Source organism: Acinonyx jubatus, chromosome D4, assembly GCF_027475565.1.
Source record: "Acinonyx jubatus isolate Ajub_Pintada_27869175 chromosome D4, VMU_Ajub_asm_v1.0, whole genome shotgun sequence".
NCBI lineage: Eukaryota > Metazoa > Chordata > Mammalia > Carnivora > Felidae > Acinonyx > Acinonyx jubatus.
The window spans coordinates 62587654-62731832 of NC_069391.1; the positions used below are offsets into that span (position 1 = coordinate 62587654).

The 144179-nt window shown below is 39.1% G+C and overlaps 2 protein-coding genes and 1 non-coding gene across 3 annotated transcripts; 1 reads left to right on the forward strand and 2 right to left on the reverse strand.

Annotated features, from left to right (window-relative positions):
- Nucleotides 1–26159: 26159 nt before the first annotated feature.
- Nucleotides 26160–27711, reverse strand: LOC128312013 (zinc finger protein 658B-like; the record flags this gene model as incomplete). The annotated part of the gene is given in 2 exon segments (XM_053204263.1): nucleotides 26160–26424; nucleotides 26426–27711. Coding segments are annotated over 2 exon segments (1551 nt in total), but the record flags the coding sequence as incomplete, so codon positions are not given.
- Nucleotides 27700–92046, reverse strand: LOC106971488 (zinc finger protein 782-like). Its single transcript, XM_053205150.1, is given in 8 exon segments — nucleotides 27700–28966; nucleotides 28969–29357; nucleotides 48026–48121; nucleotides 65985–66111; nucleotides 68684–68749; nucleotides 69164–69270; nucleotides 74363–74482; nucleotides 91727–92046. Coding segments are annotated over 6 exon segments (2013 nt in total). The 5' UTR covers nucleotides 69245–69270; nucleotides 74363–74482; nucleotides 91727–92046; the 3' UTR covers nucleotides 27700–27712.
- Nucleotides 90719–90823, forward strand: LOC113596155 (U6 spliceosomal RNA). The gene has a single exon (XR_003416897.1). It is a non-coding gene; the product is annotated as a U6 spliceosomal RNA (small nuclear RNA).
- Nucleotides 92047–144179: the final 52133 nt, after the last annotated feature.

The following is a 144179-nucleotide window of genomic DNA, read 5'->3' on the forward strand; positions in this document are numbered from 1 at the left end:
TTATTACTCTAGAGCTGCCAATGGCCTTGCAAAGATGCATCTGCAAAAAGAGAAGATAGTATCTAGTTAGTGCTATATTCCCTAAAAATAATCAAGAGATTGTTCACTCTGCTTTTATAATAGTTGGTAATACAAAGAGTCCTTCTTTCTTAGTTTCTTAGGTTTCAGTTTCTTAAGATATTTAGAATCATCTCCTTTATACCCTTTTTTATATATAATCTTTTAGAATTGTGATTGGATTTGCTATTAAGTTCAAGATCATCTACCCATTAGGATGAAATAAGTCCACCCAGGTAGTCTGAGTCACTCATTGGGAGTACAGGTGACAAAGTCCCATGATTGGACACTTAGGCTTTACCTGCTGTCCCCTTGCTGGGGTAGGCCCACAGGACAACTCCCTGTATAATACATTATTAACTGGAGACCATGGTCTGTGCTATAGCCATGAATGCTTCTTTCTCCCTACTTGGCTAATGACCTTTCCAGGTCATGGGCTTTTATTCCAACATGGATGCCACATCTAGAGACCCTGGAAGAGTCAATTTTCTGTCTGCCTGCCTATTAAGGACCTTTATGCTAATTTTAAAAAGCCTCCATTGAGGGCAGGAATTTTTATGTTTTGTTCATAATGTGTATCTCAAGCAACTGAAACAGACCCTCTACATATTGCTCACTCAGAAATACTTCCTGAAGGTGAAATTATCAAAGTGAAATCTGAATATATTTTCTTTTGATGCTGCAAATGATCTTCTGTGATTATTCATAATTTATTATAAATAGTTAAGGAAAACTATTGCTATAAGCTCCACTCAAAGACTGTTCTGTTCTGGATATTTTCTAAAGTTGATAAAAGAAACGTGTTATTAATGTTCAGAAGTGTACAGTTCTTCAAATATTTGTCACCCAAAATAAGATTTATTTTCAGTAAACTAGAATTCCCAATTCAAAATTATGCCTACATATCAGTTTTTATTAGCATTGTAGAGTGCAGGCATTTTTTTTTACCTCTTTTGTTTTTAGCTTTGCTTCTACTAATTCAAGCAATTTGGCAAAACAATAGTGATAGTAAATCAGATTTTCAAGATCCAACCAGAAGAAAAAGGAACTGGTTCTTGGGTCATCCCTTTACTCCATTGTGCCAGTAGTTCCACTCGTTTTTAATTTCCAAATAATTCTCTTGGCAGCTCCAAAAAGAAGTATTTTCTCAGGTTCAAGGATCTACTGAGAGAGGTGTCTGATGCCAAAAGAAGGGGCATAACACTTGTTCTGAGCTGCCTCCATATTTGTCTTTCCTTGCCAGGTGTGTAATACTTTTTCTTCCTCACATTAAAGGTTCCTTGGAACTCCAGAAGAAATAATACATCATGCCTTTTTATGAGGGCAGCTTCACACTATAATGAGGGAGAAACAAATTTATTTTCTTCTTAGAGACAGCACAATCTCCAAGTACCATTAGCTTGCCTGGCCAACTGGCTATTTTAATGATCTTTCAGTATTCTAAAAAACTGACTTCCAGGGGCCCCTGACTGGCTCACTTCATAGAACATGGGACTCTTCATCTCGGTCATGAGTGCAAGCCCTGCATTGGGCATGGAGCCTACTTAACAAAAAAAAAAAAACACTGCCAAATCCCAGAACAGTATAATTAGCTTAACTACCAGATGATTGACTCTTATACATAATTAAAATAAGCTAAGAAACTAATTTGCCTTGCCTGACCTGTGCCAATTCCACTTCTCAATATATGCTGCAAACAATGTTCAAACAAAACTTGTGTACAAATGTCATAACAGCACTATTCACAATAGCCAGAATATGGAAATAATCTAAATTTCCATCAACAGATGACTGGATAAATAAAATATGGCATATTTGTAAACTACAATATAATTCAGCCATGAAAAGGAATGAAGTATTGATATATACTATAATAGAGATAAACCTTGAAATATGCTCAACTGAAAAAGCAAAACACTAAATAAAGATAACACTTCACAGCAAAGAATATTTCCAGGGTAAAATGTGCATTACAGTAGACTCTATCCACTAAGAATACAACAACCCTGTGTGCAAGAAACAGCAGAACATCCACATACATGAAGCAAAAACTTAGAGAACTGAAAGGAGAAATAGACAAATCTAGTATAGTTGACAAATTCAACATCCCTCTCTTAGCAGTAGATAGCACCACTAAATAGGAAATCAGCAAGGATATAAAAAACATAAGACCTTGGCAAACACCCAATGCTGTGCTTCTACAGATCCATCCCTCCGACGGGTCTGCCTCCCTCCCAGTGCCACAGGGCCCCTCCCGAAGCAGACCACCAAAGGCAAAAGGAGCTGAGCCTGACCCTCCTGCCCCTGTGCACCTTGCGGATCCACCCTGGCTAATATGCCAGATCCCAAAGAAGCAGTACCACAAGACTGGCAGTGTGCAAGTAGCCCAGAGGTCACACCACTCCACAGTGAGTCCTGCCCCTGGGAGAAGGGAAGATAAGGTACACACCAGTCTGACCGTGGCCCCAGCGGTGGGCTGGGGGCAGACATCAGGTCTGGCTGCGGCCCTGCCCACCAATGCAAGTTACTCCAGACAGCGGAGAGGAAGAGCCCTTCAGTTCCCCGCCACTCCAGGGACTATCCAAAATGACAAAACGGAGGAATTCTCCTCAAAAGAAACTCCAGGAAGTAGTGACAGCTAATAAACTGATCAAAAACGATTTAAGCAATATAATAGAAAATGAATTTAAAATAATAGTCATAAAATTAATCGCTGGGCTTGAAAAAAGTATAGAGGACAGCAGAGAATCTATTATTACAGATATCAAGGGACTAAGAAACAGTCAGGAGGAGTTAAAAATGCTATAAATGAGCCGCAAAATAAAATGGAGGCAACCACAGCTCAGATTGAAGAGGCAGGGGAGAGAAGAGGTGAATTAGAAGATCAAATTATGGAAAAAGAAGAAGCTGAGAAAAAGAGATTAAAAAGTCCAGGAGTATGAGGGGAGATTCAGAGAATTAAGTGACATAATTAAGCAAAATAATGTACGTATAATTGGGATTCCAGAGGAGGAAGAGAGAGGGAAAGGTGCTGAAGGTGTACTTGAAGAAATCATAGCTGAGAACTTCCCTGATCTGGGAAAGGAAAAAGGCATTGAAATCCAAGAGGCACAGAGAACTCCCTTCAGATGTAACTTGATCTTCTGCACGACATATCATAGTGAAACTGGCAAAATACAAGGATAAAGAGAGAATTCTGAAAGCAGCTAGGGATAAACGTGCTCTAACATATAAAGGGAGACCGATAAGACTCCTGATGGATCTGTCTACTGAAACTTGGCAGGCCAGAAAGGAATGGTAGGAAATCTTCAATGTGATGAACAGAAAAAATATGCAGCCGAGAATCCTCTATCCAGCAAGTCTGTCATTTAGAATAGAAGGACAAACCAAAACTGAAGGAATTCATCACCACTAAACCAGCCCTACAAGAGATCCTAAGGGGGATCCTGTGAGACAAAGTACCAGAGACATTGCTATGAGCATGAAACCTACAGACATCACAATGACTCTAAACCCATATCTTTCAATAATAACACTGAATGTAAATGGACTAAATGCGCCAACCAAAAGACATACGGTATCAGAATGGATAAAAAAACAAGACGCATCTATTTGCTGACTACAAGAGACTCATTTTAGACCTGAAGACACCTTCAGATTGAAAGTGAGGGGATGGAGAATGATCTATCATGCTACTGGAAGTCAAAAGGAACCAGGAGTAGCCATTCTTACATCAGACAAACTAGACTTTAAACAAGAGATGAAGAAGGGCATTATATAATCATTACAGGGTCTATCCATAAGGAAGAGCTAACAATTATAAATGTCTATGTGCCGAATACGGGAGCCCCCAAATATATAAAACAATCACAAACACAAGCAACCTTATTGATAAGAATGTGGTAATTGCAGGGGACTTTAATACTCCACCTACAACATTGGATAGATCACCTAGACACAGGATCAATAAAAAAACAAGGGCCCTGAATGATACACTGGATCAGATGGACTTGACAGATATATTTAGAACTCTGCATCCCAAAGCAACAGAATATAATTTCTTCTCGAGTGCACATGGAACCTTCTCCAACACAGATCACATACTGGGTCACAAAAGAGCCCTTCATAAGTTTACAAGAATTGAGATCATACCATGCATACTTTCAGACCACAATACTATGAAGCTTGAAATCAACCACAAGAAAAGTCTGGAAAACCTCCAAAAGCATGGAGGTTAAAGAACACCCTACTAAAGAATGAATGGGTCAACCAGGCAATTAGAGAAGAAATTAAAAAATATATGGAAACAAATGAAAATGAAAATACAACAATCCAAACGCTTTGGGATGCAGCGAAGGCAGTCCTGAGAGGAAAATACATTGCAATCCAGGCCTATCTCAAGAAACAAGAAAAATCCCAAATACAAAATCTAACACCACACCTAAAGGAAATAGAAGCAGAGCAGCAAAGACACCCCAAACCCAGCAGAAGAAGAGAAATAATAAAGATCAGAGCAGAAATAAACAATATAGAATCTAAAAAAACTGTAGAGCAGATCAATGAAACCAAGAGTTGGTTTTTTGAAAAAATAAACAAAATTGACAAACCTCTAGCCAGGCTTCTCAAAAAGAAAAGGGGGATGACCCAAATAGATAAAATCATGAATGAAAATGGAATTATTACAACCAACACTTCAGAAATACAAGCAATTATCAGGGAATACTATGAAAAATTATATGCCAACAAACTGGACAACATGGAAGCAATGGACAAATTCCTAAACACCCACACACTTCCAAAACTCTAACAGGAGGAAATAGAAAGCTTGAACAAACCCATAACCAGCGAAGAAATTTTATCAGTTATCAAAAATCTCCCAACAAATAAGAGTCCAGGACCACATGGCTTCCCAGGGGAATTCTACCAGACATTTAAAGCAGAGATAATACCTATCCTTCTCAAGCTATTCCAAAAAATAGAAAGGGAAGGAAAACTTCCAGACTCATTCTATGAAGCCAGCATTACTTTGATTCCCAAACCAGAGACCCAGTAAAAAAAGAGAACTATAGGCCAATATCCCTGATGAATATGGATGCAAAAATTCTCATTAAGATACTAGCAAATCGAATTCAAAAGCATATAAAAAGAATTATTCACCATGATCAAGTGGGATTCACTCCTGGGATGCAGGGCTGGTTCAACATTCACAAATCAATCAGTGTGATACATCACATTAATAAAAGAAAAGAAACACATGATCCTGTCAATCCATGCAGAAAAAGCATTTGACAAAATTCAGCATCCTTTCTTAATAAAAACCCTCGAGAAAGTCAGGATAGAAGGAACATACTTAAACATCATAAAAGCCATTTATGAAAAGCCCACAGCTAATATCATCCTCAATAGGGAAACACTGAGAGCTTTCTCCCTGAGATCAGGAACACGACAGGGATGTCTACTCTCACCGCTGTTGTTTAACATAGTGTTGGAGGTTCTAGCATCAGCAATCAGACAACAAAAGAAAAATCAAAGGCATCAAAATTGGCAAAGATGAAGTCAAGCTTTCACTTTTTGCAGATGACATGATATTATACATGGAAAATCCGATAGACTCCACCAAAAGTCTGCTAGAATTGATACATGAATTCAGCAAAGTCACAAGATACAAAATCAATGTACAGAAAGCAGTTGCATTCTTATACACTAACAATGAAGCAACAGGAAGACAAATAAAGAAACTGATCCCATTCACAATTGCACCAAGAAGCATAAAATACCTAGGAATAAACCTGACCAAAGATGTAAAAGATCTGTATGCTGAAAACTATAGAAAGCTTATGAAGGAAACTGAAGAAGATATAAAGAAATGGAAAGACATTCCCTGCTCATGGATTGGAAGAACAAATATTGTCAAAATGTCAATACTACCCAAAGCTATCTATGCATTCAATGCAATCCCAATCAAAATTGCACCAGCATTCTTCTCAAAGCTAGAACAAGCAATCCTAAAATTTGTATAGAACTACAAAAGACCCTGGATAGCCAAAGTAATATTGAAGAAGACCAAAGCAGGAGGCATCACAATCCCAGGCTTTAGCCTCTACTACAAAGCTGTCATCATCAAGACAGCATGGTATTGGCACAAAAACAGACACATAGACCAATGGAAGAGAAAAGAAACCCCAGAACTAGACCCACAAAAGTATGGCCAACTCATCTTTGACAAAACAGGAAAGAATATCCAATGGAAAAAAGACAGTCTCTTTAACAAATGGGGCTGGGAGAACTGGACAGCAACATGCAGAAGGATGAAACTAGACCACTTACTTACACCATTCACAAAAATAAACTCAAAATGGGTAAAGGACCTAAATGTGAGACAGGAAACCATCAAAACCCTAGAGGAGACAGCAGGGAAAAACCTCTCCGACCTCAGCCGCAGCAATTTCTTACTTGACACATCCCCAAAGGCAAGGGAATTACAAGCAAAAATGAACCATTGGGACATCATGAAGATAAAAAGCTTCTGCACTTCCAAGGAAACAATCAACAAAACTAACAAGCAACCAATGGAATGGGAAAAGATATTTGCAAACGACATATCAGACAAAGGGCTAGTATCCAAAATCTATAAAGAGCTCACCGAACTCCACACCCGAAAAACAAATAATCCAGTGAAGAAATGGGCAGAAAACATGAATAGACACTTCTCTAAAGAAGACATCCAGATGGCCAACAGGCACATGAAAAGATGCTCAATGTCGCTCCTCATCAGGGAAATACAAATCAAAACCACACTCAGATATCACCTCACGCCAGTCAGAGTGGCTAAAACAAACAAAACAGGAGACTATAGATGCTGGAAAGGATGTGGAGAAACGGGAACCCTCTTGTACTGTTGGTGGGAATGCAAACTGGTGCAGCCGCTCTGGAAAACAGTGTGGAGGTTCCTCAAAAAATTAAAAATAGACCTACCCTATGACCCAGTAGTAGCACTGCTAGGAATTTACCCACGGGATACAGGAGTACTGAGGCATAGGGGCACTTGTCCCCCAATGTTTATAGCAGCACTCTGAACAATAGCCAAATTATGGAAAGAGCCTAAATGTCCATCAACTGATAAGGAAGGAAATTGTGGTTTATATACACAATGGAATACTTTGTGGCAATGAGAAAGAATGAAATATGGCCTTTTGTAGCAACATGGATGGAACTGGAGAGTGTGATGCTAAGTGAAATAAGTCATACAGAGAAGGACTGACTCCATATGTTTTCACTCTATGTGGATCCTGAGAAACTTAACAGAAGACCATGGGGGAGGGGAAGAAAAAAAATGGTTAGAGAGGGAGGGAGCCAAAACATAAGGGACTCCTAAAAAGTGAGAACAAACTGAGGGTTGATGGGGGGTGAGAGGGAGGGGTGGGTGAGTGATGGGTATTGAGGGCACCTGTTGGGATGAGCACTGGGTGTTGTATGGAAACCAATTTGACATAAATTTCATAATAAAAAAAAATAAGACCTCAATCAACTGGACACAATTTGCATTTATAGAACATTACACCCAGCAACAGAATACACATTTTAAGAACCAATTAAACATTGTATAGATCATATACTATGACATAAAATAAGTTGTAAAATTTTAAATTTTTTTAATGTTTTTTATTTATTTTTGAGACAGAGAAAGAGCATGAGCAGGGGAGGGGCAGAGAGAGAGGGAGACACAAAATCTGAAGCAGGCTCCAGGCTCTAAGCTGTCAGCACAGAGCCTGATGCGGGGCCCGAACTCACGAACCCGTGAGATCATGACCTGAGCTGAAGTCAGACGCTTAACCGACTGAGCCACCCAGACGCCCCTAAATTGTAAAATTTTAAAAACTGACATCATGCAAACTATATCCTCTGAGTGTAATCAAACTAGAAATGAGTAATGGATAAGAAAAATGTGGAAATTAAACCCTTCTAAATATTCCTTAGGACAAAGAGGAACTTACAAAGGGAAAGAAAAAGTTATTTAAGCTTAATGAAAGGAAAAAAAAAAACACTTGTCAAGATTTTTACCTTGGAAGAAAACATAGGCAGTAATCTCTTTGACATTAGCCTTTGAAACATTTTTCTAGATATATCTCCTCAGGCAAAGGAAAGACCAGCAAAAATAACTATTTAGACTACACCAAAATGAAAAAGCTTTTGCACAGCGAAGGAAAACCTCAACAAGGCAAGAGGGCAACCTACTGAATGGGAGAGAATATTTGCTAATGATACATTCAATAATGGGTTAATATATACAATATGTAAAGAACTTATATAACTCAACATAAGCATCATCATCATCTGATTAAACAATGGGCAAAGGACCTGAATATACATTTTTTCAAAGAAGATATACAGAGAGCCAAGAAACATGAAAGATGTTCAACATCACCATCATGAGGGAAATACGAATCAAAACCATGAGATACCATCTTACACCTGTCAGAATGGAATAGCTAGAATCAAAATGACAATAACAAAGGTTGGCAAGAATGTGAATAAAAAGGAACCCTCATGCCTTGTTGCTGGGAACATATATTGGTGCAGCCATTGTAGAAAAGAGTATGGAGATTCCTCAAAAATCTGAGCCTGAGTGGCTCAGTCAGTTGAGTGTCCAACTCTTGATTTCAGCTCAGGTAAGGATCTCTGCACTGAAAGCATAGGGCCTACTTGGTATTCTGTCTCCCTCTCTCTCTATTCCCCCACTCCCTAAATAAATAAATAAATAAATAAATAAATAAATAAAAGTTAAAAACAAATTAAAGATAGAATTACTGTACAATCTAGTAATTCCACCACTAGGTATTTATTTTCCCAAAGAAACTAAAACTACTAATTCAAAAAGATACATACACCCCTATGTTTATTGTAGCTCTATTTATAATAGCCAAGGTAGAACAGAAGCAACATCCATAGATGAATGGACAAAGAACACGTCACACACACACATACACACACACACACACACACACACACGCACGCACGCGAATATTAGTCATAAAAAAAAAGGTGAGATCTTGCCATTTACAACAATATGAATGGACCTAGAGGGTATTATGCTAAGTGTAATATGTCAGACAGAGAAAAACACATGTCATTTGATTTCACTTACATGTGGAATCTGAAAAACAAATGAACAAACCAACAAAAACAGAAACAGATCTGTAAACACAAAGAATGAACTGATGATTGCCAGAGGAGGAATGCGGGGAATGACAAAATGGGTGAAATGTGCCTTGGAGCTAAAACAGTGTTGAGTGGAAAATTTATACCACTGAATGTTTACATTAGAAAAGAAGAGGGTGGGGGATGGATGATATAGGTGAAGAGGATTAAGAATACATTTATCGTGATGAGCACTGAGTAATGTATGAAATTGTTGAATCATTATTGTACATATAAAACTAATATAACACTGTAGGTTAATTATACTTGAATTAAAAAAAAAGGTTTAAATCAATAGTGTAAACTTTTATCCCAGAAAATAAACAGAAAAACAGAATAAAAAATCCAAAGCCAAGTAGAAGCAAAGACATAAGAGCAAGATTAAATGATACTGAAAATAGAAAAATAATAGGAAAAAAAAAACCATGAAAACTAAAGTTGATCCTTTGAAAAGATCAATAAAATTGAGGGGTGCCTGGGTGACTCAGTCACTTGAGTGTCTGACCCTTGATTTTGGCTCAGGCCATGATCTCATGCTTCATGGGATCAACCCCCACAAAGGGCTCTGCACTGACCACCAGAGGCTACTTGGGATTCTCTCTCTCCCTGTCTCTGCTCTTCCCCTGCTCACACTCACTTTCTTTCTCTCTCTCTCTCCCTCTCTCTGTCTCTCTCAAAATAAATAAACTTTAAAAAAGAAAAGATCAGAGGTGCCTGGGTGGCTCAGTCAGTTGAGTGTCCAACTTCGGCTCAGGTCATGATTTCACGGCTCAGTTGGTGAGTTGGAGCCCCATGATGAGCTCTGTGCTGACAACTCAGAGCCTGGAGCCTGCTTCCGATTCTGTGTCTCCCTCTCTCTGACCCTCTCCTGCTCACACTCTGTCTCTCTCTCTCAAAAAATAAACATTAAACAATTTTTCAAAAAAAAACTAAAATTGAAAAAAACTTTACTATGACTGAAAAAAATACAAAATACCAAATTCAGGAATGAAAAAGATATCACTACACACAGATACTCAAGGATAGTCAGGATTAGTAAAGGATAGTCAGGAAACACCAGAAACAATTCTCTGCATGTTAATTTGACAACTTAGGTGAAACTGAAGTTAGGTCATTCCATCAAAGCCAAAAATTACCAAATGTCATTCAAGATAAAACAGATAACCTAAACTTTTCTATAACTATTAAATAAGTAGAATTCATAGTAAAAAGCATTTCAGAAAAGAATTGCTCAAGCCCAGTTGATTGCAGTGGAGAATTTTATATTCAATGAATTAACACCAATTCTACACAAACTCTTCCAAAAAATAGAATAGAAACACAACACATTTTATGAGCCCAGTATTACTTACATGAAAACACAACAAAGATACTAATTCAAAAAGTAAAGATTTATGGGGTGCCTGGGTAGCTCAGTTGGTTATACATCCATCTTCAGCTCAGGTTATGATCTCATGGTTCATGGGTTCGAGCCCCGCATTGGGCTCTGTGCTGACAGCTCAGAGCCTGGAGCCTGCTTTGGATTCTGTGTCTCCCTCTCTCTCTGCCCCTCCCCTGCTCATGCTTTGTCTCTCTCTTTCTCTCAAAAATAAACATTAAAAAAAAATTAAAGATTTATGTCTCTCATAAATTTATATTCAAAAGCTCTCAAAAACATAGTAGCAAATCAAATCTAGTAATATATATAAACAAATATACATCACATCAAAGTGAAGTTTATGACAGTAATGACAGGCTCATTCAAAATTTGAAAATAAATTAATGTAATCCACTATACTTAGCTTAAAAGAAAAACGACATGACATGACATCACATCAATGCAAAAAAATCATTTGACAAAATTCAATGCCATTTTATAATTAAAAAGAAAAACCTCAGCAAGCTAGGAATAGAGAATGTCGCCAACCTGATAAAGATATCTATTGAAAAAATATAATTAACATTATACTTAATCATGAAAGACTGAATGCTTCCTCATAAAATTAGGACAAAGGCCAAGATGTCCACTTTCATCACTCTTATTCAACATAGTACTGGAAGGCTAGCCAGCACAACAAGGTAAGAAAAAAATAAATAAATGGCATATAAATAAGAAAAGGAAAATATTAGTGAATACATAATTACATATGACATAATTGTCTATAAATGTACAAAATCTCAAGGGACACACACACACACACGCATATGCACACACACACACACACACACACACACTTCCTAGAATAAATCAATTGAAGTTGCGGGTTAGGAGATCAACACAAAAAATTATATAATATATGTGGTACACACACAATTTCAATATGAAATGTGAAAATACAAAATTGTAGGAGGAAATATGGGAAATATTCTAACTAGAGTTATGCAAAAAGTTCTTAGTCATGACAACAAAATCATGATCAATAAGACAAAACTGAGAAGTTGAACATCAAAATAAAACATTTACTCTGTGAAAGGCAATGGCAAGAGAATGAAAATATAAGCCACAGACTGAGAGAAAATATTTGCAAACCATTTATACAATTTTCATTTTACGTGAAAATACATGAATTTATAAAATTTTCATTTTACATGAAAATACATGCAAAAATCCTCAACAAAACATTAGCAAAGTGAATTCAACAATACATTAAAAAGATTATACACCATGATTAAGTAGGATTTACTCCAGGGAGGCAAGGATGGTTCAACATCCACAAATCAATGTGATAAACCACATTAACAAAATTAAGGATAAATGTCATATGATAATCTCAACAGATGTAGATAACTCATGTGACAAAACACAACATCCATTTATGATAGAAACTCTCAACCAAGTGGGTATAGAGCAAATATACCACAAGATAAAAATGGCCATATATGTCAGTCTCACAGCTAACATAATACTCAATAGTGAAAAGCTGAAAATTTTCCCTCTAAAATAAGAACAAGAAAAGGATGCCATCTCTCACCACTTGTATTCAACTAACTGTTGAAGTCCTAGCCACAGCAATTAGACAAGACAGAGAAACAAAGCATTCAAACTAGAAGTAAAAATGTCACTATTTGCAAATGACATACTATATGTAGAAAAATCTAAAAGTGCCAACAACAAAAACCCTTAAAACTATTTCAAAAAATTCAAGTGAGTTAATTTTAAAGATCTTATTGGCTTTATTCACTGACTCATGAATCAGACAGCATCCCACATACCAGACAAAAAGAGCTCTGAGGAACTGTACAAAATGAGACTTTTATAGGCAGAAAGGATCAGGACAAGTAAGTTATACTAACAAAAGCAGATTGGTTTCGATGACTTTCCTTTAGGGGACAGGGAGGGTCTATGACTTTCCTTTCGAGGACTGCAAGGGTCTCTCAGACAAATTACCTCACTAGTGCTGACCTGGGAATTCTAAATTAACTGGTTTAAGATTCCTTTCCTGGGAGATGCTGAAACTGTAAGTAAGTTAGGTATTAAGTGTTGGTTTGGTGACATGGGGCTTAGCACAAATATCTCCATTTTGGGTCTGTTGTCTCTTCTTTAACAGAACTAATATTAAAATTCAGTAAAGTTACAGTACATAAAATCAATACATAAAACTAATAACAAAGTACCAGAAAAATTAAGAAAATAATTCCATATACAATTGCATCAAAAAGAATTTAAAAACCTAGGAATCAATTTAATGAAGAAGGTGAAAGTCATGTACATTGAAAACTATAAGACATTAATGAAAGAAATTAAAGACACAAATAAATAGAAAGATATTCTGTGCTCATGAATTGGAAGAATCAGTATTGTTAAAATGTCAATACCAAAACAATCTATAGATTTATTATAAACCCTATAAAAACTCCAATGCCACATTTTACAAAATTAGAATGATCCTAAATTTGTATGAAAACAAAAGAGGTCCCAAAAGCCAAAGCAATTTTGAGAAAGAGGAACAAAGCTGGAGGTATTACACTTCCAGATTTCAAACTATATTACAAAGCTAAGGTAATTAAAGCAGTATAGTGTTGGCATAAAAACTGATGTATAGATCTATGGGAAAGAATAGAGAACACAGAAATAAACCCATGTATATGTGGTCAATTAATTTACAACAACAGAGACAAGAATATACAATGAGAGTGTACAGCAGAGTCTTTCATCTAAATGGTGTTAAAAAAACTGGACAGTCACATACAAAAGAATGAAATTGAACCCCTATCTTAGGCCATACACAAAAATTAATTCAAAATGGATTAAAGACTTGAAACCATATAACCCCTAAAACAAACAAACAAAACAACAACAAAAACTCCATAAACAATAAGCTCCCTGGGAATGATTTTTTAAATCTGACACCAAAAGCAAAAGCAACAAAAGTAAAAATAAATAAATGGAACTACATTAAACTAAAAAAGCTTTGCACAGCAAAGAAAATCATCAACAAAATGAAAAGACACCTGCTGAATGGGAGAAAATATTTGCAAATCATATATCTAGTATGGGACTAATATCTAAAATATGTAAAGATCACACACAATTCATTAAAAAAAAACCCAAATAATCCAATTTAAAAATGGGTAGAAGATCTAAATAGACATTTTTTCCAAGGTAGACTTACAGAGAGCCAATAGATACATGAAAAGATGTTCAACACCATTAATCATCAGAGAAATGCAAATCAAAACCACGAGACACTTCTTCACACCTGTTAGAATGGCATTATCAAAAAGATAAAAAATAACAAGTGGTGGCAAGGAAGTGGTAAAAGGGAACCTTTGATGCACTGCTGGCAGGAATGTAAATTGATGCAGCCATTTTGGAAGTTCCTCAAAAAAATTAAAAATAGAACTACTGTATGATCCAGCAATTCCATTCTTGTGTATTTATCCAAAGAAAACAAAGCAATAACTCAAAAAGGTATATGAACCCCATGTTCACTGCAGCATTATTTAAAATAGCCAAAATACAGAAACAACCTTAGTGTCCATCCATGGATGAATAAAGAAACTATGAAAACAAACAAACAAAAAAAACTATGGTATGTATATAGATACACAGATGCAGACAGACACACAATGGAATTTTATTCATACATAAAACAAGCTTGCTATTTACAAAACTATGGATGGACCCAGAGGCATTATGCTAAGCGAAAAACCTCAGAGGAAAACAAGTATAGTCTCTTATATATGGAATCTGAAACAAAGTTTTTTTAAACCCAAGCTTATAGATACAGAGAATAGATTGGTGGTTGCCTGAGGCTGGGGTTGGGGGATAGGAAAAATGAGTGAAGGGGGTCATAAGGTAAAAATAAATTATAAATTAATTGCATAGTGTTGTGTAGTGTCTAACAATACTGTACTGTATATTTGAAAGTTGCTGTGAGTAGACCTTGAAAGTTCACATCATGAAAATAATTGTAACTATGTGGTGATGTTAACTAGACTTAATGTGATTTCAAAATATATACATTTAATTATATCGTACACATGAAACTAATTACATGTTATATGTCAATTATATCTCAATAAAGTGATAAAAATTTTTAAATGGAAAAAAAAAACCCACATAGTGTAATAACTTGAAATCTAAAGCATGTAGCCTGTTAGAATTGTGCCAATGTCATTTTCCTGGTTTTCGTACTGTGCCATAATTATGTACAATGTTGCCATTTAAGGAATCTGGATGAAGTGTACAAGGTCCTTTCTGTACTAACTTTGCCTGTGAATCTACAATTATTTGAAAATAAAGGTTTTAAGTTAAAAAAAAAAAAGCTAATGGGCCCTATTAATGGATTTCACAGTCAATTCAAAGAATTGCCCCAATAATCCATCAGTAAAAACCCTAAGGCTCTGCATGTGTATGTTTTTATTTGAAGAGGCATGAGGGAGGGCGGAAATGTTGGAGAGGAATCAACCGGACAATTTTCTCACCGTTCCTCTCTTTAGTTTATATAACATATAGACACGTGTGGGTCAAAGTAACAAGATTTAGAATTTTTAGGTCAAGGAGCAGTATGAAATCTCCTACCTCTTTAGCTCATAACTGAACTCATTTTAACGGATTATACATGCTCAGTCTCCCGGGGGCTTTCACAGACTCGCAGCCCCTCCAGTTGGCACAGCCCTTAGTTCCGGCCTATCCTCGGGGGCCTTAGATTGAAGTGCTCCTCGCGCTGTGCTCGCGGTTCGTGCTGACGAGTGTCACGCCCGCGGCCGTCCCCAACTCGCGCCAACCGCTGTGCTGGGACGGAGACCCGGAGGGCCAAACGAAGGCCAGGGCGCCGCTGGCCCACGGAGACGCCTGCTGGGCTCCTGGCCTGAGCGGCGCTCCTTCACTCCATAAATCGTACCCCTAAGGAGAGAAAGGTCACGTGTGGACAGTCGTGGCGCAGGGCCCGCCGCCGGGGTATTCACCGGGCATAGTTCTCAGAGGCCCGCCGTGCTGTCCCCTTGACACCTTGGCCGCTGCGCACCGCGTTCGTGTGGGAGGCGGGGCCCACAGCGGAGTCTCTCCCTAGTATCCCTGAGTTTCTGACTGCGACCCTTCTTCACGGGCTGGGCCCAGCGGACTTCCGGAGTTGGAAGTCGAACGCCAGTACCCCTGGCGCAGAGAACCAGGGGGCGCGGCTTGTTTGCGGTCCGGCCTGGTCTGACCACACCAGCAGGCGGCTCCACACGCACCCCGTTAAACGCAGGCCCGCGGCCACTGCGGCTGCGCTTACAAGAGCCCCCCCCGCACCCCGCAGCTCCTGCTGTCCGCGACCCCTACTTGATAAGCACCCCTACCCCACTCCCCCGGGCCTGAGCCCTTCGGTGGGGGTCATAGCCTGACCCAAAGGCAGAGAGAACTTGAGTCCCTCCTGTGCCAACGCGCTCACTGCACACGAGCCAGTGTCCTTCAGGGCCACCTCCTTCCTGGGGTCTGTAGAGAGTAACAAGGCCGTCCATTGAGGGTGTGCAAGGGAGGCCTGCCCACATCTCCCGACTTTGGGAGCCACGGAGGAGAGGACTAGTACCTGGAGTCGAACCACAGTGGCTGCCATCCTGACTCCTACTTGGCAGAGCTCTGGGGGTGGAGGGGTGTATCTTGGGAAAAGAGAAATTTCTTGAGTGCAACTGATCTGAAAAATCCAACCACATTTTCTGAGCCAATGCCAAGATCCTGACTCCCTGTTTCCGATTCAGCTGGTGCCTAAACCTAAATCCCAACTGTTTGCATTTCCTAGGATTATTCATTGTCCTTTTTTCCGTTTGAGCATTTAAAATTCCTGTAATTCATGGAGCACTTAAGACCCTCATAGAAGTAACTGAATGTTTACTTAACACTGGGGTCTAAGCCCCTTCTAATTTTGTGCAGCTTAACTCCTGGCAGGGGGCTGCCTGCACTATTTCAACATAAATCTAGAAGCAGGCAGTGGAAAGCTCCATGTTTTACCGTCATTGCATGTTCTGGGACAATTCCTCTAGACCAGCCCTGAACCCCGGAACTACCCCGGAACTACTGCTATATTGGTGTAGTGGCAGACTGTCCTGTACAGTGTAAGAGGTTTAGAAGCACCCTAGGCCTTCCTGCACTAGAGTCCAGGCACTTTGAGTTATGACAACCAAACTCCTTACCACTGATCTTGGGAGGCAAATAGCTGTTTCTAGAACAAGGTCTTCAAGTAGTGAACTCTCAACTTTCAGCCTCTTTTGAATTATATGGCATAGAATTTTGAATCGAGCCCCCATGACTTCAAAAGGTCATTTTATGTTCTGGCCTCCACCATTTCTGCTGTCTGTGGTCACTTATGTGGTTGTCCACACCTGTTTACTACCTTTTTTGGAATCTCTTATGATTTTATCTTTATCAGGGTACTGGTATAGTTTGCTTATTAGACTTATTTGGGTTTGCTGAAATTCTCTTTAATGTGTAAGGTATTTTTCACCAAAATTTTGCACATATTCAACCACTATTTCTTCAAATAATTTGCCTGTCACATGAAATATTTTGTAACTCTCCTTTTCACTCAGTTACGTGTTGGATCAGTTGATATTTTCCAAAGATAACTAAGGCCTTGTTTAAATGTTTTAAAACAATTTTCTTTCAAATTTTCAATTCATAACTGCTGATATACATCTATAATCTGCACTATATTATTAAACTCACCCCTGGCTTAACATTACACATACTTTTTCAGTTCTAGAATTTCCTTTTATTTTTATACTTGCCTTCTCTGCCGAGGCGCCCACCTGCTCCCTCATTTTTCTCCTTTGAACCTTCAAACATATTAGACAAGCAGCTTCAAAATCCATGTCTTGTAATTACAACATCTGGGTCAATTCAGACCATTTTTAGTAGCACTTATTTCTCTTCTTTTTGGGTCACATCATGCATGTCAGGAAATTACTGACTTAGGCTAAACACTTTACATAAAATGTCATGGAGACTGTAGATGTGGTTACTTCCTAGGGCTGCTTTAACAAATTACCACAAACTTTGTGGCCTAAAACAGAAATTTAAAAATCAAGGTGTCAGCATGGCCACACTCAAGATTATAGGATCCTTCCTTTCTTCTTCTAGCTTCTGGTGGATGCCAGTACTCCTCCACTTGCAGACACATCACTGCCTCTCTCTTCCTGTCTTCTGTGTCCTGGCATGTCCTGGTCTGTTTCTCATGAGGATTTAGGATTCAACCTAATCCAATATAATCTCATCTCAAACCTTACCTTAATTACACCCACAGACTCTATTTCCACTAAGATTCTGAATGGACATCAAATTTGGGGAGACACTATTCAACTCACTCCACTGGATTATGCTGACTTCCAATATATAACATTTGGGTTTTGTTCAGGCCAGCAATTTGACTACCAGTGAACCCAACTGGATCTGTCAGACCTGTTACTTCTGTATCATTATGTCTAGTGTGGTCTAGAAGACATTAATTCTATTATGGTCTACAACACTCAATTCTGACTTCAGTTCCTTTCACTAGGGTAGTATCTGAGCATTTTTCTTTTCTGCAAGGAGTCAAATAGTACATATTTTAGATGTTGTGAAGAGCCAAAGTGAAGGCTATTACACAGATCCTTAGTGAGAAAAAATTTAGCCAAAATTGATAGTCATGAAATTCTAAGTTTAAAAATAAGTACAACTTTATGCAATACAGGTCTACGAATGAGAATTAAATTCTAAGATTAGAGTTCAAAGTTACTGTTCTATCAAAATTGCAAATGTTCCCTTAATGCCGATCTGTAATGAGATTTTATATATTTCATCTTTAAAACAGTCTGTCCACACAGATACATACAAACAAATACTGAGTACTGCTCTTGACTGAGCATATTTATTACTAGGAAGAGTATTACAGAATTGTTTGAGATTTCTCTAGATATTTGCCTCTCAAGATATTATTATATTGCAGAATAATCACTTCCAATATTAGATAGCAGTTCCTCAAATATACAGAACTGAATAAATTTTTTTTTAATGTTTATTAATTTTTGAGAGAGAGAGACAGAGCATAAGCAGGAGAGGGGCAGAGAGAGAGGGAGACACAGAATCCAAAGCAGGCTCCAGGCTCTCAGCTGTCAGCACAGAGTCTGATGCAGGGCTTGAGCCCACGGACAGTGACACCATGACCAGAGTGAAAGTTGGACACTTCACCCACTGAGCCACCCAGGAGCCCCAAGAACTGAATACATTTTTAAGTAAGGAAATTTTCTTCATACTTGCATTAAAGTAAAAAAAATCCTATTAGAATAGTTTGATTCTGGAAAATGTGGGAATGGAGATCTTATTTGTTGATTACACAGTATATAGTATTTGGATATTATTTATGACTCGTTGTTGAAATGACTACCACAGTACTTCACACAGAAGTATTGTTTTATCTTCTAACTTAAATCCAGAGAAATCAAGTCTGTGGCAAAAGCTAATTTGCAAAAATATGCACAGTCTATTAACAGTGCTAAGGGCCACTTTTCTTGTTCAGAAAAATTTTAATCATGGATATGAGCTCAAAAAAAATTCACAGTATTTACTGCTACTAAATCATTGGCAATCTGTGGTGGTAGTTCAAATCAAAATATTCAGCTTCTAGTTCTGAAAAAAATTCATGGATCTCATTAAGTCCATGAGAGTAAGTGAAGTTTTACTGTTCACACAATTCATTCACTTGACATATTAAAGTACTTTTGGCAATGTACCTTTTGATGAATAGAAATGAATAAGGTTTCTGGGGCACCCAGGTGACTCAGTTAAGCATCTGACTGGATTTCAGCTCAGGTCATGATCTCATGGTACATGGGATAGAGCACCACATCAGGCTCTGCACTGGTAATACAGAACCTGCTTGGGATTCTCTCTCCCTCTGCCCTTCCCCCTCTCTCTCAAAAATAAATAAACTTTAAAAAAAAAAAAAAAGAGGTGAGGCACCTGAGTGGCTCAGTCTGACTTCAGTTCAGGTTATGATCTCATGGTTTGTTGAATTCAAGCCCCACGACGGGCTCTGTGCTGACAGCTCGGAGACTGGAGCCTGCTTCAGATTCTGTCTCCCTCTCTGTCTGCCCCTCCCGGGCTTGCACTCTGTCTCTCAAAACCAAATAAACATAATTTTTTTTTAAAGGAAATGAATACAGTTTCTAAACTTCCCCAACTACACCTTTTCCTGCTCTTCACATATTTTTACCACCATCAGTTGTTACTCATCCTGGCAGATTCCAGTTCAGGTTGAGTGTTTTCACAACTTGTTTTAAAATATTTTCAACTGTTTTTGTTCTACACAGACTGTTCATAGAGGTTAATTCTTCAGAGTTAAATCGATACCTTGAATAAACAGCAACAGAGCAGTACTGGTAATCAACTGTTGGTTCACCAACAGCCAAGGAAAGGCACCTAAAATATCTGATGTTTCTTTACTGTTAATGTTGCTCCCACTGTCCTCAACTCTTAAGGCATGTATCATCACCAAAAGAGAATCTTAAGAATCTTAAGTTTTTCCCTGGATTTGCAAATTCAACTGCTGCAATCACATACAATCTAATTAATTCATCATTACTGAAGTTTCCCTTTCCTGGCTAATAACCAAGCTATTAAAAACTTGGTTTAACAGCAACCACTTTTTCTTCTTTACCTTGAGAATTAGACAATGAAATGCTCTGTTTAAAATCTTCTAACTTTCATGACAATTGCTTACCTGTGAGATGGGAGTATTCTGATGAGGGCTTTGTATAATGCCTATGCCTATGTACTACGTATGCACATAGTACACTTTGAACACATCTAGAATGTCACCACTTTCATTTCTAAAAGCACTGACAACCAGTTCAACAAAACCTACATCCCACTGTACTTTAAAAGTCAATTTTTCATCTTTTATTTTGACATATTCACCAGTAACTTTTTAAAATTTTGCAATATGGCACTTAAAGTGAAACACAAAATGCTGCCAGGTTATAACCGCAATGCTGGGATTTCTAATACTTGGAGCAGCAATGTGAAGCAACCCAAGTGCCACAATGAAAGTCTCTATGTTGCAACTATTAAACTGCTGTTGTAGTGTGAAAGAAAGTAGCCAGACAAGCAAATTAAGATGCTTTTCAATAAAACTTTAAAATAAAAAAAACAATTTTTAACATCATTTCACCTGTAAAAAAATCCATTTAATTTTTTTTGCATTATGTAATAATATAAAACCATTCTTAGCCTGTAAGTTGTACAAAACAGGCAATCGAACCAGATTTGACCCATAGACCTGTTTGTTGAGGCTGTTCTAGGATATAGTCCAACTCCTCAGACATGATTTTCACTGAATGCTCAAGGTGATCCTCAACAATGTATGGCCCCAAATGCCTACATCTCTCAGTACTACACATCTGATACCATTGTTTAGCTCTCAACCAAAAGATAGTATCTGCTAAACCTCATGGAACTTTAGCCTGCATATATTCACATCAACCCTAGGCCAAGGATCCACGTTTATTTGCAAACAGATCCTTGGCATCATTGCCTGCATCCTTAACACACACTGACACACAGAGAACAGGTCTTCAATGGTTGTTTTGAGCTTTCTAAAGCATGTTGGTGCTAACCACATATAAGTAGTTTCACATATATATTTGCAATTCACCTACTTACCTTATACTGAAGATGTACTCACCGTGGCCTCCCATTCAAGATTCTAGCAGAGGAGCCTAAGCCTGAAAAAGAAGCAGCTGCCATCTACCTTGGCAACACACCCCAGATTCCTTCCTTCTAGGTGGGTTATATAGCTGGGTTGCCTGGTGTCCTGGTTACCTACAGTCAATTTAACAGGCAGGAAATTCGTAGTAATTCAACCAGGCACACATGGAAATGGTGACCTGGGTGAGCACTGAAAAGCTGAGAATGCTCTTCAAGCATATCATTGCATTCAACAGTGCAAAAACCTGTAAATAGGTTTATGTGCCTATAGTACTAAGAAAATGATATAAAAGCAGATAAACAAAATTTAATCTCACCAGGATCCCCAGGTGAATGTACCATTTGTTGGAACAATTTATAGAGACAGGGAAAAAAAAAAAAAAGAGATCCATATGGGGGCGCATGGGTGGCTCAGTCAGTTAAGTGTCTGACTTTGGCTCAGGTCATGATCTCATGATCTGTAGGTTGGAGTCCTGCATCAGGCTCTCCGCTGACAGTTCAGACTGGAGCCTGCTTCCAATTCTGTATCTCCCTCTCTCTCTCTCTGCACCTCCCCTGCTCATGCTCTAAAAAATAAACACTTAAAAAAAAAAAACTTAAAAAAAGATCTATATGGTATGAAGAATCATTAATGCTTAGGGCTGATAACATTCTCTAGTGCATGAAGTGGTGTTGGGGAGCATCCTCTGGACATGTGCTCACAAAAAGGAAAAGCAGGAAAGACCTGACCTCATATCATTAGGACTGTGTTTCTGGGTTTGTCAGGAACAAAACTAAGCCAACTGGTTGACCTGGTTATGTCTAGTGGGTACCTGACATGAAATTAAATGCTATTCCAATCAGAATTCTAAAATCTGTTTAAAGGTGGCTTAAAATTCTAAGTATTTTAGAAAACCTTAAGATTTGGGTGGATAAAATGAATAAAGGACTTGGCCTATATATAATGTAAACTATTACAAAGACAGCTTAAACATTATCATGATCAGAAGGAGTAAAAGAGTGGTTTGAAAAAGCAAAATGACATTAGAAACATATCAAAGGACACAAGAGCTAATTTGAATGAAATTCTGCTGGCCTTATCTCAGATAATTTGAGCATAAAATAAATAAATATGTCAGTAACAAGAGTTAAAGATTATAATTTACCAAATGAAGAATCTGAGTATACAGACATAAATAAAAAATTGTAAAAAAACAAAAAATTCCATACCATGATATGCAGAGGAATAATGGGGAAAAAATTTCATGTTTTTGCAACTATAGTAATAATTGATTTGGGCAACATCAGAAATAAATGCTTAAATTAATGAGTGAAACTAAGAGGATATTTGTATAGCCTGAATGTATCATCTCACAAGATATTAAAGGATAAAATGAGTTTTGTGGAAACAAGGAAGATACTACATTAACCATATTATCCAATCAGTATGAATGGGACTAATCAGCAGCATGTGATTCCTGGTACAAAGTACTGAGATATCCTGAACACTTCTAGTACTACAAAAGTTATATAATATAATCAAAAAGAAACAGGAAACAAATCCTATTATTTACTTGGCAATAATCAAAAGAGTTGTGGTTAATAGCTAATGGTCATTCAGGATATTGCCAGTTCCTCCCATATGGCTTTTCTGATACATACCAACTTGCACTTTTCAAACGGTCATATTCATAGCCCGTGTTAGCTGAGATGTCTAGCATATGTGAGTTACAAACAGCACAGAGGTTTTTTTCTTCCTTACAAAAGTCAGACTGCTAGCAAAGGCAATTTTTCTTAAATTTTTTTTAACATTTATTCCTTTTTGAAGACAAAGAGCAAGAGCATGGGGTGGGGGAGGGGGGGGGCGGGGATGGGAAACACAGAATCTGAAGCATGCTCCAGGCCCTGAGTTGTCAGCACAGAGTCCTATGGGGGGCTCAAACTCACCAACCATGAGATCATGACCTGAGCCAAAGCTGGACGCTTAACTGACTGAGCCACCCAGGTGCCCCTCTGCACAGCAATTCTTGAGCCCACTTCCTTCCACATGGTAGCACTCTTCCATCTTCAGTGTAGAGACAGGAGACCACACAGAATATAAAGGATGAAGATGTCTTTCATGGGATTTTGTGGGGAATAAGCTTAGGAATTCCCTGAGCTTGCACCAATGGGTTAACAAGGCATAAAGAAATAGCCACAAGATGAACACATCCAAGATTAGGTCAACAGGGCAAAGGCCCCCAAGATAGGACATAGAAAGGTATGGAAACAGTAAATCTCAGAATGAAAACATCCACAATGTTTAGGTAATCTTAGGTAAACAAGCTTAAGTATTCAGGGCAGAAGCACCCCCAACTTAGTACAATAGCAGAAAGCGGTTTTCACAGGAAGAAAGGACCAAAATAGGTAAACAGGGCTATAGACCATAGCAGGGCGAAGGTGCCCAGAGAGGAGCTAATTAGCAAAAAAAAAAAAAAAGGTGCCTTATTGACCCTGAGGTGGCATACTTTATCTGTCTTATCCCCTAAGCTAGCTAAGATAAACAGATGTGGCGCCTCATGGCTGCTGTGAACAACCATCTGTCCGGCACCAGGACTTTGTTTTGTGTTGACCCAAACCCCTAACACTGCATATCTTCAATACCCTCTTTTCCCTCGTGTCCTTGAGTTAATCCACGGTTTCACTGTTTCTCTGTGCACACTTATAAGCCTTCTGACCCTCATAAAAATAGAGCAAAAGGCCCTTACTTGGGGTTGTCTCCTCCCGGACATTAGCCTCTCTCACATTTTAATCCTGTGTCCACTCTCTTGCTGGACAAGAGAGAACTCCAGACCCAGAGTCTACGACAGGATTTAACACCAGCATCCACATTCTACTACATAGAATTTATTGTAGATTGATTTCCCAAATCCATTACCTTCATAAGATTTTTCATCTGGATAATATACTATTAGGTCTCTACCACTCAATGCATTTTGTTGTCCAGAGAAAGGTGGCTTTTGGCTGAAGTTATCACACATTTATTACCTTCTAGATTTTTTCATTCTCTTAGTGAGATTCAATCTTTTGACAAAAAAAAACCTTTCACATTATTACTTCCTGCATTTCTCCACAATGGAAGTTTACTGAGAGTTGAATTAACAGTGTTTTCCTACATTCATTACCTCCAGTGGCTCTTTCCCCCAGAGAATTTCCTAATGTCCAACAAGGTCTATATACTTGGTGGCTGAAAAACTATATGTACATTTCAAGTCTCCTTCCAGTGTAAGCTGTTGCTCTAGACTGAATGTATGTGTTTTTCCAAATTCCCTATGTTCAAACCTAATCCCCAATGTGCTGGTATTTTGAAGTGGAGGCCCTTGAAAGATGGTAGTACTGAGAGCAAAGTCCTCGTGAACGGCATTTGTGTCCTTTATAAGAGGTCCCAAAGTGCTCCCTTCCTCCTCATGAGGACAAAAGATGGCCATCTGTGAACCAAGAAGTGGATCCTCACCAGACAACAAAATCTACAAGCACCTTGACCTTTGCCTTTCCAGTTTCTAGAACTAACAGAAATAAATGCTTGCTATTTATGCCACCCAGTCTAGGATATTTTTCTGACAGCTGCCTCAACAGATTAAGACAGTTCTCTTATGAATAGTGAGGAACTTCCTGAGGAGCATCCATGTTCATTAGCTTAATAAGTTTTAGCCCCTTTCAGTTCTGCTATCTTTTCTTAGCCCTGACTTGCGGCTGAAAAATCTCCCTGCATACATCATCTTTACACTTTCAACCTCTGAGTTCTCCCTGATGTTCTCAAAAGTATGATTTCTGGCTGAAAGCATTCCAAGACATTTACAGGGCTGTTTATATTGTTTAAATTATCTGATGTAAAATAATATTTTGTCTGGATGAAAGTATTTCTAAATTCATTACATTCATATGATCAATTCCATGAGTTTTCTGACCCTGATGGTCAACTGCTGGTGGAAATCTTCCCTACATCCATCACAATTATATGGTTTCTCCCATGTGATGAAGGGGATCAGAATATACCCCCCCAAAACATGCCACTTTGGCATATGTATTATTTTGAACCAAAAGCAACTTAAAAACTGTAAACGCAAAAAATTCTCGCCCTCCCCCTATCCACCTAAAGGCAGGGCATAAATTTCCTTTTATGAAGGTGTTCCTATCCTGTCTCCCAAAAGAAAAGAGATAGCACCAATATCTGCATAAACACACCTTACTGAAATAACCTTTGTCTTCCATTCATTTCCCATATATTTACTTTCCCACAATTTACCATCACTAAAAGCTCAAAATCCGTTTCCTTTGTCTGGACACTTCTTTGCAAATGTATTGCTCTTTTGTTAAAGTGGTATATAAGCTTCCAGGTCTGACCACCTCTTTTAGGTTTTCATTTGATTTCTGTGAGATCCCTCCATGTGTATATGAAATAAACTTTCTTTTCCTGTTAATGTCTTTAAATTTACATGGGCCCAGCCACTGACCCTGAAAGTAAAGCTATTTTTCTTCATCTTAGCTTTTTACATCTGACAACCCACTGAAAATCTTCCCACATTACCACATTTATCAGACTTCTCGCCTTTTGGAGTTTTCTAATGCTTTCATTAAGTTGAGACTCATTTCTGAGAATGAGGTTTCTCATAAGGTTAGAAAGTTAAATTGGAAATGAAAGCTTTCTCACGTTAATTACACTCAGCATTTCTTCCTTGCATGCATTCTCTGATGTGCTATGAGAACCGATTTCCGAACAAAACTCTTCTCACACTCAACACATTCATAGGGTTTCTCCCGTGTGAGTTCTCTGGTGTATTCTCAAGTAGTGTTTGTAGATGAAAGCTCTCCCACATTCATTACATTCATATGGCTTCTCCTGTGTATGCCTCCTTAAGTGCATTCTGAGGACGGACTTCCAGACGAAAATTTTACCACATTCAATACATTCATTGAGTTTCTCCCCTGTGTGAATTCTCTGATGTCCTCTGAGGCGTGACACGCAGGTGTAAGCTTTTCCACATTCGTTACATTCATAGGATTTTTCCCCTGTGACTTCTTTGATGTATTATAAGGCTTCACTTCTGGGTGAAAGTCTTCCCACAGTCATTACATTCATGAGGTTTTTCACCTGTGTCAGTTCTCTGATGTAGTTCAAGGCTTGACTTCCAGGTATAACCTTTCCCACACTCATTACATTCATAGGGCTTCTCCTGTGTATGCCTCCTCTGATGTGTTCTCAGCAATGACTTCCAGAGGAATGTTTTCCCACATTCTATACATTTATAGGGTTTCTTCGTTGTGTGGATTTTCTGATGTCCTCGGAGGCGTGACATGCAGGTGAAAGTTTTCCCACATTCATTACATTCATGGGGTTTTTCCCCGGTGTGATTTCTCTGATGTATTATAAGGCTTGACTTCTGGGTGTAAGCTTTCCCACACTCATTACATTTATAGGGTTTCTCCCCAGTGTGAATTCTCTGATGTATTCTAAAGTGGTATTTGTACGTGAAAGCTCTCCCACATTCATTACATTCGTATGGCTTCTCCTGTGTATGCCTCCTCCAGTGCATTCTCAGGATTGACTTCCAGATGAAAGTTTTACCACATTCAATACACTCATAAAGTTTCTCCCCTGTATGAATTCTCTGATGTCCTCTGAGGCGTGACATGCAGGTGTAAGCTTTTCCACATTCATTACATTCATAGGGTTTCTCCCCTGTGTGAGTTCTCTGATGTATTATAAGGCTTGACTTCTGGGTGAAAGTCTTCCCACAGTGATTACATTCATGGGGCTTCTCCCCTGTGTGAGTTCTCTGATGTAGTTCAAGGTTTGACTTCCAGGTATAAGCTTTCCGACATACATTACATTCATAGGGTTTCTCTCCTGTGTGAATTCTCTGATGTATTCTCAGGAATGACTTCCAGAGGAAGGTTTTCCCACATTCTATACATTCATAGGGTTTCTCTCCTGTGTGGATTTTCTGATGTCCTCGGAGGCGTGACATGCAGGTGAAAGCTTTCCCACATTCATTACATTTGTGAAATCTGTCTGCTGTGTGAGTTCTCTGATGTAGTTCAAGACTTGACTTCCAGGTGTAAGCTTTCCCACACTCATTACATTTATAGGGTTCTTCCCCTGTGTGACTTTTCCGATGTATTACAAGGCTTGACTTCTGGGTGAAAGCTTTCTGACATTCATGACATTCATAGGGCTTCTCCCCTGTGTGAGTTCCCTGATGTAGTTCAAGGCTAGACTTCCAGCTGTAAGCTTTCCCACATTCATTACATTCATAGGGTTTCTCCCATGTGAGTTCTCTGATGTATTGCAAGGCTTCACCTCCGGGTGAAAGCCTTCCCACACTCATTACATTCATGGGGTTTCTGCCCTGTGTGCTTTTTCTGATGTGCTCTGAGTTGTGACATGTAGGTAAAAGCTCTCCCACATTCATTACATGCATAAGGTTTCTCCCCTGTGTGAATTCTCCAATGTATCTTCAGGATTTTCTCCCAGAGGAAAGTTTTCCCACATTCTATACACCGATAGGGCTTCCTCCCTGTATGAGTTCTCTCATGTCTTCTAAGGTGCGACATGCAGGTGAAAGTTTTCCCACATTCATTATATTCATATAGATTTTCCCCTGTGTGAGTTCTCTGATGCATTCCTAGGCTTGCCTTATGGCTGAAAGTTTTACCCGATTTAATACATCCACAGGATTTCTCCACTGCATGAATTCTCTGATGTCCTCTGAAGTGTTGTTGGTAGGCCAAAGACTTCCCACATTCATTACATTCATAGAGTTTCTCTCCTGTGTGAGTTCTCTGATGTATTCCAAGGCTTGACTTCTGGGTGAAAGTTTTCCCACATTCATTACATTCATAGGGTTTCTCCCCTGTGTGAATCGTCTGATGCACTCTGAGGCATGCCATATAGGTAAAAGCTTTCCTGCATCCTTTACATTCATAGGGTTTCCCCGCTCTGTGTTTTCTCTGATGCCCTACTAGGGATGATTTCCTGGAAAAAGCTGTCCCACATTCATTACATTCATAGGGCTTCTCACTTGTGTGAGTTCTTTGATGTACAATGAGGGATGAACTTCTAGAGAAAGATTCTTGACATTCATTGCTCTCATACTGTTTTTGTCTCCTGGGAATTCTCTGATGTAGACTGAAAGCCGACTGAGAACTGAAAGTTTCCCTATAAGGGTCATTATCACAAGATGTCTCTATTGTGGGAGTCCTCTCTTGCACTGTGATTGCTAAATTGTGGTTTAAGTTTTTTCCACATTCAAAGGATTTCACTCCTGTGTGAGTTCTCTGATATTCTCTGAAATGTGCTTTTTGACCTAAAGTTTTCTCTCCTGTTTCAGTTCTCTGAAGTGGAGCAACCTTACTGAAATTGTTCCCGGTTTTAATACATGCATCTTCATCAAATTCAGAATGACTCTTCTCTATGTGAATATTTGGAGAGACAATGTTTGATTTATCACATAAGTTTTTTCCAAATTTATAAGATCCCTCTTGTATGTAGGCACTCTTAACATTTAATAGAAGTTGCCTTATCATGGAAAGCATTATCATGTTCATTATGTTCAAAAGACTGCCCCAAAATCTGAAAAGTTCTGAATAAGTTCCTGCACATGACTAAACACTTGCAAATCTTTATTGTAATCAAAATATTTCTCTCCACTATTCGTTCTCTCATTGCTAGTATTGAAAGAAGATGCATTAAACTGATAAGCCTCTTTGGTTGAGTAACTATATGGGGTCAAAAGATAGAGATCCAAGCATGTAGGAACATCAGTGTCACATTTAGAGAGCATTTTTCTTGAAGGAAAAATGTCTATGCCCTGATGAACTGGTTTTCCTGAAATTTTATCTTGCTCTGTAGTTAATGTTTTCTTGTTGTTGAATAAGACTTGACAGAAATATTTGTGTTGGCTTTCCTGGCTCTTCTCTAAAAGACCAAGTTGGCAGTCTTCTAAAAATGAGAAAGTTAAAAATTCCTTATGAAACTTAAAATTTTTATATAAAAAGGACTTATATACAAATGCCCTATTAAGTTTTTGACATTTTTATTTCCGGCTAAGTCTCCCAACAACACAGTATACAATACAGTATATATTAACTATATTCACTTTCCTTCAGGGAGAGATTTCAGGGAGAGATTCCACTGTAGTGGAAAAGGAGTGGGGAGAGAATATGGAAGTGAATATCATAAGGATTTGGCATTTAGATTATATAACTTTCAAACTTGGGAAGAGAAGTGGTATAAACAAAAGGAATGATGAATTGGGAATGTAAGGGTTTTAAGAGAGTTGGTTACTAGCAACAGGAAAATCAAGAGAATGAATTCAAACTGAGAATTTAAAAAATCATGCCCAAGGGTTTCATAAGGGTTCCAGCAGAGAGAGGGTATGAATTAAGGACACCATCAGAATCTATTTCTTATACTATCAAATATATAGATTAAAATGGAGGGATACTCATTATGCAACATGCTTCCATTTGGAGGAACCCTATTTCCATTCCACATATAAACACCAAGAATTCATGGCACAAATTTCTCCTCTCCTTATTCTCAAAACCATAAATGCCCAATATAAAGTGTAAAAGAGACTGGAGGAAGACAAGTTTTCACCTGGATTAGACTCAACGTTCTGGTATTTTGGTTTGTATTAGTTTGTTCAAAAGTAAACCTTTATTGACACCAAATCCAAAGTTTCACCTTTTCACGTGCACACTCATGTTCTTGAAACTAGTTTTAACCTTGTCCCACATTTAACTCAGCTTTCTATGTACTTTTCAACATATCTGGTCTACCAACTGTGAGAACCTTAAGAATCACATTTCAACCTGCTCCCTTAAATTATGGAAATATCTCTTATATTTACCTATCATTAAAAAATACTGTATATATTTGACTATAACCATCCTGCTACCCATACTCTATGTAATGTCAGGCCTCTGCTAAACCTAAGATGGTCCAGAGCCCACTACCTGGGGATGGTGAGGGGGGTGGGAGGGTGAGGAGAATGAAAGAGTTAAGAGGTATCTTTCTAGAAAACAAAATTTTACACTACCTGCATATATTTAAAAAGTTGAAACTATCACTCTACAATTCTATAAGACCACAATATTTTCAGCAATGTCTGGTCAGGCTATCTTCCCCCATTTAGGGAGGGAAACTCAAAAAACAATCTTACACTTACCTTCTTTCCTAATTTACACCACATTTCTGACTTTGCATGAGTCTTAATCTAGATATCCTTCAGGGAAAAATATAAAATATATTTGTATACTCAAATCTAAAAATTACCTAGGTTGGGAATGCAAGCTGGTGCAGCCACTCTGGAAAACAGTATGGAGGTTCCTCAAAAAATTAAAAACAGAACTACCCCACGACCCAGCAATTGCACTACTAGGCATTTATCCACAGGATACAGGTGTGCCATTTCAAAGGGACACATGCACCTCCATGTTTATAACAGCACTATTAACAATAGCCAAAGTATGGAAAGAGCCCAAATGTCCCTCAATGGATGAATGGATAAAGAAGAGGTGGTATAGATATACAATGGAGTATTACTCGGCAATCAAAAAGAATGAAATCTTGCCATTTGCAACTACATCGATGGAACTGGAGGGTATTATGCTAAGTGAAATTAGTCCGAGAAAGACAAAAATCATATGACTTCACGCATATGAGGACTTTAAGATACAAAACATATGACCATAAGGGAAGGGGAACAAAAATAATATAAAAACAGGGAGGGGGACAAAACAGAAGAGACTCATAAATATGGAGAACAAACTGAGGGTTACTGGAGGGGATGTGGGCGGGGTGGGCGAAAAGGGTAAGGGGCACTAAGGAATCTACTCCTGAAATCATTGTTGCACTATATGCTAATTTGGATGTAAATTTTAAAAAATAAAAAAGAAAATTTAAAAAAAGGAGAAAAAAAATTACCTAGGTACAAACCTAAATAAAATACCACATGCAGGATCTGTGTACTGAAAGTCACAAAACACTAATGAAAGAAATCTACATAAAGATCTAACCTTAGATCTAGAAAGATCTAAATAAATGGAGAAACAAGCTTTGTTGTGGACTATAAGAGTCAATCTACTGAAGAAAATTTCCCCCAAATTGTTCTATACATTTAATGCACATCCTACCAAAATTCCAGCAAGATTCGTTTTATATATATATAGATAATCTTGTTCTAAACTATATATAAAAAGGCAAAGAAACCACAATAGCTGAAAAAATTTTGTCAAAGAAGAATAAAGTCTATGATATGTTAGGCCTTATTAAGTAGCTACAGTAATCAAGAGTGTGGTACTGATAAGGAAATATAAACATAGATCAATGAAAACAGAAAAGAAAACCAAAAATCTGACCAACACAGTCCATGGATTTTTGACTAAGGTATAAAAGCAATTCAATGAAAGGACAGTTTTTTTTCAACAAATGGTAAACAACCAGACATCCATAGGCAAAAATATTAATATGGATTTAAATGTAAAGCATAAAACTATAAAACTTTTGAGAGGAAAAAAAAAGAAAAAGTTTGAGACCCAGGGCTAGGCAAGGAGTTCTTAGAAGAAATAATAATCCATTCTAAAAGAAATGCATTAAATAGGATTTCATCAAAATGAAAAATGTTTGTACTATGAAAGACCTACAGAAAATATTTGCAAGCCACATATCCAACAAGTCCATTTTATAACGGACAAAAGACAGAACAGGTATTTCACTAAAGAAGGATATACATATAGCACATAAGCACATAAATAGTCATCCAACATTATTAGCCATTAGGGAAGCAGAAACTAAATTTCACTACACAAGATATCACAATAAGATATCACTATAAACCTACTGAAACAGATAAAAAATAGAAATAATAGCAAATGCTGGTGATGATTCAGAAAAAAAAATGTATCTCACACAGTGATGTTAAGAATGTAAATGGTACAGGGGCACCTGGGTGGCTCAGTCGGTTAAGTGTCCGACTTTGGCTCAGGTCATGATCTCATGGTCCGTGAGTTCGAGCCCCACGTCAGGCTCTGTGCTGACAGCTCTGAGCCTGGAGCCTGTTTCAGATTCTGTGTCTCCCTCTCTCTCTGACCCTCCCCCATTCATACTCTGTCTCTCTCTGTCTCAAAAATAAACATTAAAAAAAATTAAAAAAAAAAGAATGTAAATGGTACAGCCTCTCCAGAAAATTAGTGGCAATATCTTTTTAAATTAAAAATGTGCCTACCCCATGAACCTGAAATTGCAATCTTTGGGTACTTATCCCGGAGAAATGAAAATTATGTTCACACAAAAAATATACATACAAATACCCACAGCTGCCTTATTTATAACAAGAAATCCTGGAAACAACCCAAGTATCCTTCCATGGGTTGATAAATGAAGAAACTTTGGCACATCATACAATGGAGTACTACTCAGCCTTAAAAAGGAATGAAATTGATACATGGAGTGGGGGGGGGGGGCACATGGGTAGCTCAGTCGGTTAAGCATCTGACTTCCAATTCAAGAAATTCAACTTTAAGATTGTGTTCCTGTAGGGATGCCTGGGTGTTTCAGTTGGTTAAGCATCTGACTGTCTCAGGTCATGATCTCACGGTTTGTGAATTCAAGTCCTGCATCAGGGTCTGTGCTAACACCTCAGAGCCTGAAGCCTGCTTCACATTCCGTGTCTCCCTCTCTCTCTGCCCCTCCCCTGTTCATGCTCTGTCTCTCTCTCTCTCAAAAATAAGTAAACATTAAAAAAAATTTTTTTTAATAAAAAAGAAATTGATACATGGAATAATTTAAATTTCAAATGGATTATGGTTGGTACAAAAAAGCAAATCTCAAAATGTTATATGATGCATGATTCCATTTATTTCTTGAAATGGCAAAAGTATAGAAATAGAGAGATTAGTGGTCACCAGGGGAGACAAAGGCAACCACTTGGGGGGTGGGGTGGGGGAGTGTGAATACAAAAGGTAGCACCAGCATTCTTTTATGGTAATGTTCACAATTTTGTATCTTAACTGTGGTGGCAGTTACATAAACCTATTCGTGGGCTATAACTGCACAGAGGTATGTGTGTGTGTACATTAGCAGTAATGTACCAACATTAGTTTCCTGGTTTTGATACTCTACTACAGCTACCAGGATGTCACCACTGGAGGAAGGTGGTTGAAGGGTACCCTAAGTATTTGCACTATTTTTGCTACTTCCTCTGATCTACATTATTTCAAATAAAAATTAAAGAAATACTAGAATTAATCAGGTTTCTTTAATGTGTTACTATTTCAAGAGTTCCATGGAAAGACAGACAAATCAGAAGAGATGCTCACCCTGCTTTGTGTTGAATTTGAACATGTAAAATATTATTAATACAAATATTTTGGAAATTGTATGCAAAATAAATTTGTATAGATCTGTCAATGCCTTCACTGTTCAAAACATTCACAGAAAATTAAACAGAAACTTCTAACAAGTTTTCCTATATTTATCAGAGTGCTGACAATACTTTCCATATTAGTCAATAAAAGTATAGAATGGTCAGTTATTTGTTATGATTTTCAATGTTTCCTTGGCCAAAATTTTACTTATTTACACTTCTAGTATCTTTCAGGTCAGTAATTTTCAACTGGGAATGGATTTCAGACTTACTTCCCTGAGCTCTACTCCATACTTACTGAATCTCTTTACTTGATATTCATATACATTAATGGTATATTATTGATGTATTATGTCTCAGGATTATTGCTGTATGACAAGATTTCCCTCTATAAAATTTTATTCATGCATTTTAATGAATCCAATGTAATATTCACTTCTTTGTAAAAAGGCTTATTACACTGTCATTAAAGAAATTTTGCCTTAAACTGTTCTTTAAAAATAGCTTTATTAGGTTTTTCTATCACAGAAATAATCAAATTTCCTTGTCAGTGCATTCTTATTACGAACCTACATCAGACTTTTCCCATTTGAAAATTAGTAACAAATTAGCCACAGCCATTACAATTCTGATATCTAAAGGTGGCTTCTGGGGGCGCCTAGGTGGCGCAGTCGGTTAAGTGTCCAACTTCAGCCAGGTCACGATCTCGCGGTCCGTGAGTTTGAGCCCCGCATCAGGCTCTGGGCTGATGGCTCAGAGCCTGGAGCCTGTTTCCGATTCTGTGTCTCCCTCTCTCTCTGCCCCTCCCCCGTTCATGCTCTGTCTCTCTCTGTCCCAAAAATAAATAAATGTTGAAAAAAAAAATTTTTTTTTTTAAAATAAAGGTGGCTTCTGTTTAACTCTGATGCTTGCTCGAAAGCTCTGCTATAAGCTAGGCCAGAAGAGTTTGTGCCATCAACAAAGAACAATCTTGGAGCTCAGGAAAAAGACTGTGCTAAGTGATTCAAACTACTGACACCTCAGTGAGAAGACTTTTACAAACATGCTTTTGAGCTTACATCATTTAGAAAACTTTCAGGTCATTAAGGTACCCTGAGTAAGAATTTATATATATTTTTTTAGCTAAGAAGCACACAGTCTCTGGGCACCTGGGTGGCTCAGTCAGTTAAGCAACCAACTCTTGATCTGGGCTCAGGTCATGATCTCATGGTCGTGAGACTGAGCCCCAAATCAGGCTCCACACTTCCCGTGGAGCCTGCTTAAGATTCGCTCTCTCCCTCTGCCCCTTTCCCCCACTCACACTTTCTCCTCTCAAAAAAAAACAAAAAAGCACAATTTCATGAGACTGGTAACCCAAGATACAGCAGAATAAGTAATTACATGTAACTAAATAATTACATGTTAATTATATATAACTGATAGGGGAACAAAAACCTAACTTGGGCATCTGCATTTGGGATAGTGCTTTTAGTATGCATCAATATGAAATACCTCTCCTCTATCTGGTTTTGGAGTTAGTCCACTATGCAATTGTAAAGTATTTATTTATATTACATACTAGAGTATAGAAGAATAAATCTTTTTAGTGGATTTCTAGGCAGGGAAAAGTGCTTTTTGGAAGATTACAAAAAGGAGAAATTAAAGCAAACTAAAATGTTGCATGATCATTTTATAGAAGAAGGCATCTTACCCAAAACTTACAATGTGCAGTAATGAAAACAAGAGAGAGAGAGAGAGATCTTAACTTTGGGTCAGGCATGCTAAGCAATTTAATAAGTTTATTTAAGAACTTGTATGGAAAAAACATATAATGATGAAAAGTGACATATAGAAGAATGTCACATGGATGGATAATACTTAGGAGACTGGATTGTGTAAGCCCTGACATCATGGCAGGCAACAGAAAAAATACAAGAGGGGTTCATAATTTAATAGTCACTAAAAGTAACTGCTTTACATTTCATATGTTAAGTATTATGTAAACCCTATGTTTATGTGCCACATAGGTTATTTGGTCACTTCGGAGCAAGATGAACTTGATGCATTATGTAACAATTAACTTGAACTAAGAATAAGAATAACCGAGGTGTTATAGAGCAGGGGCTATAGTTTTGGGTAATGTCATAGGCAGTGAGAATATGAAAAGATTAAGTACAAAGGAAAACTACAATGTCGGGAAGTGCTGAAAGATCAGTATGAGGATGACAGAGATAGTCAATTCAGAAATTGAAAGTGATTTCCTGATAGGAGGATAGTAGGAAAAACATGAGAGCGTGAGAGTAGGACAAAACTTATGGAAGAAGTTATGCAAGCAGGACAGTAGGACCAAATATTATGAAAGAAGTGGAAAAAGACAAGGATTTTTGAATTGTGAGGGAAAAATTAGATTTTGTTTGGCCATTCTGAGAACAAAGAATCCAAATCCCTGACACAGAAGTACAGCTGCCCTGAGGTGAGGCAAAGTCATCAGGATTAAGCAAAAAGGCTTAAATTATGGGAAAGGACAAGGCATGGAGGGAAGAAGAGCAGAAAGAAGACAGACTGTTCAGAGACAGATGCTAAAAATTAATGAATTTATTTAAGAACCTGTACAGAAAAAACATATGATGATGAAAAGTGGTGGGTGGAAGAATGTCACATGGATGGATAACACTTAGGAGACTGGCTTAAGCCCTGACATTGTGGCAGGCAACAGAAAGAAATACAAGAGGGGTTCGTAATTTGACAGTCACTAAAATGTAAGTACTTCAAATTTCATATATTAAGTATTATGTAAACCCTAGGTTTATGTGCCATAGGAGGAGAAAGAAACTGGTAATCAAAATCTGTTTACTCATAAATATCCATTTATGGATACAGGAAATACCTATTCCATGCCTCATTATATTTGAAGCACTAAAGATAATAACTTTTAAACAGGCCAGCAAATGTGAATAAGCTCTTAGAGAAGCACAGACAAAAGTGGGATTAAAACCAAAGAGGGAATGATTTCAGAAAGCAGAAAATGTATGGGAAAAAGAAGCAACCCCTATGACAATGTCAAATAGTACAGGTAAGTGGAGATTTTCAGATATGATTTCAGAAACAGGAAGAGTTGATAAGCGCATAGAAGAAAAATAAAACAAGGAGAGATATGAACTGCTTGAGATGAAGAATGCCATTATAAACAGGGTCATGAAGGTTCATACTAAGAAAGCAAATGACAAGATCTGAACTTTTATAGAAACAAACGAATCTGTGAGGAATATATATAGCAAGTATCCCCCACACATTACTTTGTCTCTTTCTAACCTTCAAAAAATGAAAACTAAAACAAATACACATAAATCTCTTCAGTATAAGTTAACTGATGACATACATGAATTCCTATACAACCACTCTCTAGTGCATGGTATATAAGCTGCCTGGCTCCCAGAGACCTCACATATTCTTTCCTGGGCACAACTTCCTTCACATTTCGAGACAACTCATTTCCCTCAAATATTCAATAAAAATCATTTCCTCGCATTTCTGTATACACTTACATGTATGTGCAACTCTAAAAAAAATTAACTTTACATAAATGGAATCATTAATTCTTTTGTTCAAAACTGTGAGATTCATTCATGTACTTGCTTGGAGCTATAACTTGGAAAATTCCCTATTTATGTAATTTATTTACAACTTACTTCTTCGGTCATCTGTTCCTGGGTATTTGCTTTTCATTACAGGGGGAAAAAATCCTCACATTCTTCCTAGAGCACAGAAACATACCTTTCTCAAGAGAATATAGCTAGGAACAAAGGTCCATCCATTACAGAAGTGATTGTACTTGGAAACTAATTTAATATTATATGTCAACTATACCCCAATGAAAAATGTTTTAAAAAGTGGTTACACTTATGTGGGGGCAGGAGGCATATGAGAAATATCTGTACCTTCTTTTTCAATTTTGCTGTGAACCTAAAATTGCTAAAACCTTAAAAAAAAAAAAAGTGATGGCACCAATTTCAAGTGCACAGAGGTAGAGAAGGTACTTTGATATTTCACCTTCTCACTGACTCCCAATACTCCCAAACCTGGAATTTCTGCCAGTCTTATAAATAAATGCATAGCTGTAGCACACTGCATTTCATTTGCATTTCTTTCACAATTGACGAGGTGTAGGTAAAATAGTTTCCCCGTTACTTAACATTTGGATTTCCACCTGGGAAGTTCCTTATTAAGTCTTATACCCATTTTTCTGTTGGGTTGCCTGCCTTTTTCCTCAAAGGTTTGCAGAATATCTTCTTATCTGAATATTAGCCCTGCCTTGGTTCCACGTACAGATTCTGCTACAGTGTGGTTTCTCTTTTAATGCTTTTTATGATGTCAAGAAATTCTGAATTTTAATACAGTTTATGTCTTTTCCCATATATTCAATGTTTTTTTGGTTTTAAATTTTCCCTACACAGAATAATAAAAATTTTCTCCTGTATTTCTACATTATTTAGTTTTGCCTCATACAATTCAGATTCAGTCCACTCAAAAGTGACTTTTGTGGAAGGATATAAAGCTAGGACAAAATGCCACTGTCACACTTTTCATAAATAGTTGTCCTTAAAATATGCAATTGCTTCTGTGTTGTCTATTCTCTTTCAAAGGTCCATAATTATCTACACACCAGTGTCATTCTATACCAGTTACAACAGATTTACAATTCTTTAATACCTATTAGAAAAGATCTTACAGGACCAGGGAAGAAGATGGAGGCTTAGGAGGACGCTGGGCTCACCGCGCGTCCTGCTGATCACTTAGATTCCACCTACACCTGCCTAACTAACCCAGAAAACCGCCAGAGGATTAGCAGAACGGAGTCGCTGGAGCCAAGCGCAGACGAGAGGCCCACGGAAGAGGGTAGGAAGGGCGGCGAGGCGGTGCGCGCTCCACGGACTGGCGGGAGGGAGCCGGGGCGGAGGGGCGGCTCGCCGGCCAAGCAGAGCCCCCGAGTCTGGCTGGCAAAAGCGGAGGGGCCAGACGGACGGAGTGTGTTCCGACAGCAAGCGCGACTTAGCGTCTGGGAGGTCATAAGTTAACAGCTCTGCTCAGAAACCGGGAAGGCTGGAAGACAAAGGGAGGGAGAGCTGCTGAGCCCCCGGACGACAGAGCTCAGTTTGGTGGGGGAACAAAGGCGCTCGCCAGCGCCATCTCCCCCGCCCATCCCCCAGTCAAAATCCCAAAGGGAACCAGTTCCTGCCAGGGAACTTACTCGCTCCGCGCAAACACCCAACTCTGTGCTTCTGCGGAGCCAAACCTCCGGCAGCAGATCTGACTCCCTCCCACTGCCACAGGGCCCCTCCTGAAGTGGATCACCTAAGGAAAAGCGAGCTAAGCCTGCCCCTCCTGCCCCTGTGCACCTTGCCTACCCACCCCAGCTAATACGCCAGATCCCCAGCACCACAAGCCTGGCAGTGTGCAAGCAGCCCAGACGGGCCACGCCACCCCACAGTGAATCCCGCCCCTAGGAGAGGGGAAGAGAAGGCACACACCAGTCTGACTGTGGCCCCAGCGGTGGGCTGAAGGCAGACATCAGGTCTGACTGCAGCCCCGCCCATCAACTCCAGTTATACACCACAGCGCAGGGGAAGTGCCCTGCAGGTCCGCACCACTCCAGGGACTATCCAAAATGACTAAACGGAAGAATTCCCCTCAGAAGAATCTCCAGGAAATAACAACAGCTAATGAACTGATCAAAAAGGATTCAAATAATATAACAGAAAGTGAATTTAGAATAATAGTCATAAAATTAATCGCTGGGCTTGAAAACAGTATGGAGAACAGCAGAGAATCTCTCGCTACAGAGATCAAGGGACTAAGGAACAGTCACGAGGAGCTGAAAAGCGCTTTAAATGAAATGCAAAGCAAAATGGAAACGACGACAGCTCGGATTGAAGAGGCAGAGGAGAGAATAGGTGAACTAGAAGATAAAGTTATGGAAAAAGAGGAAGCTGAGAGAAAGAGAGATAAAAAAAAATCCAGGAGTATGAGGGGAAAATTAGAGAACTAAGTGATACACTAAAAAGAAATAATATACGCATAATTGGTATCCCAGAGGAGGAAGAGAGAGGGAAAGGTGCTGAAGGGGTACTTGAAGAAATTATAGCTGAGAACTTCCCTGAACTGGGGAAGGAAAAAGGCATTGAAATCCAAGAGGCACAGAGAACTCCCTTCAGACGTAACTTGAATCGATCTTCTGCACGACATATCATAGTGAAACTGGTAAATACAAGGATAAAGAGAAAATTCTGAAAGCAGCAAGGGATAAACGTGCCCTCACATATAAAGGGAGACCTATAAGACTCGTGACTGATCTCTCTTTTGAAACTTGGCAGGCCAGAAAGAATTGGCACGATATTTTCAGTGTGCTAAACAGGAAAAATATGCAGCCGAGAATCCTTTATCCAGCAAGTCTGTCATTTAGAATAGAAGGAGAGATAAAGGTCTTCCCAAACAAACAAAAACTGAAAGAATTTGTCACCACTAAACCAGCCCTACAAGAGATCCTAAGGGGGATCCTGTGAGACAAAGTACCAGAGACATTGCTACGAGCATGAAACCTACAGACATCACAATGACTCTAAACCCATATCTTTCAATAATAACACTGAATGTAAATGGACTAAATGACCAACCAAAAGACATAGGGTATCAGAATGGATAAAAAACAAGACCCATCTATTTGCTGTCTACAAGAGACTCATTTTAGACCTGAGGACACCTTTAGATTGAGAATGAGGGGATGGAGAACTATTTATCATGCTACTGGTAGCCAAAAGAAAGCTGGAGTAGCCATACTTATATCAGACAAACTAGACTTTAAATTAAAGGCTGTAACAAGAGATGAAGAAGGGCATTATATAATAATTACAGGGTCTATCCATCAGGAAGAGCTAACAATTATAAATGTCTATGCGCCGAATACCGGAGCCCCCAAATATATAAAACAATTACTCACAAACATAAGCAACCTTATTGATAAGAATGTGGTAATTGCAGGGGACTTTAACACCCCACTTACAGAAATAGATACATCATCTAGACACACGGTCAATAAAGAAACAAGGGCCCTGAATGAGACATTGGATCAGATGGACTTGACAGATATATTTACAACTCTGCATCCCAAAGCAACAGAATATACTTTCTTCTCGAGTGCACATGGAACATTCTCCAAGATAGATCATATACTGGGTCACAAAACAGCCCTTCATAAGTTTACAAGAATTGAAATTATACCATGCATACTTTCAGACCACAGTGCTATGAAGCTTGAAATCAACCACAGGAAAAAGTCTGGAAAACCTCCAAAAGCATGGAGGTTAAAGAACACCCTCCTAACAAATGAGTGGGTCAACCAGGCAATTAGAGAAGAAATTAAAAAATATATGGAAACAAACAAAAATGAAAATACAACAATCCAAACGCTTTGGGATGCAGCGAAGGCAGTCCTGAGAGGAAAATACATTGCAATCCAGGCCTATCTCAAGAAACAAGAAAAATCCCAAATACAAAATCTAACAGCACACCTAAAGGAAATAGAAGCAGAACAGCAAAAGCAGCCTAAACCCAGCAGAAGAAGAGAAATAATAAAGATCAGAGCAGAAATAAACAATATAGAATCTAAAAAAACTGTAGAGCAGATCAACGAAACCAAGAGTTGGTTTTTTGAAAAAATAAACAAAATTGACAAACCTCTAGCCAGGCTTCTCAAAAAGAAAAGGGGGATGACCCAAATAGATAAAATCATGAATGAAAATGGAATTATTATAACCAATCCCTCAGAGATACAAACAATTATGAGGGAATAGTATGAAAAATTCCCTGTCCAACAAACTGGACAACCTGGAAGAAATGGACAAATTCCTAAACACCCACACACTTCCAAAACTCAATCAGGAGGAAATAGAAAGCTTCAACAGACCCATAACCAGCAAAGAAATTGAATCGGTTATCAAAAATCTCCCAACAAATAAGAGTCCAGGACCAGATGGCTTCCCAGGGGAGTTCTACCAGACGTTTAAAGCAGAGATAATACCTATCCTTCTCAAGCTATTCCAAGAAATAGAAAGGGAAGGAAAACTTCCAGACTCATTCTATGAAGCCAGTATTACTTTGATTCCTAAACCAGACAGAGACCCAGTAAAAAAAAAAAAGAGAACTACAGGCCAATATCCCTGAAGAATATGGATGCAAAAATTCTCAATAAGATACTAGCAAATCGAATTCAACGGCATATAAAAAGAATTATTCACCATGATCAAGTGGGATTCATTCCTGGGATGCAGGGCTGGTTCAACATTCGCAAATCAATCAACATGATACATCACATTAACAAAAAAAAAGAGAAGAACCATATGATCCTGTCAATCGATGCAGAAAAGGCCTTTGACAAAATCCAGCACCATTTCTTAATAAAAACCCTTGAGAAAGTCGGGATAGAAGGAACATACCTAAAGATCATAAAAGCCATTTATGAAAAGCCCACAGCTAACATCATCCTCAACGGGGAAAAACTGAGAGCTTTTTCCCTGAGATCAGGAACACGACAGGGATGCCCACTCTCACCGCTGTTGTTTAACATAGTGCTGGAAGTTCTAGCATCAGCAATCAGACAACAAAAGGAAATCAAAGGCATCAAAATTGGCAAAGATGAAGTCAAGCTTTCGCTTTTTGCAGATGACATGATATTATACATGGAATCTGATAGACTCCACCAAAAGTCTGCTAGAACTGCTACATGAATTCAGCAAAGTTGCAGGATACAAAATCAATGTACAGAAATCAGTTGCATTCTTATACACTAACAATGAAGCAACAGAAAGACAAATAAAGAAACTGATCCCATTCACAATTGCACCAAGGAGCATAAAATACTTAGGAATAAACCTGAACAAAGATGTAAAAGATCTGTATGCTGAAAACTATAGAAAGCTTATGAAGGAAACTGAAGAAGATATAAAGAAATGGAAAGCCATTCCCTGCTCATGGATTGGAAGAATAAATATTGTCAAAATGTCAATACTACCCAAAGCTATCTACACATTCAATGCAATCCCAATCAAAATTGCACCAGCATTCTTCTCGAAACTAGAACAAGCAATCATAAAATTTGTATGGAACCACAAAAGGCCCCGAATAGACAAAGTAATTTTGAAGAAGAAGACCAAAGCAGGAGGCATCACAATCCCAGACTTTAGCCTCTACTACAAAGCTGTCATCATCAAGACAGCATGGTATTGGCACAAAAACAGACACATAGACCAATGGAATAGAATAGAAACCCCAGAACTGGACCCACAAACGTATGGTCAACTCATCTTTGACAAAGCAGGAAAGAATATCCAATGGAAAAAAGACAGTCTCTTTAACAAATGGTGCTGGGAGAACTGGACAGCAACATGCAGAAGGTGGAAACTAGACCACTTTCTCACACCATTCACAAAAATAAACTCAAAATGGATAAAGGACCTGAATGTGAGACAGGAAACCATCAAAACCTTAGAGGAGAAAGCAGGAAAAGACCTCTCTGACCTCAGCCGTAGCAATCTCTTACTCGACACATCCCCAAAGGCAAGGGAATTAAAAGCAAAAATGAATTACTGGGACCTTATGAAGATAAAAAGCTTCTGCACAGCAAAGGAAACAACCAACAAAACTAACAGGCAACCAACGGAATGGGAAAAGATATTTGCAAATGACATATCGGACAAAGGGCTAGTATCCAAAATCTATAAAGAGCTCACCAAACTCCACACCCAAAAAACAAATAACCCAGTGAAGAAATGGGCAGAAAACATGAATAGACACTTCTCTAAAGAAGACATCCAGATGGCCAACAGGCACATGAAAAGATGTTCAACGTCGCTCCTTATCAGGGAAATACAAATCAAAACCACACTCAGATATCACCTCACACCAGTCAGAGTGGCCAAAATGAACAAATCAGGAGACTACAGATGCTAGAGAGGATGTGGAGAAATGGGAACCCTCTTGCACTGTTGGTGGGAATGCAAATTGGTGCAGCCGCTCTGGAAAGCAGTGTGGAGGTTCCTCAGAAAATTAAAAATAGACCTACCCTATGACCCAGCAATAGCACTGCCAGGAATTTATCCAAGGGATACAGGAGTACTGAGGCATAGGGGCACTTGTCCCCCAATGTTTATAGCAGCACTCTCAACAATAGCTAAATTATGGAAAGAGCCTAAATGTCCATCAACTGATGAATGGATAAAGAAATTGTGGTTTATATACACAATGGAATACCTGTGGCAATGAGAAAGAATGAAATATGGCCTTTTGTAGCAACGTGGATGGAACTGGAGAGTGTGATGCTAAGTGAAATAAGCCATACAGAGAAAGACACATACCATATGGTTTCACTCTTATGTGGATCCTAAGAAACTTAACAGAAACCCATGGGGAAAGAGAAGGGAAAAAAAAAAAAAAAAAAAAAGGTTAGAGTGGGAGAGAGCCAAAACATAAGAGACTGTTAAAAACTGAGAACAAAATGAGGGTTGATGGGGGGTGGGAGGGAGGGGAGGGTGGGTGATGGGTATTGAGGAGGGCACCTTTTGGGATGAGCACTGGGTGTTGTATGGAAACCAATTTGACAATAAATTTCATATATTAAAAAAATTAATTAATTAAAAAAATTTTTTAAATAAAAAAAAAAAAGAAAAACTTAAAAAAAGAAAAGATCTTACACCATCCTGTTCTTCAAATGTGTTTAAACAAATTGGTTAGAATAAAACAGTTTAAAGGTCTTCCAATCTATGAACATGATATACCTATTTTATCTCAGTTTTATTTCATGTTGCTCTAAGTTTTAAAAATTTCAATATTTGCACAGCCTAATTTCTAAATATGTTTGCACCGCAACTTGCCAAATTATGCTTTCTCTCCTTTTCCCAGCATAAGCTAACTACTGTTCGGATTTTATTTAATTCTTTTTATACTAAGAATCATGTTTTAGCCTATTTCATTTATGCCATTATACTTTTCCAATTGTTATTTTTAAATACATTACTTCTGCTTTGCTTAGTCTTCTCAAAATTCTTATTCTTTGAATTTTCTATTAAGCAATGCTATACCCATAGCCTAAAAGTTCTGTGCAATAAAGGGTTAACTCAGCAGGTTTGGGGTGTTCAAACCCTGCACATTTCAAAGAAATGACTGGCCTTTGACCAACTCCTGGGAGATAACCTACAAGCCCTTGGAATATCCTGCCTGATAAGAGTATCTTCATATACCTTGGGGGCTTGGACCACATCAAAAAGTTCAGGCTCACAATATGATTTATGGTTGGGACCTAAGCTAGCTGTATCAGTATACCTCTGGAAGGGCTGGAGCCTGAGTAACCAAGGTCACTCCAAGCCTACATGCCTGACCCCCAATAAAACCCTTGGATACTAAAGGTCGGGTAAACTTCCCTGGTTAACAATACCTCAGTATGCTGTCACATGTCACTGTTGGCAGAATTAACTACTGTTCACACAACTTCACAGGGAGAAGAAAATGAGGTTTGCATCTATTCTCTCTCTGATTCTGCCCTATGTGCCTTTCACCTTTGCTGATTTTATCTGTAACTTTTTGCTGTAGTATTGTTCTGTATACAAATTGTTTGTGGGACTTGTCATGCATTTGTGCCCAGAGCCACACACACACACAATCATGGGAGGCTTAGTTGGCTTGTTCTCTGTATCTGGCCTCAGGATCAGAACTGGCCCTTCTGTTCCTGATGCCAAGAGGGATTAACTTGCTTCACCTCCCTGAGCCAGACCAGGCTGACCCACTAGAATGGATCAGGGAGGGAAGAGAAATATGCTGCCACCAGGCTCCTAAGATTGTGAGAAAAGATAAGAGAAACAAAGTAACAGCCTACTCAGGTGTGCACTTAGGCAAACTTAATGACTAACTATAAATCACAGGTAGTATATATACTGCCCTGGGGGGAATAGTGAGGTGAAGTCTCATCTGAGGGGAGGATGCTCCACCCAGTACCCTCAATCCGGACTCCAACCAGGCTGTCCACCACAGGGCTTCCCCAGCCAGAAGGTTGGATGTTGTGAGTACCTGATTTCATGTAGCAGCCCTTTGTTCTTCTCTATACTTCTCTCCCTCTTTATGTTTACTATAATTGTTTAATTCTTTATATTCACCTTCCCTTATAATTAATAGTTTTCCTCCACGAAATTGAAAGTGCAGCTATCATGAATTACTATTATTCAGAACAAGTATAAACTATAAGCTTGAATATAGCAACTTTTCTGAGTTCTTGGAGACCTGTGGACATGGGTTCACAAATACACTGAATTTTATACTTTTATAATTTTGATTTTAAAAATCACTTGATCAAATGGATTTTTTTAAAACTATATATGTATTTTTTTGTTGTTGTTTACAAATGGATTTTAATTTGTCTTATATTGTCTACAATTTCTAGTGCAGTTAAACTGTTACTTTGTGGTGCTAAGGTGGCTCAGTCAGTTGAGTGTCCAACTCTTGATTTTGGCTCAGGTCACGATCCCAGTGTCATGGGATCGAGCCTCGTGTCAGGCTCCATGCTGAGTGTGCAGCCTGCTTAAGATTCTCTCTCTCTCTTCCTCTGCCCCTCTCCCCTACTCAGTCTCTAAAATTAAAAAAAAAAAAATTAAATAAACTGCTTTCACTTTGCAGAATTTACTGTTTCCTTTTGACACAAAATGTTTAGTTATTCCACTGACACTTCAAAGAAGGTCTATGCTTTCAGAGTACAGAGTTTGAAAGATATATATAAATATGTATTAGACTCATGTCATAAAACATGCTATTTATATCTTCTGGAGTAGGGTCAACAAACTTTCTCTATAAAGGGTTGGATGGTAAATATTTTAGTCATTGTGGGCCACATGATCTCAGTCACAACTTCTCAATCATTTTGTTGTACCACAACAGCAGACAAAACAATACACAACAAATAGCTTATTTGCAAAAATTGCAGGCAAATAGGTGGATTTAGCATAAGGAACATGATTTACTAACTCATGTTCTAGAATCTCAGTTGCTGTCAATTTTATGTTATGAAATCAGAACAGTACATATAGGCCTATTACATCTAATGTGTTCCTATTTCTCCTCATATCTCTTTCAGTTTTGTTTTATGAATCTTTATAATTTAATTGGCACACAGGTATTTGCAGCCTTGGCATCTCCTCTCTACATTAACTTACTTAGCTTTATTAAAGTGTTTCTTTTATTACTGTATGAAATTTTAAGTGAATCAAAACCTTTCCAGTAGTCCTATAACTTAAGCCTGTATTATATTTTATGTATATTGCCTTGATATTGTTTCATGTTATAAACATTCTAAATTATTTTTAGGTATTTCTCTTTGATACAATCTCATACCATTTTTCTTTTTGTTTTTAATGTTTATTTATTTGAGAGAGAGGGTGCACATGCATGCATGCGCATGGGGAGGGGCAGAAAGGGAAAGAGAGAATCCCAAGCAGGCTCCATACCTTCAACACAGAGCCCAACGTGGGCTTGATCCCATGAACCAGGAGATCATGACCTGAGCCAAAATCAAGAGTTGGACACTTAACCGACTGAACCACTCAGGCATCCCCATACCATTTTTTCCTAACAGATTAACTTTAGCCTATCTACAGTGATATGACAAACACATTCATCTAACTTTATGTTGTGCTGTTTACATGTTAATGTATACATATTTATTTTATAAAAAATATTTTCAGTGATAAGTCTCTTCTGTGTACAATTAACTGTTTTCCATCTAATAAGAAAGGTCCTATTTTTGCATTTACAGTTCATTTATAGAACTTAAATTATAATTATAAATCTCATACAATTCTTATTTATTAATTAGGCAATACCTAGTGATTTCCTACTACACAACCACTGATCAAATCAGTATATCCCCTCTCTTCCCATCCTTTAAATCTTCCACTTTAGTTACTTCTATAATCTTACTTAGTATTTAACTTTGCACTGGTTAAATATAAATCACTTGACTTGTCATGTATAAATGAATATACCCTGTTGCCTAGTATAAAATATGAACAAATGAAAATAATCACATGTATCCCTTATGTTACACCCTCTGCACCCACATTTTACTGGATCTACTCATTTCTGAAATTCCAAAGGTGCTCACTGTTAACTATTCTCATTCTGGATTTAGTTTTCCAGGAATACCTTTTGCCAGTACTCCAAAACTCACCTAGGTAACTTCTGTTTACAAATTCATCCTCTAATAACCATGGGTCTTCTCCTTGTTCCAACTTGAAGATTACTTCTGGTTTTATAAAGCAATATCCTGTAAATGGGAAATATTTTAGGACATGGATTCACTGTAAGGGCTTTGATGATTTTGAATGTGAAGGAAGGTGCAGCTTTACAAGTGGCACAGTAATGCTACCCACCTGACCCTTTCTTTAGGGAAGTAAAAAAATATTTTCAGATGCTTGAAAAAGACCTCCTTAAATTCCTAAATCACAAGCCTAAATAACATTAAATTCTAATAATAACCCACATTTATAGGCTTCAGAAAATCAAATGGAGATTTCTAATTATGGGCATGATAGAATAAAAGAAACCAACTTACCCTCCCCCACATGAAACAATTCAAAAGCAATAAAAAATATATGAAACTTTTAGACACAGGACAATAGGCAGTACAGATTAGTAATTCATGAGAAAAGGGGAAGAATGACATGAATGCAATGACTACCACATATCACAGCCCAGTAAGTTTGAACACAGAATGAAAATCAGCCGCAATGAGAAAGAGCTATGGACATCTACAAAAGGATCCCTCCTTCCATCTTTGAATGAGTACTAATTTGAAGATGCATGTGGAAACTAACTGAGGTTGGAAAATAATTATTAGAAAGAAGTAGAATAGGACCACTTTCTTACATCATACACAAAAATAAATTCAAAATGGATGAAAGACCTAAATGTAAGAAAGGAAGCCATCAAAATCCTCGAGGAGAAAGCAGGCAAAAACCTCTTTGATCCTGGCTGCAGCAACTTCTTAACACGTCTCCAGAGGCAAGGGAAACAAAGGCAAAAGTGAACTATTGGGACGTCATCCAAATAAAAGGTTTCTGCACAGTGAAGGAAACAATCAGCAAAACTAAAGGCAACCAATGGAATGGGAGAAGATATTTGCAAATGACATACCAGATAAAGCGTTAGTATCCAAAATCCATAAAGAACTTAGGAAACTCAACACCCAAAAAACAAATAACCCAGTGAAGAAATGGGCAAAAGACATAAATAGACACTTCTCCAAAGAAGACATCCAGATGGCCAACCGACAAATGAAAAAAAGCTCAACATCACTCATCATCAGGGAAATACAAATCAAAACCACAATGAGATACCACTTCACACCTGTCAGAATGGCTATCATTAACAATTCCGGCAACAACAGATGTTGGAGAGGATGTGGATAAAGAGGATCTTTTGCACTGCTGGTGGGACTGCAAACTGATGCAGCCACTCTGGAAAACAGTATGGAGGTTCCTCAAAAAATTAAAAATAGAACTACCCTAAGACCCAGCAATTGCACTCCTAGGTATTTATTCAAGGGATACAGGGATGCTGTTTCAAAGGGGCACATGCACCCCTATGTTTATAGCAGCCCCATCGACAATAGCTAAAGTATGGAAAGAGCCCAAACGTCCATCAATGGATGAATGGATACAGAAGATGTGGTAATATATATATACACACAATGGAGTACTACTCGGCAATCAAAAAGAATGAAATCTTGCCATTTGCAACTATGTGGCTGGACCTAGAGGGTATTATGCCAAGCTAAATTAGTCAGAGAAAGACAAATATCATATGACTTCACTCATATGAGGACTTTAAGATACAAAACAGATGACCATAAGGTAAGGGAAACAAAAATAATATTAAAAACAGGGAGGGGAACAAAACATAAGAGACTCTTAAATATGGAGAACAAACAGAGGGTTACTGGAGGGGTTGTGGGAAGGGGGATGGGCTAAATGGGTAAGGGGCAGGCATTAAGGAATCTACTCTTGAAATTATTGTTGCACTATATGCTAACAAACTTGGTGGTAAATTAAAAATAAATAAAAATATACACTGTAAAAAAAAAAAAAAGAATGAAAAAAAAAATCACCACACACAGAAGTGGGAAATCTGTGTTTCCAGACTGGAAAGGCAAGGGATCCTCAATAAGACTTCTCATCAGAAATTGAACAGGTCAGAAGGCAGTGAACTACTCAAAGAAAGGGTTATCAACTAAGAATCCCATATCCAGGAAAACTCAATAAGATAAAGGCCAAATAAAAGTATTCCCAGATAAGAAAAATTGAGATTTTGTTGCCTGCAGACCCACCTTACAAGATACACTAAAGTTCTCTTCACTGATTTCAAAGATAATTGGATAAAAACAATGCCTATATATAAGTATTGTTGGGTTTCTAACATAGACAGATGTAATATGGACAATGATACCACAAAATGGGGGAGGAATAAAGCTACATAGGAGTAACTTTTCTATATGGCACTGAATGGTAAATTCAAGTGTATTTGGTAAGCCCTAGAGCAACTACTAAGGAAGTAAATTCTAAAATATACAATGAAAAAAAATTATAAAAGGAATTAAAAATGTTACATTAAAAAATATTCACATACTGCAAAACAGTAGAAAATGGAATAGAAAATAACAAAAAAGACAGGAGACATACAGAAAACAAAATATAAAATGGCAAACAAAAATCCAACTATATCAAATAAGAACAATTAAGTGTGAATGAATTTAACAATCCAGACAAAAGACAGAGAATGTCAGACTACATTTAAAAAAAAAAAAAACTATATTTAACTATATGCTAAGGAGATACATATTAAAGATACAAAGATGTTCAAAGGGAGAAGATGGAAAAGATACTTCATATTTCATTCAAGCATGAATGGTTATAAGAAAGCGATTATATTTTTAAAAAATACATTTCTTTTAAAAGATTTTAAGTAATCTCTACACCCAATGTGGGCTCAAACTTACAACCCTGAGATCAACAGTTACCCCTTCTACTGACTGTGCCAGCCAGATGACCTCCCAAAAAATAGACTTTAAGTTGAAAAATGTTACTAGAGATAATGAGAGACATTTTACAATGACAAAAGAGTATATCCATTAGGAAGATGGTATAGGAATTATAAACATATACACACCTCACAACTGAGCCCAAAATATATGAAGCTAAAACTGACAAGTGAATGGAGAAATAAGACAATTAAAAAATAATAGTTGGAGACTTAATTATCATACTTTCAATAATATATAGCGTAACCAGATAGGAAATCAGTAAGGAAATAAATGACACTATAAACCAACTAGACTTAATGGACATACATACCACACTCACCCAACAGCAACAGAATCCAAATTCTTCTAAAATGCACATGGAACACTCCCTAAGACAGGTCATTTATTAGGCTACAAGACAAACTTTAATAAATTTAAAAATACAGAAATAACAGAGTATCTGATCCCAATGGAATGAAATTAGAAATCACCTGGGTGGCTCAGTTGGTTGAGCACCCGACTTTTGTTTGTTTGTTTTGAAAGACAGAGAGAGAGCACAAGCAGGGGAGTGGCAGCGAGAGAGAGAGAGAGAGAGAAAGAGAGAGACAGAGAGAGACAGAGAGAGAGAGAATCCAAAGCATTTGTCAGGCTCTGAGCTGTCAGCACAGAGCCCGATGCAGGGCTCACACACATGAGCCATGAATGAGATCATGACCTGCAGACACTTAACCAACTGAACCACCCAGGCACCCCGAGCTTCTGACTCTTGATCTCATCTCAGGTCTTGATCTCAGGGTCATGAGTTCAAACCCTGCATTGGGCTCCACGCTGGGTATGAAGACTACTTTTTTAAAAATTCAGTAACAGAAATTTGGGAAATTCACAAATATGTGGAAATTGAACAAACACTACCTACAAATTAAAGCCCATGCCCAGATGGCTTTACTACTGAATTCTACCAAACATTTAAAGAACTAATAACAGGGCCGCCTGGGTGGCTCAGTCGGTTAAGCGGCCGACTTCGGCTCAGGTCATGATCTCGCGGTCCGTGAGCTCAAGCCCCGCGTCGGGCTCTGTGCTGACAGCTCAGAGCCTGGAGCCTGTTTCGGATTCTGTGTCTCCCTCTCTCTGACCCTCCTCTGTTCATGCTCTGTCTCTCCCTGTCTCAAAAATAAATAAAACGTTAAAAAAATTTTTTTAAAAACAAATAAAGAACTAATAACAATTCTTTATCATCTCTCCCTCACAAAAAACAGAAAAGAGGACACTTCTCTCATTCAATAAGGCCAGCATTACCCTGATACTCCCAGACGTCACAAGAAAACTACAACTGTCTCTTATGAATACAGATGCATAAATTTCCATCAAAATACCAGCAAACTGATATATGGCAACATATTAAATTTATTACACACCATGACCAAGTGGAATTGGTCATGGGAATGACCAAGGAATGCAAGAATGCAGTTGCTGTGATACACAAAACTGCATCAATGTAATTCACGATATCAATAGAATAAAACATAAAAACCATGTGATCATCTTAAAAGACACAGAAAAAAGCATTATGACACAAATCAACACTCCTTCATGCCAAAAACATTCAACAAACTAGGAGTAGAATGGAACTTCTCGGGGCGCCTGGGTGGCAGTCAGTTAAACATCCGACTTCAGCTCAGGTCAAGATCTCATGGATGAGGTGAGGCAAAGATGAAAGCTTCTGCATGTGAGCTGTAGTTGCAGGGCCTGAACTTCTCAATTGGTGCCAAGGGAGAATACACATGAGCTTTCTTATTAACTTGCCCATACATGGGGCAGAAGCAGAAGAGGCGGCAGGGCTTGAGAGCTGTGAGAAATTGAACATCAAGAAGAGATTCTATTACAAAGTACCTCTGATGTTTGGTAATTGAAATGTGTCATGTTTTCCTTAATTGGATTACTCATAAGCTAATGCTGCACTGAGGCTAAGGCTATAAAGAATGTGAAAGTTTTTCAGGAGGCTGGCATCAAGTATTTTGAGAAGTGAATTAAGTGTTTTGGTTAACATAAATGATGTCTGAAGCTTCAAAAAAAGTGAGGAGTGTCTTGGTGATTCTGTATTAGTATTATGGTTTTAGTATGGCCACACTGACGTGTAATCTTGATTTGCATTTTTGGGTATCTTTGAGGCAAGAAACTTCCACCTTTTTTCATATATTTTTTAATGTTTCATTTATTCTTTTTTTTGATATCTTAAATTTTTTAAATTTACATTTTTTTTTAATATGAAATTTATCATCAAATTGGTTTCCATACAACACCCAGTGCTCATCCCAACAGGTGCCCGCCTCAATATCCATCACCCACCCTCCCCCCCCACCTCCCATCAACCCTCAGTTTGTTCTCAGTTTTTAAGAGTCTCTTATGTTTGGGCTCCCTCCCTCTCTAACCTCTTTTTTTTTTTCTTTCCCCTCCCCCATGGTCTTCTGTTAAGTTTCTCAGGCTCCACATAGAGTGAAAACATATGGTACCTGTCTTTCTCTGTATGACTTATTTCACTTAGCATAATACGCTCCAGTTCTATCCACATTGCTACAAAAGGCCATATTTCATTCTTTCTCATTGCCACAAAGTATTCCATTGTGTATATAAACCACAATTTCTTTATCCATTCATCAGTTGATGGACATTTAGGCTCTTTCCATAATTTAGCTATTGTTGAGAGTGCTGCTATAAACATTGGGGGACAAGTGCCCCTATGCATCAGCACTCCTGTATCCCTTGGATAAATTCCTAGCAGTGCTATTGCTGGGTCATAAGGTAGATCTATTTCTAATTTTCTGAGGAAACTCCACACTGTTTTCCAGAGCGGCTACACCAGTTTGCATTCCCACCAACACTACAAGAGGGTTCCCGTTTCTCCACATCTTCGCCAGCTGTAGCCGCTCTGGAAAACAGTGTGGAGTTTCCTCAGAAAATTAGAAATAGATCTACCTTATGACCCAGCAATAGCACTGCTAGGAATTTATCCAAGGGATACAGGAGTGCTGATGCATCATTTTAGCCACTCTAACTGGCGTGAGGTGGTATCTGAGTGTGATTTTGATTTGTATTTCCCTGGTGAGGAGCGATGTTGAACATCTTTTCATGTGCCTGTTGGCCATCTGGATGTCTTCTTTAGAATAGTCATGTTTTCTGCCCATTTCTTCATTGGATTATTTGTTTTTCGGGTGTGGAGTTTGGTGAGCTCTTTATAGATTTTGGATACTAGCCCTTTGTCTGATATGTCGTTTGCAAATATCTTTTCCCACTCCATTGGTTGCCTGTTAGTTTTGTTGATTGTTTCCTTTGCTGTGCAGAAGCTTTTTATCTGCATGAGGTCCCAATAGTTCATTTTTGCTTTTAATTCCCTTGCCTTTGGGGATGTGTCAAGTAAGAAATTGCTGCGGCTGAGGTCAGAGAGGTTTTTCCCTGCTGTCTCCTCTAGGGTTTTGATGGTTTCCTGTCTCACATTTAGGTCCTTTATCCATTTTGAGTTTATTTTTGTGAATGGTGTAAGAAAGTGGTCTAGTTTCATCCTTCTGCATGTTACTGTCCAGTTCTCTCAGCACCATTTGTTAAAGAGACTGTCTTTTTTCCACTGGATATTCTTTCCTGCTTTGTCAAAGATTAGTTGGCCATACTTTTGTGGGTCCAATTCTGGGGTTTCTATTCTATTCCATTGGTCTACGTGTCTGTTTTTGTGCCATGTTTTATTCTTGAGAGAGAGGGAGAGACAGAGCATGAGCAGGGGAGGAGCAAAGCGAGAGAGGGACACAGAATCCGAAGCAGGCTCCAGGCTCCAAGCTGCCAGCACAGAGCCTGACGCAGGGCTTGAACTCACAAGCTGAGAGATCATGACCTGAGCCAAAGTCGAATGCTCAACCAACTGAGCTACCCAGGCACCCCTAGAAATTTCCACTTTTTTACCCCAAAGGGGTTTACCCTGGACAAGGCATTGTGACTGTCATTGGTTGAACCAGACATCCAAGTTGCTAGCTACTGCCAAAGTGTCTGTAAAACTGTAGATGGGAACAACGGGCAGCCAGGGCATTCTCTGAGGCCAAGATGTATGCTTGGGACACCTGAGTGGCTCAGTCGGTTGAGCGTGCAACTTCGGCTCGGGTCATTATCTCACAGTTTGTGAGTTTGAGCCTCACATCAGTTGACAGCACAGAGTGTGCTTGGAATTCTCTGTCTCTCCATTCTCTATCCTTCCCCCACTCACATGCATGCTCTCTCTCTCTCTCAAATAAACATTTAAAAAAATGAATGCTTGAAGTTTAGCCACTTGTAGTGACTCTTGGGTCCCATCTTCATCATCAAATATCCCAGTTGAAGGATGAAAACTAGCAGCTGTCCAGCAAATTCCATTATGTACACAATGGCACTGCCATCTGCAGCATACAAACTCTGTTCGCTATTTACTCAGTTGATCCCAAAAGGTTCCCTAGGTAGGCAAGGACCTGAGGACACCTCCTCTTACATGTGGGATACACCAGAGCCCATGTTCATTATCTATCCTATAAATACCACATGCATTTCAAGAAGATGGTCTCAGTGGCCCAACGAATCCAAAGGGATGCTGCGTCCACAATCCAAGGTATGATGAGCAGCTGGGTACAGAGCCTGTGAGAGCGTTTACTTCCAGGAGTACCAAGCATGCTTCTTAGAGTCTAGAGCTCCACAAATGCTGCTCTAATGGCATGTAACAGGGCCAAAGAGGACGGTGGTTTTTACATCAGAAGCTCATAGGCATTTTATGGTAAGCTTGATGGTCAGAAATTCCAAGAAGTACGAGAGGAGGTTGCCAAAGAGTCTCTCAAGGACACTAACAGGAGTGCCTATTATATTACAATTTAGACAAATTATAGAGCCTTTTGTTGTAGGGAACCCCATCCTAATTGGGATAATTTGTGACTAATATTATAAACAAACTTCAGTAAAATTGTTAAGAGGAAGATGTTGTCACCAGAAAAAAAACAAACCAAAACATGTTCAGCTCTTTTTAATGTTGAGGTGTGGAGAGTGCAAAGAGCTAATAATTCCCAAGAATTTAACAGAGATGGCAGGGCTTTTAAAAAATATGGAAGAGTAGCTCATTCCTTTTTGTCAGCTCTTTTATGAGTATCTGTATGTCCTGAATAAGCGTGTAAAATAAATCTCCTCAGAGATGTCACAAATGTAATATTGTATCTTCTCCATTCCCAGTCACACTCACCTCAGTGCTGGAGCTCCAGACCCCATCCTCCAAAAGACCTGCACAGAACCTGTGCCATTTTGTGGGACCTCATTCCCAGTGGGGCAGGGACTGGTCTCATTTCACAAGCAGACCAGAGCACAGCTAGCTAAAATACACCCTTCTGCTGGGGACTAAACACTGCCTACAACAGGCAAAGAGAGCCTATACAAACAATAAACTGAAGGAAAAAGGCCAGGACTCAATAGCTGAGTACATACAACACACATAGGAGACATGCCCTGAGACACTGGGTCCTGGGGAACAGAGGGCCCTCCACTGCCAGGGAATACAAAACCTCTTCTTCGTAAGGCCATTACCCTCAAGAACAACAGACCTAGATGACTTTCCTAACACACAGAAACAGACAGAAAGAGTTAGACAAAATGAGGAGACAAAGAAACATGTCCCAAGTGAAAAGAACAGGACCAAACCACAACAAGAGACCTAAGAAAAACACATATTAAGTAAATTGCCAGATAGAGAATTTAAAGTAATGATCAAAAAGATACTCAACGGACTTGAGAAAAGAGTGGAGGACATCAGTGAAACCCTTAACACAGAGATAAAAAAAGAACCAGAGATAAAGAACACAATAAATGGAATTAAAAATACACTTGACAGAACAGACTACGGGGTGGGGGGAGGGGGGTGGCGCCTGGATAGCTCAGTCGGTTGAGTGTCCGGCTTCGGCTCAGGTCATGATCTCACAGTTTGTGAGTTCGAGCCCCGCGTCGGGCTCTGTGCTGACAGCTCAGAGCCTGAAGCCTGCTTCAGATTCTGTGTCTCCCTCTCTCTCTGCCCTTCTCCTGCTCATGCTCTGTCTCTCGGTCTCAAAAATAAATAAAAACATTCAAAAAAATTAAAAAAAAAAAAGAATAGACTACATGAAGCAGAGAAATGAATTAATGACCTGGAAAACAGACTAATAGAAAGCAAAGCAAAAAAGAGTAAACAAACTTATGCAAATCGCAAACAGTCTCAGGGAACTCAGTGACTGCATCAAGAGTAATAACGTTCCGGGCGCCTGGGTGGCTCAGTCGGTTAAGCATCCGACTTCCGCTCAGGTCATGATCTCGCGGTTCGTGAGTTCAAGCCCCGCGTCAGGCTCTGTGCTGACCGCTCAGAGCCTGAAGCCTGTTTCAGATTCTGTGCCTCCCTCTCTCTCTGACCCTACCCCGTTCATGCTCTGTCTCTCTCTGTCTCAAAAATAAATAAACGTTAAAAAAAATTTTTTTTTTAAAAAGAGTAATAACGTTCATATTATACAGATCCCAGAAGAAGAGAGAAAAGAGAGCAGAAAATTTATTTAAGAAATAATAGCTGAAAACTTCCCTAATCTGGGAAGGAAAGAGATGTCCAGATACAGAAGGTACAGAGATGACCCAACAAAATCAAAGGAGATCCACACCAAGACACATAGTAATTAAACCGGCAAAAAGCAGTGATAAAGAAAACGTTTTAAAATCAGCAAAGAAAAGGACACAGTTACATATAACGGAAACCTCATGAGGATATCAGTGGATTTTCAGAAGAAGGAAAGGGAGTGGCATGATATATTCAAAAGTGCTGAAAGAGGATACATGTGCAGTCAAGAATACTCTATCCAGAGGCGCCTGGGTGGCTCAGTCGGTTAAGTGTCCGAGTTCAGCTCAGTCATGACCTCGTGGTTCGTGAGTTCGAGCCCTGCATCAGCTCTGTGCTCACAGCTCAGAGCCTGGAGCCTGCTTTGGATTCTTTGTCTCCCTCTCTCTCTGCTGCTCCACCACTCGCACTCTGTCTCTCTCAAAACCAAACATTAAAAAAATTTTTTAAAAAAATAATACTCTATCCAGCAAGCCTATCATTCAGAATAGAAGGAAAGATAAAGAGTTTCTAAGACAAACAAAAACTAAAGGAGTTCATGACCACTAAACCAGCCTTACCAAAAAATATCAAAGGGGACATTATGAGTGGAAAAGAAAGACCATAAATGACAACATGAAAAGTAAAATATGCATAAACAGGAAAAACAATTATTTTTGTGAAAATCAGTCAAGGTATTCATTAACCAAAGGATGTAAAATATGACAACATATATCTAAAACATGGAGAGGAGAAGAGTAAAGAATGAGTTCAAACTTAAAGAGTTATCAACTTAATATAAACTGGTATATGCAGAAGATGTTATATACAAACTAATGTTAACAACAAAACAAAAACCAGTAATAGGCATGCAAAGAACAAAGAGAAAGGAATCCAAGTATATCACTAAAGAAAGTCAACAATGTATGAAAGACAGCAAGAGAAGAAAAATCAGAGAAAATCTATAAAAACAACTAAAAAAATAAGTAACAAAATGGCAATGAATATGTATTTCTCAATAATTAATCTCTGAATGTAAATGAACTAAATACTCCAATTAAAAGACAGAGTGAGTGGCACCTGGCTGGTTTAGTCATAGATCATGTGACTCTTAATTTTGGGGTCATAAGTTTGAGCCCCTCATTGGGGATAGAGTTTACTTTAAAAAAAAAGACATAGGGTGACAGAGCAGAAAAGAGACCCACCTATATGCTGCTGACAAGAGACACAATCAGACTGAAAGACACCTGCAGATTGAAAGCAACGGGATGGAGAAACATTTATCATGTCAATGGATCTCAAAAGAAAGCCAGAGTTGCAATACCTGTATCAGACAAAATAGACCTTAAAACAAAGACTATAACATGAGACAAAGAAGAACACTACATAATAATAAAGGAGTCAATCCAACAAGATATAACAACTGTAAATATTGATGTACCCAACATGAGATAATCCAAATACATAAAACAGTTAATAACAAACATAAAGGAACTCATTGATAGTAATACAATAATAACAGGGGACTTTAACACCCCACTTACATTGGTGGACAGATCATCCAAACAGAAAATCAACAAGGAAACATTGGCTTTGAATGACACACTGGACCAGATGGATTTAACAAACATATTCAGCACATTCCATCTTAAAACAGCAGAATACACACTCTTTTCAAACGCACATGGAACATTCTCCAGAACAGATCACAAATTAGGCCATAAATCTGTCACATTTCCATACACTAATAATAAAGCAGCAGAAAGAGAAATTAAGAAAACAACTCCACTTACAATTGTACCAAAACTAACAAGACACCTAGGAATAAACCTAACCAGAGAAGTGAAACACCTGTAGTATGAAAACTATAGAATACTGATGAAAGAAATTCAAAACAACACAAAGAAATGGAAAGACATCCCATGTTCACGTTGGAAGAACAAATATTGTTAAAATGTCTCTACACATTTAATGCAATCCCTATCAAAATACCAATAGAATTTTTCACAAAATTAGAACAAACAATCCTAAAATTTGTGTGGAACCAAACAAGATGCTGAATAGCCAAATCAATCATGAAAAAGAAAAGCAAAGAGAGGGGCACCTAGGTGGCTCAGTCGGTTGAGCGACTGACTTTGGCTCAGGTCCTGATCTCACGGTTTGCGAGTTTGGGCCCGGCATGGGGCTCTGTGCTGACAGCTCAGAGCCTGGAGCCTGCTTCGGATTCTGTGTCTCCCTCTCTCTGTGCCCCTCCCCCTCTCATGCTCTGTCTCTCTTGGTCTCAGAAATAAATAAACATTTAAAACAATTAAAAAAAAAAAAGAAAGAAAAGCAAAGCTAGAGGAATCACAATTCCAGATTTCAAGTTACATTACAAAGCTGTAGTCACCAAAACAACGACACTGGCATAAAAACAGATACATAAATTAATGGAACAGAACAGAAAACCCAGAAATAAACCCACAATTACATAGCCAATTATCTTCAACAAAGCAAAAAGGAATATCCAATGGGAAAAAGACAGTCTCTTCAACAAATGGTGTTGGGAAAACTGGAGAGCAACATGCAAAAGAATGAAACTGGACCACTTTCTTATACCATACACAGAAACAAACTCAAAATGGATTAAAGACCATTAAACCATCAAAATCCTAGAATAGTGCATAGGCAGTAACGTCTCTGACATCAGCTGTAGCAACATTTTCCTAAATACATTTCCTGAGGCAAAGGAAATAAAAGCAAAAAGAAACTACTAGGACTACATCAAAATAAAAAGCTTCTGCACAGCAAAGGAAACAATCAACAAAACTAAAAGGCAACCTACAGAACAGAAAATATTTGTAAATGATATATCTGAAAAAGGGTTACCATCCAAAATATATGAAGAACTTACACGATTCAACACCCAAAAAACCAAATAATCCAATTAAAAAATGGACAAAAACATGAACTGACATTTGTCGAAAGAAGATATCCAGATGGCCAACAGACACTGAAAAGATGCTCAACATCTCTCATCATTAGGGAAATGCAAATCAAAACTACAATATGACATCACAACTGTCAGAATGGCTAAAATCAAAAACACAAGCAACAAGTGTTGGTGAACATGTGGAGAAAGGGTAACCCTCTTGCACTGCTTTCAGGAATGCAAACTGGTGTAGCCACTGAGGAAAACAGAATAGAATTTCCTCAAAAGTTAAAAATAGGACTATTTTGGGGGCACCTGGGTGGCACCTCACTTCAGCTCAGATCATGATCTCGCAGTTCACAAGTTCGAGCCCCATATCGGGGTCTGTGCTGACAGCTCAGAGCCTTGAGACTGCTTCGGATTCTGTGTCTCCCTCTCTTTCTTCCCCTCCTCTGCTCATGCTTGCTCGCTCTCTCTCTCATTCCCTCTCTCTCTCAGAAATAAACATTAAAAATTATTTTTAAAAAATAGAACTATTTTACAATCCAGTAATCACATTACTGATATTTACTCCAAATTATTAAAATACTGGGGCACCTGGGTGGCTCAGTCAGTTGAGCGTCAGACTCTTGATTTTGGCTCAGGTCATGATCTCTCCCTCTACTGGGTGTGGAGTCTGCTTAAGATTCCGTCCCTCTTCCTCTACCCTCCTCCACTCACACTCTCCCTCCCTCTCTCAAAACAAAAATATTAAAACACTAATTCAGAGGAACACATGCATCCCTTTATAGCAGCATTATTTACAATAGCCAAATTATGGAAACAGCCCAAGTGTTCACTGACAGATGGACAAGATGTGGTATATATGCATGATGCAATATTAATCAGGCTTAAAAAAAAATGAAATCTTGCCATTTACAATGACATGGATGGAGTTAGTGTATAACGTGAAGCAAAATAAGTCAAAGAAAGACAAATACCACATGATTTCACTCATATGCAGAATTTAAGAAACAAAACAAAAAAAAGAGACAAACCAAGACAAACTACCCTTAACTGTAGAGAACAAACTGATGGTTACCAGAAGGGAGGTCGGTAGGTATATGGGTGAAAAAGGTGAAGGGGATTAAGAAGTTCATCTGTAATGACGAGCAATGGATGATTCATGGAATTGCTGAATCAGTATATTGTACACTGGAAACTAACGTAACTGTAACTATATGGAACTACAATTTTTTAAAAATTTCAATATATTGGTGCAGAAAACCTATAAAAAGTTATGAACAAGTGGGATTCATCCTAGGAATTCAAGGTTGGTTGAACGTTCCAAAATTTATGTAATTCAGAATACTACCTGGATAAAAAAAAGAAAACTCATGTGATTATTCTAATAGATACAGAAAGAATATTAGACAAATTCCACAATGATTAAAACAAATCTTTTAGAAAATTCCAGCAGACTACAGAACTTCCTTAAACTGATAAAGCACAGCTATAAAAAAAACAGTTAATTATGCCACAATGAAGAATGAATTCTTTACCTCTAAGATTAGAAACAAGACATGAATATCTTCTCTCACCACTTGTATTTAATGGTATATTTGGTAATCCCATAGTTATTAAAGAAAAAGAAATAAAAGGCATACAGTTTCAAAATGAACTTATCCTTTTTCACAGATAACATAATTGTGTATGCAAAACATCCTTGGGAATCTCCAAAAAATCTACTGGAATAAATAAGATTAGCAAAGTTACAACACACAATGTAAATATACATAAAGCAACTGGATTTCTATTTACATCCAACAACTGGAAAACCAAATTATAAAATAAATGCCATTTATATCATCATCAAAATCATGAAACCCATCTACTAAATATGCAGAAAACAAGTACAATGAAAGCTATCTGTCACTCCAAAAAAAATTAAAGGTGTAAATAAAGGGAAAGATACAGGCATACCTCGTTTATTATGCTTTGCAGATACTGAAATTTTTACAAATTGAAGATCTGTGGCAACCCTGCATCAGGCAACTCTATTGACACATTTTTTTTCAATAGCATTTGCTCACTCCATGTCTCTGTGTCACACTTTGGTAATTCTCACAATATTTCAAATTTTTTCATTCATTATTATTATATTTGTAACTGCGATTGTGTGATCAATGATCTTTGATGTTACTATTCTAATTGTTTGGGAGCACCACAACCATGTAAAATGGAGAACTTATTCCATAAATGTGCATTGTGACTGCTCTACTACCTGGCCATTCCCCATCTCTTTCTCTCTCTTCAGGCCTCCTTATTCCCTGAGACACAACAATATTAAAATTAGGCCAATTAATAACTCTACAATGGCTTCTAAGTGCTCAAGTAAAGGGAGGAGTTGCACATCTCTCATTTTAAATCAAAAGCAAGGAAAGATTAAACTTAGTGGGGAAGGCAAATCAAAAGCTGAGATAAGCTGAAAGCTGGGCCTTTTGTGCCCAACAGTCGGCCAAGTTACAAATGCAGAGGGAAAGTTTTTGAAAGAAATGAAAAGTGAGACTCCAGCAAACAAAATGAATGATAAGAAAGTGAAACCACCTTATTGCTGATATGGAAAAAGTTTGAGTGGTCTGGATAGATCATCAAATCAGGTACAACATTCCTTTAAGCCAAAGCTTAATCAAGGGCAAAGCCCTAACTCTCTTCAATTCTATGAAACCTGAAAAAGGTAAGGAAGCTGCCGAATAAAAATTTGAAGCTAGCAGAAGTGTCTGGAAGAATTTCATTCCAACTCTTATGGATGACTTTGCGGGGTTCAGGACTTCAGTGGAGGAAGTCACTGCATATGTGGTAGAAACAGCAAGAGAACTGGGATTAGAAGTGGAGCCTGAAGATGTGACTGAATTGTTTGAACAATGAGGAATTGCTTCTTATGGATTAGCAAATACAGTGGTTTCTTGAGATGGAATCTATTCCCAGTGAAGATACTGTGAAAATTGTTAGCATGAAAAAAAATTAGAATATTACATAAACTTTGTTGATAAGCAGTAGCAGGGTTTGAGAGGATGGACTCTAATTTTGAAAAAAGTTCTATGATGGGTAAAAATGCTATCAGATAGCATCACGTGCTACAGGGAATCATTCATGAAAGGAAGAATCAATCAATGTGGCAAACTTCATTGTTGCATTATTTTAAGAAATTGCCACAGCCACCCCCACCTTCACTACCAATCACCCTGACCAGTCAACAGCCATCGATATCAAGGCAAAACTCACCACAGGCAAAAAGCTCAGATGATGGCTAGTGATTTTTAGCAATGAAGTATTTTTTAATAAAAGTATGTGCATTGTTTTTGGACCTAATGCTACTGCACACTTAATAAATTATAGCATAATGTGAACGTAAACTTTTATATGCACTGGGAAACCAAAAAATTCATTCTGAATTTGAAAAAAATCAATCTAATTATTTGGACTCAAATTATTTCAATACTCACTTTGTTTCAATGGTCTGGAACTGAACCCACGGTATCAGAAAACTCAATATTGTTTTATGTCTTTTTTTATAGAATTTTTTTAAATGTTTATTTATTTTGACAGAGCGAGAAAGTGGGGAAGGGGCAGAGAGAGAAAAACCCAAGTAGGCTCCATGCTGTCAGTGAAGAACCCGATGCAGGGCTCAGTCCCACGAACCATGAAATCATGACCTGAGCTGAAATCAAGAGCCAGACACTTAACCTACTGAGCCACTCAGGCGCTCCTAAAGACTCCATATTGTTAAAATATAAATCCTTCCCAGACTATCCTAAAGACCCAAGACTATCTCAACCAGAATTTTAAGCAAAGTTTTAGAAAAAATGGACAGGAAATTCTAAAATTTATATGGAGGGGTGCCTGGGTGCCTTAGTTGGTTAAGCATCTGACTCTTGATTTCAGCTCAGGTCATAATCTCACAGTTCCTGGGATCAAGCCCCTTGTTGGGCTCTGCACTGACAGCGTGGAGCTTGCTTGGGATTCATTCTTTCTCTCTCCTCCCCACCTCCACCTACTCTGCCTCTCCCCCTGCTCTCCCCCCAAAATAAATAAACTTAAGAAAAATACAATTTACATGGAAACAACAAAGAATGTACAATAATCCAAATAATTTTGAAATGGAAAACATATTTGGAGAACTAAATATTCAATATTTGGTAAGTTTTCACAAAGCTACATAATCAAGGTGTGTTATATTCAAACAGACCCATTAAACAGAACAGACTCCAGATCTAGAACTACAGAAATGTGGTCAATTTGTCTTTGACAAAGGTGCCAAGGCAGTTCAATGGAAAAGTAATCTTCCAGAAAATGGTGTCAACATAACTAGACATAGAAATGCAAAAAATGAACCACAACTCTTATTTCACATCATATAGAGAAAGTAAAGAAAACATAGGAGGAAGAAAACATAGGAGGAAACAAGAAAACATAGGAGGAAATTTTACTGACCTTAGATTAGGTAAAACTTTCTTTAAAAAGATACAAAAACCATAAAATATAAAAGAAAAACCAATGATACATTTAAAAACTAATGAAAAACTCTGCTCTTCCAAGACACTATTAAAAAAATTAGAAAAAGCATACGATAGGTAGAAAACGTTAACAAAGTATTTATCTGATAATGGTCTTATATCTAGATTACATGAAGAATTCTTCCACCTCAGTTAAGACCAAAAAGAAAAAAAGAAACACCCTAATTTTTAAAGACTGGGCTAAAGATTTAAACAGACCTGAAACAGGAAAATATATGAATAGCCACAAAGCCCATTAAAAGATGTTCAACTTCATTAATTATCAGAAAAATACAAATTAAAACCCAGTAAGATACAAAGACACCCACTAGAATCTTAAATTAAAAAAAAAAAAACTTACAATACCAAATATTGGTGAGGGTGTGGAGCAACTAGAACTATGATACATACACCCTTAAAGGGTATGCAAACTGGCACAGTCACACTAGAAATATCTGGCAGTTTCTTATGAAGTTACTCTAAGACCAACAGTACCATACTTCTGGGTATTTACACAGGAGAAATGAAAACAAATGTCTACACAAAGACTCATACCTAAATGGACAGAGCAACTTTATTCCTAACAGCCCAAAAGGAAAAAACCTCTATTCTATCAACTGGGATATACATGGAAGATAAACTGTGGTAGATGCATGCAAAGGCATACTAGTTAGGAATAAAAAATGATACGTACAAAAACATGCATAAATCCCAAAATCTACATGAAAGAAGAAAAAAGTAAATACTATATGATGTATTTAAAATTCTAACAGGGAAAAACTATTGCGATAGAAAGTAGATCACTGGTTGACAGAGCCAGGGAGAGGGATCAGGAAAAAATGACTACAAATACCTACAAGGAAACTTTTTGGAGTAACAGCAATATTTTATCATTATTTGGTGGTAGTAATCACCTACAGGCATCTCTAAAACTCACCATTATACACTTAAAGCTACTGACTTTAACTCTGTTAATTATACCCCAATACAATTTAAAAATTAAAAAGGAAGGAGAAAACGGAATTGCATTCTTGAGGAAATCACATGGTAAGTTCTGCTCACCCAATGAGACCAGGTGGCTGTAGTTCTCCAGCATCACATCTCTGTATAGGGTTCTTTGAGCAGGGTCCATCTGGTGCCACTCCTCCTGGGTGACCTCCACAGTCACGTCCTTGAATGACACTGATACCTGTAATAACACACTTTCTATTCAATCTGAGGGGCTCAAAAACCGGTAATATGGAAAATGCCTTGGAAAACTAATACGTATTATGTTTACTGTTGAGAATTTAAAACAAAATTTTATAAAGTATGCCTATTATGGCCCTATCATTATCTTACACTAGAATTATGCTAGGCAAAATTAGAGAAAGACAAATATCATATGACCTCACTCATATGAGGACTTTAAGATGCAAAACAGATGAATATAAGGGAAGGGAAGCGAAAATAATATAAAAACAGGGAGGGTTACAAAACATAAAAGACTCTAGGGGCACCTGGGTGGCTCAGTCTATTGAGTGTCCGACTTCGGCTCAGGTCATGGTCTCACAACTCGTGGGTTCGAGCCCTGGGTCGGGCTCTGTGCTGACAGCTGAGAGCCTGGAGCCTGCTTCGGATTCTGTGTCTCCCTCTCTCTCTGCCCCTAACCCACACTTGCATTCTGTTTCTGTCTCTCTCAAAAATAAGTAAACATTAAAACATAAGACACTCTTAAATACAGCGAACAGAGGGTTACTGGAGGGGTTGTGGGAGGGGATGGGCTAAATGCGTAAGGAGCATTAAGGAATCTATTCCTGAAATCATTGTTGCACTATATGCTAGCTTGGATGTAAATTTAATACATATATATATATATATATATATATATATATGTGAATAATACACAGATGGAATTTTACACTGCATTGTTGGTTACATGATTTTGAAACACAAAAGGGAGGTCAAACTGATGTATATAATCACTGCAATCACACACATAATCAGAGCAAATTTTGAAGATAGAAAGAAGCCAGATTCTAAAACTTATATGAAGAGGTAAAGGGGGACTTAGAATATCCAATATCCAATCAATTATGAAAAAAGTTTGGGGGATTCACATTACTGATTTCAAGACTTATCTTAGGGGTGCCTGGGTGGTTCAGTTGGTTAAGCATCCAACTTCAGCTCAGGTCTCATGATTCATGATCTCAGGGTTCATGGGTTTGAGCCCTGTGTCAGGCTCTGTGCTGACAGCTCAGAGCCTGAGCCTGCTTCAGATTCTGTTTCTCTCTCTCTTTTTGCCCCTCCCCTGCTCACACTGTGTGTGTCTCTCTCTCAAAAATAAACATTGAAAAAAAAAAAAAAAACTTCTCTTGAAACAACAGTAATCTAGGCAGTATGATGTTAGCAAAAGGACTAACACAGATAAGAAGAGAATACGGATTCCAGAAACAGAACCACAAAGAATATAAAGTCAAATAATTCCCAAAAGAGGTGCCAAAGGAATTCAGTGGAGAAGGAGTATTCTTTGCAACAAATGTTAGACATACGTAAACAACATTTGCAACAACAACAACAACAACAACAACAACGCAAACGACATTTGCAACAAATGTCAGACATATGTAAACAAAACTAAATAAATAATCTTGGCCTATCCCTTGTGCCATAAGAAAAAATGAATTCAAAATGATCATAGACCTATAAAACTTCTAGAAACCGGAGAGGAAATCTTTGTGACTTTGGCTTAGGAAAAGATTTTTTACATATGACCAAGACCAAAAAAAAGCATAAATAATAAAAGCAAAAAGATTAAAGATTTTGAAAAGTTGATTAAAACACTTCTGCTCTTTGAAAGACACATGGTAAGAGACACAGGAGACTTATGATCATTTAATAAACTGACTTGATATTCAAAATCTTCACATAAAAATCCCCCCACCAATAACAGGCAATTTTTCTCATATAAAATACAGGGGGAAAAACATTAGCCCAAGAAAAAAAATAAGTAAAAATGTGTCCTATACTTATAGGCTAATATAACCACAACACCAAAATTGGATAGGAACACATGAAAAATTAGGCTCACCTAAATTACGATACAGAAATAAGTACCAGCAGAAAGATCACAGCCAACATGTATACAAGCAATTCACCAGCAAGGGTGTGTACAGGAAATCGACAATATTTAAAAATTCATAATGCTATTCACAATACTTACAGATTAAAGGAAACAAGCTATGTCTTTATTTCAATAGATATAGAAAAAGTTCTCAATATAATTCAAAGCACATTCATGACTCAACTGAAATCTAACCCAACTGGTAACTGGAGGGAATATAATCATCAACAAAGGTTACCTACCCAGAACCAACAAAAAACATTAAGAGCTAATATTGAAACTGTGTATTTTCTCCCAAAACTAGCTTTATCCCTATTTCTCTTTTTCCATCTAATGTACAGACCCTTATAAGCCCCATTAAAATCAATACAGTGCTGGGGCACCTGGGTGACTCAGTAGGTTAAGCATCCGACTTCATCTCGGGTCATGATCTCACGGTTGGTGGGTTCGAGCCCCACGTCGGGCTCTGTGCTGACAGCTCAGAGCCTGGAGCCTGTTTCAGATTCTGTGTTTGTGTCTCTCTCTCTGCCCCTCCCCCGTTCATGCTCTGTTTCTATCTCAAAAATAAATAAACATAAAAAATTTTTAATAAATAAATAAGTAAATAAAATAAAATCAATACAGTGCAATGTGGAGAAAGAAAGGAGAAAGAGCTCACCTGAGATGTGTTCATGCTGCTGCTCTTGGGAAAGTGCAGAGGGCTGTGCAGACTCAGCTGGGAGGCCTGAGGAGGAACACACAGAGACACATGTCCATGTAAGACTCAGAAAACGTCATGTGGCCTAAGACCTACAGCTTTTCACTGGCTAAACAAATTTTTCTGCGGTTAAATGATAACTTAGTGGGTTTTTTTTTTCTTAATGATTAACAGAAACAACACAAGCAAGAACTAGTATTCATTTAATGCATAAAGTACATGAAGGATAAGGCATTGCTCCTTCATTAAAATTAACAAAATATTCAGGCTGTATCACTTAACTATTTTCCTAGTAACATTGCTTAGCTCTTAAAAGAGAAAATCCACAGAAAGCCAAATAAAAGGACTATGGAATGCTTTAAGGCAAGAATTTTTCATTAACTTTCACTGGGTTACAGTTTCTCAAAGGGTCCTTTTCATAAGATGCTTTTGATGACTTACCAGTGAGAAAGTGAACTGCACTGTGTTTTCCTCCTGGCTCTGCCACAAAATAGGTGTCACCTGACAAGTCACCACTAACATCCAATTTCTTTACAGCTTCTAAGAGTCTGTAGCAGATAACCAAGGAAAGCCTTCATTAGTCCTTATTTTAGGATTCTATGAGTTCAAGATAAGTCAATATTGTTACTTGTGGTGATGGTCACTTGTGAAGGACACGTATGAGAGCAGTGCAGCATCCGTAAACAGTGAAGAATGAAGGGAATGATGGCCATTTAGCAGGAGTGGTATCAAAACAAATGCAGGAAACCTCATTTAAAATGGGAGTCAGGAAGCCCTGAATGGGGAGCTCTCACACATGCTCCTTGTCCTGCAGGAACAAGGTTAAGAATCATCTTACTTTGCACACAGGAATTCGATTTCCTACTTTTAAGAAAAAGACGGAAGATCCCTCCCCAACCCAGCAAATAGGTACTAACCACTGCTTGCAGCCAATAAGTGCCACAACCGCAAACTCTTGTTCTTTTCCAATGGACTTTTATTCCAAACCCTCCCCATTTTCCTCCCAAAACCTAGTGAAAGTTTACCTTCCCTTTGTCTCTTTGGATTTGCCTATGGTTTGCCATAGTTTGCTTGTCCCCCATTGCAATTCCTCTGCTATTCCCAAATAAACTCAATTTGCTGGTAAAATAACTGGCTATTTTTAAGTTTTGACAACAGAACACAATTTCCACCCTCTGGCTGGTTACCCCTTACCCCCAGATCTCACCCTCACAAGTGCAAGTTCCTGGGCAACATACTTCTGGGCCACCCCAGCTCCCTCTTCTCAAAGGTGGCCCAGATCCCCCACCATCACACAGTGTGGTGGCTTCTGGATGTGGCAACATCTCCAAATCTGAGCAGGTAGGATCAAGAACTACTTCTGACAGCTCTGTTTTTTGCTTCTGCTCTGAAGGTCTAGCGAGGAGGATAAGAACAGGGATGCTGTTCCTGGAGACCTCAATTCGAACATCACAAGAGCTGCTTTGTTCTAAAATAAATTTGTTTCCCAAGATCTGGGACCTGGGTCAGAGAAACAAAATCACTTTAGGGCTACAAACTTGACTCTTGGAATTCACTGTGATTTCAGACAATCTGCCACTGCAGGAAAAGCTAGGAGCCTCTATCTGAACCAAGGATTCTGATGAGGTACCAGAAATTCCAGACTACATATGACAATGTTCTAAGTCCATTCACATTCTCCTTCAATTTTATCCCTGGGTGTTCAGGGACAGGTCACTCTGCTAGGTGCTGTGAAGGCTGTATTGGTGGTTTTAGGCAGGTGTGATATTTAGACGAGGCCTGAGATTTAAAGCACACCTGCCCTTAAATCAGAGCTTCCTCACAGCTAGCTTGTAACCTGAGCACATGGCTCTGCCAACCTCAGCCTCGTTTGCTTCCTTTTCTTTTTTAAATGTGGATAGTTAGCCAACCTCATAAAATGGTTGTGATGTTTACATAAGCCACCCAGTGAATAGAAGTGTGTCTTCCGAATATAATAGCAGTTGCCACTTCTGAGTTGGCTATTTGCTTTACAGGTAATAACTTCTCTAACTCGCATAACAAACATTATTTTCAGAAGAGAAACCGGACTCTTACTCTGGTTCCTTCGGCCGCCCCTGCCTACAAGGGTAACAGAACTGGAATTTACCCCGGGTCTTTCTAGCTCCAGAAATCGGGTTCTCACCGCAGAAAGCTCTTCCGCGCTTTCGGGCTCACGGTGGGAATTATAAACAAGTTTTCCCTTCCCGCCGCCATGGGCTTTTCTCGAATCAAGGGTCTCTGCATACCCAACCCCTCACCTGCTTCTGGCGTGATTCAGCCCCACCTGTGCCCCAGGGGTTCCCCAGAGGTCTTTGATGGCTCAAGCATTTAGAGTCCGGCCTGGGGAATTCCCGAGGCTTCTATTCCTTTCTCCCCGACCACAAGCCCCTTCCTCCATGCTGGTCCCAAAGCCTCCCAGATTTCGTATCAGCCCCATGCTCTCACTTGAGGTTGGAACCCAGGCAAGCGCGCCACCTGACCACCGGACCGCTGAAAGCACTAACGCAAAGAGGTAGGATAAGGTAAGTACATGCGCAGATGGAGCCCGGACCGGTTCCCAGGATGCTGCGCGACGAGCCAGGTCCATACCACCAGACTACATTTCCCGTAAAGCTCCGCTCCCGCGCCTTGAAGTGACCTGGAGCGTATCCTCTATCTGAACAGTTGAAAGATGTGATCTTGACGATCTCTCCTTCCCAGGTTTTCTCAGAATCGCCAAACGTTAGGGCTTAAACTTGAAGTTTACCGCCAAATACAATACGTGGTCCTCGATCAAGTCCCGATTAAATAAACAACAGCTGCCAAAGGCCTTGGAGACTGTCGAGGAAATCTGAATAGGCACTGGGTTGCTCCTAGGTGTAAAAATAATTGAGATCACATAGGGAAACGAGCTGTCTCTCTCAAAAATATTTTTTTTAATTTTAATAAAAATAAAATAATATTTAAAGTTGCCAAGAGAATTTAGATTTGTAGAGGTATCTCTTGGGAATAAGGCTGTGAAACTTAAGTAAAATAATTTAAAATGAAGCACAGTAGTACTAAATTTAAAAGATTTTCTCCTTTACCCCAAATTCCAGTTAGGCTCCTTTATGCCTTCTTTTCAACTAGGTCTATCAACTTTGCCCTATAAATACTTGAAAAAATTCTAAGTCTCTAACAGCTCAAGGTCACATACTTAGGATGACACTAAGAGTGTTTTTAGAGGGCCTGCCTGAAAAACTCAAGGCTGCCAAAAGAATTTGTTCCAGCCAACACCTGAAGGACCCTTGTCTCTCAGTTTCTGTAGGAGGGTAAGAGCCTAATTTCAACAAGTGCCAGTTAGCAAATCCAGGTGGATTTCAAATGGACCAATTCTTCCTTCTGCTTTTTGTAATTTTTCACTTCCCTCATTCTACTGAGCTCCAACTCGCCCCCTTTCTGTTCCCTTCTTCTTCCTTTAAAACTCCCAGTCACCTCTGTACAAACTGAAGTTGAGTTCAGTTCACGCTGGAATCTATTCCCTGTCGCAATTGGATATTACCAGTTTACCAACTAAAATCTGTTGTTTAATAGCTTTATCTTTAACATACAAAAGAATGGTATCTGTAATCTGCAGGGCTTACTCAGGAAAGAAAGAAAAAAAAGCAAATAAATTTTTCAAAAGTGCATAATACATACAAATATACACAACCCAAAATAAGAAAATGGTTATCATGCAAATTATTCACATCCCAGAGATGACTCTACTTAAATCATGTGAGCATTCTCTTATTACCGAATTAGGGACATATGGTCATTATATTATAGGAACTTTGTTTTTGCTAAGTTACACCTACTTAGAATATTTTGGGTGTTAAATAACAAAAATTCAACCAACTACATTTTAAAGATGTAAAATTGATTCATTAATGGATTCATGAATCAGACAGCACCCTATCTAGCAAATAGAGGGGAATTCCAAAGGGCTACAGAAAATGAAAGGTTATTAAAGGCAGAACAACAAAGTCATAAACAGAAAAAAAAAATTATTTTGGGTGAGGTACCTTCCTTTGGGAACAAAAGAGTCTTATTAGGTGGATTACCTCATCTTCTTTTGGGGAATAGAGAGGACCTATGTGACAGATTACCTTACTGTTGCTGACCAGAAAAGTCCTGACTGACTGGCTAAGACTACATTTCTGGGGGAAGTTGAAACTGCAATTAGGTTAGGATTTAAGCCCCAGTGGTCTGGCATAAATGACTCCACTTTGGGCCTGTGGTTTTCTTTTTAACAGCATATCTTGGGTAAATATTTTATGGCATCAATTATTTATGACAATGATAAATAGATTTTTCAAATTAGATCTTATTCACTAGGGGAAAAAAATAAATAGAGTCATTAAAAAGTTAGTATGATCTATGAGAACACAAACATAAAGTTTTAGTCCTGACATTAAGAAGAATTTGAGGGGTGCCTGGGTGGCTCAATCGGTTGAGCGTCAGACTTCGGCTCGGGTCATGATCTCATGGCTTGTGAGTTCAAACCCCTGTTGTGCTCTGTGCTGACAGCTCAGAGCCTGGAGCCTGCTTTGGATTCTGTGTCCCCCTCCCTCTCAGCCCCTCCCCTGCTCACAATTGTTCTCTCTCCCTCTCTCTCAAAAATAAAAAAAATATCAACAAAATTAAAAAAAAAATGGGTGCCTGGATGGCTTAGTAGGTTGAGCGTCTGGCTTTGGCTCAGGTCATGATCTTGCGGCTTGTGGGTTCAGGCCCCGTGTCGGGCTCTGTGCTGACAGCTCGGAGCCTGGGACCTGCTTCAGATTCTATGTCTCCCTCTCTGTATTCTCCTCTCCCACTCGTGCTCTGTCTTTCTCTCAAAAATAATTAACATTAAAAAAATTTAAAAAAAGAACTTGAATAAATGTCAATTTTCTGTAATGAGAACACTAAATAGTCCTTGACAATATTCAGATTAGAATCTCAAAACATTCTTAAGCTTGTTTTCTCTCTTCAACATTTTTTCTCACTTTTTAACCTAAAGGAACTATTCCAATCATCATTAGGACAAAAATAAACAATATAATGATCAGAGAAGTGTTGAAAGACACAGCAATGTCTCTCACACATTAATGCTATTGGTAAAACATTGAACAATTCTCTTGCAACAATACAGGTCCAAGAAAAGAAATAATGAGAAGGTAGCATGTGTTTGGGCTGGCTTTCAGAGCAGTGGGCCAGAGAACCTTCAACCACCTCCTTAGGATAGCAAGGAGGCCAAAGTAGGGTCATACCCACAATATTCATGTAAAACAACTTCCAACATGTAAATGTTTCTAGGAAATTACTAAATTATTCAAGAAAACATGTTTAATAAATAGAGACATATAAATATAAAGCCCTCAGCACCTTCCCTAGGAAATACCTGTCCCCACCCTTATCCCATCCCTGAGATCCCCAACTCAGACCTGGGATGTACTCTGTCACTCCCCTCTTCCCAGTCAGTGCTGTGGGTATAGTCGAGACAGGGCTTTTTGGGAGAGGAGCCCAGGAAAAGGGTAAGGGACCAGCTCTGGGCTCCCTTGGCAATCTTCCCGCCTGCCTGGCTCTACAGGATCTGGGACTCAAAAGCAAAAAGACAGGTGGCAATGAGCTCACACTTACTGATCATCTGCTATGTGTCATAAAGAACTCCAGATACTTGGTATTTGCCTTCCATTTCATCTTCTCAACAACCATCCAAGGTGGGTATCATCCTCAGGTGATCTTCATCAGGAAAGAGACCTTTAGGAGAAGGGACTGGGGTGATTCTCAGACGTGAAGCTGGTCTATTACAAATCTGTCCCTCCCAACTAGGGGAGGTCTGTTCTCAAGCTTCACTGTGTCTGGTTGCTCTTCACCCAAAGAAAGCTCACCATAAGGGGCTGGGCTTTCATTTTTACTGACATGGAGCCCCTGAGCTAAGAGCAGGAGTATGAGAGTATCAATGGTCAAAGGAATGCCCACAGAGAGAAACAGAGAAATGCTAGTCATATGGAAACACAAAACCTCTCATTTCTGGCAGGGAAAAAGAAGCATCCTGAAGGAAGCATCCTAAAGGGGGTTCAACACTGGTAAAGTTAGACATGCACTGAGGGACTCAAAGTCTGCTGAGCTCAAGGGCCCAGATTATATGCAGTCCCATTTCCAGAGGGCCTGTAGTACACTGGGATCTGTGGGCAGGCCTGCTGTTTCTGTTGCCATTGCTGCAGAGTTTGTTACTGGGATTATTAGAGTTCATAATAAGAAAACATCATATACAGGGTCTCAAGTGAATAGAAGGGATTGTGAGAGATGAAATGAGAGATGAGAAGATTTGGGGTTTTCTGGGAAGACACTGGGGGTTACAATAAACTATGTCACTGAGAGAGAGTTCAGCCACAGCCCTTTCTATGCTTGCAGGTGAACAACAGGTGATGCAAGTGGGAACTAATGAGAGGTGCCAGGGCTAGCCTTTCCCTCCATCTCCTATCTCAGGTGGTGCCAGGGGAGTAGATTGGGAAGGGTTTGTCCCCTTCCACTTTTGGAAACAGAACAGGAGCTGAAAGGAAAAAGGGGTTACAACTTCCTTTTCCATCCAGAAAATTGAACTAGGGATAAGAAGGTTTGAGTCTTGTCCAGGTTCCAGCACCAACTTACTATGTAACTTCAGCAAAGTCACTCCACATCCTTGGACTTCTATTCTTCCTCTGTGAATCAGAGATAAAGCACCCTTCACAGAATGATTACAGGTGGGAATCCGACTGATAGGAATCACTTTGAGTGGCACAGCAGGGTGCCAGTATCTGTCCCATATAGGGATGTGTACATGAGGGTGCCTTGTGGTAAACTCTACCTCCCCCAGACTCTCTCCTTTTCACTGCCTCTCCTGTCTCTCCTTTCCCTTTCCCCCTCTCTTAAACAGAATGGTCTCTCGCTTCTTCCTGCAGGAAAAAGTAAAAGGAGAAGGAGATTCACACTCCCCCATTCCTTGCCCCCACTTAGCTTTCAGGGGGAAGTGAAGTGCTAAGCACCTTTAAAATCTATTTTCCCAGAGATTTAGAGTATAATGACAGTCTGTTTTCAAGATACTGTCTTTCATTGGTTTTTACTCTAAAGGACTTTATGCCTCTACCAAGGAATGAGACACTTCTGCTGTGACTAAAATATTCTCAACAGCTGAATACTTTGTAGGAAATAAGAAACCTAAAATAAACCTGAGGCACCTAGGTGGCTCAGTTGGTTGAGCATCTGACTCAATTTCAGGTCGAGTCATGACCCCAGGGTCCTGGAATCAAGCCCCACATCAGGTGCGCTGAGCATGGAGTCCATTTGGGTTTCTCTCTCTCTCTCTCTCTCCTTCTGCCCCTCTCTCCCACTCTCTCTCTCTAAAAAAAATAAATAGGGGCTCCTGTGTGACTCAGTTGGTTAAGCGTCTGACTTCAGCTCAGGTTCATGAGTTTAAGCCCCATGTCTGCCTCTATACCGACAGCTCAGAGCCTGGAGACTGCTTCAGATTCTATGTCTCCCTCTCTCTCTGTCTCTCTGTCTCTCTGTCTCTCTGTCTCTCTCTCTCAAAAATAAACATTTTTTTAAAAATTAAAAATAAATAAAAATTAAAATTAAATTAGAAAATGTAAAACTAAACATAAACATGTTTGCCTCACTTTCCTCTTAAAAAGGAGCTTGTGGGAAGGTGCAAAGCCCTGTGATATTGGCCATTCCAAGATGGGAGAGCAAAAAATAAATAAAATAAAACCCTAAATTCTTATTAAACTCTCTTATCTCTGGAGTTTTCTTCCATTGAAATCATGAACCAGGCTGAGTTTATTCTGAAGATGACTGCAGAACTCTGTAACAGAAAGGGAAGTGTGTGATGTACCTATCTGGAGGACTCCTGTAGATAGACATCTGTTGCCACCATCTTTGAACAGAGGTCAGTATCTCACTATAGCTGTAGGCAAGTTCTAGGTATTTAAGTGTTTCATTGAGAACCCACTCATATCCCTTACTTCTCTGTCAGTGAGATCTCCCAAGGCATCTTTAAGGATACAAGGGACACATATACATCATGTTCCCTATGTGATAGAAGATCATTATAAAGATGCATAGGGATATGAAGAGTTATGAGAAATTCTCTCATCTGCCTATCTGTGATTGCAGAACCCAGGCCTTTTAGAAACAGGGACACCTGGGTGGCTCAGTCCATTAAATGTCTGACTTTGGCTCAGGTCATGATCTTGCCGTTCATGGGTTTGAGTCCTGCCTCAGGCTCTGTGCTGACAGCTTGGAGCCTGGAGCCTGCTTCAGATTCTGTGTCTCTTTCTCAGCCCCTTCCCCACTTGTTCTCTGTATGTCTCTCAAAAATAAACAAACATTAAACAAAAAATTTAGAAAAGAGATCATTATTTGAGACATAGCTTGATCCTCAGTGATACGATTTCTTACATACAGGTAGCATTTCTATTTCCCAAGAACTATAACAAATGTGATTGGACCACTCAGAAACAATTGTTCCACATGGTATCTCTGGCTTCATAGAATAAGCATGGCTTGAATGCAATTTCATTACCTCACTGACTCCCAGTCAAGGAACTAACTGCCTGTAGGAGGTGCCATAAATACTGCATGAGAATATATTTAAATCTCCAATACATAGAGAACAACAGCCCAAGATTATAGGTTTTTAAATCAATTTCACTATAGTCAGAAAACATTCTCTAACCTTTCAATCTTTAGAATTTGTTTCAAATTTCTTTGTGGCCCAAAATACGGTCTGTCTTTGTGTTTTGCATATATTTGAAAAGAATGTGTATTCTGAAGTTGTTCAGTATAGTTTTCTACATAGATCTACATATAGTTTTCTATATCCTTTCTAGAGCTACTTCTTTGCTACCTTTTTCTATTGGTTACTGAGAGAAGGGTGTCAAATTCCCAAGGAAGATTGTGTCTTTTTTTCTCTTTTTAGTCTCTGTTTTTGCACTGTATATTTTGAAGTTTTCCTATTAGGTATGTATATACATATTTATGACTATGTCCTCCTGATAATTTGATGCTTTCTCACACGAATTGTTTCTTTTTATCTCTGGCAATACCCATGGTGTTGAGTCCTACTTTAGTAAGTTGTATCAGGTTTCTCATGCTTGGTGTTTACAGAGTATGCTCTATCACTATTCACATTTCTACTTTCAATCAACCTGTGTCTTTGCAGTTAAAATACCTCTCTTAGACAAAATATAATTGGATCTTGCTTTTTTATCCAGCCTAAAAGCCTTCATCTTTTAGTTTGAGTGTTAAGTCCATTTACTATGATAACTGATATAGGTGAGCTTAAGTCTACAGCCTTGGGGTTTTTTTCCCCCTTCAGCACTTAAAGAAGTCATTCTCTCATAATGGTCTTTTTGAGGTCATTCAGATTTTAATTTTGATAAGAAGTCTACTGCCATTTCTAGGGATGTTCCCCATTATGGACCATGCATTTTTATTTCCTCTGTATTCTTTTTTTTTTAAGATTTTATTTTTAGGGGCGCCTGGGTGGCTTAGTCAGTTAAGCATCAGACTTCGCCTCAGGTCATGATCTCACAGTTCGTGAGCTTATGCCCCACACTAAGCAGCTCAGAGCTGCTTCAGATACTGTGTCCCCTCTATCTCTCTGCCCCTCCCCTACTTGTGCGCTCTTTCTCTCTCTCTCTCAAAAATAACTAAACATTTTTTTAAAATATTTTATTTTTAAGTAAACTCTACACCCAATGTGGGGCTTGAACTCACAACCCTGAGATCAAGAGACTGAGGCAGCCAGACACCCTTCCTCTGTATTCTTTTAACATTTTCTCTTTATATTTCATTTCAAGAGATTTTCTATGATATACCTAGGTGTAGTTTTATTCATATTTCTCAGCTTAGGTGTTGGGCTTTGGGGGCCTGTGATGTGATGTTTTTCACCAACCTTGAAAAATTTAGGCTATTATTTCTTCAGTTTGTCTTTCCTATTATCAAATACATATTTTGCCATTCTCCCTTCTTTCTCCCTTTGTGTTTCCAATTACACGTTAGATCACTTGCTATTTTCCCACACATCACTAAGGCTCCGTTTCTAATTCTTCAATCTATCTCTACCTTTAATCTTTAGTTTGGATAATTTCTATTGATGTCTCTTCAAGTTCATGAACTTTTTCTATATTCACCAATAATTATCAAGCCCATCCAGTGATATTTTTTCATTTCACATATTCAACTTTTCAGTTCTAGAATTCCCTTTTTTATAATTATCATATATATCTCTGCTTAAGTTCTCCATCTGTTCACTCATTATGTCCATACCTATGTCTTTATATGAAAATAGCTGCTACAAAATACATAGGGACTAATTTCAGGATCTAAATCATCTTGGGTCTTTTCTATTGGCATTTTTTTCCCTTGGATTTGGGTCATATTATCATGTATTTAGTAATTAATGATTAGATGATGGACATTATGGATGATATATTGTAGAGATTCTGTTTTATATTTGTAGATCTTGAATATTGTTCAGGCAGACAGTTGAGTTACTGGTGGATCCTTTTGACATGTAAGGCTTTCTTTTCATCTTTAATAAGATGTGTCTATTATAATATTGGACTTAATTCTAGGACATGGTCTTTCTCCAAGGTGTAATCTTATTTCTAAGGACTGACTTTTCTATGGTTTCACTGAAACACCAAGGTCCTATCTAGGTTTCTCTACTACAGCTGGCCAGAAGTGCTTACATCTTCCATCAGTGTCTACCAGCTGATACCGTAATTTAGTTCTCAGTCTCACAACAAACAACCTACAGTAAGCATCATGGAAACCTGGCCTGCATCCATTCAACCCTGCTCTTGGCCAAGGACCCATTTTGAATTAAAACCAGACCCCTGCCACCCCTCTCTCCCTCTACAACATATGTGTGCACACATGCACATATGCATACACACATACGCGCACGCGCACACACACACACACACACACACACACAAACCAGAATTTCCTTGTCTTAAGAAACTTGTCCTACAAATTCCAGTTACTTCTTTAGTCCAGCAGGACCATTACCGCACTTGAGCTCCAACTCTTTGTGCAAAACAGAAGAGTACCTTGTGAAGCAAAGGGCTAAGGGATTGAGGGACTAAAAATGTGCATTTCTGTTCTCTCAAGTATCCCTGGCCTGAAATGCCTATTTTACAATGCTTGAAAATAGTTGCCTCCTATTATGTCAACTTTTATGTCTGTTTTTGGTGATGGCCAGACTGATACAAGTGACTCTATCATTGGCAGAGCTGAAGTCTTAGCTATTGCATTTTTAAAAATTGTGATAAAACATATACAAGATAGGGGTACCTGGATTGCTTGGTCGGTAGAGCATGAAACTCTCGATCTCTGGGTTGTGAGTCTGAGACCCACAATCGGTGTAGAAGTTACTTTAAATTGCATTTAGGGCACCTGAGTGGTTCAGTCGGTTAAGCATCCAACTCTTGATTTTGGCTCAGGTCAGGATCTCATGGTTTGTGAGTTCGAGCCCTGCATCAGGCTCTGTGCTAACAGTATGGAGCCTGTTTAAGATTCTCTGTCTCCCTCTCTTTGCCCCTCCCCGACTCACGATCTCTCTCTCTCAAAAATAAATAAGTAAACATTTTCTAAAATTGCATTTAAAGTATACATAACATAGGGGCACCTGGGTGGCTCAGTCAGTTGAGAGTCTGGCTTTGGCTCAGCTCATGATCTCATGGTCTGTGGGTTTGAGCCCCATGTGGAGCTCTGTGCTGACAGCTTGGAGCCTAGAGCCTGCTTCGGATTCTGTGTCTCCCTCTTTCTGTCTGCCCCTCCCCTGTTAGCATTCTGTCTCACTCTAAAAGAAAAAAACATTAAAAAAATTTTTTTAAAATATACATAACATGAAAATTACTTTAACCATTTAAGTGTACAGTTCAGTGACAGTAAGTACATTCATATCATTGTACAACCATCACCACTATCCATCTCTAGAACTTCTTCAATATCCCAAACTGAAACACTGTGTCTATTAAACAATGACACCTCATTTCCCTTTCTCCTAACCCCTGGCAACCACTATTCTGCCTCTGTCTTTATGAATTTGACTACTCTAAATACCTCATATACATGGGATCATACAATATTTGCCCAATTTGTTAGGCTTATTTCATATAGCATAATGACTTCGAGGCTTATCCAGATGTAGCATGTCACAATTTCCTTCCTTTTTAAGGCTTAATAATATTCCATTGTATGTACTTATTACATTTTGTCCATTCATCTGTTAATGGGCACTTGGGTTGTTTCCACTTTTTAGCTATTGGAATAATGCTGCTATAAACATGGGTGTACAAATATCTGTTCAAGTCCCTAATTTTGATTACTCTCTGCGTATACCCAGAAGCAAAATTGCTCTATTGAATGGTAATTACATGTTAAATTTTCTGAGGAACTTCCACACTGTTATCCATGGGGGCTACATCATTTTTTATTCCCATCAGCAATACACAAAGGTTCCAATTTCTTCACATTATCACAAACATTTGTTTTATGTTTTTTTTTTATAGTAACCATCCTAATGGGTATGAAGTGGCATCTCTTTGTGGCTTTGATTTGCATTTTCCTAATTACTACTGATGTTGAGCATCTTTTCATGTGCCTGTTGGCTCTTTGTAGATCTTCTTTGGAGAAATGTCTATTCAAGTTCCTTGCCATTTTGAATTGGTTGTTTGCTTTTTGTTGTTGTTGAGTTTTAGGAGTTCTTTATATATTCTGGATATTAATCCTTATCAGATATGTGATTTGCAAATATGTTCTCCCATTCTTTGGGTTGCCTTTACTTTATTGATAGTGTCCTTTAATACACAAAATTTTAAGATTTTCATGAAGTCCAGTTTGTCTGTTTTTTCCTTTCTGCCTGTGATTTCCATGTCGTATCTAAGAAATCATTGCCAAATCCAATGTTATGAAGATTTCCCGCTATAAATCTAACAGGTTTATAGTTATTTTGAGTAATTTTTGTATATTAGAGGACTAGGTATTAGGAAAGGGTCCAACTTCATTCTTTTGGATGTGGATGTCCAATTTCCCCAGCACTATTTGTTGACTGTCATTTCCCATGAATGGTCTTTGACACTTTTATTGAAAGTTATCTGACCATATATGTGAAAGTTTATTTCTGGGATTTCTGTTCCATTCCATTGGTCGACATGTCTGTCTTTATGCCAATACCACACTATTTGGTTACCATAGCTTTGTAGTAAATTTAGAAATCTGGAAGCATGAGTCCTCTAACTTTGTTCTTCCTTTTCATGATTGTTTTGGCTATTCAGGGTCCCTTGCGATTCCATATCAATTTTAGATTTTTCAATTTATGCAAAAAAACAAAAAAAAGTCATTGGGATTTTGACAGGGATTGCATTGAATCTAGATGCATTAACATCTTAACATCTTCCAATCCATGAACAGGGGATGTCTTTCTATCTGTGTCTTTCAGCAATGTTTTGTAGTTTTTACTGTATGAATCTTTCATTTCCTTGGTTAAGTTTATACCTAAGTATATTTTTTTCTTTTTGATGCCAGATAAATGGAATTATTTTCTTAATTTCATTTTCAGAATATTCGTTGCAAGTGTATAAAAATGCAATTGGTGTTTGCGTGTTGATACTGTACTTTGCTATTTTACTAAAATCTTTTATTATAGGTAATCATCTTTTGTGTGCAGATTCTTTAGGATTTTTTATATATAGTACCATGTTATCAGAGAGTATAGTTTTATTTCTTCCTTTCCAATTTTGATTCCCTTCATTTCTCTTAATTGCCTAGTTGTACTGCCTAGAATTTCCAGTACAGTGTTGAATAACAGTGGCAAAAGCAGGCATCCTTTTCTTGTTCCTGATCTTAGTGGGAAGTTTTCAGCCTTTGACTATTGAGTACTATTATGTAGATTAGTATATAAATGCTCTTTATCATGTTGAGTAAGTTTCCTTTTATTCTTAGTTTGGTGAATGTTTTTATTATGGAAGGGCATTGAATTGTGTCAAATGATTTTTGTGTCAATTGAAATGATCAGGTGGTTTCTTACCTTCATTCTATTAATGTGGTATATGACATCAATCAATTTTCTTTTGCTGAACCATGACTGCATTCCTGGGATAAATTCCACTTGGTCATGGTATATAATCTTCTTAGATTTAGTTTGCTGGTATTTTTAAGGATTTTTACATCTGTACTCATAGGGCATATTAGACTACATTTTTCTTTTCTTGAAGTGTCTTTGTTTAGGTTTTTTATCGGGGAAGACTGGGCTCATAGAATGAATTATGAAGTATTACATCTTCTTTTATTTTGGTGACTAATTTATAAAGGATTTATGTTAATTCTTCCTTAAACGTTGGGTGCAATTCTCCAGGGAAGGCCTTTGGTCCTGGACTTTTGTTTTTTGGGAGATTGTTGATTACTGATTCGTTCTGTTTACTTGTTATATGACCATTCAGATTTTTTATCTCTTCTTGGTTCTGTTTTGGCAATGTGTGGATTTCTAGAAATGTGTCTGTTTCATCTAGTTTTGTCTAATTTGTTGGTGTACATTTATTCATAGTATTCTCATAATCCTTTTTCTTTCTGTAAGTTTTGTAGTAATGTTCTCACATTCATTCTGAAATTTGATGATTTGCGTCATTTTTTCTTCGTCTAGGTAAAGTTTGTCAACTTTATTTAACTTTTCAAAGAACCAACTTTTGATTTCATTGATTCTTATGGTTATTCTAATTCTCCACTCTAGCATTCATTATTCCCTTTCTTCTGCTAGCTTTGGGTTTGGTTTGCTTCTGTTTGATGTTACTTAAGATGTAAAGTTAGGTTATTGATTTGAGATCTTTTATTTTTAAGTAGGCATTTACAACTATAAATTTTCTGTCACATACTGCTTTGACTGCATCTCATCAGTTTTGGTATGTTGCATTTTGTTTTTATCTTAAAATATTTTCTGATTTTCCTTGTGATTTCTTCTTGGACCCATTGGTTGTTTAAAACTGTGTTGTTATTCTTGCTATTTAATTTCCAGAGTCCTTAGATAGCTGCTATATATATTCTGTTGAGAATTTATAGTTGCATTCAGTGGGAGACACAAAGTAGAACATGCTTATTCCATCTTCTTTGGAATTGGACCCTTCTTTTTCTGTTTAGCAATTTACTATAATTACTATATGAGTGGGCGTAAGTCTACCACCTTGGTATTTTGTTTTTTCTTTCAGCACTTAAAGAAGTCATTCCCCCATAATGATTTTTTGACATCTTTCTGGCCTCAACTATTTCTAATGAGAATTCTTCTATCATTTGTACAGTTGTTCTCCACTAGAAATTCTTCTGTATTCTCTAGAAGACTATAATTAGATGAGCCAAAATCCAAGCAGCGGGAGGAATACATGATACCAAGTGACATCATGAAGTACAAAACCATGGTGCTGAAGAAAAAATAATAGTTAACTGGTGGGAGGAGAGGACCCCTTTCTAAAGACATGGGACTAGAGTTGAATTTTAAGGACAAAGCAGGCGGACACCAGGAAGTAACAGGCAAGGGAACTGATTATTCACTCATGAGAAGGATGAGCTTGGGAGTTTGTGTGAAGTTGTCCTGACAGATACAGAACCCATAAGGAGAGACACAGTTTCTCTCTCAATCCCTCAGGGGTGAGATCCCTACAAGGCTTTCAGGGACAGAGTTTATACTTTAAGGTTTATAACACAAGGAAACTCAAGTAGAAATTTGAACCCTAGGATCCTATAGCCCAGAGCCTTGTCAACCTTGCCTTCCTCCTCCACATTGTCTACTTCTAATCCCTCCTTCCCTACATAACTTTCATGGGAACTCTTGAAACTGGTTTCTTGGTAAACTGAAAAAAAGTATCCAAAAGAAACCCACAGGTCTCCAGTGAACCCTTCTGGAATCCCTGTTGTGACTCTGAAGCTCCAAAATCTGGCACCAGATGGTAGATTTCAGAACAGTTTGCCTCTGGATCAGTGCTCCTTTGGGTCCTCCTCAGACTTTCAAGGAATGTGGCAGCAGTGAGAAGTGCCCTCACAGACCCATTGCCTTTACATTTCTGGGACCTGCAACTGGCCTAAAGGAGTACTTCAGGGAGGTTTAAACAAATTAGGCGTCATTACAGCAACAATCTACCACATCCAGTATTATCCACCCGTCTTGAGGCCTGCTGAAGATCATCTCTCTTCCTTTGGGGTTACTAAGAAAGATCCTTCTTCCTTCCTATGATCAGTGTGGTATAAGTGTATGAGCCATTCTGCAACCATGAGGAGAGAACTTGTGGAGTAGGGCTAGGGTGGAATGGGGCTAGGCATCAAGGAGAGAGTAAGAACTAAAACAGAGCAGATGTGATAGTTAATTTTATATGTCAACTTGGCTGGGCATTGGCACCCAAATATGTTTTCCAACATTATTCTAAATATTTCTGTGGGGGCATTTTGGGATGAGGTTAACATTTAAACTGGTAGAGTGAGGGGCGCCTGGGTGGCTCAGTTAGTTAAGCGTCCAACTTCAGTTCAGGTCATGATCACATGGTTCATGGGTTTGAGCCCCACTTGGGGCTCTGTGCTGACAGCTCGGAGCCTGGAGCCTGCTTCGAATTCTGTATCTCCCTCTCTCTCTCTGCCCCTCCCCTGCTCACACTCTGTCTGTCTCTCTCTCAAAAATAAATAAATATTTAAAAAAATTTTAAACTCATAGACTGAGTAAAGCAGATCACCTTCCATAATGTAGGTGGGCCTCATCCTATAAATGAAGGTCTGAATAAAAAAGACTGACCTCTCCTGATCAAGAGGGAATTCTGCAACATCAGCTTCTTTCTGTGTCACCAGCCTGATAGCCTTCATACTTGAACACCACTTTGACTCTTTCCTGGGTATTTAGCATAATGGCCTTTGGACTTAGACTGTAGTGTTGGCTTTTCTCTGGGTCTGCAGATTTTAGACTTGCCAGCTTCCATAAACATGTGAGCCAATTCCTTAAAATAAATATCTATATGCATATACATCCTGTTGATTCGATTTCTTTGGAGTACCCTAATACACCCCCTCAGATCATTTTGTACCACTCTGCACACACACATCAATTTCAACCAGCTTTCACTTCCAAATGCCTGCACCAGTGGTTCTTGTTTGGAGAACCATCCTTGCTTGGCCAATTAGAATGGCTTTGCCTGTATGTGCAGAGAGTTAAATGTGTCTGTGCCTTTTCATCCCACTGGATGACCCTTAACCAGTGAAAATCATGAATGAGAGAGTGCAAGTCCATCTCCCATCCTTCTGGTCGAGACAACTCTGATATATAATTTATACTCCAGAACTCCCCTATGGGATCAGGCTGAAACAGTCCTCTGCAGATGTCCCTAATATTGCATCTTCCTTGGCTCTCATCTTTTCCCTATCTCACTTCCCAACTTCTTTATCAGTTCCCCTGTAATATGTCCTATACCCAGTCCCAATGTGGTGGCATGTAGGTTTTTCCCACACTTTGAACAATTCTGTAACACCAGGTGAGTATCCTATAATTCAAATAAATTCTGACATTATCTACCCAAAATAGCATCAGATACCACAGATTAAGGAATCAGACCCACAAGACTTCTCTCCATTTCAGATACCAATTGTAAGCCCAGGTTGTTACCTGTGCTTCTGACCAACTGGCTACAGATTGGAAGTTCCTACAAACCCCACGCCCACCCTGCCTTGGACTTCAGATGCCAACTGCAAGTCCAGGTCTTACCTGTACTTCTGACTGACTAGATATAAATCAGAGATTCCCATGACCCCCTCCTTGGGTTCAATTAATTTGTTACAGAGGCTCACAGAATTCAGGAAACCTTTACTCACTAAATTACTGATTTATTACAAAGGATATTAAAGGGTAAAAACAACAGCCAGATGAAGAGATACACAGAGTGAAGTCCCAAACAAATGAGCTTATGTCCTTCTGGAGTTTGGGGCCTGCATGTTGGCATATGGAAGCATTCTGGTTCCCTAAACTGGAAGCTCTCTGAACTTCTTCCTTTTGGGCTTTTCTGGAGGCTTCATTACATAGACATGATTAATGCAATTATTGGTCACTGGTGATTGATTGAACCTCCAGCCTCTCTCCCCTCTGTGAAAATCAGGAGGTGGGACTGAAAGTTCCAAACCTCTATTCATGGTTGGTTCCCCTGGCAACTAGCCCCCATCTGCAGGTGCTTTCCAAAAGTCATCTTATTAACATAATCTTATTTGTGATGGACAGGAGCTTCTTATGAATAACAAGACATCCATTACACCTTTCTGGCTCTGAAGTGATTTCAGGAACTGAGGACAAGAGGACAAATATTATAACAAAAGATGTTTCCAGTTTTCTTATTGCTCAGAAAATACCAAGGGTTTTTGGGGAGCTGTGAGTTGTAAGCCAAGAACCATAGATGAAAACATATCTTAGATAAATTTGGTCATCTAAATGATGAAATAAATATTTCTTATAAATCACAATATTGCACCCTGGGAACACTTTCTTTTTTTTAATTGTTTTTTTAATATGAAATTTACTGTGAAATTGGTTTCCATGCAACACCCAGTGCTCATCCCAAAAGGTGCCCTCCTCAATGCCCATCACCCACTTTCCCCTCCCTCCCACCCCCCACCAACCCTCAGTTTATTCTCAGCTTTTAAGAGTCTCTTATGTTTTGGCTCCTCCCCTAACTTTTTTTTTCCTTCCCCTCCCCCATGGTCTTCTGTTAAGTTTCTCAGGCTCCACATAAGAGTGAAAACATATGGTATCTGTCTTTCTCTGTATGACTTATTTCACTTAGCATAATACGCTCCAGTTCCACCCACATTGCTACAAAAGGCCATATTTCATTCTTTCTCATTGCCAAGTAGTATTCCATCCTGTATATAAACCACAATTTCTTTATCCATTCATCAGTTGATGGACATTTAGGCTCTTTCCATAATTTAGCTATTGTTGAAAGTGCTGCTATAAACATTGGGGGACAAGTGCCCCTATGCATCAGCACTCCTGTATCCCTTGGGTAAATTCCTAGCAGTGCTATTGCTGGGTCATAGGGTAGATCTATTTCTAATTTTCTGAGGAACCCCCACACTGTTTTCCAGAGCGGCTACACCAATTTGTATTCCCCCAACAGTGCAAGAGGGATTCCATTTCTCCACATCCTCTCCAGCATCTATAGTCTCCTGATTTGTTCATTTTAGCCCCTCTGACTGGCATGAGGTGATATCTCAGTGTGGTTTTGATTTGTATTTCCCTGATGAGTGACGTTGGGCATCTTTTCATGTGCCTATTGGCCATTTGGATGTCTTCTTTAGAGAAGTTTCTATTCATGTCTTCTGCCCATTTCTTCACCAGATTATTTGTTTTTTGGGTGTGGAGTTTGGTGAGTTCTTTGTAGATTTTGGATACTAGTCCTTTGTCTGATATGTCATTTGCACATATCTTTTCCCATTCTGTCAGTTGCCTTTTAGTTTTGTTGTTTCCTTTGCAGTGCAGAAGCTTTTTATCTGCATGAGATCCCAATAGTTCATTTTTGGTTTTAATTCCCTTGCCTTTGGGGATGTGTCAAGTAAGAAATTGCTGCAGCTGAGGTCAGAGAGGTTTTTTCCTGTTTTCTCCTCTAGGGTTTTGACGGTTTCCTGTCTTACATTCAGGTCCTTTATCCATTTTGAGTTTATTTTTGTGAATGGTGTGAGAAAGTGGTCTTGTTTCATCCTTCTGCATGTTGCTGTCCAGTTCTCCCAGCACCATTTGTTAAAGGGACTTTTTTCCACTGGATATTCTTTCCTGCTTTGTCAAAGATTAGTTGGCCATACTTTTGTGGGCCCAATTCTGGAGTCTATATTCCATTGGTCTATGTGTCTGTTTTTGTGCCAATACCATGCTGTCTTGATGATTACAGCTTTGTAGTAGAGGCTAAAGTCTGGGATTGTGATGCCTCCCGCTTTGGTCTTCTTCTTCAATATTACTTTGGCTATTCAGGGTCTTTTGTGGTTCCATACAAATTTTAGGATTGCTTGTTCTAGCTTTGAGAATGCTAGTGCAATTTTGATTGGGATTGCACAGATTGTGTAGATTGCTTTGGGTAGTATTGACATTTTAACAATATTTTTTCTTCCAATCCAGGAGCACAGAATGTTTTTCCGTTTCTTTGTATCTTCTTCAATTTCCTTCATAAGCTTTCTATAGTTTTCAGCATACAGACCTTTCATATCTTTGGTTAGGTTTATTCCTAGGTATTTTATGATTCTTAGTGCAATTGTAAATGGGATCAGTTTCTTTATTTGTCTTTCTGTTGCTTCATTATTAGTGTATAAGAATGAAACTGATTTCTGTACATTGATTTTGTATCTTGTGACTTTGCTGAATTCATGTATCAGTTCTAGCAGACTTTCAGTGGAGTCTGTCGGGTTTTCCATGTATGATATCATGTCATCTGCAAAAAGTGAAAGCTTGACTTCATCTTTGCCAATTCTGATGCCTTTGATTTCCTTTTGTTGTCTGATTGCTGATGCTAGAACTTCCAACACTATGTTAAACAACAGCAGTGAGAGTGGACATCCCTGTCATGTTCCTGATCTCAGGGGGAAAGTTCTTAGTTTTCCCCATTGAGGATGATATTAGCTGTGGGCTTTTCATAAATGGCTTTTATGATATTTACATATGTTCCTTCTTTCTGGGAACACTTTCTTAAGTGATTTTCAAAATAATCCTCAACTCAGGGTCTTTTCTAGGGAATCTGCATACACACACATACACACACACACACACACACACACGACTTATTTACTTATGTGTGCAAAAAAAATGTGTGAAAAGAAATACACCAAAGTAGCAAAAATTATTACTTCTGTGGAATGAATTGGGAGAGGAAGTGGATAGGGTGAGGACTTACTTTTTCTATTACACATTTATATTGTTTAATTATTTTATTGCAGTGAGCATGAATTAAGTTTGAAATGTAAAAAATAAATTCAAGATAGGGAACAGTGGGTGGAACATATACTCCCACTCCCCCAACTATCCACAGGAATGCACCTAAAACAGTTTCTGGCACAAAATAAATGCCAAGAGATGTTTGTTAAATGAAGAAAGGAAAAACAAAAAGGGATAGTGAGGAACCCTGTCTACAAGGCCTAACTCCAACACTGCAGGAGCTTGTGTTTTCCTTCTCCTTGTTTTTCTGTTTCTTCCTTTTTATTTTTTTAATGTTTTTATTTATTTTTGAGAGACAGAGAGAGACAGAGCACAAGTGGGGGAGGGTCAGAGAGAAAGGGAGACACAGATTCTGAATCAGGCTCCAGGCTCTGAGTGGTCAGCACAGAGCCCGACATGGGGCTCAAACACATGAACTGTGAGATCATGACCTGAGCTGAAGCCGGATGCTTATCCAACTGAGCCACCCAGGCACCCGAATCCATTTCTTCCTTTTTAAAAAAGTTGTGTAGAATAGCAAAGGACTTTGAAAATGCCATTGTTCTGGTAATATTAAGAAACACACAAGTACAAAATAAGTGCAGCAATTAGCAAACTATTATCCACTTGCATAACAGGGTACTGGAGATTTATGAGGATGAAAAAGAAAGCCAGATGAGGCAGGGAAGTAACCCAAAAGAAAGATAAAACAAGGGGGCCTTAGAAGAAAAGCAAGGTCCCTAGGCTGAGAAGAACATTTAGCTTAGGGATTCTAGGCTGCCATTCTCTCCTTTCTCATCCAGATCTGGCCATTTAATTCAACTGAATAAATTTACTGAAAAGTGATCAGGCCCATGTTGCTTCCTTTTGCTACTGTTCTAAGCCCATCACATTTAGTATGGATAAGATTCAGAAAGGAAAACAGGAATAGAGAACAAAAGAGCAAGAAATTGTTAGTATGCCTGTCCCAAAAAACTGCCTGAACAAAATGGTTCCCTAATGACAAGCTCTCCATCAAGATAAATAAACTAGTGCTCACGTCACCAGCACATATACTAAAATTGGAACAATACAGAGAATTAGCATGGACCCTGCAAAAGGATGACAAGCACATGTGTGAAACATTCCATATTTTTGTATTTGAAAGTTGCCAACAGAGTACATCTTCATAGGTTTCATCACAAGAAAAAATAATTTTCATAACTATATATGGTGATGGACGTTAACACGATTACTGTGGCAATCGCTGTGCAATACATACAAATATCTAACCATTATGTTGTACATTTGAAACTAACAGTGTTATATGTCAATTATATCTCAATAAAAAATGATAAACCAAAGGACACAAAAAAAGCTTTGAAAATGAGGTCGCAAATGATCACTGCTATGTTTCCTGCCTTATATCTGAAATTCCCCAGTGAAATGCCTTCTTAAATTAATCTGTTCATCAGCTGTACCTCAAACTCAATATGTCCTAAAGTGAACTCCCCACACCAGGCCGGAAAACCTTCTCCAGCCCTCTTGTGTTTTTTCTGTCAATGAAGAAACCAAACCCACAGTTGCCCAAAGGGAATTCTGAGAATTCAGAATTTGTTTTTGACATCTCTCTTCCTTACTTCCTACATCAATCAATTGCTAAGTCCTATGTATTCTATTTCCCAAAATATCTGGCAGTAATATTAGGAACCACATATGTACAAAATAAATGCAGCGTCTATCTACCTCTCTCTATTCCCAGTGCTGCTTCAGGCCACCAACACCTCTTCCCAAGAGGAAGTCAACAGCCTAAGGGTTCTCCCTGTCTTTTCTAATCCATTCTGATCCACAGCAATTATCTCCCTAAAACACATATCAAGTCACTCTCCAGCTTAAAATTATTCGATGATTTTTTATGATAAAGTCCAAACTCCTCAACTTTTTTAAGGCTACAGTGATGGCTATGTCCCTCCCCAGCCTCATTCATCCCTTACTTCACCTCTACACAGTTTACTGAACTTCCCGTTCTTTGAACTCAGAGAACGTTTTGCCTAAAATACCTTTTCCTTCCTTTATTCTTTTGGCTCTCTCTGATACACCCTCCGTGTCCCAGCTCCGTTGTCATTTGCACAGCTCAGGGAAGCCGATTTGTGACACCCAGAATTCTGTGGTTAGGGCGATTTGTGTCTTCTGAGAAAGCAGTCCTGGAAGAGGCCCAAGAAACTCCTGTTGCGGACAAGTTAAAACGCCGGAGATCCTGGTGTGCTCACCTGTCGCTATGCAAGCATTTGGGTCCTTCAGATCCACCTTAGGCAGGGACAGGGCACCGCATTACCGGGAGACTAGAACTGGTAGGCCGAAAGCTTGGCTCCGTGTGAGACCCCGCCTCTTACCCTGCGTCGGGGGAGGGAGGGAGCGGGAGTAGGCAGGCAGTGAGTGGTCCGGGGCGGAGTGCGCCTGCTCAGTGGCGTCCAGTGGTAGGACGTCTGTAGGTTTACTCTCTGGTGTAGACGCGGAAAGTTTCTGGCTGCAACGAGAACGTAGCTCACGTGAGTCAGAGGCACAGGGGCTGGGGGGGGGGGGGGGGGAAGGGGCCCTTCAGAGCATCCAGATCCTTTAAATCTACCTGTCGCGGCTTTGAGCCCTTTGCAGCTCAGCCTTTGCTAGGAGACGGATACCTTCCAGTCTGTTAAATTGCTATTTATAAAATGCACTGGAAAGTTTAGAAGAAATTGGGCGTCATTTAAAAAAGATTATTAGTGCTTAGTAAAGCACTAATTGAACATTTGTTATTGTCAGTGAAGCAGTCTAGGAATTACTCCGTTCCTAAGTAATTTTACACAGAATTCTAAAGAATTGTGGGAGATAATTTTATCTGAGCCACAAAGAGCTTCCACCAGATGAGAACTGGTGAGAATTGCAACATTAAATCCAACTCGAAATGATCTCTTTGTAGGAAGAAACTAATATGAAAATCGTGGGTATACTTAATGGTAGTAATTTTAATTTCCTTTTTCATCTACTCATTGATAATCTTGTCAGAAATGGGCACCAGTTACCATGTCTTCTGTGTAGCCATCTATGTCAGGTTCTAGGAGAAATCAAAGACAATTGTCCCTGCCCTTTGGAAGTCTGCACACTCTTAGGTGTTTTGGAGTCATCAAAACAAAATTAGTGCATTCCAGGCCTCTCTCCTGAGAGTGGCACTTCGGGAGGCGCCATCTAGTTCTGGATAAACATTGGCTGATAATTGCCTTGAGTTAGTCCTTGTGAAAAAGTATTATAACGAATCAGTGTTTAGCATGTGTGAGTGTAGCATGGATCTGAGTCTGCACTGTTCTAACTAAAGGGTCCCTTGTTCCTAACTTCTCTAGATAAGAATTTAAGCCATTATATCAAAGTTTACCTTAGATGAACTTTAGGAAAGGTGAGAGAGGTGATTTTTTTCTAGTGTACGACTGCAAGAGCTTTTCTGAAGAGTTTCTGTATCAGAAATTAGCAGGGATGCTTGTTAAAAATGCAGAATCTGGGTGCCCCACCTCAAACCCACTAAGTCACGTTCTCTGATGGCTTATGGCCCAACAACTCTGTAAAATGCACATTGGTACTTGCATTTTTCCAAAGCATCTACTCCGTTATAGAAAGCATCCATACTCTGTATCTTGTCCTGTTAGCCTCTGGTTTATTCTTCCCTCTCAAACATTACCTTATTCCACTCTCCTCCATGTCTGCTAAGCTGCAGCCACACTAGTCCCTTTCAATTCTTTGACCCCCACCCCAGCTGCAGGACCCTGGCTCTTCCATGTAGAAGCCTCTATCTGGAAAGCCACTTTCCATTTTAAACAAGGTAATAAACAAGGTAAATAAATTTGAGACTCTAGTCTCAAATGCCATACCTTGGAAATCCTTCCCTAATCAACTGATCTGAAGCAAGCTTCTCTCTGCATTCTATTAGTTTCCTTGTTGGCACTTATCAGTATTTGTAATTAGTTACATGTTTGTTTATTTGTGCATTGCTTTTCTGCCTCATGTAAATCCATGAGGACAAAGGTGATGTGTGTTTTGTTCACTCTTTTATATCCAGTACTTGTCCTTGTAGGGGCCAAGGGCAAGTAGCCCCAAGATGGGCTACTTTGGCATGAATGTTATTTTGAGTTAAAAGTAATCAAAACTCAGCAGATTCAGGAAAAGTTCTTTACCTCCACCTTAACTGCCTGATTGTACCAGGAAAAGAGCTATTAATGGAGATTCCTCTTTGCTTAAGAAACTTATCTATATAACAGGGCAACCTTTGTTTTCCAGACATCTCCTTTCACCTTACTACTAGTGGTCTTTCTCTCCTTTGTGTCCTGAGACTCTTACCCTTCTCCTTGGCTTATGTAAGTATCATGTTGCCTGTCTTTGGAATTTACATGTCTGTGTGAATTCCCAATAGGTATGCTACCAAATTTGATTTTCTCCTGTTAATCTGTCTCATGTCAATTTGATTGTTAGTCCAGCTAGAGGGACCTTGAAGGTAAATGAAATTAATCCTCCCAGACATCCCATTGTAACCATGTAATAATATGTTAGTTGTGTTTATTGAATGAGTAAATGAGCAAACACCCAACTTGCTTAAAAGACCTCTGAGATTCCCTGTGATTTGCCTCGTAGTTAGCCATCCGTCTTCCTTTTCCAACTTGAATCTTTCTGTCCACTTAGGTGGTTTTCTTAGAGGGCCTCATGACAAATTACTTAATGTTTCTGATGCCAGGAATGCCCTCATGAACCCTGTGCTTATCCATATTTTCCACATCCTTCTGATACAAGTTCAGTTTGTGCCTTCTGAAGCCTTTCCAACCACTTAAGTCCTCAATGATAATGTCATTCATAGGCCCACAGAGTTTGAATCCTAGGTTAGTACAAGAGTTTGATTATGTAATTGTTTCATGGTTAGTCTTGGCTACTCATCAGACATGTATCTGAATATCCTTAGTTTCCCAGGTATACTGTTGAGCAGCCTTGAAGTTACATTACAAAGACATCATCCCTGTTCTCATAAGTAGTAATTCTTAAACCTGTTCTTTAATTGCAGAGCACCATGAGTTGTTTTACCAGTTGATGGTAATAACTAGGCCTCAGTTGAAACTCATTTATTTATTCGTTCACACTTATAAGCTATGGTAACATCAGAGCTCAAAGCTCCGTGAAGTAAAGGTATTTAATTTCCATTTATCATGCATCTAATGAGGAATTTTTATGCAGATCACATCTCAAAAATGGCAGACATAACTTTCAAGAAATCACATATCCAAGTTTTTCTGTTAACATTATTTTGGGTTGCTGAAAGAGAGTGATAACAAGCACAAAGTTTCTATGAAAATATGTGGAAGAAAAAACTTGAGATTGAGAATTCCTGACACGAAGTTTCTCTTGATTTTTGCAGGCTGGTTTACAAAACCACTGTTACAGTAAACATAGTTGTCTAAGAAAGAATAGTAGTCAAGGTTACAGGCGTGTGTGTGTGTGTGTGTGTGTGTGTGTGTTAATTTTAATCTTTTTAGAGGTGGAAAAGTATTTGAAATAGCACATTATATATCACTCTTGCAGGTGAACCCAGCAGTTTAAATTGAAAAGATGAGATTTTAAATTTCTTTGAAAAGGTGAGAATTCATTTGCTTTATTAATAGTGGTGGTAGAACCCAGCAATTTACCAATAAAAAGAAAACTATTTGTGAATTATGGGGAAAATTAAATCATAAGGTTTGTAAGTCTTCACATATGTATAGATTAGAATTTCAGGCCTAATCAGCATTGGCGTCCTATGAAAAGCTAACTTTGATGCACTTAGATTTGCTTCATTTTAGGATTTCAGGATTGGTGATTTCAATGTTAAATGTGGCTTTTAAGAAGTTTTAGTAAACTGTTCAAGAAGACAGATGGGCAGATGTGGTATCTGTACTCAACCAAACTTAAAGAAGATTGGGCATTAGCATTGTTTTCAGCAGATAAGTAGTTTGATTTAAACTTGATACATTATGGTGTTCATCCCCATCCCCATCCCTAATCTCCAGGAATGTCAAGGTGTCTAGGGAGGGTTTTTACTGGCTGACAGGAATTCTGAGAGAACCACTAGATACCAATGTGTTGCTTCAATCAGCTGGAACAGTGAGGAAGTGGGCAGGCAGAAAGGCTGCAAGTACTGATCAGTATTAGAATGGCTTTTTTGTCAATTGGTGTTGTAGACTCTATAAGTCTAAAGTTCTCTTTTGGCCAGCAAAAGAGCAGACACAGGATTGAAAGCGAGAGATGGCTAATGTCCAGGAAAAGACAAGATCCCAGAATAAGGGTCCTTGCCCCATTTTTATTAGGATCAGAAGGCTTACAAACATGGCAATGGGCATACAGAAAGGGACAATGAATCTGTGAACATTAACTTGTAGACGTGAGGGAAAGGAGGTCTTGAAGATATTCATGGTTAGAGGTTTGGATTCATACAAAACAAAATCCAGGCACCGGGCAGTTGGGAGAAGGTTGTTTACAGAGGACATGAGGCAGCACCTCTGTTTAACTTAGCTAGCCTAGGGGATGAGACAGATAGGGGGAATAACCTCAGGGTTGACAAGGCACCTTTTCTTTTGTTAACCATCTCTTCTCTGAGCTGCTTTGCCTGCAGTGCAGCAGTCCATGGTCCAATTCACCAATTTACCTAACCCGGCCCTATTCTCCTATGAAAGCAACTTTCTGCTATATACTAAATTTGGGGTGCTTTCACCCTGAATATCTAATCTTGTTATTCCTATGTATTGGGCAACTTTGCGTCATTTCTACTTCAGGCCTTTGCCTCACTCTATTTTGGGGGGCTCTACATCCCTCCTATTTTGGGGTGCCTTTGCACCTCCCTATTCCTGGCACCTTTGTGCCTCCCTATTCTTGGGGTTTCTTTGCACCCCCCTATTCCTGGGGTGCCAATCTGATTTAGCCAAACTTGGGTGTCAGTATTTTATGACTTTGTATTTCTTTATGACTTGTCAACCCATTGGTGTAAGCCCAGGGGATTACTAAATTTATCCCCCACAAACAGGTGTTGGATAGATAAGCCAAGCAAGTGTCAAGTTTGATGGGCTTTTCATGTCTGCACTATTAAAAAGACTTGTTTTTATATTGGTCTATTCAGGTGTATGTTACAATTTTAAGCCTTCAGTAGGATGAGCAGCTCTACAGAGAATTCCACCAGTAGATTTTTGAGTGATAACCAAATTGTGAAGAGTTTCATCTCTTCTAACAAAGTCTACTGTTCTCACAGTTGTTAAGGTGGGATTTGATGTAGCAGAAGAAGAATGTCTGTGCTAATTTAATAGCAGAAAATCAGACATTTTTATTTGATTTTTAGTAAAAAGAAGAACATCTTGAACAGGGGGCAGGATCAGCACTTTGCATCTATAATAGGCACTTACTGTTTGTAAGACTTCATGTATAAAGGAAACTAATAGAGTGATAGTGTATCCAGATTCATCTGCATGTTGTTAGAAGACAGGGGAAATTGCTAACCAGTCTTCTTTCTAAATTTATTTTTACATTTATATAAAGGTAGTGTGGAAAGGGGAACAATAATAAGGGATTAAAAGGCCATAAGCTTGCAAACATTTTGTAATAATTACTGTTTTGGTATTGAGTAGATTATTCCTGTGACCTAAACCCTCTCAGAATCTTTCTATGTTAACTCTAACGAAGTGGGGAGTCAATTCCAAGGCAGAAAAAGTACTGTTCATCTTTTCATAATAATAACTTTAGGGGCACCTGGATGGCTCAGCTGGCTAAGCATCAACTCTTGATTTCAGCTCAAGTTGTGCTCTCACAGTCATGGGATCAATCCCCACATCTGGCTATGTGCTGACAGCATGGAGCCTGCTTGAGATTCCCTCTCTTCCTCTCTCTCTGCCCCTCCCCTGGTCACATGCATGCTCTCCCTCTCCCTCTCAAAATAAATAAACAAACATTAATATATATAAACAAACATTAAAATATATATATAATAACTTTATTCCAAAATAATTCACATGCCCTGAAGTTAAACCTTTTAAAATGGACAATTCACTGGTTTTTTCAGTGTATTGATTTATTTCTTTAGTAGAGTATATTCACCAAGTTGTGCATTGATCTCCACTCTATAGGGCTAGAACATTTTGTCACCCCAAAAGAAACACCATACACATTAGCAGTTATTCCCCATTCCTTTCCCCTCCTAATCCCTGGCAACCACTAATTACTTTATGTCTCTATGAAGTTTTGTCTGCTTTCTTTAAATTAGCATGTTTTCAGGATTCATCCTGATCCCTGTATCAGAACTCCACTCCTTTATATGACCAAATAATATTTCATTGTATGGATATACTTTGTTTTGTTCATGCTTTCATCAGTTGATTAACATTTGGGTTGTTTCCACTTTTTGGCCATTATGAATAATGCTATGAACATTCATGTACAAGTTTTTGTGTAGACCTATGTTTTCAGTATGTACACACGCTCACACACACACACACACACACACACACACACACACATACACTTAGGGGTACAATTGCTGGTATCTCTATGTTTAACTTTTTGAGGTACTGCCAGACTTTTTCCAAAAAGTCTTTACCATTTTCATTTCCCCTCAGCCATCCTTGCTAACACTTTTTATTGTCCCCCCTTTTTTTTAAGTTTTTATTTTAATCACTGGGTGCTCATAATAGAAGTGCACTCTTTCGTCTTCATACCTATTTCACCCATCGCCCCACCCACCTCACCTCTGGTAATCATCAGTTTATTCTCTATAGTTAGAAATCTGTTTCTTGGTTTGTTTCTCTCTTTTTTTCCCCCATTGCTTGTTTGTTTTGTTTTTTAAATTCCACATATGTGTGAAAACATATGGTATTTGTCTTTCTCTGACTTATTTTGCTTAGCATTATACTGTCTAGCTTCATCCATGTTGTTGCAAATGGCAAGATTTCATTCTTTTTATGGCTGAATAATATTCCTGTTGTATGTATATACCGCATCTTCTTCATCCATTTATCCATCGATGGACATGTAGGCTTCTTCCATATCTTGGCTATTGTAAAGTAATGATACAATAAACATAGGGGTGAATGTATCCCTTTGAATTAGTGTTTTTATATTCTTGGATAAATACCCAGTAGTGCAATTGATGGATCATAGGGTAGTTCATTTTTAACTTGATGAGGAATCTCCATACTATTTTCCAGAGTAGCTGCACCAGTTTGCACTCCCACTAACTGTGCATGAGAGTTCCTTTTTCTCCACATCCTCACCAAGACCTCGTTTATTGTGTTGTTGATTTTAGCCATTCTAACAGGTGTGATATCTCTTGTAGTTTTGATTTGTATTTGAGTGATGAGTGATGTTGAACATCTTTTGAAGTGTCTGTTGGCCATCTGGATATGGTCCAGATGAAAAGTGTCAATTCATGTTTTCTCCCCATTTTTAGATTATTTGGGGGGGGGATGTTGAGTTGTATCATTTCTTTATATATTTTGAATACTAACCCTTTATCGGATATGTCATTTGCAAATATCATCTCCTATTCCATACGTTGTCTTTTAGTTTTGCTGATTGTTTCATTAGCTATGCAAAATCTTTTTATTTTGGTGAAGCCCCAATAATTTATTTTTGCTATAATGTTGCTATAGCCGATGTCAGAGAAATTACTGCCTGTGTACTCCTCTAGGATTTTTATGGTTTTAGGTCTCACATTTAAGTCTTAATTTTGTGTGTGATATAAAAACGGGGTCCAGTGTCATTCTTGTCATATTTCTATACAGTTTTCCCAACACAATTTCTTAGAGACTGTCCTTCTCTGATTGAATATTCTTTCCACCTGTATAGAAGATCAATTGACCATCTAATTGTGGGTTTATTTCTGGGTTTTCTATTCTGTTCTATTGATCTATGTGCCTATTTTTTTAATATTTATTTATGTATTTTTGAGAGAGAGAGAGACAGAGAGAGAGAGAAAGAAAGAAAGAAGGAAAGAAAGAAAGAAAAGAAAGAAAGAAGGAAAGAAAGAAAGAAAGAAAGAAAGAAAGAAAGAAAGAAAGAAAGAAAGAAAGAAAGAAAGAAAGAATTCCAAGCAGGCTCCACACTGTTAGTGCAGAGGAGCTCAAACTCACAAGCCATGAGATTATGACCTGAGCTGAAATTGAAGAGTCGGACACTTAACCAACCTGAGCCACCCAAGCACCCGCTATGTGTCTATTTTTGTGCCAGTACCAGTCTTCTTTGATTAATTCAGCTTTGTAATATAACTTGAAGTCTGGAATTGTGATGCCTCCACTTTGCTTTTCTTTTTCAAGATTGCTTTGGCTTTTTGGGGTCTTTTGTGATACCATACAATTTTTAGGATTGTTCTGCAAAAAATGCTGTTGGTATTTCGATAGGGATTGCATTAAATGTTAAATTGCTTTGGGTATTATAGATTTTTTAACAATATTTATTCTTTCAATCCATGAGCATGGAATATCTTTCCATTTCTTTGTGTCTTCTTCAGTTTCTTTCAACAGTGTGTTATCATTTTCATACTACAGGGCTTTCACCTCTTTGGTTAGGTTCATTCCTAGGTTTATTGTTTATTTACAGTTCCTTTGGTGCAGTTGTAAATGGGGTTGTTTTTGTAATTTCTCTTTCTGCTGCTTCATTATTGGTGTATAGAAATGCAACAGATTTCTGTATATCTATTTTGTATCCTATGACTTTACTGAATTCGTTTATTAGTTCTAGTAGGGTTTTTTTTGTGGAGTCATTCAGGTTCTCTAAATATAGAATCATGTAATCTGCAAATAGTGTAAGTTTTACTTCTTCCTTGCCAATTTGGATGCTTTTTATTTCTTTTTGTTGTCTGATTGCTTCAGCTAGCACTTCCAGTAATATGCTGAATAAAAATGGTGAGAGTGGACATCCCTGTCTTGTTCCTGACCCTAGGAAAGGCATTTAGGTTTTCCCTTAAAGGACAATATTAACTGTGGGTTTTCCATATATGGCCTTTGTTATATGGAGGTATTATGTTCCCTGTAAACCTACTTTGTTGATGGCTTTTATCATGACTGGATGTTGTACTTTGTCAAATGCTTTTGCTGCATGTATTGAAATGATCATATGGTTCTTATCTTTTCTCTTATTAATGTTGTTGGTGTATCACAATGATTGATTTGCAAATATTGAACTACCCTTGCAACCCAGGAATAAATCCCACTTGATCATAATGAATGACTTTTTTGTTTTGGTTTGGTTTGGTTTGGTTGTTTGTTTGTTTTTAATTTAAATTCAAGTTAGATATAGAGTAGTCTTGGCTTCAGGAGTAGAACCCAGTGATTCATCTCTTACATATGACACCCAATGCTCATCCCAAAAAGTGCCCTCCTTAATGCCCATCACCCATTTAATCCATTCTTCCACCTACCTCCCCTACAGCAACCCTCAGTTTGTTCCATGTATTTAGGGGTCTCCTATGAATTGCTTCCCTCTCTGCTTTTGTCTTATTTTTCCTTCCTTTCCCCTATGTTCATCTGTTATGTTTCTCAAATTCCACATATGAGTGAAATCATATATTTACCTTTTTTTGACGGATTTATTTCACTTAGCATAATACATTCTAGTTCCATCCCCATTGTTGCAAATGGAAAGATTTCATTCTTTTTCATTGCTGAGTAGTATTCCATTGTATAAATATACCACAGCTTCTTTATCCATTCATAAGTTGACGCACATTTGGGCTCTTTCCATAATTTAGCTATTGTTGATAGTGCTGCTGCAAACAATGGGGTGCATGTTCTCCTTTGAATCAGCATTTTTGTATCCTTTGGATAAATAGTAGTGCAATTGCTGGGTCATAGGGTACTTCTATTTTTAATTTTTTGAGAGCCTCCATACTGTTTTCCAGAGTGGCTGCACTAGTTTGCTCCTTTGTCCCCAGAGGGCCATCTCCATGAACACTACCTCTCAGGAACACCTTCCAAGAAGAGTAAATAATCTTCCCCTTGTGTACCCCAAGTGTTCTTCAAATCACTTTCCATGCTGCCGTCTGTCCCGCTGGTTGTTTGTCTGCCTTCTCTCCAGGAGCATGGCAGTGCCCTCAGGGCTCTATCCAAGCAAGGCTCTATCCAAGCAGCCAAGACTGCTGATCTTTAAAACTCCAGGCTTTAAGCTTCATGATTTACAAGAACTCAGGAAATTCAGCCCCTCTCATGTTCCAAGCCAATGGCTTTGGAGAAATGTTCTCCTTGTGTGTTCCTCTGTATGCTCCTCTGTCTCTCACCCTTCTCTGAAACCATGCCTCCCTCCCCCACTATAGCACCCACAATCTGTTTTTCCCCTAAACCCCATCTGTGCACTTCCTACCTTCTTTGATGTGGCCTCTTCTCTCCCTTTACTTGTGGAGTTTGTTTTGTCAGTCTGCAGATCTATTTCTGAGGTATTGAGGATGATTTGATCATTATCTAGTTGTGGAATAAGGCCAGCCTAGGGTCTTCCTTTTCTGCCACCATCTTCCTCTCCTATATTGCAATCTATTATTTTAAATTCAACCTTGACATTGTAACTTGTACAACTCTATAAGGAGCCTTAAATAAAATGTGTTTAATCATTTATTAGTTGTATTCCTTACCCTCTTTGACAGAAGGAGAAATTAAGACATAAAATCCATCAAGAGTTAGGAATCATCTTGGTTCCACTAGTTAACTACTGGCTAACAATTACCTCTTAGTGCCTTAATTTTTTCTTATCTCCAAAATGGGGGTGTTAATGGTACCCGCCTGTTAAGGTTGTGAAGATTAAATGAGCTTGTATATGATTCTTTGTACCTGGCCCATACGAAATGCTATATACATGTGAGTTATTCTTAATATTAGTTTAGCAACACCCAGACCAAATATCTTTTTGTTGGCTCTCTTAGTGACCATGTCAAGTGAGAGAGAATTTGGCAGAGCTTACTGTGATGATGGCTATGACTCATTTCTCTCCTTTTCCAGCCTGGGTCAAGGCATAGGAAGTTGAAGGAGAGTATGTAGTAGAGGAAAAACTTTTCCTTTTACCTTTCAAGGTCTTCTGGCTGGTTTAAGAATTAAATTAACATGAGACCAATTAATAGGAGAAAAACTAAAGTTTTATTATGTGTTCACAAAGACCCAATAATGAAATTGAGACCTAAAGAAATGACCAAGACAGAAAGCTTTTATACTGTTTAGACAAAGAGATGATAAATCTGTGAGGAATTGACAGGACAAAGAAAATTTATGTCCAGGAACTTTAATTAGGAATTCTAAACAGATTTGGGCTGGCGTAGTAAATTAGGAAAAAGTAACACGGGTTGTTTAGACAGCCTTCTCAGCCTTAAAATCCCTGTCTCTGGTGATAAGGTTGTCTTTTTACATCCTGGTATAGCAATGGTCCCTTTTAGGGGGATCAGAGTATTCGTTTGGCATTGGCTGTTTCTTAAGTAACTTTGGGTTTTCTTAAGTGATTTATTTAAAATAGTAAGCCAAAGTGGCACATTTGGGGGCAGCCTACCATTGCACACATTCAGAGTTAGCTGGTAGGTGGTTTTATCTCACTGAACCAGCCTCTTAGTCCTGACAATAGGTCAGTTTAGTAAAATTCATTTCAGGAGGTGGTTATTTCAGGGATGTTCTCAAAGTTAGGTCTATGATTCAAATAATCAGGTAGTCAGTAAGAGGCATTTCTATGGGAACAAAAGAAAAACAGTGATTAATGATTGGATCAAATTATAAGCCAGTTTTTTTTTAAGTTTATTTATTTTGAGAGAGAGAGAGAGAGCACGCACGTCAGAAGGGGAGGGGCAGAGAAAGGGAGTGAGAATCCTAAGCAGACTCCACTCTGACAGTGCAGAACCCAACACACAGCTGGAAATCACGAAACGTGAGATCATGACCTGGTCCAAAATCTAACTCTTGTTAGACGCTTACCTGACTGAGTAACCCAGGTGCTCCATAAGCCGGAACTTCTCAGTTCTGAAGTTATCCAGTCCAAAAGGCATCTAGATGTCAGGCTCAAAATGTCTTCAGAGGTGCCTGGGTGCTTCTGTCGGTTAAGCATCCAACTTTTGATGTCGGCTCAGGTTTCAACACCTGTGTCGGGCTCTGTGCTAGGCATGGAGCCTGCTTGGGATTCTCTCTCTCTCCCACTCTTTTCTGTCTCTCTAAAATAAAAAAATAAGTAAAAGAAATAATTTTTTTTAAAGAAGGGAAATTTACATTGGATGTAGACATTTCTTTTTGTTTTATATCCAATTTCTGTGATTTCATCTTGTCAAGGGAGTCCCTAACGCTAGTCATTATACTAATAAAACAATTGACAGTTCTTTATAATATATATTTTTTATTTTTATTTTTTTCAATATATGAAGTTTATTGTCAAATTGGTTTCTATACAACACCCAGTGCTCATCCCAAAAGGTGCCCTCCTCAATACCCATCACCCACCCCCCCCTCCCTCCCACCCCCCATCAACCCTCAGTTTGTTCTCAGTTTTTAAGAGTCTCTTATTCTTTGGCTCTCTTCCAGTCTAACCTCTTTTTTTTTTTCCTTCCCCTCCCCCATGAGTTTCTGTTAAGTTTCTCAGGCTCCACATAAGAGTGAAACCATATGGTATCTGTCTTTCTCTGTATGGCTTCTTTCACTTAGCATAACACTCTCCAGTTCCATCCACGTTGCTACAAAGGGCCATATTTCATTCTTTCTCATTGCCACGTAGTACTCCATTGTGTATATAAACCACAACCTCTTTATTCATCAGTTGATGGACATTTAGGTTCTTTCTTTGGCTATTGTTGAGAGTGCTGCTATAAACATTGGGGTACAAGTGCCCCTATGCATCAGTACTCCTGTATCCCTTGGGTAAATTCCTAGCAGTGCTATTGCTGGGTCATAGGGTAGGTCTATTTTTAATTTTTTGAGGAACCTCCACACTGTTTTCCAGAGTGGCTGCACCAATCTGCATTCCCACCAACAGTGCAAGAGGGTTCCTGTTTCTCCACATCCTCTCCAGCATCTATAGTCTCCTGATTTGTTCATTTTGGCCACTCTGACTGGTGTGAGGTGATATCTGAGTGTGGTTTTGATTTGTATTTCCCTGATGAGGAGCGACGTTGAGCATCTTTTCATGTGCCTGTTGGCCATCTGGATGTCTTCTTTAGAGAAGTGTCTATTCATGTTTTCTGCCCATTTCTTCACTGGATTATTTGTTTCTCGGGTGTGGAGTTTGGTGAACTCTTTATAGATTTTGGATACTAACCCTTTGTCCAATATGTCATTTGCAAATATCTTTTCCCATTCCGTTGGTTGCCCTTTAGTTTTGTTGGTTGTTTCCTTTGCTGTGCAGAATCTTTTTATCTTCATAAGGTCCCAGCAGTTCATTTTTGCTTGTAATTCCCTTGCCTTTGGGGATGTGTCAAGTAAGAAATTGCTATGGCTGAGGTCAGAGAGGTCTTTTCCTGCTTTCTCCTCTAGGGTTTTGATGGTTTCCTGTCTCACATTCAGGTCCTCTATCCATTTTGAGTTTATTTTTGTAAATGGTGTGAGAAAGTGGTCTAGTTTCCACCTTCTGCATGTTGCTGTCCAGTTCTCCCAGCACCATTTGTTAAAGAGACTATCTTTTTCCCATTGGATGTTCTTTCCTGCTTTGTCAAAGATTAGTTGGCCATACATTTGTGGGTCTAGTTCTGGGGTTTCTATTCTATTCCATTGGTCTATGTGTCTGTTTTTGTGCCATATATATATATGTGTATATATATATATATATATATATATATATATATATATTTTTTTTTTTTAATATAGTCAAAGGACCTATTGTCTGGCCATTGACAAGTAGAATCTATTAATAGTGACTCAAACCAATAAGCCTTTTAATGGCTTAACCAAAGGTACAGGATACATCCAGAGAGGATATGGATGATGCAGCCCCTACAATCTGAAGATTTATTCTGAAATTAGTCTAAGAAAGCAAAGGCCTTTGTTGCATAAGCAATAAGGATGGCATAGTGAAAATAATGTCTCTGGAATCCCATGAAAACATGAGATGCTGCCAGTCACAGACACACTAATCTGTTATACCAGGCAGGTGCTTCTGGAATGGAACTTTTCAGCAGTAATCCAGCAATGAAGGTTGAGATGCCAAAGGTTAGAAAAACACCCCTGAAACCTGGCACAGCCAAACAGAGAGACTTAGAACCCCAGTCTGTTTAACTGGCCACCAATGGTCACCCTGGTAAGCACACCCTCCAGATAGTGTAGACAAAGAGAATATTCTCATTGATCACAAAGCCAAGATCTCAGGACATAGAGAAAAAAAAAAAAGGAAAATTCTAACAGTTTTATCTAAACCTTGGGTCTTTTGGAGCCACTGTAATACCTAAGAGGGTTTGCTGAGAGGTTAGATTCTGTGTGTTGTTTTACAGCATACTTCATTGCAAGGAAGTTTTCTTGAGCTTGTCAGGTGACTTAGTGTCAATCTGATCTGTTCCATGACCAACTTATCCTATCACAGGAGTCTCCTTGAGGAGGCGAGTGCTCTAATAGCTTTTAAGTGATCGACCTCTACCCACCCATTTTGTGGCTTTGACTTCCAAGATGTCCGTTAGCAACAGATGATAACATAAAAGACGCAGAGGAAAACAAAGACCATCTCGGGGAGGAAATGGATCAGTGACCAAACAGTACTCTACCAAATTTAACCAAAGAATCCCTAAGTCTTGGGGCTCCTCGGTGGCTCAGTCAGTTGAGCATCCCTCCAGCAATGCTCAGGGCATGATCTCGTGGTTCATGAGTTGAAGTCTCACATCAGGCTCTGTGCTGACAGCTTAGAGCCTGGAGCCTGTTTCAGATTCTCTGTTCCCCTCTCTCTTGGCCCCTCCCCTGCTCATACTCTGTCTCTCTCTCAAAATTAAATAAACATTCAAAAAAATTTTTTTTAATTACAAAAAAGAGTCCCTAAGCCAAAGGAACTAGTTCCATAAATATTTTCTCCTAATCTAAATTTAGATGAAAGGACTCACCACACCTGCTCTATCAGATTTAGCAGATAGAGATTCCAAGAAGCTGGCATGGTGAGAAATCTCACTTATGGCTGGCTAAATGTCAGAGGTCCCAGGGTCTCTCAGCTGCAGCAGTGTCCAGCGAGTGGTGTCCAGCAAGTTAAAGTATCCTACTGACTCTGTCAAGTGTTGAGAAGCAAGACTTCCTATTCCCTTCAAAGTCCTTCTAGCTGGACTAAGAATCAAATTGACATGAGACACCTTAACAGGATAAAATCAAATTTAATAGCATATGGGAATCCACACAGACATGGAAATTCCAAAGATAGGCAAAATGAGACATATAGGTCATTCCGAACTAGGGGGAAGGAGGTAGGGGTCTGGAACTTCAAAGGGAAGAAATGCAATTCACAAAAAAATGAAAAGAGTAAATATTTGGTAAACAAAGGTTTGCCCTGCCATATAGGTGGGTTACTCGGTTAAACTTATCTCTGGTAATAACCCTTATTCTAGAAAGACCCTTCAATTTAGATTCTTCTATGTAGTTAAGGAGGGCAGCAAATTTTCTCTTGAGCCTTCAGGGTTGCCTTCAGCTCAATAATCCACATACCAAAATGGCCCATCTTGGGGCAATCTGCCCTGGGTCCCTGAAATAGAAAACAAAACCTCAAAGACCATTAGCAGAACTGAATTATAATATTTACAAAGATGTTGAAGTGGCCAGAATGTGCCACTTTGGCATATGGATCATTTTGAGCTGAAGGCATTTGAGACCCTACAGACTCAAGAGAAACTTTTGTCCTCCCTTAACCACACAGAATAATCTAAATTGGGGGTCTTTGCCAGAAGAAGGGTTATTAACAGATAAATTTAATCTGAGTGACCCATCTGTATGGTGTGGCAAACATCTAATTACCACACATCTGGTCTTCTTATTGCCCTATGAAGTACTTTCCTTCCCTCTGAAGTCCCAGACCCCAACACTTTTATCCTTAGTTCAGGATGACATATATGCCTCATTTTGCCTGACTGTCTTTGGATTTCCATGTCTATGGGGAGTCCTATATATATAGGATTAAATTCTATTTTCTCCTGTTAATCTGTCATAAGTCAATTTGAGTCTTAGTCTAGCTAAGGGAAGAGCAGGAATTCTTGTTCTCTGACAATGTCTTACTGAAACATAATTTTTCTCTTTATAACCATCCTCATTTTTACTAAAGGTACCCAAATTAAGACTAACTTATTTAAAAAGCAAGTCCTGTTTGTTTATATAAGTGCAGCAAGAATAGCAAATGGTCACATAGACTCTTTTGAATCTGCTTTGCTGGAACTTTTCATAAGGAATCTCCAGATTGAACTTTTAATTGCCTCTCAAGGCCAGAAGCCAACCCAAATATTTACCATTATATTTTGCCTGCAATACCTATAGATTTGGGTTAATTCCTTTCTTCTCCAGGTCTCCAAATTTTCCTGAAGTTCTGTCCCTGCCAGGAAGTGATCTTTACTTACCTGGTAAGGCTGCTAGGAATCCTGTAAGTAAACTCATCAGGTTGTTTTTCCAACAGTCTTGATTGGCTCCATAACTCTACTTTAGTTCCTTAAGGCAATCTAGTCATATCTGAGTCTATGCATGTCTCCCTCAAATAAAACATTCCAGTCAAAATCTTGCTAATACAACCAATGATTCTAATTGTGTCCTCTTACAAGGAGAACAAATTCTTATTGAATTAGTGCAAATAAATATATATCTTTAAAAATACAAGAATATTCACTGAGTTTTTTAATTCTGGAGGGTTCAGGTAGGGAGAAAAGATAAATGTTTCAATTCTGCTTATAATGGTGTAATTTATCAAATTACTATAGGCCAGTTAGGCTTTTTTTAAATTTTTCTTTTAACATTTATTTTTGAGACAGAGAGAGACAGAGCATGAACGGGGGAGGGGCAGAGAGAGAGGGAGACACAGAATCGGAAGCAGGCACCAGGCTCTGAGCCATCAGCCAGAGCCCGACCCGGGGCTCGAACTCACAGACCGCAAGATCGTGACCTGAGCTGAAGTCGGACGCTTAACCAACTAAGCCACCCAGGCACCCCTAGGCCAGTTAGTTTAAGAGAAAAGATTTCCATAGATCTGGAGAAACAAACTTTTTTTTTTTTTTTAAGAGAGAGAGAGCACAAGTGAGTGAGGGCAGAGAGAGAGAGAGACAGAGACAGAGACAGAGAAAAGTGGGGCTCACCCGAAGGGGGGGCTCATGTTCACTTGACGCGGGGCTTGTGCTCACCTGAAGAAATGCACAAGCTCACCCACTGCAGAACTTGAACTCATGAACCATGAGATCATGGCCTGAACCGTCGTCAGATGCTTGACCGACTGAGCCACCCAGGTGCCCCAAACCATTTTTCAAAGTCAGCAGTGTTTTAACAAAGTTATAAGAACTATAATTATCTTCCTCAGTTCATTCAGTCCCATGTTATTAGTTTTTGTTTTCTTTGAATCCAATTTTTACACTCATTTTGGAAATTCTTACCTAATTCAGTTTTATGATCTTAAGGTTACCAGAAACCTGTACTCAAAAGTTTTTCCATCAATCTCACTGAAGAGGAAACATATTTTCAATAGCATCAGTGTAAAACAGTTAACTGTAAATGACGAGACTTATAAGTGACCATGGTTAAAGATTTGATGAGAGTTTATGATGATGCAGTTGGCTATAACATCTGTTTATTTCCAAGACACACAACACCTCAAGATAATAACATACCAGGACATCAGATTTCTAGGGGTTTTATACAATTTTAGAACATTTCTTTTAATTACAGTCGACACAACTATAATTTAACAGTGTTTATTATCACTTATTTGGCAGTGCTTCCCATGTAATTTAACATACCAAATAATTCTAATTAGTTTAATTTTTCACAGAATCTTTAAAATGTTCCAGGAGTTCCCTGGAACATCTCAGATTGTTGTCAAAAGATTTCATTTTAGGGGCACCAGGGTGGTTCAGTCAGTTAATTGTCTTGACTCTGGGTTTCAGCTCAGGCCATGATCTCATATTTTGTGAGATTGAGCCCCACATCAGTTTCCATGCTGACAGTGGGGAGCCTGCTTGGCCTCCCCCTCTCTTTGTCCCTTCCCTGCTGACATGTGCACACACTTTCTCCCTCTCTCAAAATAAATAAATAAACATTAAAAAAAAATTGGGGTACCTGGGTGGATACATTGGTTAAGTGTCCAACTCTCAATTTTGGCTCAGCCCATGATCTCATGGTTCCAGGAGATCGAGCCCTGAGTCAGGCTCTGCCCTGACAGTGCAGAGTCTGCTTGGGATTCTCTCTCTCTCCCCACCTTGTCTCTCTGCTCCTCCCCCTCTCTCAAAATAAATAAACTTTAAAAAAGAATAAAAATAATTTAAAAAAAAGAGTCTGCTAGAGTTTGGGCACAAGAGCCATTTTAGCAGTTTGTATTTTAAAAAGGCCTCTTTTTCTTTTTTTGTTCTTTAATGTCAAGTGATTTGGGGGTTTACATTTCAAAGATTTGATAGGATTTATAACCTCAAGAAATAGAAAAAGAAAGCATTTTTTTCTTAAGAGTGTTCAGGTAATTGCTATTTATCCTCTTTTTCTTTCTTTCTTTTTTTTTTTTAATGTTCATTTATTTTGAGAGAGAGAGAGCACAAGCAGGGGAAGGATAGAGAGAGACAGAGGGACAGATGATCTGAAGCAGGCTGTGAGCCAACAGCAGAGAACCGCACACAGGGCTTGAACTCATGAACCGTGAGATCATGACCTGAGCCAAAGTTGGACACTTGACCAACTGAGCCACCCAGGAACCTCCCCTTCTTTCCCCTTAAGTACAGGGCAATTTTGTTCTAATACCCTCATCTTACAATATTACTAAATATTTTGAGAAGTTAAGGTGAGGTTTGGATATTGGTAAAAATAAATGGGCTTGAATTGTTTCTAGGGTTCCATTTCTGGTTTTGTAGACATTTGCCAGACAAAGTTATCTCCAATTCCCCAAGGAACTGGATTACAGCCTAAATAACAAGGATTGACTACCCTTTTAATTAAACTTTTTTTTTAATCAGGGAGGTTTTTTTGTTTTAATTTATTTACTTATTTTGAGAGAGAGTGTGTGAACCAGGCAGAGAGAGAATCCCAAGCTGGCTCTGCACTGTCAGCTTGGAGCCCAATGTAGGGCTCAAACCCACGAATCGTGAGATCATGACCTGAGCCAATGTCAAGTCTGACGATTAACTGACTGAGCCACCCGGACGCCCCTAAATCAGGGAGATTTTTAACTAAGATGAGAATCAAGGATTTATGAGTGATGTTTACTCCTCTCCTGATACCCTGTAACTTAGATAAAAAATAAAATTTTTAAAATAAAATAAAATAATTAATAATACTTAAATACTAATATAAAATCAATACATCTTTTGTTATATAATAAGGGAATAAAAGAGGAAAGAAAACAAAGACATTAGCTAAATATGTGTGTGTATATGGTCCCATATTCATTAAAAAAATGAGGAAATACTCCAGACGTTTACAGTCTTCCTTTCTGTAACCAGTCAAGTGGTAATAGGTGGTATTTATAACTATCTCCTTATACTTTCCATTCTGCATTACTTTTGCCTTCAGTAAGTATCTCAGCTGGTTATGTTTTTTCACCTTGTAGGGTCTTGCTCCAAAATCCGAAAGCCTGCCCAATGATTCACCTATAGGGGCCTGCCAGAGGCACCAAAATGCATACCTATTTCTTACTGCCATAGCAAGCACCAGTTGCTCTCCTGGATCATATCTTCAAAGTGACAGAACAGAGTGCTCAGCAGTCAGGATCTGTTGTAGAATCTTCTCTTGTTCTGGGTCCTACTCAAAACTAGCATCTTTTGGGGTACTGAATATGTGGGCTGTAGTAACAAACCCAAATGAGGAATGTCTTGCCTTCAAAATCCAAAGAAGTCAACTAGGCTTGTGCTCTTGGTTGTAGAAGAGGCAAGATCCAACAACTCACCCTTTGCCTTAGAAAGAATGTCTTTTTTTTTAATGTTTTATTAATTAATTAATGTATTTATTTATTTATTTATTCATTTATTTATTTATTTATTTATGAGAGAGCAAGCTGGGGAGGGGCAGAGAGAGAGGAAGAGAGAGAATCACAAGCAGGCTCCACACTTGATGTGGAGCCAGATATGGGGTTCAATCCCATGTACCATGGAATCATGACCTAATCCAAAATCAAGAATCCAGTGCTTAACCGACTGAACCACGCAGGCACCCAGAAAGGATATCTAAACATGTCCCACACCATTAGGCCCCTAGAAATTTTCCTGAGATAGAAGTCCCTGAATTTTAGTCAGATTTATTTCTCACCTCCTGACATGTCAATGTCTTATCAATAAGTCTAGAGTAGTTGCTACTTCTTGCTCACTAGGTCCAGTCAGCATAATGTCATCACCATAAAAGACACATGTGATATCTTGTGGAGGAAAAAAGTTGATCAAGATTCCTGAAAAAAAAAAGGGGGGGGGGGGCCTGGCTGGTTCAGTATGTGGAGGGTGGGACTCTTAATCTCAGTGTTGTGGGTTCAAGCCCCACATTGGGTGTAGAGATTACTTAAGAAAAAAAATTAAAAAAAAGAAAAAGAAGAAAGAAAGAAAGAAAGAAAGAAAGAAAGAAAGAAAGAAAGAAAAGAAAAAGTAAAAACTAACTTATGAGATAGTCTGGAGAGCTGATACCGCCCTGAGGCAGGACAGTTAAGATATATTCCTAACCTTGCAGTTTAAACCAGCCTGCTCCTGATGGGCCTGCCTGATGGACAGATAGGGAGAAAAAGGCATTTGCCACATTAACATCTACATACCAAGGAACAGGAGATACATTAATTTGCTCAAGTAATAAGCAAATGTACTGGATGCTATACATCTGGTACAGCAACTGTGATTGGAGTCACTGCTTGATTAAGTTTATGATAATTCACTGTTACTCTCCAAGATCCATGTGTTTTCTGCACAGATCAGATAGGAGAATTGGATGAGGATGTGGTGGGAGTCACCATCCTTGCATCCTTAATGGTCGCACTAAGCTGTGCAGTCCTTGCCCAGATGTAGTATTGCTTTTGATTTACTATTTTGCTAATTTGAGGCAGTTCTAATGGTTTCCATTGACCTTTCCCGCCATCATAGCCTTAACTCCACAAGTTAGGAAGTACAGATATTCTGCCATCTGCTAAGTATGTCTCTTACAATTATGCATTCTAGAACTAGGGAAATAACCACAAAATGGGTTCAAGGACCTATTTTGACTCTGTGACTTCCCTTTGGCAGTTGTGCCACTACTTGTAGCCACCCTGCTACTCTGGGATCTAATTACGCCTATTGCATTCAGGTTTTGCGAATGGTTGCAGTTCCCACTGTAAGGTCTGGCCTACAGAGACAAGCAATCATGGAGTTCGTCGAAGATGGTAAGTCTCCCCTCACAAATTTATTTCTCAAAGTGTTGGTAAAAGATATGTCTTCTAGACCCTCCCAGTGTGGGTGAGTAGGCCTTATTAACAAATCCACCCTAACATACCAATTTCCATAAGCCGCCAAATCCTTTCCTTTGCACTAAACAGGTCAGGCATTTCCAGTTTGATAATTGTAGGCCATCTTTTGGCCCATATTTCAGCCAGCCAACCAAACAGAGCCCTTTCTAACTCTTTGAGCTGCAGGAAGCCTAGATGGCTCAGTCAGTTAAGCATCTGATTCTTGATTTCAGCTCAGGTCATGATCTCACAGTTCATGAGTTTGAGCCCCACATCTGTGCTGTCAGCACAGAGCCTGCTTGGGATTCTCTGTCTCCCCGTCTGTTTGCACCTCCCCATTCGAACTCTCTCTCCCTCCCTCTCTCTCAAAAATAAATAAACATTAAAAAAATGATATCTAACTCTTTGAGCTGTGACATTAAAAGCAAAATTTCTGCTTAGTAAGCCCATATCAATAAATTCAACCTGATCCAACTTTGTGTTTCTTCCTCCATTATCCCCCACTCTTACTGTCCATTTCCACATGTTCCCCAGATTTCTGCTTATACAAATTAGAAAGCTCAAGTAGTTCTTTTGGAATGTAACATACTTTCTCATGGGTTACACTTTGTACTTCAGTATTACTGGCCTCCTGGAACTTGAGTCTAGTTATAGGTCTAGAAGCAAAGAGGGGTAATAGGGGTGGGTCCTATGGAGAATCAGCATTGTTTTACGGGGGAACTGCCTCAGAGGAGGCCAATACCATTTTCTCAGGCAATGCAGTATTAATCCTCTCAGATGGAAGCCACTGTGGATACCACTGTTTGTGGAGAAGCCACTATCACTGAAGGTGGGGATACCACTTCCACTGGGGCTTGGGAGGCTATTTTTGCTGGAGGTGAGTGTAGAGTTCCAGATCTGCAAGATGAAATGTTTTAGAGGTTAGTTTTACAAGAGTGTGAATGTGCTTGAAGCTGCTGAGCTATACACTAAGAGATGGTTAAGGGTACATTTTGTGTATTTTCTGCCACACAAGAAAAATTTTTTAAGTTGCGAATTCCTTCTTACACTCAAGTTCGTCTTATAAAACCAGTTTAAAACAAAGCACTTTATTTTCTTCCATTCCTACCATCTCCTTTAAACCCAATGGAAAAGAATAAACATCATAAACTATACATGAAAATGATAGTTTTGCTAAAACTATATAAAACTGTTGTGTTACATCAGGTTGAGATCCTGGAATTGAAATGGATAGAGGATAGGAGGATAAGGAAACCAGATAATGTCACAGCACCTCCTGAGATGGATTGCTAATGTGGTTTCTCAAACTTTTTCTCTCTAGAAAGTCAACATTTTAGGGGCGCCTGGGCGGCTCAGTCGGTTAAGCGTCTGACTTTGGCTCAGGTCATGATCTCATGGTTTGTGAGTTCGAGCCCCGCGTCAGGCTCTGTGCTGACAGCTCAGAGCCTGGAGCTTGCTTCAGATTCTGTGTCTCCCTCTCTCTCTGCCCCTCACCCATTCATGCTCTGTGTCTCTCTCTCTCCAAAATAAATATTAAAAAAAAAAAATTTTAGAAAGCCAATATTTTGGCTCTATTATACTTATTAAATCTATCATACTTATTAAATCATTAAATATATTAATAAGTATACTTATTAAATCAAATCTGTAGGCAAAAATATATATGTGACCCGGATATTTCTACCTTTATACTCTCAATATCTTCATTTTCCCATCAAATAGAAGTAAGTGCCAAGAAAGTAGGTCATCCCTGCTCTCATGACAAATTAGTAAATATTAAATATCTATTATGGTTTGTGTTCTTATATTGTTTTACAAAGGTAGAGCTAACATATTTTTTATGTATATAACTGACATCTTTTATAACTTTACTATTTTTATTAGATATCATTTTTTATTTTACTGAGGTATAATTAACATACAGTGTTACAGTAGTTTCAGGTGTGTGACTGTACTATTAGTATAGAAAATTTAACATATATTTTAATTAAGAAATTGAATGCTCTGGGTTATTTTATTGGATTCCTTCCACACTGGCCTGAAATTATCCTTTTTTAAAATTTTGTTTAAAATGTTTATTTACTTTTAAGATAAAGAGATAGAGAGCAAGCAGGAGAGGGGCAGAGAGAGGAAGACAGAGCATCCCAAGCAGGCCGCTCACTGTCAGTGCAGAGCCCGATGTGGGGCTCTAACCCACGAACCTCAAGATCACTAGCTGAAATCAAGAGTTGGTTGCTTAACCAACTGAACTATTCAGGGGCTCCTGAAATTATCCTTCTTAACTAAAGTATAAGATAGTTTTAGAAAAGAAATGGCAAATGATTTCTATCTAGAGTATGATCAAGTTGAAATATTACCATTTTATAGTTAAATTCACTTACAAAGAGAAAGCACTGTTTCATTCAGTTATTATTTCCAGAACATTTGACTATTTTCATTTCAATTTGTACCTTACCACTTGAGGACAAAAATAAAATGACAGTTAAAATAACATTAAGTGTAAAATCAGAATAAAATCATACCCTTTCACAATATTCTATCAAGACAAAATTTTAGACTGTGGTTCTTTAAGAATAGCTCAAATGGGAAATTCCTAAAATGGAAACCCTTCTCAGAACTACAGACCCTACCACCTTCACCAGCTCCCAAATACACACACACAGACATTTTCCTCATACTCCACCAAAATAAATTTACTTGTGAGTTTATCAATTATGAGGCAGGAGGTTAATTTATCTTACCGTTACAAAAAAAAATTTTACATTTTTCTAAATACTAGATTTAGAAACTTTATGCAAAGTACCAGATTTATAATTTAATCTGTAATGCTAGCAAAATGAAGACTATTCCTGATAATATATAGAAAAATGTTCCAAAGTAAAATAGTTTTCTCCTACATTGTTTTTCCTTATTGTCAAGAATAAAATATCAAAGGAGGTATGGTTTCATGTAACTAATTTTATGATATCTATATAATTAAATTACAATGCTTTACAAAGATGATTTTTAGGCCTTAGGAAGGTTAATTATCTTTCATGCCTCCTCTGTTATTTTGAAAATATAAATACCAAGGGGCACCTAGGTGGCTCAGTTGGTTAAGCATCAGACTCGGGTCATTATCTCGCAGTTCACGAGTTTGAGCCCTGCATCCGGCTCTGTGCTGACAGCTCAGAGCCTGGAGCCTGCTTCAGATTCTGTGTTTCCCTCTCTCTCTGCCCCTACCGTGCTCATGCTCTGTCTCTCTCTCTTTCTCAAAAAATGAATAAACATTTAAAAAAAGAAAATATAAATACCAGGTTCCATCATTTAAACAACTGGAAGTCACTGTTTATGATTTGGATTTAAACAGATTAATATATATATATATTTTAATATATTTTCATAAAACACCCCTACTTTCAGCAAATCTTCATGTTTTTTGGCATATTTACTTCAGATTTGATTTTTTTTTAATGTTTATTTATTTTTGAAGGAGAGAGAGTGTGAGAGGGGGAGGGGCAGAGAGAAAGGGAGACACAGAATCTGAAGCAGGCTCCAGGCTCTGAGCTGTTAGCACAGAGCCCAACATGGGGCTTGAACTCATGAACTGTGAGATCACCCCTCACTGTGAGCCACCCAGACACCCCTAAAAAATATTTTTAATGACTTTTTAGCTTTTCTAACTACTTGGGAGCTGATAGCAGTGCCATCACCTGTATCAAAGAGTGACCCTCATAACCTTCTTTTGTTTTCTGCATCTTTTATCCCCTTAAGACCTACCTTAAGAAGTCCTTAAGAAATAAACTGTCTTCTGTTTTACAGCTATCCAAACACACCAACTTTTAACACTCACTGATCTTGTTCTGCCTTGGAGAAATTAAAGGCTTTAAATTATGTAATTAAAGACTTTAAAGTCTTAATTAACTTATTTAATTTTGAATTTGTCTTTTTTTTTTGCAAAAATGCATTAATTTAGTGTCTTATGTATTAAGAAATGTATCTACCATCTCTAAGCAATTCCAGAATAAGAAATCAGAAGTTACAGATTTTTGGCCACAGACTAAAGAATCTATATCATTTAACATGTAAGTTTCTTTGTGTTTGGTTCAAAGCAATAGAGGCTCTTATGGCTATTTTGATGGTCGTAGGATACTCTACCCTCCACCTTTATCCAATGAAGTCTTTATTCCTGTATAAGTTTTCCTTTGTCTTTACTCTTATGGACATTTAAGAATAATAAGAAGAATGGAAAAGCCAGAAAGAAGAAAAGACCCATGAAAAAACATGTCAATAAAACTGCTTCCTCAAGTGATTTAGACAGTTCCCCTGAAGGAGAACTGAGCAGCCCCTACCTGGTGGTAAGCTCCCAATATTGTGTCTTTGAGGATGGAGAAAAATGGGGAAGATAAAAACATGAAGTCTTTTGTTAGAGCGCTCATTAACCCAATAGGATTTGATTTTTACTTCTAGCACTTCAGACACCAAATGTGTGAGTTTTTTTTCCAACTGTCCAGACACTAGCTGGGTATCCTACAGTTCAGTTAAATTCTTTCACTAACAGACCCTACAGGTTAAGTAATTGAATGCTCTGGATTATTTTATTAGATTCTTTCAAACTGGCCTGAATTTCTCTTTCTTAAGTATCAAATGTTTGTAGAATAGTAGTATTGGGTGATTTTAGGGTTAAGGGCTCAGTACCGCAGGTCTGTCTCCCCACTTGAGAAGTCAGTCGCAAGCCTGAGTCTTTTGTATTTCTGACCAACTGGCTATTAATCAGGGATTCCCACAATCCCCTTCTCAGTTCAATAATTTGCTAGAATGGCTCATAGAACTCAGGAAAACAGTTTACTTTACTATTGCAGATTAGCATAAAGGATACAACTCAGAAAAGGACAAATAAAAGAAATGCACAGAGCAAGGTGTGGTGGGGTAGGGGTCCATAGAATTTCCATGCCCTCTCCAAGGATCCCACTCGTACCTAGCACCTCAGTGTTCACCATCCTGGAAGCTCTCCAAACCCTATCATTTAGAGGTCTTATGGAGGTTCCATTACATGGTTATGATCAACTAAATCATTGGCCATTGGGGACTAGCTATTGGGGATTATCACAACCTCCAACCTCTCTCCCCTCCCTCTAGGGAAGGCTTGGGGCTGAAACTTCCAACCTTCTAATCACTTGGTTGGTTGCTCTGGCAACTGATCCTGAAGCTGTCTAGAGCCCACCAAGAGTCACCTCATTATCATAAACAGTTATGGTTGAAAGAGGGTTATTATGAATAACAAAATACATTCCTCTTCACCCCATCACTCAGGAAATTCCAAGCATTTAATAAGCTCTATGACAGGAACTAGGGACAATGTCAAATATATATTTCTTATTATGTCACCATATCACAATCCTTTTTTATGATTGTGAACCTTTTGAGAACTTAGAGCCAGAAAAAATTCCTGGGGTCTAATAAACCTTTCTGGACCTTCATGAGGGTCTTCTGTATTCTTGTCTCAGCTTATCTTATCTTATTCTCACCAGTCAGTTGAGCTTATGATCTTCCCTACTTTTCTCCCATCTTAGGACCTGACTGAGGAGGGAGGTCCTTGAGCCATATACAGAACTGAATAATCAGTATTACTCTCCAAAATCAACTCAAGGAATGTTTTGTTAACACTAATTTGAAAATTTTCACCCAAATAAAATTTAAATTTCCTTTAACATTTGAATGCAAACTGTCTGGGTCTAGTATAGCTTTTATTTATTTAGTTAGTGTGTTTGCTTCGGCAGCACATATATTTATTTATGTAGTTAGTTAGTTTTAATTTTTTTATGTTTATTTTTGAGAGAGAGAGAGACAGAGTGCGAGCAGGGGAGGGGCAGAGAGTGAGGGAGACACAGAATCTGAAGCAGGCTTCAGGCACAGAGCTGTCAGCACAGAGCCTAATGGGGGGCTCAAATTCACTGACTTGAGCTGAAGTCAGACACTTAACCAACTGAGCCACCCAGGCTTTTAAGTGTAGCTTTTAAGTACATACTTTTTAATAATATATATTCATTAATTTTTGAGCTGGTTTTTGCCATGATATTTTTCTAATGTTTATTTATTTTGAGAGGGAAGGAGGCAAAGGCAGAATGAGAGAGGGAATGGAAGGGGAGACAGAGAGGAAGAGAGAGAATTCCAAGCAGGCTCCGCACTGTCAGTGCAGAGCAGATGTGGGGCTCAAACTCCTGAACCATGAGATCATGCCCTGAGATGAGATCAAAAGTTGGACACTTGACCAACGTGCCATGCAGGTGCCCCTACCATGATACTTTTTAATTCCTATCAAGGTTCAGTGCTATTAGGGATTCACTTATTAAAATAATGGTTTTTCAACAGATGTTGGTGAGGATGTGGAGAAAGGAGAACCCTCTTGCATTGTTGGTGGGAATGCAAATGGGTGCAGCCATTCTGGAAAACAGTGTGGAGGTTCCTCAAAAAAATTAAAAATAGAATTACCCTACAACCCAGCAATAGCAGTACTAGGAATTTATCCAAAGGATACAGGAGTGCTGATTCATAGGGTACATGTACCCCAAAGTTTATAGCAGCACTATCAACAATAGCAAAATTATGGAAAAAGCCCAAATGTCCATCAACTTATGAATGGATAAAGAAGATCAACTTATGAATGGATAAAGAAGACATATAGATAGATAGATAGATAGATAGATAGATAGATAGATAGTGTATATATATAGTTTGTATATATATATATATATATACACACACACTACACACACACACACACACACACACACACACACACACACACAAAATGGAATACTACTCAGCACTCAAAAAGAATGAAATCTTGCCATTTGCAGCAATGTGGTTGGAACTGGAAGGTATTATGCTAAATGAAATAAGAAAGTCAGAGAAGGACAGATATATGTTTTCACTCATATGTGGAAGTTGAGAAACTTAACAGAAGACCATGGGGGAAGGGAAAGAAAAAAAATAGTCACAAACAAAGAGGGAGGCAAACCATAAGACAGAGAACAAGCTGAGGGTTGATGGTGGGGGGGTGGGGGGAAGTGGGGAAAATGGGTGATGGGCATTGAGGATTGCAGTTGATGGGATGAGCACTGGGGTTGTGTGTAAGTGATGAATCATGGGACTCTATTCCTGAAGCCAAGAGCACACCGTGTACACTGTATGTTAGCTAACTTGACAATAAATTAAAAAAAAAAATAGTGGTTTTTGTCTCGTTCCAAACTTCACAGTTGTGTGTTTGCATTTGACAACAGCAGAAATAGAACAAAGGAGATCATTTTACCTGGATTTCATTCATTCTTAGCCTCTCTTCTAAAATATAAACTAGTCATATTTGGGTTTTTATTGCAAGTGAAATAATAGACTTGTAACAGTTACAGCTCTTCCTCCAGCTCAGAACTGGATTCTTCCTCAGTATACAAAGAATTCTATAATGGCCATGGAGAAGAGGAGGTTAGGATCCATTTGGTACCAATGACAGAGAAGGAGAGAGAATCAGAATCACGCAGCCATACAGAGAAGAGAAAAATACAACAGAGGGTATAAGTTAAGGTTACCTGCATCTTCTGTTTTTATTTCTCTTCTCCCTCTTTCATTCTTTCTTTCACTCTGACTTATAAGTGGAAACTTAATGTACTAAATGATGTGATTGTTACCATAATAAAGAAATAAATGGTGTGGTGACATTTCGTATGTTTATTCTGTACCATGTGCTTCGCTAAGCACTTTACACTTTGCATGCTTTATCTTAACCTTCAAAATAAACTCTAAGAAATTGGTTATACCTACTTCACAGAAAAAGAAACTTAAATATGAAGTCATTATATGACTGAACTATAAGCTCTGTTAGGACAGGAACTTAGTCTGTTTTGTTCACTACTAAATCCCCAGGTCCTGGAGTAGTGCCTTGGACATAGATGCTCACTAAATACTTATTGAATTATTGACAAATGAACAACATTGTCCATGGTCGTGTGCCAGGTAAGTTGTGGAGTTGGGAGTCAAACCTTGAATTATCCAGCACTAACCTAACTACCCTGTACAGTTCGGTTTCTATGTTGGTTGTATTTTCAGTAGTTAACATTTCTGAGATCCATGTGGTTTACCTATCAACATCTTAGCCAGAAAGGACACACCTCCCATCATTCTCAGTACTCCTAATTCTTTCTTGTTTTTTGTTTAAAGTTTATTTATTTATGTTGAGAGGGAGAGAGAGCAGGGTAGGGGCAGAGAGAGAGAGAGAGAGAGAGAGAGAGAGAGAGAGAATCCCAAGCAGGCTCCACACTGTCAGTGCAGAGCCCAGTGTGTCACTGGATCCCACCAACCATGAGATCATGAGCAGAGCTGAAATCAAGTCAGATGCTCACCCAACAGAGCCACACTCTTTCTTGTTGATCTGAATTTCTATTCTGAAATTATTTTCCTTCAGCCTGAAGAATGCCCTTTTAGCATTTCTTGTCATGCAGGTATGCTAGTGACAAATTCTCTCCTTTTTTAGTTATGAGAAATGTTTTTCCACCCATTTCTTTAATGGTTATTTATTTTTGAGAGAGAGAGAGAGAGAGGGAGAGAGCAAGTGGGGGAGGGGCAGAGAAAGAAGGAGACACAATCTGAAGTAGGCTCCAGGCTCTGAGCTGTCAGCACAGAGCCTAACATGGGGCTCAAACTCAAAAAACCATGAGATCGTGACCTGAGCTGAAGTCAGATGCTTAACCAACTGAGCCATCCAGTGCCCCAATTTCACCCATTTTTAATGGACATATTTACTGATGTGGAATTCTAGGTCCTTGTTATTCTTTTTTTTTTTCTTCTAGCATTCTAAAGATATTCCAGTATTCTCTGGTGTCCATTGCTCCTAATGAGAAGCCATCCTTTGTCTGTAATGTCTTTTTCCCCCCTCTGTTGGCCTTTAAGATTTTTCTCCTTATATTTAGTTTTATATATTTATGTATTATATATATTTAGCAGTTTGACTATGTTAAACAAAAGCAAATCTGTACTTAGACAAGGAGACTTTATTCATAAAAACCATTGCATTAGGTAGGATGCCCCAACCTCAGGATCTGCAAATGTCTCAAAACCAAACAGAAAAAGACTTTTATAGAGAGGGGTAAGCAGGACCAGCATGATCTGGGGCAGGTAATGGGTGAACAGTTGGCAAAATCAGGGCATTTCAACAGCAATGTTTCTGTGGTTGGCTGATACTCAGAATGAGCTTTTAAAGGTGGATGTTTTACACATTAGTAATTGCTAAACCTTAGTGAACCAGCCAAAGTTCAGGAGCCTGTGGGGAGGAGAGAACCTGACTAAAATTTTTCAAGTCAGGTCAGTGGGTAAATTACAAAACTGAGAGCACTTGGTCAACTGTGATGTAGGTGTTTTCTTTATATTTATGCTCTTGGAGTTCGCTGAGCTTGTTGGCTCCATGGTTTGATGTTGCCAAAACTGAGAAATTTTCACTCCTTATTTTTTCAGATATCCCCTGCTCCCCCCCCCCCCAATTTTGTCTCTCCCTCCTTTCCTTCTGGAGAATATATATTTGAGCACTTCATGTTGTCTCACAGGTCAGAGACTCAACTATTTTTGTTCATTGTATTTCTCTCAAGTCAAGTCTTCAGATTCAATCATTTCTACTGATCTCTCTTGAGTTCGCTGACCCTTTCTTCTGCAATTTCCCATAATCTGTTAAAACTATCCAGTGAGGTTTTCATTTAAGATACTGTTCTTTTTCATTTCTTGGATTTCCATCTTTTTTTTTTAATTCTTTCCACTTCTCTGCTTAGAGTTTGCACCTTTTACTCATTACAACTTTTCCTTATGTCCTTGAACATATTTATAGTTTTAAAGCCCCTTATCTGCTAATTCCAAATCTAAGTTATCTTGACTGCTTTTTCCCCTTAATTATGGATTACACTGTTCCTCTGTTACATGTCTCATAATTTTTTATCCTGGACATTTTGTGTGGTATGTCACAAGGGGTCTGCATTGTGTTGTCATCCTTTAAAAGATGTTCTGGCCTGCTGTTAAATGACTGATAAATCCTTTTGATCTCTTCAGGTTTGTTTTTATTCTTGATTAAGACAGGCTTATTTCTCTTTTGTGTTTCATCCCAGGATGGCATGGCCTTTTCTCAGTTTGGTCCATATTGCTCAAGTGTGGCTTTTCTGGACCTCAACTAAATTCCTCTGGTACTCACAGAGGTCTCTCCTCGTTATCTGGACTGGACCTTAGTTTCCCCAGCATGAGATTAGCCTTCAGCACTACAGCAATCACTCCCTACTCATACCATGTTTTGAAAGAAAAGTTGAAACATTTTCTTTGGCAGCATTTGTTTCTATAATATCTACAGAATATTTCTCCTTTATGGAGCCCATATTAAGTACAGTGAATTTTCCTAGATAAGAATGCTTGCTTTTTAGTTAGTTGCAAGCAGTATACATTCATTTTGAATGTGAATGATTCTAACAAAACTGGAAGGTACGAAATGAGGCTTTTCTGTAAGGCTTGTAAGATACCACAGAAAGTTACTGAATATTTTGGAGTAGCAGAGGAGCTTGGCTCAAACTCAACCTAGTTTAGGTTGGTGGGGTTTTTTTCTTTTTTCCTTTTTTTTTTTTATCTTGTATGAGGTAGTTGAATTGTGACTTGGTGATTTTTTTTTTCTTTTTTTAGTTACAAGAAAACTGTTTAAAGCAGTGATAATGGGAGGCACCTGCATGGTGCAGTCGGTAAAGTGTCCAACTCTTGATCTCTTTATCTCTGCTCAGGGCATGATCTCAGTTGGTGAGTTGGGGCTGGCTAGGGACTCTGTGCCGATGGTGCAGAGCCTGCTTGGGATTCTGTCTCTCCTTCTGTCTGCCCCTCTCCCACTCGTGCAGGCTCTCTTCAAAACTTAGGTAGGTAGGTAGGTAGGTAGATAGATAGATAGATAGATAGATATGTTGCATCCACACGACTCCTGAAACAATGCTACGGGCACCAGTGACAGTTACAACAAAGTTTATTGCAATGAGAGGCAAGGCCGACCGATTGAGACCAACACTCTTGATCAGAGTGCGGCCTTGAACAGCCCGGGTACAGAGTTTTTAAGGCCGATCACGATCACATCGTTTTATCATTACCTGGGAACACAACAGAGAAACAGTTCCCAGATGAGTTAGAAACAGTTGCCGGATGAGGTGATTATTTTAGACTTTCTGCTGCTAAGTTGCAACCAGTGGATCTCCTTGACCTTGCCCTCTGATGCTCTTTTCTTTGAGCTTTTGTTTCCTTCCTTGGTGAAGCCTGATTTACAAGAGTAGGAAGCGTAATTTACAAGACTAAAGCAAGACTGTTATCTCTTGACCTTCAATGTCAGAACAAAGCTGTTACTTTTCAAGCTACCGGTAAGCCCGACACTACAATTTAACCCTTACAGATAAAGCAGTGATAATTGATAGTTAAGACTGAGGTTGGGGAACCTGGCTGGTTCAGTCCATACAGTCTGAGAATCTTGATCTCCAGGTTGTGAGTTCCAGGCCCACCTTGGGTGTAGAGATTACTTGGGTGTAGCAAACAAAAAGACTGAGGTTAAGAGTCTTATACAGATGCCTTAGCTTTATATGGCTCATTTGTTTAACTCAATACAGGAAAGGTGATAGTACTGACTAGATAAATATGTAGATTTAATACAATTCTATTTAAAATATTAGAATAAGCTTTGCTAAAACACGACAGAATAATAGCACACAGAAAGAATTATTTTGAGAGAAGCTCCGTGGGCAGGAGGAGCTACCACGGCCAGGCAGCCCTGCTTCCAGAAATCTCTGGGCAACCCACAGGCGGCAGCCAACCCCCTGCCAGCCCGCCCCCCCGCCCGCATGAATGCATCTAGGCCCCTCCCTTGCACGCACACACGCACGCAGGCGCCCACTCGCTTGTAGGCGTTTAGCTCCGCACCCGCCCGCAGGCACACTGGGCCTGCCTGCCGGCTCGCGTCTGGCTCCGCACCTGCCCATCTGCGCGCCCCGCACCGCCCGCACGCAGTTGGCCCTGCACCAGAGGGCAGGCACCCCGCCACCAACCCAAAGATCGAAAGAGCAGCCCGAGAGGAGTTTGGAGCAGTTGTCTGCCAAACCTGCTCTGCAAAAGTGGAAACGATGTAGGGAGGGATAGATCTTCAGACAAGAAAGTCAGAGTGGCTATCGAAGAAACGAAAGACTTAACCTGCAGAAAACGGAGAAACTAAAAACCAGGAGAGTCCCGCCTCTAATGAGGAGAGAGAAGCCCAGGCTGATTAATGTCATTACCATGTCTTTCAGGTCCCTGTCTCCCTTCTTGTACAATCCAGAGGAATATTTTTATCCACTATTTTGCAAATGCAAGCTTTTTAGTAGTAGCTCTAGAAACGTTGTAGAGAAGGAGAGAATCCCACCTCATCCCACTTTTTAAAGTGTAAGTGCTCTGTCCTTAAAGAAGTGAAATCATTTTTTTGGTACAACCAGAAAATAGTGGAATATTGACTGTGGGAGGCTTTCATGGTCCTGGGTGCCAGCTTAACATTCCATACATGGGGTAGTTTTTATAGCCTATAATACAAAGGCTGGTAAATAGCAATTTGGAGTCAGTCGTATTTTTAATATGTCTTGAACATTATAAATTACCCTTATTCCTGGGTTGTTTTGGTAGAATGGTTTCCTAAAGAAAACCACTCCTTGATTTTGGCTCTCCCGGTCAGGATTTTATGCACTCTGTAACATCTTGGTCCTGGTAATCCAGTTTTCCTAGTACCTTTTAATGTGCTGTGCGAGATTGAAAATTTGAGTATGTAGTGTATATAATATCAAATTGTAAATTAATGGTACTTAATGTGATAGCATATGAACATTTGAAGATATTGGTACTTGATATACTGTTAAGGAAAATTTGCTTCCAAATTGTAATCTGTAAGGTCACTGGAATAACTTTTACAAAAGAATCATAACATGATTTTTTAGGTTTTCAGTACGTACATTAATAACTGTGCATAGGAGCACCTGGGTGGCTCAGTCAGTTGAGCATCTCTCTCTTTTTTTAAGTTTATTTATTTAATTGGGGGGGGGGGGTGCGGTGCAGAGAGAAGGGGAGAGCAAGAATCCCAAAAAGGCTCCTGTTAGCGCGGAGCCTGACAAGGGGCTTGAACTCACAAAACTGTGAGATTACGATCTCAGCCAAAACCAAGAGTCAGTCACTTAACCAACTGATCCATCCAGGCACCCCAAGCATCTGACTCTTGGTTTCAGCTCAGGACATGATCTCAGGGTTGTGAAATCAATCCTCAAGTTGGGCTCTGCACTAAGCATGAAGCCTGCCTGGGATTCTCTCTCTCCCTCTCTCTTTGCCCCTTCCCCACTCACATGCACATACACACTCTCTCGTCTCTCTCAAAATAAATAAACATTTAAATAAATAAGTAAATAAAATTTATAAAAAGAATTGTGTACAAATTGAAATGTCTGTACCGATCTGTACCGATCCTTACAATCAATAAAAACTCAATTATGAAAAAAAAATTACTTTGAGGGGTGCCTGACTGGCTCATATCAGTAGAGCATACAACTCTTGATCTGGGGGTTGTAAGGTTGAGCCACAAGTTGGGCCAAGCATTTACTTAAAAACATTTTTTTAAGAATTATTTTGAGTAGGGGCACCTGGGTGGCTTAGCTGGTTAAGCGTTCGACTTCGGCTCAGGTCATGATCTCACAGTTCGTGAGTTCAAGTGCTGCGTTGGGCTCTTTGCTGACAGCTCAGAGCCTGGAGTCTGCTTCAGATTCTGTGTCTCCCTCTCTCTGCCTCTCTCCTGGTCTCACTCTCTCTCTTTCTCAAAATTAAGTAAACTTAAAAAAAAAGAATTCACTGAAAATTTAAACAAACAAGCATTTATTTGGGCAATTTGAAATGCGATTTATGAGATCCAAATTCAGGTGGAAACCTAAAAAAAATTATTTTGAGTAAAATAAGAGATTTTTAAAAATTCCCCCTGCCAGAAACACACAAAAATAAGCCATAGTAACTTCTTAACTGATCTACTGTTATCAAATGTGGACCATCCCTCCTTCAACCCCATGAATCTATCTTTTACATTACAGCAAAAAAGAGTTTTGTGAGCTATTTCAGTGACTTCCCATTGCTATTAAGATAAAGCAGAGCTCTTCATCAGGAATTATAAGACCCTACACTGACACCTACCTACCTACCTACCCACCCCTCCAGATTCATCTCCCATGAGATTACACCTCACTCTCTCAGCTCTAACCAAAAGCTTTTTAAAATCCCCTTTTCCTGTCTTGCTCCCTTCTGCCACAGAGCCTTTGTCCTTCTGTTCTCTCTTTCTGGAAAGCTCTTCCCTCCTCATCTTCACCTAGATAACTCTAACCCTGTAGATATCAAGTATTATTTTCTTGGGTAAGCTCTCTCTGACTTCCTGGTCTGGGCCACATCCTACTCTTTTAGGTACTCATAGTATCTGAATGCCATCAAAGTATATATCCCAGTTGTAGTCCGTAAGTTGGCACTGGGCACTTTAAATTTGTGAATTAAGAGTATATTAGTCTCCTCCAAATAAACTGTCTCTTTTGGATAACTGTCTTAGGAAGAAAATTATCTTTTGGACTTCCTTCCTTTCTCTAAGGTGACATCTAGGTATTTAGAGTAGCTTAACACATCTTCCCCATTGGCCTTGAAGGAGCAGGAGGCAAATGGGGGGCAGCTGGGAGACAGTGGGTCAAAGAGGTAAAAGCAAGAGGTGGGAACCTCTAATCCTGAAGAGGGGGAGAGTCTGACATCTAGAGAAACTGAGCTAGGAGTGGCCCTAAAGGAACCTAAAGGAATAAGCCCAGTGTTTCTCCAGCCACTTAGGGACCACATTTGTTTTTTTTTTTTTTCATCACTGATCACCAGTCTCACTCGTCTTGCTTCCTCATTTTCTAGATCAACCTTAGATGGTGCCAGAGATAATAGTATCTCCCAGGAGTCTAGGTTCCTATCTCCACTGGGACCTCCTGTCTCCCCTGGATGCACACAAGGACTCTCAGCGGTTCAGGAATAAAGTATCTCCCTAAGATTCCCACCTAGTGGTGAAACTACATGCGACTGTTTTATAGTAATGAACTCCAATGTCTCCTACCCCTCACACATAGGGTGGTACGGTGTTATGCAGTTTTCACTGGCTTTGTATGCTTTTATATGTATTTTTTAATGTATGTTTGTTTGTTTGTTTATTTATTTATTTATTTATTTATTTATTTATTTATTTATTTTTGAGAGAAGAGAGAGAGCAGGGGGCAAGGCAGAGAGCAAGGAGGAGACAGAATTTGAAGCAGTCTCCAGGCTTCATGCTATCAGCACAGAGCCCAACATGGGCTCAAACCCATGAACTGTGAGATCATGACCTGAGCTGAAGTCAGATGCTTAACCAACTGAGCTATTCAGGAGCCCCTGCCTTTATATTTTACATATTCTTTTCTATAAGAGAAAATTATGGTCAAAATATGTATATTTTTGGTTTCATGTTTGAAATTTTATTAAAGTGGGAAGACATGGTGTCTGAGATTCAGGGAACGGGAGTGACATGGACACAGGTGGGGTTGTTGCTGGAGGGAGCTGGTTATGTTGGGGTAGGAGTGGGTGTGAATGTGTTGAAGGAGAAGGAGAACAGAGCTGTCAGATGGGAGCTTGTGTGTGAGGAATCAAAGTAAAAGGTGCCAGGATTTTCCTAGGCTCACAAACTGCCTTTTCAGGGAGGAGGAGGTTGATAAGGCAGAAAAAAGAGCATCACAATTTTGGTGGGGAAGAGGCAGATCTCCCACTAATCATCTCCAGTTACTATAACCTCTGGTTATACCCACAGGAGTTCAGGGTAGAACACAGCACAGAGAATATATCTGTACTTTCTTACCATGGAGAAAGGGGGGGTCATCCTGTTTCTAGGGTGAGGCCCTCTAAGTTACCTACCCAAGATGTGGAATCAATCAGTTAATTAGTGAATGAACAAATAAATGCCATTGAGTAGTTGAAGGAGTGATACAAATATAGTTGGAGCAAGAAAGGCAAAAAAGGCAGGTATATTCCTCTAGCCCTGTTGGGACAAAAAGTCCCACCAGAGCTCTCCGACGTCAGGGAGGGCCAAGACTTTGTTTTTGTTGCCATTCATTTATTCAACACAAACAGTGATTGTCCATTATGTACCAGATTCTATTCGAGGAACTGGGGTGTAAAACAATGACTAAAATAGATTCAAAAAATAATAAACATGGATCTTAGATTCTAGCAGAGAAGGCAGAAGTAAATTAGTAAAACGCCTAGTATATGAGATAGTGACAGGTGCTAAGGGGACAAGTGAAAGCAGAGGTTGCAATTGTGACAGTGATGTATGAGCTATCTACTGCTGCTGAACAAAGTACCCCAGCACTCAGGAGGCTTAAAACAACAGTACGTTTTATTACCGTTCACAGTTCCTGTGGAAGTAGATGAGCCAGGCTGTTTTGACTTAGTCTCTCACAAGGCTATAGTCAAGATGTCAGCCAGGGCCACAATCATCTGAGAGACCCAGGCAGAAGCTAGTTCTTCTTCTCCTCCTCCTCCTCCTCCCCCTCCCCCTCCCTCTCCCTTCCCCCTCCTTCTTCTCCTCCTCCCTCTCCCCCTCCCCCATGCCTCCCTCCTCCCCTTCTCTCCCCTTCTCCTCCTCCTCCCCCTCCTCCTCCCCTCCTCCCCCCTCCTCCCCCCTCCTCACTCCTCTTCTTCTTCTTCTTCTTCTTCTTCTTCTTTTTCTTCTTCTTTTTCTTCTTCTTTTTTATTTATTTACTTTGTGTGAGAGAGAGTCAGCACAGAACCTGACACTGGGCTCTATCTCAAAAACTGTGAGATCACAACCTGCACCAAAATCAAGAGTCGGCCACTTAACCAACTGAGCCACCCGGGTGCCCATGAAGCTAGTTCTTATGACTTATTCTCAGAAGTTACATAGCACCACTTATGTATTATTTACCTCTTACTGCTTAACAGGTCACCCCATAACTTAGTGGCTTAAAACAAAAACATTTAGTAGATTGGTCTCTGAGTCAAAACTTGAGACAGGGCACACTGGGAATGGTTTGTCTCTTCTCTGCCATGTCCTCAGCTGGGACATTTAAAGCCTGGGCATCTGAGATCATCTGAACTCGATGGAGGCTAAAAGATCCACTTCCAGGGAGTTTACTCAAATGTCTGGCTAGGTTATTTCCTCTCAGCCTGAGCTGCTGGCACATGGGCTTTTCCCCAGGGCTGCTTGAATGTTTTTAACATGGTAGTTGAATTCTCCAGAGCAAGCCATCCAAGAAAAACAAATAAAAACCAACCCTTTTAACCATTTATGACCTGGCCTCAAAAGTCACATAGTCTCATGGGATGCCTGGGTGGCTCTGTTGGTTAAGCGTCCAACTTCAGCTCAGGTCATGATCTCACAGCTCCTGAGTTCAAGCCCTGCGTTGGGTTCTGTGGTGACAGCTTAGAGCCTGGAGCCTGCTTCAGATTCCATGCTCCCTCTCTCTGCCCCTCCTCCACTCACAGTTTCTCTCTCTCAAAATAAATAAATAAATAAATAAATAAATAAATAAATAAATAAATAAAATAAAAAGTCACAAAAAGTAGTCTCAATTTTTGACTGGACAATGGGAGAGGGAAAGAAGCAATATTTGTGTTTGTTGTACCATTTATTCAGCACAAATTGATAAATTGCCCATTATGTGCCAGATTATATTTTAGGGGTATTTGGGAGTAGAGCAGTGAGTGAAACAGATCCAAAAGGTATCATTTTTTAGAGAAGAAGATGGAAAATAAATTAGTTAAAATATATACATATATATTTATTTAAACATGAAAATGACCTAGCTTAGTCAATAGAGCATGTGACTCTTAATCTTGGAGTTGTGAATTCGAGCCCTAGGTTGGATGTAGAGATTACTTAAAAATTAATGTATTTTAAAAAAAGCATATGAGGTGCCTGGGTGGCTCAGTCAGTTAAGCATCCGACTTTGGCTCAGGTCATAATCTCATGGTCTGTGGGTTTGAGCCCTGCATTGGGCTCTGTGCTGACAGCTCAGAGCCTGGAGTCTGCTTTGGATTCTGTGTCTCCCTCTCTCTCTGCCCCTTCCGTGCTGCTCATTCTCTGTCTCTGTCTCTCAAAAATAAATAAACATTAAAAAATTAAAAAATACATACATATATATATATATATGTATATATATATATATATATGTTTTATGTTGACGTGTGCTTAGAAGACACCTAAGGAGGTTGCAATATTTGGTAGGGTGATATCCAGTCCCAGGGCTCTTTTGCCTCATTTCACAACACTTTCTACAAGTGAAACTCCTGCCCTCTGTTCCCTCTCATATGTCCTCACTTGTCTGTTGTTTACCTGATTTTTTTTCTTCTTCCTTAAATTCTATCACAGCAACAAATAAAGTAATATTAGCCATGACTATTGTACTGCAGCACCCCTTAAATTGGTCCTGATTTTACACTGGCCTGAGTCCCAAAATCTTCTCACTTGGCCCCCAAATTCTCTCCATTCCTTATCAGAGGCCACAGGGAACCCTTTCACCTTTACTTTCCCATGTGACAGGGAGTTTTGACTCCTGTAGGGAATCCATGTAGCTATCCAGGTCTGCTGAGTGGGATGACTAGCCTCAGTCTTTTAGGTGCCCTGGCCCTGGGGAGCCAGAGTTCAAATTGGAGCACATCTCATTTTTCTCATCCACATGTACAGAAGTGGGCCCTGACACTGAGGGTGACTAGAATTCAAGTGGATTCCCTGATGGGCCCCAACACCTCCACTGATATTCTAGCACACCAGAATGGATTCCTCAGCCCTTTGTACAAACTTCTGCTCCTGCACAGCTCAACAGGGCAATGACACCTTCTTTAATTAATTAATAATAATAAAAATGTTAATGCTGTTACTTTTGTGCTGCCCACAAGAAGGCGCTGTTCCCCAACTCATGCACACACAGTACACTTTGAATAAAGCAGTCTACTAAAAAGGTTTCTGGTTTCCTATCAAACCCAGGGACAGTTGAAAGTGACCTGAGACCTTCAAACTGGGATGTACTAAAATCTTTGGGAAAAAGAAAGAAAAATAAATGTCTGAAGTGTTGCAACCAGTTAATATGATTTATATGTTAGTTTTCTCATCTTCAGCTCACACTTTACAAGAGGGAGACCTCTGGTCCTAATTCTGGGGCTGTCCTCACAAAAGGGATCATATTTAGCCCCCATAACTAGAAACTTCTTGCTGGACACCTTTATCCCTAATGTCCAGCCCCCAAAAAAGGGGCAGAGAGAGGTAGATGGTGTCCCTTCTCTGACCTACTGCTAGGAAGAAGGTCTTTCCAATACTCTAAGGCCCTGATTCACTCTAGGGAACAATTAATACCAGCAGACACTCTTCCTGAAGGCTCTTGCCATCCCTGGCAAGACTTTGCTCTTCTGAGTGTGGTCTCCAAAGTCCCAGAATATTCCAGGAAGCACCTCCCCAGTCACAGCGTAATAGGTAGACAGAAGCCAACTCTCATATACTGTCCGTGGGGCCCAGCACTTCCTATTTCTATCTTCATACCTTCCCCTGCTAGGAAGGTTTCCAGTCAGGATCATATCCTTCCTGGAGGGTCAGCCCTGAGCATGCCTCTAGCAGCTTCTCCTATAGTGTATGAGAAGGACCATTGGTGGTTCAACATGGTGAGCCACACTGTTCTGAGTAAATATGGTTTCTGAGGGGTAAGTATATCAGTAAGGCTTATAACTAGACTCTGGCCTGCAGTGACTGAGGCACACATGATAGTGTCAGAATCATGATGTCTAGGAATGATGACAGAGTGTTAGGCACTATCAAAAAGGGGGGGAAACGTGACAGATTGGCTGGCTCAGTCAGTAGAGCATGCAACTCTTGATTTGAGTTTGAGCCCCACATTGGGTGTAGAGATTACTAAAAAAAAAAAAAAAAAAAAAGAATCAAGTAACAAATGGTTTTGCTATCAGCTCTAGTGAAGATTTAGATACTATTCTATGTTTTCCAAGATGGGAATAATTAACAGAACTAAGGAAGTAGATCTCCACAAGAGTCCACTTTTCAGTTTCCTTCTAGAAAAAACAAAATGTAGGGACTCCTGGGTGGCTCAGATAGTTAAGTGCCTCACTTAGGCTCAGGTCATGATCTCGCAGCTCATGAGTTTGAGCCCTGCATAGGGCTCTGTGCTGACAGCTCAGGGCCTGGAGCCTGCTTCAGATTCTGTGTGTGTGTGTGTGTGTGTGTGTGTGTGTGTGTGTGTGTGTGTCTGCCCCTCCCCTGCTCACACTCTCTCTTTCTCTCTCAAAAATAAACATTAAAAAATTTTTTTAAATGAATTCTGAATTCTGTTTATAATGTATAAAAGCAAACAGCACCACCTAGGCATACTCCTCTTGTGACTTCTTTCAACAAAATTCTTTGCAAAGTATTTATTTCCCTGTTCTGGTAGATTAAAGTTGGTTCTTTGCTACATTTGCTTTAAAAAAAAATGTTTATTTATTTTAAGAGAGAGAGAGCACACATGAGTGAGGGAGATGGCATGAGTAGGGGAGAAGTTCAGAGGGAGAGAGAGAATTCCAAGCAAGCTTAAGGCTCAGCCCCAAGCCCCACATGGGTATCGATCTGACAACTGTGAGATCATGACCTGAGCCAAAATCAAGAGTCGGGCACTTAACTGATTGAGCCACTCAGGTGCCCCTTTACCACATTTGCTTTTTATCTTCCTGTTTAATGAATAAATCTGATATGTGAAACCTAAGAATTTTAATTCATTTTTTCTAATCTGACAGAATAATTCAAATAAATTCAGTTTCAGATAGATTCATCAAAACTTAGGTTTGATTTTACTTTTGAGCTATTTCCATTCTATGTTTTTTCAACAATAAGCAAAAGAGATGGTGAGTTGTAACTTCATTTTGTCCTAACATATGTCAGGTATCTGCCAAAAGAAAAATTCAGTTCTAGGTGCTGGGGTTACAGAGAACAACATATATGAATTAAATCTTCTTGAGAACTAGTTCTTGGCAACCAAAATCACCATCATCCATAGATTCAGTATAATTTCTACAGTTCGTTACAACAGTTTTGGTTACAAGTAGGAAAACAGCAGAGAATCAGCTTAAGTCACAGAGATATTTATTATCAGGATTCAAAGGACCCACAGAACCTAGGGGCTGAGATGCAGCCCAAGTTCAGTAATGAACTGAAACCAAAGATTCAGCTGTGCTAGGAAATCTTTTTATTTATTTTTATTAAAAAAATTTTTTAACATTTATTTATTTTTGAGGGAGAGAGAGAGACAGAGCATGAGCAGGGGAGGGGCAGAGCAAGAGAGGGACACGGAATCTGAGGCAGGCTCCAGGCCCTGCATGAGCCCAATGCAGGGCTCATGACTCACGAGCCGTGAGATCATGACCTAAGCTGAAGTCAGACGCTTAATGGAGTGAGCCACCCAGGTGCCCCTGTGCTAAGAAATCTTTATCCTTCAGGGGAGCCTGGGTGGCGCAGTCGGTTAAGCGTCCGACTTCAGCCAGGTCACGATCTCGCGGTCCGTGGGTTCGAGCCCCGCGTCAGGCTCTGGGCTGATGGCTCAGAGCCTGGAGCCTGTTTCCGATTCTGTGTCTCCCTCTCTCTCTCTGCCCCTCCCCCGTTCATGCTCTGTCTCTCTGTCCCAAAAATAAATAAACGTTGAAAAAAAAAGATTAAAAAAATAAAAGAAATCTTTATCCTTCATGGACTCTGTCTGCACGTGTGCTTTGCCCTCTTTCTCAGGGTGTCTGGGCTTCTATACAACCCAGGCAACAGAGCAGAATGTGTCTTCTCAGAGATCACACTTTCACATCTGCCCTGCTTTAGGAGACTGGCCAGACTGAGATTGGAAAGAGGGAGTGGGAAGACTGGGGGACCAGCCCAATAGTTCAGGTTTCCTACAATTGGGATTTTAGAGAACATGTAGTCTAGTAGCCTCTCTCTCTCTGTCTCTCTCAGTTTAAAAGTATTACATGGACATACCTTTGTGATCATTCATAATCATACATAAGAAAACACTAAAATCTCCTAACTCCAATTCTCCTCTCTGCATCAAGGATAATCACCATTAATAGTTATATATACTTCCAGTTTACTACTTTCTTTGCACCCATACCTGCATCTATATCTATCATCTATCTACCTATCCATCTCAGTACACTTTGAATAATGTGTACTTACCCTCCATAATGTGAAACGCCTCATCAAATTAGTTGAGGGTCTTAACAATGCCAGGTTTCTTGAGAAGGAAGCAGTTCTGCCTTAAGATTGCAACATAGGGGTGCCTGGGTGGCTCAGTCGGTTAAGCATCTGACTTCAGCTCAGGTCATGGTCTCACAGTTCGTGGGCTCGAGTCCCACATCGGGTGACCTTGGGGGTCTCTCTCTCCCTCTCTCTCTCTGACCCTCACTCAGTTGTGCCCTCTATCTCTAAAAAAAAAAAAAAAAAAAAATTGCAACATAGAAACCCTGCCTGAGTTTCTAGCCTGCATATCTGAGACTCAAGACTATAATACCAACTCATCCCTGAATTTCTAGCCTGCAGGCATGCTCTATAAATTTCAAACTTGCCAACCACCATATCCTATTGGTTTTATTTCTCTAGAGAACCCTGACTAATACAATTTTGGTACTGAGTGTGGTTCTAGAGGAATACAATCTTTTTTTATATATAAAATTACTTAATGTTTTTATTTATTTTTGAGAAAGAGAGAAAGAGTGCAAGCTGGAGAGGGGCAGAGAGAGGGAGACACAGAATCCAAAGCAGGCTCCAGAATCTGAGCTGTCAGGAAAGAGCCTGACGTGGGGCTTAAACTCATAAAACATGACATCATGACCTGAGTCAAAGTCAGGCGCTTAACTGAGACACCCAGGTGCCCCTACAGGAACACAATCTTTTTTTTTTTTTTTTAATGTTTATTTATTTTTGAGACAGAGAGACAGAGCATGAGCGGAGGAGGGGTAATTCGAACCAGGCTCCAGGCTCTGAGCTGTCAGCACAGAGACCGATTCAGGGCTCGAACTCACTGAGCTGTGAGATCATGACCTGAGCCGCTAAACTGACTGAGCCACCCAGGCACCCAGGAACACAATCTTAAAGTTGAATTTCTTGAATTGGTTCTGGAGTTTCTGGAATTGGTTCTTTAATTTGGTAGCATTAAAGGCACTAATAACTCTATTTTCAGTAGCAAAGAGAACATTTATAATCCATAGCACGATGTGGCAATAGAGATAAACATTACCTCTGAATATTCCTAATCACTATTAATATGGAGCAAGGTCCTGGGTGACCATGCATTTGATACCTTCAGAACATTTTGTCTGGGTGCCGGGGTGGCTCAGTCGGTTGAGCATCCAACTCTTGATTTTGGCTCAGGTCAGGATCTCACAGTTTGTGAGTTTGAGCCCCAAATCAGGCCCTGTGCTGACAGTATAGAGCCTGCCTGGGATTCTCTGTCTCCCACTCTCTCTGCCTTTCTCTCTCTCTCTCTCAATAATAAATAAATAAACATTAAAAAAACATTTTGTCAAACTAACAAGTATGATGAGATTGGCTGGTTACTCCTAATTGTACTGGACAGAGTGAGGAAAGAAAAGGAGGAGACCAGGGATTTGAAATCCCAGCTTGAGTGCTGAATAAATTACTTGAAGCTTTCTATGTCCTGAAAAAACCTTATGTCCTGTAGCTGCAGAGCTGAGATTGCTGAAAAACAAACCTAGAGTTTCATCCTGAAATGGCTGACTTATAGCACAAATGGAATTCCCAGTCTCACAGGTGTCTCCTGTTAAAATAAAACATTGATTGGAAAGGAATGGGATCCTGAAAACTGGAATCAGGAAGATCCTGATAAAATGGAACACAGCCCCTAAATTTTGGTGAGTCTTCTTTGTCAAAAGCAGCCACTCCACCAACACCTGACATTAATCCTACTTTGCCTGAAGAACTCGTAATGGCTTCCTTTGAGGTATTGTAGTAGCCTTGCAAGACAATGCTGATTCTCCTCAAGACCAACCCTTACTTACCACCTGTCTTTGCTTCTAGACCTATAACTGGATTCAAGTTCCATCAAGCCCCTAAAGGTGACCTATGAAGTGTGACTCATGGAGTGTAACACACTCCAAAAGAATTACATTATTTTTCCAATGTATACAGGCAGAAATCCAGAGTATCTTAAGAGTATATTAAGAGATATTAAGAGTGTGGGATAATGGTGGAAGTTTAGATCAGCTAAATTTATTGATAGGGGCCCACGTAGCACAGATTCCAAAGTTAATGTTGCAGCTCAAGGGGTTAAAAATATCTCTAATAGTATGTTTGGTTGTTAGACCAAAAATGTAGCCTATATTAAATGAGATTGAAATGCCAGAACTTCCTTGGTATTCTTAGAGAAAGGTATCCAAAGGCCTAGGGAGATTGGGGTTTTAGAGAACATTTATTATTTAAGTCCTGCTCACCCACCCGAGGAACATACAGACAATACACCTTTCACTACGGGGAAATAAATTCGTGCGAGGGAACTCCAGCATCCTTGAAGATCTCTGTGCTCACTCTTCTCTGTAGGTTAGAAATTACAATGGGAACTGCTGCCAGTAAATTGGGAAACCTAAAAACAATGAGTACTAGATCCCAAGGGGCCAAGGGTCAAGTGGTGGCACTTAATCACCTAAGGCAAGGTACGCATGGTTGCTGTAATGGACAGCAGAGTCAAAGCAGTAAATAAAATAGTCTGATTTGCAGAGACGTATGGCATTAACTAGTTGATCATGGTGTCATTACACATGAAATAGATGGGCAATGTATTAAACTCTTACTTGATCTGTATAAGTGGAAGGGTTCTAGATTAAATGAACAAAAGCCTAACTTGAATTTTTAAAAAACAGAGTCAAGGGGTGCCTGGGTGGCTCAGTTGGTTGAGCGTCTGACTTCAGCTCAGGTCATGATCTCACGGGTTCGTGAGTTCAGGCCCCACATCAGGCTCTGTGCTGACATCTTAGAGCCTGGAGCCTGCTTCGGATTCTGTGTCTCCCTCTCTCTCTGCCTCTCCCCCACTTGCACTCTGTCTCTCTCTGCCTCTCAAAAATAAAGAAAAATAATAATAAAAAATTAAAAAAATAAGAGTCAGGTTCCCTCAACCAATTCCCTAGACTTGAGACAGTTTAGAGACTCAGAACCTGTTGAATGAAGGAAAAGTCAGGTCCCCTTGAGGAAGGACCCTAGTCAAACTCAGGATGCTGTTCAAACTTTATACTGTTAAGCTTTCTGCCAGTCTTTCCCAGAGAGACTAATGGCCTATCACTAGGGTGACTCTGCACTGGGGAAAAGGAACTAATCAGACTATTTGGATTGCTGGACACTGGCTGTACACTTAAAATGATTTCAAGGGACCCCAAATGTCACTGTGGTCTACTAGCCACAGAAGGGGCTAATGGAGGTCAGGTGATTTTGGGGGGATTATTTGTTTATTTTTAAATAATTTATTGTCAAGTTAGCTAACATAGAGTATACAGTGTGCTCTTGGCTTTGGGAGTAGATTCCCATGATTTCATCACTTACATACAACACCCAGTGCTCATTCCAACATGTGCAGGTGACTTTTTTTTTAAGTTTTTATTTTAATTCTGGTTAGTTAACATACAGCATTATATTAGTTTCAGGTGTATGATATAATGATTCAACACTTCCATACATCACCTGGTGCTCATCATGACAAGTGCACTCCATAATCCCCATCACATCTTTAACCCATCCTCCCACCCACCTCCCCTCTGGTAATCATCAGTTTGTTTTCAGTTTGTTTTCTAGAATTAAGAGTCTATTTCTTGGTTTGTCTCTCTCTCTTTTCTTCCCTTTTTTTTTGTTTCTCAAATTACACATATGAGTGAAATCATATGGTATTTGTCTTTCTTTGATGGGCTTATTTTGCTTAGCATTATTCTCTCTAGCTCCATTCTCTCTAGCTCCATGAAAATGGCAAGATTTCATTCTTTTTATGGCTGAATAATATTCCGTTGTGTATATATACCACATTTTATTTATCCATTCATCAGTCAGATATGGCTGCTTCCATATCTTGGCTATTGTAAATAATGCTGCTATAAACTAACTGTGCAAATATCCCTTTGAATTAGTGCTTTGTATTCTTCAGGTAAATACACAATAGTGCAATTACTGGATCTTAGGGTAGTTCTAATTTTAACTTTTTGAGGAAACTCCATACTGTTTTCCACAGTGGCTGCCCCAGTTTGTATTCCCAGCAACAGTTGAAAGAGGAGTCTTTTTTCTCCACATCCTTGTCAACACCTGTTGTTTCTTGTGGGCGGTCAGACAATTAATGGGTTTTAGCCCAGGTTCATCTAACACTGTGGGTCACCAAACCCATGTTGTGGTTATTTTCCCATTTCTAGAATTCCTAATTGGAACAGACATACTCAGCAACTGGCAGAATTCCTACATTAGTTCCCGGACCTATGGAGTGAGGGCCATTATGGTAGGAAAGGCAAGTGGAAGCCTCAAGAACTGTCTCTACCTAGCAAATGAAAACCAAAAGCAATGCTGCATTCCTGAAGGTATTGCAGAGATTAATTCCACCATCAAGGACCTGGAGCATGCAAGGATGATGATTCTCACCATATCCCCATTCAACTCACCTATTTGGCCTATGCAGAAAATATATGGATCTTGAATAATGATAATGGATTATCACAAATTTAATTAAAAGTTGACTCAAGTTGCAACTGCTATACCAGATATGATTTCATTGCTTCAACAAATTAATAAATACATCCTTGTTACCTGGTATGTAGCTATTGATCTGGTAAATGTTTTTTTTTTTTTTTTCTCCCTCAATATCTATTAGAAAAGACTCTTAGAAGCAGTTTGCTTTCATCTGGCAAAGCCAACAATATAACTTGACTGTCTTATCTCAGGGGCATAACTCTCCCGCCTATGTCATAATAGTCCAAATGGAGCATGATTGCCTTTCCCTTCCACAAGACATCATGGTGTTCCAAAACACTGACATTAGGCTGATTGGAACTAGGGATCGAGAAGTAGCAACTACTCTAGACTCATTTGTAAAACATTTGCATGTCAGAGCATAGGAAAAAATCCAGCAAAAATTCAGGGGCTTTCTACTTCAGTTAAATGTCTAGGCATTCAGTGATGTGGGGCATGTCATGATATCTCTTCCAAAGTGGAGAATAAGTTGTTGCATCTTGCCCCTCCTACATCTTAAAAAGAGACACAACACCTGTAGGACTCTTTGGATTTCAGATATGTGTTCCTCATTTGGGTGTGCTACTTTGGACCCATTTACCAAGTAACCTAAAAGCTACTGTTCTTGAGTGGGGCCTGGACAAGAGGAGGCTTTGCAATAGATCCAGGCTGCTGTGAAAGCTGCTCTGCCACTTAGGTCAGATGATCTTGGAGACCCAGTGGTGTTAAAGTGTCAGTGGCTGATAGAGATGCTGTTGGGAGCCTTTGGAAGGCCATTATAGGTGAATTGCAGCACAGAACCTTAGGATTTTGGAGCAAAGCCATACCTTCCACTGTGGATAACTTCTCATTTTGAGAAACAGCTTTTGGCCGGCTACTAGGCCTTAGTAGAGACTGAACACTTAATCATAGGCCACCAAGTTACCATGCACCTGAACTGCCCATCATGAACTGGATATTATCTGACCCCAAGCCATAAAGTTATACACTCCATCAGCAAATGGAAGCAGCATATATGAGATTGGGCTTGCACAGCTCTGAAGGCACTATAAAGTTACAAAAGGAAGTAACCCAAATGCCCATGGTCCCCATTCCTGCTACATTACCTTCTATTTCCCAACCTGCACCCATGAACTCATGGGGAGTTCCCTACAATCAGTTGACTGAGGAAGAGAAAACTCAGGCCTGGTTTGTAGATGGTTTTGCACAATGTGTTGGTACCACCCCAAAAGTGGACAGCTGCAGCACTATAGCCCCTTTCTGGGATATCCTTGAAGGACAATGCTGAACGGAAATCCTCCAGAGGGCAGAACTTCAAGCAGTGCATCTGGTTGTTCATTTGCTTAGAAAGAGAAATGACCAGATTTGCAATTATATACCAGTTCATGAACTGTGGCCAATGGTTTGGCTAGGTGGTCAGGGATTTGGAGGGAACATGATTAGAAAGTAGGCATCAAGAAGGTGTAAGGGAAGGGGCACCTGGGTGGCTCAGATGGTTAAGTGTCCAACTTTGGCTTAGGTCATGATCTCACAGCTCATGAGTTTGAGACCCACATCAGGCCCTCTGCTGTAAGTGCAGAGATGCTTCAGATCCTCTGTCTCTCTCTCTGACCCTCCCCCGCTCACACTCTTCTCTCAAAAATAAATGAACAATAAAAAAGAAGGTCTAAGGAAGAAGTAAGTGGACTCACCTCTCTGAATGAGTGAAAAACTGATATGTGTTTGCCATGTGAATGCTCACCAAAGGGTAGCCTCAGCAGAGGAGAATTTTAACAATCAAGTGGATATGGTGATCCTTTCTGTGAACCAGTCAGCCTCTTCCCCATCTGCTCATTATTGCCCAATGGGCTCATTAAATAAATGGCTATGGTGACAGAGATGAAGGTCATGCATGGGCTTGGCAACATTCACCAAGGCTGACCTGGTTATAGCCACCACTGCAGTGCCCAATTTGCCAGCAACAGAGACCAACACTGAGCCCACATTATGGCACCATTTCTAGTGGCAGGTTGATTGCATTGCACCACTTCTATTGTGGAAACAGCAGTATTTTGTTCTTACTGGAATAAACCCCTATTCTGGATATAGATTTGCTTTCCCTGCATTCAATGCTTCTGGGAAACTATGATCCATGTGTTTATAGAACACGTTATCTACCATCATGGTATTTCACATAGTATTGCTTCTGATCAGGGAACTTACTTAACAGCAAATGAAGTGTGCTAATGGGCTGAAAGTCAAGGACTTGTAATGTTCCACCCCAACCTTAAAGCAGCTGTTTTCACTGTTTGGTGGAATGGCCTTTTGAAAACTCAATTACAATGCCAGCTAGATGGCAATACCTTGCAGGGCTGGGGCAACGTTTTCCAGGAAGAGGCATATGTTCTACATCAGCATCCATATATGGTGTTGTTTCTTCTACAGCCAGGAGTCAGGGGGTGGAAATGGGAATGGTACTACTCAGTATTACCCCTAGTGACTCATCAGCAGAATTAAAAAAATTTTTTTTAATGTTTATTTATTTTTGAGAGAGAGAGACAGAGCATGAGGAGGGGAGGGGCAGAGACAGAGGGAGACACAGAATCCAAAGCAGGCTCCAGGCTCTAAGCTGTCAGCATAGAGCCCGACAAAGGGCTTGAACCCATGAACCATGAGATCATGACCTGAGCTGAAGTCAGATGCTTAACTGACTCAGCAACCCAGGCACCCCTCACCAGCAGAATTTTTACCCCATCCCCATGACCTTATGCTTTGCTCTGCTAGAGGACTTAGTTCTAAAAGGAAGAACGCTTCTGCCAGGAGACACAACAATAATCCCTTGAACTAGAACTTAAGATTGCCAGCTGGCCATTTTGGGCTCCTCATGCCTCTGAATCAACAGGTAAACAAGGAAGTTATTGTGCTGGCTGGGGTGATTACCAAGGAGAAATTGTGCTGCTACTCTACAATGGAAGTAAGGAAAAGGGTGTGTGGAATATAAGAGATTTCTTAGGGCATCTGAAAGGAAAATTATTATTATTTTTTTTACTCACACTTCTGACACCAAATGTGTGGATTTTCCACACAAAGCAATTCTGACACTAACTACCCAGAGTTAGGGCAGACCCCACAGGTTAAAGCTCAATCACACAAGACTCCCTCTCCTCCACCTTCAGATGCCAGTTTTAAGTCCCAAGTTGTCACCTGTACTTTTGACTAACTGGATATAAATCAAGGATTCCCAAAACACCCTCCTCAGTTTTGATAATTTGCTAGAACAGCTCACAGAACTTAAGAAAACAGGTTACTTACTATTGCTGGTTTATTATAAGGAAAGAACACAGGAACAAAGATAGGTTTCTTGAAGAAGAAGCACTTCTCCTCGATACCACAATATAAATACTCTGTTTCCAGCCTCCTGTCCTGAAAAATTCAAATTCAAGACTGCAACATCAACTCTTACATGAATTTGCAGCCTGCCAGCCAGTCCTACAGATTTTATACTTGCCAGCCCCCACAATCATGTGTCGATTTAGTAAAATAAATTTCTCTCATTCTTAATACATGTAATATACCAGTACAACATTTAAAAAGTTAATGAATGGTACACTCATGTTCATACCAGCATTATTCACAATAGCTAAAAGGTGGAAACAACCTAATGTTTATCAACAGATGAATGAATAAAATGTGATATATACATATAATGGGATATCATTTAGCCTTAGAAAAGAAGGAAATCAGGGGCTCCTGGGTGGCTCAGTCGGTTAAGTGACCGACTTCGGCTCCAGTCAGGATTTTTCAGATTATGAGTTCAAGCCCTGCATCGAGCTCTGTGCTGACAACTCAGAGCCTGGAGCCTGCTTCAGATTCTGTCTCTCCCTCTCTCTCTCTGCTCTCTCCCTGCTCATGCTCTCTCTCTCTCTCTCTCAAAAATAAACAAAAAAAAAAAAAAAGAAGGAAACTTAGTCATATGCTACAACATGGATGAACCTTGAGGACAATATGCTAAATGAAATAAGCTAGTCACAAAAGGAAAACTACTGTATGATTCCACTTATGAAATATATAGAGCAGTCGAACTCATAGAGATAAGTAGAATGGTGGTTGTCAAGGGGTTTGGGTGAGGGGAGTTATTGGCTCATGGGTACAGAGTTTCAGTT